Here is a 130058-nt window from a genome sequence, read left to right as displayed (position 1 = left end):
TCTCCTCAGGGAAGGTGGCCCAGGAGGCACAGTGTTGAACTGTCTGTGTCCAGACCTCAAAAGCAGCACCCAGCTCCAGTGTGGACTTGGCATTCATGCCCACACATTCTAGAAGATTCCAGACATAACCACTCAAATCATCCACCTGGGATTCTGTCCTGTATCCTCAAGTGATGGCAATGCTTTGCGACTGTTTCTCAAACTAGCAATGCCCAGGTACTTCACAGGCCTGCGGCAAGCAATACATTAGCTAGCTGAATGAGCCAGACACAGTGGCTCAGGCCTGTGAAGCCAGCACCGGTGGAGGCCAGGTCAGGAGTTGGAAGTCATCCTTGGCTATACAGTGAGTTCCAGGTCCGTCCGTACTACAAGAAACCCTGTCTAACCAAGCAACTGCCCCCCCCCAAAAAAAACCGAATTTGTTAATGACCGATGTACAACATCTGCCTAGATCTGGGGGCGGTTAGCAGAAAAGGATATGCTCCTGTGGCAGGCTTTGGATCACCATCCCTACCCAAGCAGGCTGCTTCTAGGAGAGCAGCTTTGACTGCCCAGTTCCCACGGGCCTTTCTACAGAGAACCAGGGATGAGTCTGGTTTGAGAATTCGATTGTTCTTGAACCCCGAACCCGACCACCAACGTCTCTCTTAACCTCCTAACTAACCTGCACAGTTCAGGACTGCAGGCCTGATCTGAACCCTGACATGGGGAAGGCCACCAGGGGAGCGCCCCGGCCTGGCTCCTGGCCTGGCTGGAGGCTCGAACCCAGACCAAAGGAGGCTGGCGGCGGCCGTTGCCTGGTAACGCGCTGTTTGTTGGCGCGGGGGCGGGGCGGGCGGTGACTCACCACGGCGTGACGCGGACGGGCGGGCGCCGGGCGGGCTGGCAGCCAGCCCGGGGCTGGCGGCGACGGGAGGGCTGCGGCGGGGGCGCGCAGCAGGGCAGGCCTGGGCTTCGGGCTGCTGCCTCAGTTTACATTTTACATGAGTAAAATGGGGCCTCGTTGCAGGAGTAACTGATTCTGGTGCCTCCCCAGACCACTTGGGAGTCTCCCGCCTGCTCAGAGCCCTGTAGCCTCAGTTTCCCCACCTACGAAAGGAGGCCAGAAGAGGCCACCTCCAGACCGGTTTGAGAGTTCCATCTACCAAAGGCTAGCACACCCCAGTAGCCCAGCCCGCTGCCCCAAGGAGGAGCAGGGTGTAAGTGTCCTCCGTGGTTGTGCCCAGCAACACAGGGCAGTCAGAGCAACGTGGGTACTCCCGGAAGTGGGTGTGGGGCATAGGCCAAAGGAGTTGCCATGGAAGTGACTGGAGAGGACACTTGTGGAAGCCGAGCGGGCAGCACCTGCTGCGGGTGGCGTCCGGAGGGGGCCTGGGCATGAGTCACTGCCCAGCAATGAGGCTGAGTCACAGGGCGGGGTCCCGGCACCTCCCCCTCCAGCCGCTCCTACAAAGGACCTTTTGAGAAGAGCTCCGCACCCCCGCCCAGCCCCCAGGCTGTCTCGGGTCTTAGTTGTGGGCACAGACACTTCTGGGCTGCCCCCAGGAGCCTGGCCTGGGCCTGGGTGTCTGCCACATCTGTGAAAAGTCACCGTCCAGGGGCATCCCCGGAGAGGGGGCTTCCTGGCCGCCTGAGTCACCGTCAGGACAGCAGAGGATCATTTTCGCTGGGCCCACGCACAGAGCAGGCTAATTGAGTCAGGCTGTCTAATGTCGGCAGGAAAAGCGGGTGCTGGAGGCATCTCCCGTCTTCAGGACCGCTCAAGCCTGAGGGGCCTTCTCTCCTTGAGACCTTGGAGCCTTCTCAGGCAGGACACAGACAACCATACCAGGCCTGAGGATACCAAAAAGTCTCCACATGGGTACAAGGTTTAAGAAGGAGCCAGTAGCCAGCGATGTTTAATCCCAGCACTCGGGAGGCAGAGGCAGGCAGATCTCTGGCCAACCTGATCCACAGAGTGAGTTCCAGGACAGCCAGAACTACACGGAGAAACCCAGTTTCAAAAAAAAAAAAAAAAAAAATGCCAGTTGTGAGGCACGTATAGTCCCAGCACTCGGGCAAATGGCTCTCTGCGTGGTTGGAGCCAAACTGGTCTACATAACGGGTTCCAGGCCAGCCAGGATACAGAATGAGACCCTGGCTGGCTCAAAAGGTCAGCGAAAGCGGGGTGTGGGTGTGTGCGGGATGCCTGGAGAGGTTGGCTCAGCAGTCCTCCAGAGGACCTGGGCGCGATTCCCAGCACCCACATGGCTGCTCACACATGGTAACTCCAGTTCCAGAGAATCAGACATTCTCTTAGACATGCATACAAGCAAAACACCCATACTTATAAATAAATAAATGTTTTAAAGGAGATTTAATAAAGCATCAAAAAGGCAGTTGATCAAGGTGTTATTTTTAAAATTTGTTTATGGCCAGGCATGGTGGTGGACGTCTTTAATCCCAGCACTCTCCAGAGGCAGAGGCCAGCCTGGTCTACACAGAGTACCAGAAAGACCAGGGCTACAAATAGAGAACCCCTGTGTATGCGTGATGTATTAATGTATAAGGGCACTTTGTCGGAATGAATTGAACTCAGGTCCTCTGGAAGAGCCGCTAACTCTTAACTGCTGAGTCATCTCTGTAGCCCCAACCACGATGTTTTTAAACTGGGTTTGGTAGCTGTAAAAGTGTTTAAACAGAAGCTGTGAAAGCGATACAGAAGTAGAATCCATGGTGCTCCAGGCCTTTAATCCAGCATGCAGGAGGCAGAGGAAGGCGGATCTCTGTAGCTTTGAAGCCAGCCTGGGCTCCATACCGAGTTCTAGGCCAGTCAACAACAAAGGTTGATTGCCACCCCTTGATTCCCAGTACCACGTGGTGAGAAAAGAGAACTGGCTTCCAAAATTTGCCCTCTGACCTCCACTTGTGTGCCTTGACATGCTGTATGCACCCCCAATAAATAAATATTCAGGAAAAAATAATTCACACACTACTAAATTGATAATCAATGCACTCACATGTATTAGTACATATACACAGATGTGGGTAGCCCAGCACCACACCACACTTCGTATTATTTGACTTTATTAGTTTATTTGGTGGCTAGTGAGACCCTCAGCTTAAGAACAAGTAGCTCTTAATAACTCTCAGCTCACAATATCCTGTAGCTCCAGCTCCAGGGGTCCCCCATGGTCCTGTTCTCATGTGTGCATATAATTAAAAGAATATTTGCTGAGTGTGGTGGCGCACACCTTTAGTGCCAGCACTCAGGAGGCAGAGGCAGGCAGATCTCTGAGTAAGAGACCAGCCTGATCTACAGACCCAGTTCCAGGGCAGCCAGGGCTACACAGAAAAACCTTATCTTGAAAAAGCAAAAACAAAATTTAAATAACAAACAAAAATAATGTTTTTGTGGGTTTTCTTGTTTGTTTTGAAACAAAGTCTCACTTGATAGCTCAGACTGGCCAGAGTGCTAAGATTACAGGCCTGTATCACATCATTACTGAGTTATTTTATATGACTTGACACTTTTTGGGGAGGGGGGCAAGGAACAGAGTTTCTCTGTGTAGCCCTGGGATGTTCTGGAATTAGCTCTGTAGACCAGGCTGGCCTCGAACTCACAGAGATCTGCCTGCCTGTGCCTCCTGATTAAAGGCATGCGCCACCACCACCTGGTTGATTTGACACCTTTAATTTTTATTTTTATGTGTTTGGGTGTTTTACCTGACTGTATGTCTGTGCACCATGTGTGTGCAGTGCTCTTGGAGTCCAGGAGAGGGCATCAGATCTCAGAACTGAAGTTACAGATGGCTGTGAGCCACCATGTGGATGAGGGGAATTGAATCTCGGACCTCTGGAGAGCAGCCAGTGCTTTTAACCTCTGAGCCAACATGCCAGTTCTGTGCATTCACACTTTTTTGAGTCTGGCTGTGTCACCCACACTAGTATTGAACACTAGATATCATGGGACCCTCCTGCCTCTGCCTTTCAAATAGCTGGGACCAGATTGGGTTTTCACCCCCTGGCCCACAATCCATTTTAGAACTTTTTACCATCCCCAAAGAAACCCTGAGTTCATTAGTGGTCACTTCTGTTTTCTCTCTAGACAGCAGGTCCTGCAACCCTGGGCTCTCAGTGTCTGTGTATGAATGGGTCTCAGGACTGGGGCTTCCTCACTTTGTAGGTTCAGCCCCATTGGAGCATGCCTCAGAACATCTCTCCGATCATTGTGCAATACTGACCTGTGGAGAGACTACACTATGGGTGATGATAAGATGTACTGAGCAACTGAATCTGGGGCTCACACACACCAAACCAATGATCACCATTGAACCAGCTCCCAGCCACTCAAACCCATCTGTATTTTAAGCTTGAAAGTTTTAGCCAAGTGTGGTGGTGCATACCTTTAATCCCAGCACTCTGGGAGGCACAGACAGGTGGATTTCTGAGTTTGAGGCCAGCTTGGTCTACAGAGTGAGTTCCAGGACAGCCAGGATTACACAGAGAGTCCCTGTCTCAGGAGAAAAAAAAAAAAAAAAAAAGAAGAAGGAAAAAATTTCGAGACAGGGTCTATCTAACCAAGTTTCCCAGGCTGGCCTGAAACTCACTTTTTAATCCAAATTGGCTTTGAACTTTGAATCCTACTGCCTCAGCCTCCCTAGCAGCTGAGACTCTGGGAATGCACTAACAAGTCGCTATGTGGAAAGTGCAATGGAGCACTTCTTAGGAAATAGGCATGAACATGAAAGGGCGGTGTAGCTACAGTAAGTCCCTGGATTCCATCCCCACCCCCACGGAAGGAAGGGAGGGAGGGAGAGAAATCCCAAGGAAGCCAATACTGAAGTTTCCAGTGAGGACAGGATATGATGCAGCACCAAGGAGCCACATGAGGACAGAAGGGACCCTAGGCTTGCCTGTCAGCCACTAGCCATGGGAACACCGATCGCTTGGGATTCTGCTAAACAGCTGGACACTTGGGAGGCTGAGGCAGCAGGGTCAGTAGTTAGGGGTAAGCCTGGCCTCCGCAGTAAAATACTTTCTCAAGAACACAAACGCACGCGCGCGCGCACACACACCAAAATAGTAATAAAAATGAAAATTAAAAAGTGAAGCAGCCTTAGCACTACAGAAAGTGTAAATTTAGTGTCTATTAAATACACCTGTCTAAAAAATAAAACCGGGCCAATGAGAGGGCTCAGAGGGAAAGGTCATGTGCCTGATGACCTGCTTTGATCCCCAAGACCTACCAGATGGAAAGGGACTCCTGAGTTGTCCTGTGACCTCCAGAGCCCCACACATTCTCTCAACAGCTGCCCCCACAGCCGGGGCCCTCCTTGGCTGTCCAATGAGCCTTTCCCACACTTCTCGTGCCTCCGGAGTTCTCAGAGCAGCAAACTCCACAGAACTGCCTGCTGCTTGCCTGCCCCCTCCCAGCGATGCAGGCAGGCTTCCCATTTCTTCTGTTCCCTGATAATTATGGACTATGAGCTCAACAGATGCTCCTGATGACACGAAATAGGTGAAGACGGAAGGCTGGAGCTCCAACTCGGTGGTGGTGGTAGCGCTTTCGTAACACGCATGAGACCCAGGATCAGTCCCTGGTCATGACAAGAACCACACCCAATCAAACCAAAACCCGTGACTGGGAGTAGATGATGTATGGATAGGGCAGACAGACAGGAGAGAAGGGCAGCTGAGGATACAGAGTTCAGGGGCAGCCTGGGCTACAGACAGTCGCTTGGGAAGGGAGCAGAGAAGGATGAAGATGAAAAGGAGGAAAAAGAAAGGTAGGAAAGGAGAAAGAGAGGAGATTTGAGATAATCCAGTCAATAGAGTGCTCACAGAAGCACCATGTAGAAAAGCAGCAGGCCGACGAGAACTCAGCAGGAAGAAGCAGTTACCACCAGGCCTGGCGGCCTGAGTCCCATCCCAGAGCTCACATAAAGGAAGGAGAGAAGCAAGTTGTCCTCGGAACACACACACACACACACACACACACACACACACACCACACACACACACACTATATATATATACACATATGTATATGTATATATGTATATATATGTATATATATGTATATATGTGTATATATATGTATATATATATGACCAGGCTGGTCACAAACCCACAGAGGATACCTGTCTCCAGAATGCTACGATAAAGGAAACTGCAGAAGTAAACAATTTTAACAGCTGGGTTAGTGGCACATGTGTGTAATCCCCGCGTCGGGGAAATGGAGGCAAAAGTACTTCTGGGGCTCCCTGGAAAGCTAGCCAAACCGAACAGCAGCCCCAGGTTTCACTGTGCTCAAAGCAAGTAGGTGGTGGGAGGTGTGGTGGCACAGGCCTTCAGCGCCAGCACTAGAGGCACACAGACTCCTGGTGGAAGGAACAGCTTGTGCCAAGACCCCGTGCAGCTTAAGGCCTGGTGGGACAGAGGGAGCGGTGGGTAACGGAGGAAGTGAGAGCTGGTAGGGGCCGGTGGACAGGGCAAGCCTTTAGCCTTAATTCTGAGGATCAGCCCTGAGTGGTCCAAGCGCCCCCTGGTGGCCATAAAGGAGCAGCCGGAGAGGGCGAGAAGACCAGGCAGGTAGCAAATGGGCTTGTCCAGGAAGAATGCTGTGGGGTCCCCGGTGGGAGCTCCGGGAAGCAGGATTCTAGATGCATACACAGGAAACCGGAACCCGAACTTGAGAATTCGCTGCACGTTATTAAATGTTTGGGCCTCTGCAGCTAGGAGGATGGTGCTGCCGTTCCTGCAGACAGCGCAGGTGGCAGAAGCTGGCTCGAGATTCCACGCCAGCCTCCTTCTAAGAGCCCTGCGTGTCGCCGCCTGGGCCCCACCGGGGTGCAAAAAAGGCAGCCCCTTTCTTCCCGGATGACTAAGTGTGCGACCCGTGGGCGACGCCCAGAGCTGCCGACTCAGGGACTCTGGGATGCTAGAGCCCAGGGCGGCCACATCTGGGTCCCCAAGGAGACCCCGAGGAGGCGGGGAATCTCGCAGGGCTCAATCGGGCAGAGCGGGGAGTCCTCCGGACAGTGGCCCAGGCGCAGGCTTGCCAGCTGCTCGCATTCTGTCCTGGGCTCCTGCGGGGTGGAGGGGTCTGACAACCGGAGCGTAGACTAGCCACCTGGCTAGCAGTCAGAAATCCTCTCCCGGGACATTAACCGGTTCCGGAATGCAAAGGCGCCTGCCCAGGCCCAGTAAATAAACCACAGGAAGGGAAGCCAGACGTTCCGAGAGACGCCTCGGAGTGAGCCTGGCGCAGACGTCACTGCTAGGGGTGGGATTATTTCAGAAGAGCTCTTTCAGCATTTTGGCGGGGGAGGGGGGGGGTTGTTTCCCAGATTGGGGCGGGAGGTCGAGGCAGAGTCCCCGTTTGCTGTGGGAGGAAAAGCTCACTGAAGGGCAGCCTGACCCAAAAACTGAGGAGCGCTGGAGTCTGCTGCCCCCTGCAGGACACTAAACAAGCAGGCGCGCCCGAGCGGGAAAAGGACGGAAAAACAGACGCCCTCTGTGACTGTGCCGCCTAGGGCAAGAGGCTTGTCTCTCTGTATCTCAATTGTCCATCTGTGAAGAGGACAATATCCCCTTCACGGACTTTGCTGGTTTGGCTCTGAGATGTCAGTCTTTGTAGCGCTGAGGGAAAATGAAGTTGAGGAACTCGTCCCAATGTTGTCTCCCCAAACTGAGGAACAGGGACGAGTGACTCCAAAGCCACCCCTTCCAGGTTGGGCGTGGGAGCAACGCCTGTAATCCCAGCCCTTGGGAGTGGAGGCAGGAGAATCAGAAGTTCAAGGGCAGTCTTCACTTCATGGGGGCGGGCAGGAAAAGGACACAGGCGTCAACAAAGCTGACCTTACATATGGAGGCCCAATTGCTATTAGGTGGTTTTGTTTTTCACTTGTTCTTTGAGACATGGTATCATGTAGCTCAGGCTGGCTTCAAACTCTATGTAGCTAAGGATGCCCTTGATCTTCTGTCCTACCTCCAGAACGCCTGTACCACCATGCTTGGTTTATGCTGGGCTTTCGCACTCTAGCAACCGAGCCGCACCCCGCCCCAAACTGCTCTACACTCCCTTTCCCTTCCTTGCGTGTGTCTCACTCTCCACCCCACGGGGTTTTCCCGGGCCAGCTGAGACTTGTCTTTCTAAGGAGGGTGTTTGAAAGGGAAGCCTATCAAGGAGAAACTGAGGCAGGAATGCAGTAAGGAGTTAAAGGCAGGCAGGCAATAGCCAGGAAGTCCAGGGCTGGAGCCCTACAAAGGTAAAAGCTTGAGTTTTGAGGGGCTCAAAGTCTTCAGCCCTGGGATATGGGCGGGGCATACATACAAACACACACACATACATACATACATACATACAGTGTCAACTGTTGGCTCTGCCCCAGGCTGGTTTGACCTTTCCCCCAACCAGCCGGGACTGTGGCAAGACTCGTGTGTGTGTGTGTGTGTGTGTGTGTGTGTGTGTGTGTGTGTGAAGATTCTGGAGGGGCTCAGCCAGTGCTTCCTTCCTGCTTGTGTCGGGGCAGCTGCCACTTTGGGGTTCTGTATATGCATCTCTGGCAGACCTGGAGCCCTCCCCCACCTCGTATGTGCCCCACCCCAAGAGGAACTTGCATAACCAGACTGCGTGCACGTTTTCGCCCCATGGTCCCAGAAGCAAGTGTTAGGTCCTTCCAAGTACCCGGCAGTCCTGAGTCTGTTCTGTGAACATGAAAGGCTGCTGTGTATTGCCCAGAGACTCTGTCTGGTGGTCCCTATGGACATGCTCTGGTTTATTTTTTTGTTTGTTTGTTTTGAGACATTATAGCTCAGGTTGTTCTGAAACTCACTCTAATCCAGGCTGGCTTGAAACCACGATCCTCCTGCCTCAGCTTCCTGAGTTCCAGGGTTTAGAGGTGTGGACTAGCTTACCAGCTGTGTTCTGGTTTTGTTTGTACCTTACTTCAGGGTTTTTCTGGGCTGTGCACCCGGTTGTGTGTACGTGGTGGGGTGTGATCTGTGAAACTGGGCTCTGGCTGGGCATATTCAGTTCTAAGAACATTTCGTGCTGTCCCTCAAAGTGGTGTCTGCCGCTCCCAGGTATCCCTACGTGTGTGGCCGCCACCCCCTTCGTCCGGCAGGCGTACGCCCCAAGGCCCCCGCGCACCTTCTCTGTCTGTGGCCCGCGTGCCTTTGTGCGCGCGTGCTCCCGCCGCGCCTGGAGGGCTGCGTGCAGCCCGGGTCCCTGCCCGCGCCCCGAGTCCCCCGCCAGCGGCAGCCTGCAGCGCGGGGGCTTTGCAGGCGGCCCGGGGCGCGCACGGCCGCAGCTGGACCCACCGGCCGGCGCCGCGCGGGGGCCTCGGGGGCGCGGGCGCGTGGCCGCGGGTTCGAACCGCTCGGTGCCTTCCCGCGCGGGCGGCCGGGCGGGCTCCCGGGCCCTGGCGGAGCGGAGGGCGCTGCGGCGGCGGAGACGAGGTGAGCGCGGGCCGGGGCGGGGGGCGCACCTGCCGGTCACGGCCACGGCCGAGGCCTCCATTGTTCCCGGCCGTGCGGCCCGGGACGCCGCCTGTACCGGGACACGGCCGCGAGCGCCTGGGCCGGGCCGACCGGGGCGCGGGGCCGGGGCGCTTTGTTCTCGGGGCGCGGGGCTGGAGGCCGCCTCCGGCCGGGGGCACGGACCGCATCTGCACGGTGATCGCGGGGGACAAGGTTTGCCGCCTGGAACCCGCCCTCCAAAAGTGGCCGCAGAAAGGAAAGATGGCCCCGATCACTCTGCTGAGGAGCTCTAGCTTTAAAGCGACCGGGCGCCTTTCCTGGGGACCTCGCCCCGGAGGGCATGCAGCTGCTGGGGCTGGGGGCTGCAGAAGCCACATCTCTGGCTAACTGGGGGCTGAGAAAGTACCCCATCACACTTGGGTTCCCCATCTCCGTCCCACCCATCCCCCACCGCTCACAGACGCACTTGCCAAACCAAAATTAGTCTCAAGTCATCAGACAAAGTCCTAAAAGGCACACAGAGCGACATAGACACACACTGTCCCATTAATAATCTTATATCCTAAGCACATAGTCAACCACAGCACCCACACCCATGCACACTGCACCACAAAGGCTGCGAAATACCCCTGCAGAGGAACAGTTCCCAGTGGAGGGTGGGACAAAGCAGGGACACACTAGTGGTGCCCACCCTACCTGGTCACTCACATACCCAGAATAACTGGCAACCACAGGTGCAGGATGGTCCACAAACCCACTTCCAAATAAGGACACCCTCATATGAGCCCCAAGCAGGTCCCAGCAATCCAGACAGTCACCAGAACACAGGTATGCATGTTGACACAGACACCCACAGAGACAGTCAGTCACCCATAAAGCCATAACTCCGTATGGAGCAGGACGTGGCGACAGGTCTGTCTTCCTAGCCCTTGGGAGGCTGAGACAGAGGGAAGCTCAAGGCCTGCTTGGGCTACAGAGTGAATCTGAGGCCAACCTGGGACATTTAGAGGCTGTCTTTAAAAAAAAAAGAAAAGGAGGCCAGATGTATTGGAGCAGTTTTTGTTTGTTTGTTTGTTTTTCAAGACAGGGTCTCTCTGTGTAGCTTTTGGAGCCTGTCCTGGAACTCACTCTGTAGACCAGGCTGGCCTTGAAGTCACAGAGATTCACCTGCCTCTGCCTCCTGAGTGTTGGAATTAAAGGCAAACGCCACCGGAGCAGTTTTTAATCCCAGTACTCAGGAGGCAGATCTCAGTGAGTTCCAGGCCAACCAGGGATTCATTGGGAGACCCCATCTCAAACAAAAAACAAACAAACCTCCACAAAAATCAAAATAAATAGTGAGCTGGGGTGTGCCTTCAGTGTTAAAGCAGTGTACTAACCTGGCATAATGACAAGGCCCTGGAGTTTGGTGCCCGATGTCAAAACAAACACAAACCAACAAAACCCTTGGAACTTACATCCACAGTCACCTACCCTAATGCTTTCATTCTACACATGGATACTGAAGACATCGATGATTGCATGCATACAGAGATACACAGACCCACAGGGAAAGACACACAGAGGTGGAGCTACACAGATATTCAAAAGCTCAATATTTTGTTAAGCTGGGTGGTGGTGGTGTACACCTTTAATCCCAGCACTCAGGAGGCAGAGGCAGGCAGATCTCTGAGTTCGAGGCCAGCCTGGTCCACAGAGCGATTTCCAGGACAGCCAGGGCTACAACAGAGAAACCCTGTCTCGAAAAACGGGAAAAAAAAAATTGTTGTTACTGAGACAGGGTCTCACTATGTGAAACCTTGTTCATACTGGAACTCCCTGTATATATAGACCAGGTTGGCCTCAAAGTCACAGGGTTCTGCCTGCCTCTGCCTCCCGAGTGCTGGGATTATAGGTGTTCAACACCACACCCAGCCTTTTTTTTTTTTTTTTTTAAGATGGGTTCTCACTAGGTGACCTCAGGCTTTTGTGAGTAAGTACAGAGGTGACAGGTCTCAACAGCCACCATGTCCAGCAACACTTATTGAGCTGCTATTGTTCCAGGCAGCAGCTGGCTCTGGGGACACACCTGTGACTCAGAGTAAATCCCCTGACTTAAAACAGCTGTTATTTCAGTGGGGCTGGGCCTGAGGGATGCCATTGCTGACAGGCTACAGTCACCCAGTTACTCTAACAAACCCCATCTGCCCACATACACCTGTTCACACATCGACCTGCAATTAGACCGGCACTCGACACACCCACCTACAATAATACTGACGTCTACACATAAACAAGCCCACAGGATGGAAGTGCATACATTCACACACACACACACACACACACACACACACACACACACACACACACACACCCCGAGCTCCAGAGTGTCTTAGAGCAGAAGATTTTGTGAAGACAGCCCACCTTGATGCATACCCACGACCACCCTGCACCTTGAACTTCAGAAGTTTAGAGGAGTGTCTGGAGTTCCCATCAGCCCTTCATCATAGCCGCAACCCAGGAGAAGCCAGACCCTCTCACCCGCAGCCTTGGCCTCCCATCCAGCCAGCCTAGAATTCTGGGTTTTTGGCCTACCCACTGCCCACAGGCTGGGTAGGACACAGGAGCTTCTGTGAGTCCCCCCATGAGAGACCTGAGTATCTGGGAAGCACTAGAGAAGCTTGGGAGGGAAGCCTTGTAAGTGTGGCTAAAAGGAGGTCTAGCGCCGGGCGGTGGTGGCGCACGCCTTTAATCCCAGCACTCGGGAGGCAGAGCCAGGCGGATCTCTGTGAGTTCGAGGCCAGCCTGGGCTACCAAGTGAGTTCCAGGAAAGGCGCAAAGCTACACAGAGAAACCCTGTCTCAAAAAAAAAAAAAAAAAAAAAAAAAAAGGAGGTCTAGCCAGCCTGGACCATCAATGTGACCCCATCAGTGTGACCCCACGGAGACCCCCTCTAATGAGCTCTCTGTTTTCCAGGTCCTACCTGCGCTTCCCTTCTGCCCCACAGACTTACACACAGGCATTGGTCACTGAACACTGCAGACCACAGGAGCGCTCTACAGCAGACAGCTGACCCACCCACCGCTCCTTCCCCTTGATGGTAGAGCTAGCCCCATCTGGCTGGGCATTTCACCTCACCCTGACCTCTAGGGCGCGAGTCAGCTGCCCAGCTTTTTTGCTGCTCAGAGCGGGGCAGGGCCCACCCAGGTCACTCACAGACAGACGTTCCCCGCTGCGGTGCCCCCTGTAGCAGGACCTGGGGTTGGGGATGGGAGGAGACAGTTTCCCACCCCCACCCTAAGGGACTTCAAAGTCAAACCTCCCGCCTAAGCACCCTAGGCTGGCAGACACGTGGCGGGAAGTCTGCCATCAGCCTCCAGCCCAGAACTCAGGTCAGGGCTGTGAGCCCCACACACCAGGGGGCATGGCTGCTAACAACCTCACGGACCCGCACCGGGAAGAGAAGGGGGCAGACACACAGTCGCAGGAAGGATGCAGTCAGACCCAGACAGGCGACCCCCGCTGACAAAGGGCAAGCGAGCGCAGACAGACACAGAGGGCGGGAAGCCCGCACCACGCCTGCAGACAAAGAGACAGGAGGGGGCGGGGCCGGGCGCCTCCGCCCCGCCCCCGCCCCGCCCCCCAGACCAGACTCCCACAGGCTTGCTGTCCTGCTGGGAATGCCCATAGCGGACACCTCCCATTGCTTAAGATAAAATCAGAGTTCCGAAGGGCAAGTAAGCAGAGTGGACTTAGAGAATAAAAGAAGGGTGTCTGCAAGATGACCCGCATTGCCCAGAGTGTCTTGTGTGCCTCGTAAACATCCATTTTAGCTTTCCGGAACCCCCTAAAAACTGTTCTGAACTCGCCGCGACCCCTTCCCCAGGGGTATAAGGGCGATCTGTACAAAGCCCCTCACCTTCCTCTGACAGATCTAAGCCCGGACCTCTTCAGGGCCGAGAGTGTCCAAGGCAGGAGACAGGTCTTTCCCACGAAGGGCTGCCCCCAGCCCCTGGCGTCAAAGGGGGCTGCTGGCCAGCCTCAGGGGTGGGAATGTGACCAGTCCTGGGAAGTGGGCCTTACCAGGTGGGAGTGCGTCCTGAGTCCCGCTGGTTTCTGGGGCCTGGTTCGGGTCTACGGGTTGGGGTGGACCTTAGGAAGAGCTGAACTTCTAGGGGACTTCTGGGGGTGCTCTGGAAGCATACCGAGGTGCTAGACAGGGTGGGGCCTAAGCTCTCTAGAAGGTCTAGAGATCTTCTAGATCTAGAAGGACCGGCTTGCAGGAGGGTCCTAGGGACCCTGGCAGAGGCCTGAACTGAGGGCAAGTCTGGGGTTGAGGCCTGGGGCTGCATAGTTCTGCTGTCTCTGCCGGAGTTACTGCGTTTCACACAAGCATGGTTACACCTGGTGCTCCGGGTCTGTCTTCTGTGAGCTCAGGAGATTCCTGAGGGTAATCACTCCCCTCACTGAAGTGTCAGGAGCTCAGTCAGGTAAAGCAAAGTTGGCAGCGCCATGGGTGAACAGCCCAGGCCTTTGCCCACGTGGGCAGATGGCTCCACCCCTAGCCAAAAGGCCTAAGAAATCCTGTCATCTCCTTAGACCATTGAGAAGCCTGGGGGGGGGGGGGAGAGGGAGAGGGAGAGAGAGAGGGAGGGAGGGAGGGAGGGAGAGGGAGAGGGAGAGGGAGAGGGAGAGGGAGAGGGAGAGGGAGAGAGAGAGAGAGAGAGAGAGAGAGAGAGAGAGAGAGAGAGAGAGAGAGAGAGAGAGAGAGAGAGAGAGAGAGAGAGAGAGAGACTCAGGAAGGGGGACGGGCAGGGCAGTGCCCCCTTCCTCTTCCCCACTCACTGTTCAGCTGGGAAGGGCGGAGGTGGGCTCAGGAGGAAACAAGCTTAGAGACCATGGGAAAGCAAGAAGGTCTACATTGTATTGAAGCCTTATTTATCCCACAATCAAGCTTGCCCGAGGAGCCCGTTACATTGTTAAAGGAACTTGTTTACGGCTCAGTTGTCTCTGACCCTCCCAGACCAGAACCTGGTGGCTACCAGACTTCCCAGGGGGGTTAGAAATGTCCCTCCTCTGTGCTCTTTTGGCCTCAGTTTCCCCAACTAACTACTGGGGGGGGGGTCTGCACCTCAGGCCCGCTTTGGTAGATTTTATTTTTACCTCACTACTTAGCCCTCACCAGGAACTATTTAGCCTGGGATGTCAGTCATGTCCACTACTTTGGGCATCCCTTGAAGAAAGTACGTGAATTCAGACAGGCACCTTGTTGCCTCTGTTGCAGGGCCACGTTTTTTTACATTATGATTTATATTTGTGCTGCTTCTCCTGGGTCTCCAAAAAGACAGTTGATGATGAATAATGATGGCTGGTTTCATGACAGTCAAAGGGATCTTGGCTTCTCCATCACCCTACATGACCCTACCTCGTATCTGGGCCACTCCCCACTCCAGTTCTCCAAGAAACTTGCCAAGGGTTTGGGGGAACATTCAACCTGTCGGTGAGTTTGGGCAGCTCAGACAAACCATCGACCGTTGAGTGGACCCCGAGGCCTGGAACTGCCGTCTACCCCATCACCATCCCCACCTTCTAGATCTGGGAGATCCCCCCAGGCAGCCTGGCATTCCCTCCCCCAGGCCACAGCAAAGGTCACAATCAACATTCATTGTTGTCGGTGGGTTGTGAGGAGGAGGTCAGACCCACCGGGGGGATGAATGTCACTGTGGCTGGCCCACACAACAGTCCCAGGGATAAGAAGGACAGGACCCCTTAGAAACCCCAAATTCTTGCTCCCCTTGCGGAGATGGATTGGTATCCGGGATCCTGATGGGCAGATTGGAATTAGAAAGTAAACCCTGGAGGATTAGATGTTGGGGGAATCATAAAGTGGGGCCTCCGTGGGCAGAACCCATTCCTGCAAGGATGGATGTTTCTCAGTGAGGTTTCTGGAATGGGTGAATTGGTAGATGGGCTTGTGACAGACAGATGGGTAGGCTGGTGGACTAGTGGGGTGGAAGTGTGCCCTAGCCAGTGGTGACCCCCAACCAAGCACCTTTCGGAGCTCAGGCTGAGGCCTCCTCTGACAGGTAGTGTTGGGAATCAGAGAGCTGGCATATGCTGGGATGCAGCCTGCCTGCCTGTGCTTGGGGGCTCTTTCCCGTCCTTTGGGGCTCCCAGACCCCAACCTTGAGGCTGCTGAGCTAACTGTAGGAGGAAGAGTTGGGAACTCCACTTTGCAGCCCAGGACAAACAGCTGAGGTGTCTATTAACATATCAAAGCTGACACTGGCTGCTGAGTACTCCCAGCATCCCTCAGTCCCTGCCTGTTACAGGGTCCTTCTGCCTGGCATACTCAGGCTGGGCTTGCCCTTTCCCCAGCTTTTCTGGTTCCTTCATAACCCCGCCGCTTTGGTTATATGGTCTTTTCACCTTTTTTTTTTTTTTTTGGCCTCTTGGCTGCCCATTCCAGGTTCCCTTCTGTCCCTCTCCCCACATGACCTGGCTCAGTCTACTGGTCATATCCACTCTAGACTCTCCCGAATGTTGCCTATATTGTCCCTTTTATCTACAGTAAAGCTCCTCAGCCCCTTAGGAGCAGTCCTGCCCTTTCTTTTTGTCATCCACGCTTCATGACTAAGTTCTCAGCCACTGAAGTGGGCATGAAAGTCCCTCAGTGAAGACAGAGCCTTGGGACCCAGCCCTTGTCTCCCCCCCCCCCCTCCCCGTTCCATGCACAGGCCCCCTTCTGAAGTACTGGGATTTTGCATTATTTGCCCTAACAAGGACTCAAGGCCACCAGGACCCTTCCCCAGCCCTGAGGAAGGAAGATAAAAAAATTAGTAAATCAATATAAGTGTTTGGCCCTGGGGCGGTGTTCTTAGCCATCCCCCTGCCTCTCACCTAGCTGGCCTGCAAGGGTTGACCTCCCACATGGAGGAGGAGGAGACCCTGGGAAGCCTGGGGGTTCAGTGGCTCCTAGTCTACCTCCAGCCCACACAAACACCATATACCCCCTGGGCAGGTATGTAAGAAGCCCCCAGTGATAATGAGGGACCCCCCAGAGCCTGCCTGCTCCACCCTCTCACATCCCCTCAAGATAGAAAAGCAGCAGGAGAAGCTTTAGCTTCAGGGTCGGAGGGAAGCAGGAGCCAGGCAGTGTTTTCCTTCAGCCGCTCCTCCGCCCAGTCATGGGGACTTTCAATCTGTGGACAGATTACCTGGGTCTGGCAAGCCTGGTGGGGGCTCTGCATGAGGAAGAGGAGCCTGATGTCAGGCTGGACCCCAAGCCAGAGCCCAAGCCGATTCCAGAAAGCCGGAAAGCCAGCAAGGAATCCTCAACAGCTGAACGCTTGTGCTCATTCTGCAAGCACAATGGCGAGTCCCGGGCCATCTATCAGTCCCACGTCCTGAAAGATGAGGCGGGCCGGGTGCTGTGTCCCATCTTGAGGGATTATGTGTGTCCCCAATGTGGGGCCACTCAGGAGCACGCCCACACTCGACGCTTCTGCCCACTCACCGGCCAGGGCTACACTTCTGTCTACTGCTACACCACCCGGAACTCTGCCGGCAAAAAGCTGACCCGGCCTGACAAGGCAAAGACCCAGGATGCTGGCCACCGCCCAGGAGGAGAAACGGCAACAGGTGTCTATTCGGGTGGTTTAGGGACTGGGTGGAGAAGGGACCCATTCTAGACTCTCAGCTCTTTGGGGTGTTTGTGTGTGTGTGTGATGCCAGTATCTAGGAAACTAAGCAACCCACTGTGTAGAGCTGAGAGCATTCTGAAAGTGTGTAGAGCATAGCTCGGGAGTGGGGTTTACGTTGCTGTGTGGTCTTTCACAAGTCACTCTCCCTCTCTGAGCAACCCAGGCATACAGTGGCAGTCAGATGTTGTGGGGTGCAGTTGTGAACTCTGGTTTCTGCTTGGGGATCAGGAGTTGTGAAGTTTAGGGGAAGCTGCTAAATCCCTTCTGAATCCTGAAACCATTTATTCATTTGCCAAACAATATTTTCATGTCTGTTCTGCACTGGGTGCTGGGTTAGTAGTGAACAAGGTGTACAGGAGAGTGAGTTAAGCCAGTGCTGAATTGGGGAGCACTTGGCTCAGATGAGGGGTCCCAGGACTTCCTGGAGAAGGTGACTTCTAGGAGTCTTAATTCCTTCAGTTCCGGTGTGGGAGGTGGGAAGTGTGGACTGGGCCTTCTTGTGAACTATCATAAAGTTCAGTGTGACTGGGTAAGGGTGTGTGCTGTGGGGTGGCTAGAAATCATTAGGTCTTTGGGGTGTCACTTTTGGGAGTTCGGAGTTAGGGCTCGTGCATAGTGTGTAGGAGATTCTGAGTTTGCTCCCCAATCAGAACCATAAAAAGTAAGTTTGGGGTGCTATGCCAGCACAATGACTCAATGGGTAGGGACTGTCTGTAATTCTAAAGACCCAAGTTTGATCCCTGGGATCCGCATGGTAGGAGAGAACTGATTTCCTTCAAGTTGTCCACTGACCTCCGCCACAAACACAGCAAGAAGGCTTCTCAGAATTCTGCAGGAGTGTCAGACCAGGACCAAGGGGTTCCAGAGCCCCATGGCTGTCATGAACCTCAAGGCAGCAGGGCAGGAGTGGGGGCAGATGGACCCCGTAGGAACTTGCTTGGTGGGTCTGTGCTGTTACAGTGTGGGGACCTCCCCATCTCCCCCACAAATGCAGAGTACCACCCTCCACCTTCAGGCCTAAGCACCTGAAACTAAAAGGTTTTCATGGATTTTAAGTGTGTGGGTGGTTTGCCTGCATGTATGCCTGTGCCCATGCGCTTCAGAAGGGGGTGTGGGATCCCCTGGAATTAGTTATAGATGGTTAGAAGCTGCCATGTGGGTGCTAGGAATTGAATCCTAGTCCTCTGGAAGAGTAGCCAGCACTCTTTAACTAGAGAGCCAGATCTCCCTGTCCTGTTAAGTTTTTATGGTTTCCATGCTAATGCACCAGGATTTCAGAGGCAAATTTCAGAAGTAAACACTTCAGGGTGCCCTAGTGTTTCCTGTTTATTCTTTCTTTATGTTGTTTTGTTTTTCTTGAGATAGTGTTTCTTTGTGTAACAGCCCTGGCTGTCCTGGAGCTTGCTCTGTAGACCAGGCTGGCCTCCAACTCAGAGATCCACCAGCCTCTGCCTCCCAAGTGCTGGGATTAAAGGTGTGAGCCACCATGCCCAGCTGTTTTTTTTCCTTGGGTTTTTTTGTTGTTAGGTTTTGTTTTTTTTTGAGATAGTGTTTCTTTGTGTAACAGTCCTGGCTGTCCTGGAGCTCGCTCTGTAGACCAGGCTGACTTCAAACTCACAGAGATCCGCCTGCCTCTATCTCGGGAGCACTGGGATCAAAGGTGTGCGCCACCATGCCTGGCTGTTACTTTTTTGTTTTGTTTTGAGACAGGGTTTCTCTGTGTAACAGTCCTGGCTGTCCTGGAACTCCCTCTGTAGACCAGGCTGGCCTGGAACTCACAGAGATTCTCAGATGGTCAGGCTTGGCCACAAGCTCCCTTTTACCCACTGGTCCATTTCACCAGTCCTCAAGAGATGCAGATAATTTTATTTCACGATGTTTTGCGTGCATGTATGATTGTGTACCACCTGTGAGCAGTCCAGAAGAGGTATGAGAAACCCTGGAACTGGAGTTGCAGCTGCTTGTGAGTGGCCACATGGGTGCTGGGAACCACGTGGGTCCTCTGCAAAAGGTGCTGGTTGTTGGTAAGCTAGCTCCTACCTGCTGCTGTTTTTTTCTTTTTTTCTTTTTTTTTTGAGACGAATGTGTGTATGTATGGTTTTTTGTTGTTCTTTTTTTTTTTTTTTTTGAGACAGCACTCTATTTTGGAGCTCAAGCTGTCCTGCAAAATGCTGGGATAGCAGGTGCTTGCATGTCCAATAGCTCTGCAGGCCTCAGTTCCTGTGCGGCCTCAGGAGGGGTACTGAAAGTTGGTGGGTGGGACACTGAAGGTGACTCAGAGGTAGACAGCCGGCTGCTTCACCATGGTTCATTGTTGGTTGTGTGCTTGTCTCCCTGGGTAGTCTGGGAGCTCCTAGAGGGTGGCAGTGCACTGGGGTGTCTCCCTTAACTCTGCAGTGGAACTCAGGTGAGGATCCCATTCTTTGGAAGTTTTTTGTTGTTGAGACAGTCTCTCCGTTTAGCTCAGGGTGGACTTGAAAGAACATGCCTCAGCCTCCCTATTGCTGGAGCAGACATGAACTCCCATGCCTGCCTGTTAGAGTTTTTGTCCCCCCTCCGGTTTTTGTATTTTTTGAGACAGGGTTTCTCTGTGTAGCTTTGGAGCCTGTCCTGGAACTCACAGAGATCCTCCTGCTTCTGCCTCCCGAGTGCCGGGATTAAAGGTGTGTGCCACCACGCGTGGTGCCTGTTAGAGTTTTACGGTGTTGGTGTGATGTGGAGATGGACCCCAGGGCCTTTGCACCACAGCCCTGTTCCTCCCAGTGGGAGTCTTAAAGGGACTCGGTCCTGAGAAGCTAGCAATGGGGGCGTCTTAGAGATGATCTCTGAATTCTGAAGGGACAGGAACACCTCCCTGGTACTGGAGGGTGCCCTCGCCAGCATACTGTCACAGGAAGCAGAGCATTGCCTTCTAGGTGTAAGGAATGCAAGGTCCCTTGCAGCCTGGCAGGGACACCACCTTCATCATTTGAGCAGCGTTCCTGTGCTTTTGCTCTGGGTCCCGGGATGACAATCCCAGGTGTGGCCACCAGGTGGCGAAGCAGCCCAGGAGGCCCTAGGAGCCATGAGTACCCGCTCAGCCATGTGAGCCCTCATTTCAGCATTTCTCTCCTCTGCTTTCAACCTCCAGGTTCCAAAAGTGGCAGGAAGCCCTCTGGACCTTCACCTTCGGCCTGCAGTCCCTCCACTACGGCCTAGGAGTCGGAGTGGGGAGGTCCATGGGGTACCCTTGCCAAGGGTCTGGACACAGGCATGCTGGAGACTGGACTTGCTTAGGACTCTGAGGCTGGCCACAAGCTTGTTGGAAATCGCTGCCCTTCCCCTGCCCCAGTCTCGCTTGTGTTGTTGGATCAGTACCCAATAAATGGAGAGGAGTGGAGCCTGGTCTTGGGACGAGGTGGTATGGATCTGGCTAGCAGGGATGCTTCTGCGTTACAGACCACAGCTCACTTCCGGTCACCTCCCACCTGACAGACTGCTCTTTGAATCTTGGGGTCACCTTGAGGAGCTGAATCAGGAGCATGAGGGCAGCTGTGAGGTTTTAAACCCCCAGCCACCCAGTGCACACTGATATGCAAAACGGGGGCCTCCCTTGGCACTGAAGGTGCACAGGACTTGAGGGACAGGCTGCCTACACTCTGTGGGTCACCACCCCTTTGTCTCCTTCAGCTCCACATCCTGTGGGGCGCTGAGGAGAGCACTGCCTGGATTCGATTAACTGGCCTGAGGCTTCACCCTCAGCCCATATCTTCTGGCGCTGAGGTTGGGGCAGGAATTGGATTTCCAGGGACCCCTTTGTTCCTGGCCTGGGGTGGGCTGGGAGCCAGGGAGGGGGGCTCCTCAGTAGTCCTGGGTCTGTGGGTGGCACTGGGGCAGCAGCAGCTCCTTGCACAACCCAAAGCACCAACCAGAGTCTCAGCCCAGAGGTGGGGGAGGGACTAGTAGGGTTAGGGACAGCTGTCGCCTCCAGTCACGGCCCTGCCTGTGTCACAGCCTCCTCCACAGGGTTTTCCCATAAAGGGGCTGAATGGGGAGGCCCTGCCTCTGCTGTGAGAGTTGAGGTCTGAGCCAACCTAGGCATGTATTTCTGCAAACAGGATGACTACCTCTGGCACAGCTGAACACTGGCATGTCCAGAGGCAGTTGTGGGGTGAGATGGGTGATCGGATCTCACCCTGCCTAGGAAACTTGGCTGTAACAACTCCAGGGAGGCTTTGTGCCCTCCATCCCTTTGTGCCCTCAATCTATGTATGGATGTATTTCCCATGTGCACACAGCCACCCTCCTAGAAACTTGGGACACTGAGCTGTGGGGAGCCCCCGACCTGTGTTCTGGCAGGAGTGGTTCTGGCTAGCCCTACACTTAGCCTTCTGCAGGTGGAGAAAGGAAGAACTGGAAGAGGAGGCAGCTGCAGGAAAGTTGAGGTTGGAGTGGTCTGTGGGCAGAACATAGGGACTGGGAACATGGCCACCACAGCTGCAAATCACAGGCTCTTGACTGTATCATTTATTCCCTGCCTCCCCAAAAGTAACATGGACAGCACGGGGAAAAGACAGGCACAGGAGCAAAGAGCACCCCTCGTCCACGGCAACAGCGGGAAAGAACTGCAGCTCAGCTCAGGAGCCTGGGCTTCTGGGGCAGGGCCGAGCTGTCAGAGGACTTCCTGAAGCTCACGTTCCCTCAGCCTCTGACATATGGAACTCCAGGTAAGCTGACCGCCCCCCACAGGCCTGGAGGGTATGTGGGGTCGCAGGCTGGAGCAGCCTACAGGTCCCTCCAGCTCTGATCCCCTTTAGCAAGGCTCCCCAACCCCTTTGTCAGGTAAGGCAGAGGCCTGGCTTTCCTGCGCTTGAAGGCCTCCAGGTCCCGGTGGGTGCTCATAATCAGCCGACTGTAGAAGAAACAGGGAAACGAGTACTAGCTGGAGCCTCCCCACTGCATGGGCCTGTCTCAGCCACACCTGCCAAGTGGCTTCTCACAGGTGCACAAATGGCAGGTGCAGGCACATCCTGTTCTTTGAATGTAAAAGCCTGAGGCATGTAGGTCAGAGGTGATAGTCAGGATTCTACCACACAAATGTGGAGAAAGGCAGCCAGGGCTGGGGCCACCAGACCCCTGTGCTCCACACCTAGAGTCCTGCCTCAGTTTCTACTCTGTTCCCTATCCTCTCTGGTGACTTGAGTTGCCCTTACTTGAGACTGGAGAGCTCCATCACAAGGCCGCGCACTGTATCCGTGGCATCCTGCATCCTGCAGTCCTCCTGGGCCCAGGTCTCTGTAGGGGGTCTATCAGGAGAGAAAGAAAGGAGCGTCCTGGTTAGCCATTCACTGGGTTTGAGGGCTTATAATGGCCTGCCCATTTCTAGCCGCCCCTCCCCTGCACCGAGAACATCCCACCTTCAAATCCTGCCACACATGCTGCCATGCTTGGGCTGCTGCTGTGGCCTTCCCTGACCTTCTCCACTAATGGGCACCACCTGCCCTCGCCTGGACCCTGGCCCTGTGCGTTGTCTCTGCTCAAACCACACTGAATTATTCCTGGCCACTCTTCCAGTTTATCTTGATGATCAGATTTTAACTCCTTGAACGACCCCTTAACACTTATTTAACTCTAATTTGCTTCCCATGATCCCCAGCACTCAAGATACTCTGGACGAGGACATGCCGCACCATTTCCTAAAGGGATGTGTAGCCTCTATGTATGAGCAGAGTAAGGGCCCTGTCGGCTCAGGCTGACAGCTGTCTCTCTCTCTGAACTTTCTATGCTCAGGAGCTCCAGATCTGCCACACAGGCTCCAGGCACCTAATGGTGGCAGCCTGTCAGGCCCTCGGCTTTCCTAGAGTTTCGTGGACTCTAGGACCCACACTGGGGTGGCACAGACTGTGGGCTCTTTTTCACTAACTGTGGGTAACATGGCTAACCTGCTTCTGGCACACTGACGCAGGGAGGGACTGCTGACAGTGGCGGGGGAAGGGTACATGTTACAGCAGGCTGGAGGAGGGACGGGGACAAAGGAGGTCAGGGTGGCATCCTAGCCCTCCTTCACGATTCTGATGGAAACAGAAACTTGGCGGTAAATCATTGATAAGTCTCTGCAGAGACACAGTCAGGCTCAAGTGCAAGGTAACAGAAGGGAAGGCCTGCAAGGGCCAGACAGGGTAGTGAGGAGAAAGGGGGGCAGTCCCTGGGGTCCCTGCCCAGAGCCAGAGTTTGGGGCAGCCGCAGACTGTTTCTGCGCACAGATCCCAGCCCCGACTAGACGCCCGTTTATGGAGCTCAGGAACACCCAGGCTCCTCTTAGGAGGACACCCATGCACAAAGAGGCTGGAACAGTCTAAGGTGCTGGAGGGACTGCCGCAGGGGACCCAGCTCCTAAGAACAGGCATTTTGGATGTGGACCATGGGCACCTGAGTTCCCAGGACATACGGTGTATGGCAGTTTGAAAGACAGGCCCAGCTCCCATTCTGGATTGAAGACTTTCCAGCCTACCTGGGCTGAGCTTTGGCCACTGCCTTCGGGGATCCTCCAGTGGCATCTGGGCTAGGAGCAGGCCAACCAAGGCCTGGCACACTCCCTGCAGGAAAACCCTGGAAAGAGTAGGGCCAGTGTGTGAATCACCGTGCCTGGCAGAAGGAAGCAGCACAGGACCTATGTTCACTTCAGCTGAGCTCCTGCAGAGGAAGCATGATGCCAAGCCCAGCTCCAGACAACTGCTCTGCCCTCCTCTCTGCTCTGTGCAGCAGGCTGCTAGGCATCGTGATACACTGAGTTTCACCCCAATCACTGAAGTGTCCCAAAGTATCTTAAAGATCCTGGAGCAAAGCTGGGCATAGAGGTGCACATCTTTAATCCCTGCGCTTAGGAGGCAGAGGCAGAGGCAGGCTTATCTTTGTGAGTTCAAGGCCAGCCTGGTCTACAAAGTGAGTTCCAGGGCTGCATAGTGAGACCTGTCTTGAAAACCCAGAAACCATGGCCAGGCTTGGTGGTACATACTTGTAATCCTAGAAATTTGGGGGCTGGGGCAGGATTGGTGCTTGTGAGTTTGGGACCAGCTCCTAGGTTTTAGGCTACCCTATGTGAGTGTGGTCATTGTGAAACTGATATCCCGCCCCCTTTAAAAAGAAGAAAAAAGACCCTGAAGCTGGGGCACATGGAACTGGGGGGGGGGGGGTTGAGGTCAACGTGGCCTGCAGAAAAAGTCTAGGGACCCAGCGGCAGCAGCAGAAAGGAGGTGGTGTTATGAGCGTCCTATAAGGGAAAGAGTTTGCAAACAGGTTGGCATGGGAATTCATGAGGGGACAGTGCTGGACTGGTGGTACAGACCTGGGGGGTCATTTGAGCCCAGCCAGGGCAACCTTGCAAGCTCCATCTAAAATAAAATGAAATACGACGTTTGTATTTGTTCATCCTACTACACTGCTGAGCTGTGTGGAAGAGAATCTCCCCCTAGAAGGGGCCACACTTCCAGAATGCCTGTGGGGTGTTACCTTTGACAAAAGGGGCTATGGCACTTTAAGTCCTGGAAGCCTCAGCCAAATATGACCAGCCAATGCCCAATGCCCCAAACCTAGGATCTGCTTTCCCCAAGTACTAGGGATGGAGCCCAGGGCCCACACACGCCATTCAGCCATGCCAGCTGTGGCAGCTTCAGACCGACACTGGAGCCGTGAGGAAGAAAACACCAAATTCCTAGCAGGAGAGCACTGTATAAGGCTGAGCCTGTCACTGCAGGGTGACTGGATGTGAGGTCAGCAGGAGACCCATTCCTGATCCTAGGTGTCCCTGTGTTGGGAGGTAGAGCCTCTGCCTTACAGCCTGGCTGGGCTGCTGCTGGCCTTCCAGTGGGAACATGCTCGGTGGCTGGTCACCCCAGTTTGTTCAGGAATACCCAGTGTCAGAGATAACCACTCCTAGGCTGGCACTTCCTGCTGTCTGACAAGCTGAATGCCAGGTACCTTTGGTCTTGATAGGTTTTCTTTACAGGGGTGGGATGGAACCCCAGCTTCTCATAGTGCTAAGACAAGCCATGTTGGCCTACGCCACAGGCCCAGTGTCCTGAGAAGCATAGCCCAGCAAGTTCCCCAACAAGGATGGAAGGGAGGCTCTCCCCATCTCTTTGGTGCTAGGATAGAACCCACGGCCTAGAAGCATGGCTGCCTGTTTCTTGGATTGAGCACTAGGTAAAATTCTTTGCTTGCATTGAGGGGTTGTGTCTTATGAAAAGCCTCTCTCAAAGTGGCAAAATGGACTAGCTAAGTATATCAAAGAGAGGTTGTTGGTCAGTGTGAAGTCTTGGCTCTTTGGGAGGACACTCGCATAGCCTGCTGGAGACCACCAAGCTCTGTTCCAAGGCAGAACGACTTTAGACTCTCTCCAGCAGAGGTAGGTGTATCACAGGCTCCTCCTCTCCAGCAGGTGCCTGGCCTCCTTCAGCCTCTGTACCACACCCTGTGTAGGAGAGAGCTGCCTAGTCTCAGGGTGTGGCAGTGCCGCCCTTTGTCAGATCAAGTGCAGCAACAGACAGCAGGGCTGCTTTTTCCCAGGAGGTGAGGCTGACAGGAGACCTTGAATGGCTGGCTCAGAGGCACAGAAGGCTACATCTGGGCAGCTGTGGGTGGACAAGACCCTTAGGAACTATAACACAAAGCACAACTACTCACGTGTCTGCAGGAAAATGATGTCAACATTCCCAGCAAGTCTCGAGAGAGAGTGAGGGCTCTCTCCAGTTCAGGGGTGAGTCCCCTTCCTCCATCTGCTTACGGGCACCAGCTTCTTCAGGGTGTGACTAGTAGTGGTTTTGCACACCCCCTTGCCACTAATAGATGCTGGGCATGGGTGGCACAGTTTAGGGCTCCAGTTAGAGCAGGGAGGGAGGCCCCAGACAGACGAAGTTCCTGTCTCTCCCTATCCTAGGGCTCCTTAGTCACACAAGCCAGGCCCACATGGATAGCCAGCAAGTCTGCCTTTCAGGAAAACCAGATTCCACTGTGCCCAAAGTTGCTGTGAGTCCTCCACCCCCCAATGTCTATGCTACAGAAAGGAAGTGTCAGACACCTCAGCCCCAGCTTGCCTCCGAATCTCACCGACCGGGGTGTTATGTGTATGTGTTGAGCACAGGAAGGCTCTTACCTGCTCAGGTAGGGCCTCCACGTTGGGGACATCCAGGGCATCTTGTATCTGGCTGTCGGGCAGAAAGTCTAGTTCCATTGCTGAGGACTCAGGCCATGTAGCCTGATCTCTAGAACTGGGAACTGACTGCTGCTGTCCTGCCAGAATTATGGGAATTCCTGGGCTGCTAGGACAGGCCTTGGTCCTCTGGGGAAGATCACTAGCTGCATGGCTATGCTCTAGCTGAGAGGAGGTATGAGGGGACAGACTGAGGCCTTCAAAGTCTTGATGGCAGTTCAGGCTGCTCAATCCCACTACCCTTTGGTTCGTGGCCTGTGCCTGTAAAGGCAGCATTCCTATCCCTCCTGGTAACTGTCCGTCAGAGCCAGGATCCTTGGTCTTGACAGCTGGACTCATTTCCTGTTCTATACAGCCTAGATCTCCAGCATCCACCATGGGCTCTTGTTCCCCAGGAACTGCAGCCTCAGGTAGGCTGGCCAGGATGTCACCAGGGGATCCTTCTTCCAGCCTGGCCTCCTCAGCAAGAGGTGTGTAGCCCAGTAGAGTCCCACTGCAGCCTCCACCAGGGGTCTGCCGATCCAAAGAGCATGGCAGCACGGCCTCCTCTGGAACCCTCTGTTGCAGCACAGAGGGATCTAAGCTCACATCTGTGTTGACACTGTCCGTAAGAGAGGCTTCTGCTGGGCTGCTGCAGCGCGGCACTGCGCCCGTGCTACTAAGCATGTGTGTGGTGACAGGCACAGCAGGGTCTGGGGCAGAAACTGATGCTGAAATGTAGAGGATGCCTTCTCCTTCCTGGGGTTCCCCAGACTGCTGAGCCCCTGCTCCTCCTCCTTGGGCACCTCCTTCCTGTGGGGCTCTGCTGTCTGCCTCTCCCCCTTCAGCATCACCATCTGACAGATGCCTTTCCTGGCTACTACTGTCTTGAACCCTGGCCCTCTGCATCTCAAAGTCATTGTTCTCTAGGCTTCCAGTATCTGATGAGAGGCTCCTCTCCTTTGAGCAGGTACCATCTGCCCATGTCTTGTCTTCTGGTCTCCTGGCATCGTGGAAAGGGAACCTCAGGGACTCCTTCTGTGGCTGGCTGCCTGCCTGGAGGGCACCCAGCTCTGGCCATGTTTCCTGTGGAAATGGGAGGATTCAGTCCTGGCCTGAGATAATCAAGCACTCTGAAGGCCTTTCTAGTTGGTACAAGCCCTGTCCTCAGGATCACGAGGTACCACAGTGGGGTCCAGCAACTGCTCTAGACAGAGCTTTGTGCTGAGGCAGGAGGACAGGAAGCACATACATCCCTCCTTTCATGGGGCCTTCCCTGCCAGCAATAAGCACTCAGGAGCTCATAGCATAAAAATCCAGATGACCCCGAGAAACCCTGTCTCGAAAAGCCACATAAATAAATAAAATCCAGGCTGTAGGTTGTGGGGTGGCTCGGTAATGGATTGCTTGCCTAGTTACACAGGCTCTGAGTTCTAGCCCCACCCCCAGAGTCAACGAAGGATTTAAAGACCCTGCTTCCAGTTGACCCAATGGCACTTCACACACATCAGCTTATTACACTGTGTGTGTGTGTGTGTGTGTGTGTGTGTGTGTGCGCGCGTGCGTGCACGCACATCATAACCTAGATGTGAGTCTGGGGAAGACCTACCTTCCAGCTGTGGTGGTGCACATCTGTAATACAGCACTTGGGAGGTAGAGGTATGAGAATCAGGAGTTTTAAGGCTAATCTTGGCTACATGCCACCTGTCTTAACAACCTCTCCCTCCAGAAAGTGCCACCATGATGAGAAAGCTAAGGAGCTGTGGCAGCAGTGACCTTCCACTCAAGCAACTCTTGTTCCAGATACACTGGTTTTGAAACTGGGTCTCCCTGTGCAGCCTCACTGGCTTGGAGCTTGCTACATAGACCAAGGTGGTGTGAACTCAAAACACATGCTTCTGCCTCCCAAGTGAGAATATCTTTTTTTTTTTTTTTCTTTTTTTCTTTTTTTTTTTTTTTCAAGACAGGGTTTCTCTGTGTAGCCCTGGCTGTCCTGGAACTCACTTTGTAGACCAGGCTGGCCTTGAACTCACAAAGATCTGCCTGCCTCTGCTGGCATTAAAGGTGTGCACCACCACCACCTGGCTAAATCGTTTTTAATATTACTGTTGTGTATATGATTGTTTGATGTGTGGGAATGATAGGTATATAATGTGTGATTCATTTATGTGTGAATGGGATGTATACATATGTATATGATGTAATGCTGTATATGATATGTATATATAAGTGTGTAGGGTGTATGTGTCTGATATGGGGGGATGTAGGAGAAAATGCAGGCGTGACCCAGCGCCCAGCCTACTTGGCACACTGCACTTCTAAATAAGGAGCACAGAAGACCGTGCTCCTGAAGTCAGAACATGAATTCTGAAGTAGTCTACGGACTTCTGCACTCTCCATGTCTCCTGTAATGTGCTTCCGAATAGAGACCCTGGTGGTGTGAACTGTCCAATCAGTGATAATGTGCTAACCAATCACAGTCGACAGGCTTCCACTATGTAAGTGGTTGCTCATGCAAATTGGTGGATGGTGCACGCCTTTAATCCCAGCACTCAGGAGGCAGAAGCAGGTGGATCTATGAGTTTGAGGCCAGCCTGGTCTACAAAGTGAGTTCTAGGACAGCCACTGCTATATAGAAAAAACCCTGTCTTTTCGATCCCAACCCCCCAATTTCCCTCCCCCTCCCAAGATCAGTTCTCATGAAGCCCAACCTGATCTGAAAGGCTGGTACATAGCTCAGGACAGCCTTGAACTCCTGATCTGAAAAGCTGGTACATAGCTCAGGACAGCCTTGAACTCCTGATCTGAAAAGCTGGTATGGAGCTCCGGACAGTCTTGAACTCCTGTTCCTCCCATTTCCACCTACCTCCTAGGAGCTGGGTTTCAGGCAAGCACCATCAATAGTTTACACAGTGTTGGGGATGGATGACCCAGGGCTTTGTGCATACTAAGCAAGTGCCGTACCAAACATCCCCAGCCCCAGTACTCTATTTAAGTTAGTGTGCTGAGACAGAAGCCAGGGTCCTGTCCTGGCTACTCAAGTGCTGTCCCACTGAGCCATTCCCCAGCCCTCACACTCACCGCTAGGTTACTCAGGTGCTCCCAGTTGGGGACTACTGCAAACCTGCTGCTGCCAAGGCCACCATGCACTCCCTCCAGGGGCATGTGTCATTGGCGACATGTCAACCCCAGGACTCAGGACGGCCAGGCAATCCTAAGACTCCTGAGGGCTGGAGGGATGGCCAAGCAGTCATGGGTGGATAGTGTTCTCACAGAGGACCTGAGTTTGATTCCCAGCACCCATTTCTGGGGTTCACAACTGCCTGCAACTCCAGCTCTGGATCCTCTGAAGAGCAGCTAGTGCTTCTAACTGCTGAACCATCGCTTCAGCCCCCACATTTTTTTAAAATTTATTTTTATTTTTATTTATTTATTTATTTATTTTTGGTTTTTCTGAGACAAGGTTTTTCTATATAACAGTCCTGGCTGTCATGGAACTCATTCTGTAGACCAGGCTGGCCTCAGACTTACAGAGATCCCCCTGCCTCTGTCTCCCGAGTGCTGAGATTAAAGGCGTGCACCACCGCTGCTTGGCTCCCCCACATTTTTAAATGCTCCTGACTTGCACAGAAGCCCCCAAGAAGCAGAGGAGGCTCTCAGGAAAAATATACTACCTTTCTGAATTTGACTGTTTCCATGCAAGCTGTGAGCCATGGCACAGAGTGGTCTCAGATGCGCTGCTAAGCATGCAGTACATACTGGGAACCTGGAGTGTGCTGCGATGGCAGTGGGGGCAGAGGCAGAGAACCAGACGGTGTGGTGTCAAGGAAGGCCAAGGTTAACCAGCAGGAGCAGCCAACTAAGGGAAGGGAGGCTCTTACTTGGCTTCCTGTGCAGCTCTCTGGAACCTCTTCCCATGCCTTGGCTTTTCTTGTTATTGTCTTCTTTGGTTTGGCAAACTGGGGGACAAACCTCCCAACTGAGTTCTGTAAAGGGACACAATAAAAAGCAGCAGCGTTGAAGAGTGGGGTCTTGGGAAAAGCAGCCCCCACACATCCTTTTATTTGTTTTCCAGTACTCGGGACTGAACTTCCCTGCATACTAGGAAGCACTCTACCACTCGGTTACAGACCAGTCTTACTCTTCCTTCCTTCCTTCCTTCCTTTCCTTTCTTTCCTCCCCTTTCCTTCCTTTCCTCCCCTTTCCTTCCTTTCCTTCCTTTCCTCCCCTTTCCTTCCTTTCCTCCCCTTTCCTTCCTTTCCTCCCCTTTCTTTCCTTTCCTCCCCTTCCTCCCCTTTCCTTCCTTTTCCTCCCCTTTCTTTCCTTTTCCTCCCTTTCCTCCCCTTTCCTTCCTTTCCTCCCCTTCCTCCCCTTTCCTTCCTTTCCTCCCCTTTCCTTCCTTTCCTCCCCTTTCCTTCCTTTCCTCCCCTTTCCTTTCTTTCCTCCCCTTTCCTTCCTTTCCTTCCTTTCCTCCCCTTTCCTTCCTTTCCTCCCCTCTCCTCCCATGCCCTCCCCTCTCCTCCCCTCCTTTTGAGACAAGCTTTCTCTATGTAGCCCTGGCTGTCCTGGAGCTCACTCTGTAGACCAAGCAGCCTGCCTCTGTTTCCTGAGTGCTGGAACTAAAGGTCTGTCTCCATGCTAAGTTCTCCCTTATTTTAAGTTCCACCCCCCAACTTGGAATTTTGGTTTTGGGATGAGATTTCATATAACTTAGGCTGGCCTTGATCTTGCTATATGGCGAGGTTGACCTTGAACTCCTGGTCCTCCTGTTCTCACCTCTGGAGTGCTAGTTACAGCATGTCCCATCATACCTGGTTTATGCAGTCTTGGGGATAAAACCCAGTTCTTCATGTACACCAGGGCAAGCATTCTACCAACTGAGCTACATCCCCAACTATTCTTCCTCTATCCCCACCCCCCTTACCTTGTTTCTTGAGACAAGGTCTTACTTTAGCCCAGGCTAGTCTAGAATTTGCTATGTAGTGCAGGCTGGCCTTGGACTCAGATTCACCTGCCTCTGTTTCCCAAGTTCTGATTAAAGGTGTGCACCACCGTGCCTTGCTTTGATTCCCTTTCCTGGAGTCTCACACAGCAGCTGTCTTCTGTCCTTGCATGTCCCTGCATTCCTGTGCGCAGTGAGAGCTGCTGGCCATTAACAGGATATAGACCAGGAGGCTCACCTGGGAAGGAGGCAGGGGGGCTAGCTCTTCTGGTGACCCTGGGAGGTCAGAGGCAGCTCTTGTGTCTTCCACAGGGCAGCTAGGTGGGGAGAAGCAAAACAGAAGGACTGGGAGTCCTTCCAGGTGTCACTTACATATCAAGACAAAGGGAGGTCAGGGGTGCAGCTCCAGCAGGGGAGCCTATGGGTCTATCCCCAACACATGCTCGCATACACACACACACACACACACACACATATATATAATATATATATATATTATATATATATATACCACAACATACTCCTACACATTTTCTCAAAGGACAAAAGGAGATGAGAACTTAAATGAAAAGTAATTCTGAATCTTCCAGGGAGGGCCTGGAAATTCCTTTTCAGGGTTCAAAGGATACATCAATTCCATATGCCTGACACAGGGCTGAGGATGGAACCCAGGGCCTGGCACCTGCTAGGCAAGTTCTTTATCACTAGGCTCCCAGATTGAAACCATCATCCTGCTTTGAAAGGGTGAAATTTACAGAGAAGCATGATCAACATATCAAGTGCAGTATTGCTGAGCAATAAAATCAGAGTCTGGGAAGATAGCTCAGTGGGAGAAGCCCTTGCCACATGAGCAGGCTTATCAAAAAGGTAGAGGAGTGGTACAAGAGCCATAACCCCGCATCCCATGAGAAGGCAGGAGAACCCCTGAAAGCTTGTGAGCAGCTGGCCTGTCCATAACAGAGCAACAGACACCCTGTCCCCAACAAGTGGAAAGTCAGCACTGACTCCACAGGTTGTCCCTGACCTCTGACATTCACACAGAGGATGTGCTGCAAGTCAGCCCCCATTCACACACAGCAAAAAAGGAAGGAAGGAGAGAGGGAGGGAGCAAAAAGACAAAAGAAAATCCTAACCAGGCTGTGGTGGCGCACACCTTTAAACCCAGCACCCAGAAGGCAGAGACAGGCGGATCTCTGTGAGTTCAAAGCCAGTCTAGTCTACAGAGTGAATTCCAGGCCAGCTAGGGCTGCTCAGTAAGACCATGTCTCAAAATATTTTTAAAAATATCTTTTAGGTGCTAGGGGTAGCTCAGTAGAACAGACATGAAGAGGGCTGGATTCCATCCCAGCACTGCAGAGTTTTACAAGTTTTACACTAAGGTCATTCGTGTGGCTTCTGGAACACCAGCTAGATTTTTCTCCACATTTTGTTGTTTTATGTCCCCCCCCCCCCCCCCCCGTGTCTTTTTCTGTATATGTGCCATTTCTTGTTTTTTTTTTTAAAGAGTTTTATTTGTTTTATGTATATGAGTGCTCTATCTGCATATACAACCTTATGCCAGAAGAGGGCATCAGATCCCACTATAGATGATTATGAGGCACCATGTGGTTGCTGAGAATTGAACTCAAGACCTCTGGAAGAGCAGTCTTAACCACTGAGCCATCTCTCCAGCCTCATAGGTGCTATTTCTTAGTGAACATTTAAAAAAATGGCTCAAGATGGGTAGAATCCCTACCCCACCCCACCCCGGTCTGTCCAGGAGGCCTCACAGCCATGCATCGCTACTGGCCTAGAAGTGAGCAGAGAATTAAATCTCTGTGGCTTTCTGAGAGTGTAGCTAGAGTTTTCCTGCCTGGCCCACAGTCAGGACAAATCTCTCTCACCGGCCAGTCTCACAGCCGTCAGACCCAACCAAGTAAACACAGAGACTTATATTGGTTACAAACTGTATGGCCGTGGCAGTCTTCTTGCTAACTGTTCTTACAGCTTAAAGTAATCCATTTCCATTAATCTATACCTTGCCACATGGTTCGTGGCTTACCGGCATCTTCACATGCTGTTTGTCATCGTGGCGGCTGGCAGTGTCTCTGAGTCAGCCTTCCACTTACCAGCTTTATTCTCCTCCTTGTCCCGCCTATACTTCCTGCCTGGCCACTGGCCAATCAGTGATTTATTTATTGACCAATCAGCAACACACTTGACATACAGACCATCCCACAGCATGAGAGGAAGGATTGGGTGATGTGTGGCTCACACAACAAGTCTGCAGAGTTAGCAAGACTGCTGTGACCTGAAACCAGACAGACAGACAGACATACAGAACAACTGTATTCAGTAACCATGGTCACCTAGCCCACAATGTCTTCCCCAAAGGCTTTGTTCCCAGTTACTTTGCGTTTCCTGATTCCACTGTCTTCCTTCCTTCCTTCCTTTTGGAGAGAGTCTCACTATGTAACCCAGCTGGCCTCAAACTAACATACCTGCCCCTGCTTCCCATGTGTTGGGATTAAAGGCATGTGTCACCATGATTGGCCTGTTTTTCTTTTTTTTTTTTTTTCTTTCTTTTTTCTTTTTTTGGTTTTTGGAGACAAAGTTTCTCTGTGTTGTTTTGGTGCCTGTCCTGGATCTCACTCTGTAGACCAGGCTGGCTTCGAACTCACAGAGATCCACCTGGTTCTGCCTCCTGAGTGCTGGGATTAAAGGCGTGTGCCACGACTGCCCAGCTGTTTTTCTTATACATGTGTATACATGTACATGCATGCACCCAGAGGACCACCTCAGGTGTCATCCTCAGGGCACTTTGAGACAGTCACTCACTGGCCTGGAACTCACCCATTAGGCTACAGTGACTGGACAGTGAGCCCCAGGGATCTGCCTGTCCTACCTCCGCAGCCTAGGATCACAGGAGCACACCACAATGCTGAGGCTTTTGTACATGGATTCCAGAGATGGAGTCAGGTCTTTGTGCTTGTGAGAAAGGTGTTTTTCCACCTGAGCTGTCTTCCCAACATCAACCTGTCATGTGGCTGAGATTGAGACTGGATGGGTGTTAACTGTGACCTTCCTGGGCCAGGGAGGGCTGCGGTAGTGGCGGTTCACCCTGGTCCACTCCCCTGAGCTTGCTGTGAATTACTGAAGCAGAAGCCTGCTGTAAATTCTGAGCCACCTACCTGGAAGCTGTGGGTCCTGGTTCCTCCCCACCTGGTTCTCCAGATGCTGCAGGTTCTGAGCTGTCTTCTGACTCTCTGGAGTGGTGTGACTGCATGAGCATGGAGCTCTGGGGGCTTCCAGGGGCGTCTTTCAGCCGTGGGTTCTTGGAAGGCTTTGAGAGATGGAGGCCATCCCCTGGTTGGAGAGGGAAGTGAGGGGCAGGGCTGCAGATCAGACATGGCACCATTGTCAGCTTGAGAGGGCCGCAGCTAGACTATAGGTGAGTGGGTTAGTGTTGAGTGTTGAGGGTAGGAAGGCCAGTTCTGGAGCTAACCTGATGATGGGGACGGGAGAGAGCCCCATTCAAGATCCAAGGACCCATTCCCTCATGTGGCTATACAATTAGATTTTTTTCTTTTCTGGTGAGACAGGATCTGGGCATGAACTGCCAAAATGTAGGAATGATAGGTGGCTTGCATTTTGGAAGTTGATTCAAGGGCTTTGTGTGTCCATGTGCAAGTGTACCTGTTTGTGCATGTGTGTAGGGGCCAGGGGGTGAACATACAGTGTGATTGCCCAGGAGTCACTCAAGCTTATTGGTTGAGACAGGGACTCTCACTGGGACCTGGAACTCACAAGTAGGCCAGGCTGGACCAGGGACTTCCTGTCTCTGCCTTCCCAGTGCTGGATTACAGGTGGGCCACCTTACAGGTGCTCTACACCTGAGCAGTCACCTCAGCTTTAGTCTGTAATTGGCTATGACTAGCTAGAATCCTTTATTTATATTACTTTTAAACTTTATTCTATATATACAGGTATTTCATCTGCATGTGTGTCTGTGACCATGTCCATGTTTGGAACCTGCAGGGGCCAGAGAGGGCATCAGATCCTCTGGGACTGGAATTACAGACATTTATGAGCCCCACGTGGAGACGGGAAACAAACCCACATCCTCTGGAAGAGCAGAACATCCTCTAGCTCCTGCGATTAGATCTTGAAGCAGCTTGGCTCCAAACCACACAAGACAGGTGGAACCAGGCCCTCTCTCCCCTGGGAGAAGTGTGGCAGGTCTCGGTTCTAATGGTAGAACCGTGTCTGAGGTCCCCACGAGCCTCCCCTTCTTACCCAGGGCTTTCTTTTTCAAATGACAGTGACAGTGCTCCTGCTGGCCTCTGGGAGTACCGTTATCTCCTGTCTCCTGTAACTGAGTGACATGCAACAGAGCTTGTCCTCCTCTGTCTTCCTGTTTTGACTAGAGGGATGTACAGGACAGCACTGGTGTTCAAATCTAAAGCGATAACTAAGGAAGCACACGCAGAAGACAGGTGTGGCGGTACATGCCTTTAGTTCTAGCACCTACGAGGCTAAGGTAGAAGGATTACATGAGACCCTGTTTCAAAAAAAAAAAAAAAAAAAGGCTTCCAGAACATACCCTCATCAGGCATAGACAATGAAACCTGAAGTACACAGGAGGCCCTAGACACCTGCAGTATATATCCTGGAAAAAGTGGGGCCACAGGGACAGGAGGCCTCTTGGTTCCTTGTGTCTTGGCATGCCCATCTGTCACTCAGGTAAAAGAGGCTGTCCTTTCCTTGCCCTTGGTAGCCTAAAACTAAAGATTTTCTTTCTTCCCTTTAAGAAGAGATCCTCCTGCCTTACCCTTACAAAGTAGCTATGGTTACAGGCATATGCCACCACACCCAGCATTACACACGTGTGTATATGTAGATATAAAGAAGTCCTCTTGGTCAGTACTGGAAATGAACCCAGCACACCTAGACTAGGTTATCCCCTGGCCCCGTGCTAGGGGTTGAATGCAGGCCCTCACACGGGCTAGGTAGCTAAGTGGCCTACCACAGAGCTACATCTTTAACCCAGTTTTAAATCTTGAAATCTCTGCAATCCAGGCCAGACTTAACTCTGTTCTTTTGCCTTAGCCTTCCAACTGAGACACTGCATGCCTGTGTCGCCAGGCCCGGCTTGAAGGACGGATGCTTACTTACATAGAAGCCAATCATGGCTGGCCTTTCAGACCTAGTCACATTCTAAGCCTGCTTTCAATGACCACAGCAAGTGCACATTCTAGTGAGTTATATGTGCACATTCCTCAGACCTGGTGAGCTACGAGGAGACTTCAAGGCTAATCTTCCTCATTTCCTCAAACAAGGTCTGGTGGTGTATCCCAGGCTGGCCTTGAACTGGTACTCTCTGCTTCAGTTTTCCCAATTTGGGGTAACAGGGAGACCATCACACCTGACCCCTGGTGCCATTTTCCAGGCAAGAAAGCTGTGGCCAAGCAACCAAGAACGAGATCTGATCCAACTCCAGAGCCTGCACATTCAAGAGTCTGTTGTGGAATATTACTTTAACTGTGAGAGGTGTGTTACATTTATTTATGCTACATTTGTTTATTATGTAAAGATATGTTGCTGTTTCACCTTGCCTGCCTAAGGCACCTGACTGGACTAATAAAAATCTGAACGGTCGATATCTAGGCATTAGAGGGATAGGTGGGGCTGGCGAGCAGAGAGAATAAGTAGAAAGAGAAATCTAGTCTTGGAGGAACGAGAGAGAAGAGAGAACAAGGGATAAAGAGAGAGGGAGACGCCTGGGGCCAGAAGCCAGGCAGCTGCCAGCCAGACATGAGGAAACAGGAAAGTAAGACAGACAGAATGAAAGGTAAAAAGGCCCGAGGCAAAACATAGATAAACAGATTAAAACAAGAGCTAAGATAAGGCCCAATATTCACAACTAATAACATGATTTGGGAGCTGGTTGGTGGCCCACAAGAAAGCCTGCTACAAGAGTCCTTTGTACATTTATAGCGCGCCTACTGCATCCTGGGCTCCTTCCCAGACAAGTAGAACAAAACAGAAAAACTGAACCTGAACACTGTCTTTCTGGAATTCAGTCAGACTCTTGCCAGGCTCAGCTCAGGTACTAATTTTTTTTTTTTAGAGATCTGGGAAAATGACTCAGCCAGCAAAGTGCTTGCAGTACAAGCATGAGAACCCAAGTTCAAATCCACCATATGCATGGAAGAGCCAGGAATGGTGGCATCGGCTGTGTCCCAGCTCTGGAGGGCAGGAGAAAGGCAAATCCCTGGAGCTCGTTGGCCCAGTTGGTGAGTTCCAGGCCAGTGAAAGACCGACTCAAAAACCAGAGTGGAGAGTGAGTGAGGAAGACACCTGACACTGACCTCTGGCCTCTACATACATAGGCACATGCAAATGCACACACACTGTTCCTACACGCACACACATGAACACATACAGCAGGGCGAGGATGGAACTGAGGACCTTAGGTATGTCAGGCAAGCATTCTACGCTAAGCCATGCCCCAGCCCTCCAGTCCTTCCTTCCTTCTGCGACCCTGCAGGGGCAGTAGTATGGGGTGTGCTCCATCCTCTGCTCACACTGCTGCCCAGACCCTCCTTTCACAGGTACCTGCTCCAGCTAGCACCATGGAGCTAGCAATTCCTAAGGTTCCCACCTCTCTCTCTGCCACAAAAGGCAAAAATAAATTGTTTTGTTTGGTTGGTTGCCTAAGTTTGATCCCAAACAGCAGCTTGCTTGGCTGACTCAATGGACATTTGTATCAAAATAAAACACTTTCATTTGTAACAGTATGAAAGTACTTGCTATGATCAGTCCCCACAGGACTAATTCAAATCAAGTAAGGCAGAACCTTGTGTTCCACACCCAAACCTACAGATGCAGGAGTAAAGGACCCGTTCTCACCACTGGCCAGAGCCTTCTTCCTTCTCTACTGCATCTGTGGCCACACAGAGAAAGGCCAGTAGGGCTGTGCGGCCTGAGGCCATGAGAGGTAACCCGCCATGGTGAGCCAACTGTCCTGTTTTCTCCTCAAAGGTCAGAGCAGTCCTTGTGCCTCCAAGTGGTCTATGCACTCTGCACAAAACAGGTATGAGCTGTTGGTCATTTTCTCTGAGGGAAAAATGTACACCATTTTAAATTCATCCCTCCTTGCCAGGTGTGGTGACACACACCTTTAATCCCAGCACTCTGGGGGGGGGGGGGGGGGGCGGCAGAGGCAGCCAAGGCCAGCCTAGTCTACCTATCAAGTACCAGCAAACTACACAGTAAGACCTTGTCTCAGAAATAAATAAAAGTTCATCCTCCCCAAGGAAAGAAAATGCTACTGCATTTCAGATACCTTAGTAACAGAACACCTGCAATACCTCATGGAATTCTGGGTGTTTTAAAGCCACTGTGGCCACACAAGCCTATAATCCTAGCATTGGGAATCTGAGGCAGGAATACAAATTCTCATCTAGACTGGACTACATAAAAATAAAAAATGCAGACAAACCAAGTGAAGTGGTTTGAATAAAAATGGCCCCCAGAGTCCCATAGGGAGTGGCACTATTAGGAGGCATGGCCTTGTTAGATAAGTGTATCACTGGGAGCGGGCTTTGAGGTTTCAGAAGCTCAAGCCAGGCCTAGTGGCGCTCTCTTTTCCTGCAGCCTGTGGATCCAGATGTAGAACTCTGCTACCTCTCCAGCACCATGTCTGCCTGCATGCCACCATGCTTCCCACCAATAATATCAGACTAAACCTCTGAAACCTAGCTACGATTAAATGTTTTCCTTTCTAAGAGTTGCTGTGGTCATGATGTCTCTTCACAGCAATAGAAACCCTAGGTGTTATTATTCCTAGCCACTTCTGGAGTCACATGACTGCACATGCACTGTCAGCAGTCAAACAAAATGCTTAGTCACTCTAGGGCCCTGTGCACAGCGTGGTCACATAATCTGTGTGGGGAGCTATGTAAGCCCGTATATGCATGCACGAGGTGACCTATAAAAGCAGGCTCTATAATTAATGAATATCATAAATATAGTTATCGAATGAATACTGCGAATGTAGTCAATGAATACCACAAATGTAATATCATGAGTGTAATTAATGAATATCATGAGTGTAATTAATACCTTGAATGTAATTCATGCCACTGAATTGTGAACTTAAAAATGGTTACAATTGAAAAAAAATCAAAAAATCAAAAATAAATATTTATTATAGAGGAAAAAAAAAGCAGGCTCTACCCTCTCCCTGCTCTCTCCCTCTCGCCAGAGGTAGAGCATACCCTCACCCAACACCTTTCCTTTCAGTACACCCATCCACCTCCACCCTTTCCCTTCCCTAATAAAAACTTAGGGTTCTGTTGTACCTCATGTTTTTTCCTTGCCCGGTAAATAACGCCAACAAATAAATATCACTAAGACACCCAACAACCCATAAAAAGCATTGGGTAGGGGGCTAGAGCACTTTTGCTCCTTTCCCGAGGGCCTGAGTTGGGTTCCTAGCACCCAGGAGATTCATTACCTTCTTTTGGCATGTGCATGCTTTAACTTTTTTTTTTTAATTGGCCATTTTTAATTTTCCTTTTTTGGGGGGAGGGTGGGCAACAGTGACAGGGTCTCATATAACTAAGCTGTAGCCTGTGTAGTCTAGGGTGATCTTGAACTTCTGGTCCTCCTGCCTCCACCTCCCTAATGCTGGGACTATAGCTGTCTACTACCCACACTGGCTTATGTGGTCATGCGGATAGAACACAGAGCTTCACATGTTAGGCCACCATTCTACCAACTGAGCTGAGTTTATTATTTCCTTTTTGTTGTTTTTGTTTTCTCCAAGAAAAGGTTTCTCTGTGTAGCCCTGGCTATCCCGGAACTTGCTCTATATACCAGGCTGGCCTCAAACTCAGAGATCCGCCTGCCTCTGCCTACCATGTGCTGGGATTAAAGGGGAGTGCCACCACCGACTGGCTATTATTTTCAAATGAAGAAAAAGGTTGTTTCTTATTTGATACCAGCCCTTACTTACACACACCAGACAAATGCTCTAGCACTCAGCTACACTCCTGGGTTCTCAAGTGGAGAAAGTTTACATTGTCTATCAACAAGCAGAGCCCATTGTGACACTGAGAACTCAAAACAGAATCGATTAAATCAACATGTAGTGTGCGGTGGTTGTATTCAGTAAAAACACGGGGCCTAGGGAGACGACGGTCATGAAGACATGAGGATTCAGTTTCAAACCCAGTACCCATGTAAAAGCCAAGCTAACTGCGTATCTGTCTATAACCATAGTACTCAGAGGTGGAGTGAGGGATGAAAACAGCCTTACTGAATTGATGAGAGGAGACTCCTGATGCTGACATCTGGCCTCAACATACATACACACCTGCACATATCCACTAAGACATGCACATATCAGAGAGAGGAAAAAAACAGTATTTGAGTGTGCAGACAGTTTTCTGTAGCTATGGGGTCCTTATCTACAGGCTTACACCATGGGTGGAGAAAAACTGCACCTATATTAACCATGTAAAGATATTTCCTGGCCTCCTTCTTAACAACACAATATAGTGATTTACATTCTGCTCAGTATTCCCAGTCATCTAGGGGTTGAGTCCCCTGGTAGATGCTATGCAAACACTCCAGTGTTCTGTATAAGGCACATGGGCATTGTGGACTCTGGTAGGAGTGGCGTCCTGAAGGAATCCAGCTATACAGAGAAGACTATAAAAGTAGTAGTATAATGAGGTTGATTTCCTGTCCTTAATAGTTTGATCACTGTTCTCTGATTCTGTTAGATAGTAATGGAAGAAAGTATCTGAGATTTATCAGTAAGCTTCTATTTCAAAATGAAAAGTTTGGTTTTTTTCTTTTCTTCTTTTTTAAAGATCTTTGAAACAGGTTTCTCTGTGTAACAGCCCTGGCTGGTCTTGAACTCACAGAGATCCTCCTGCCTCTGCCTCCTCAGTGTTGGGATTAAAGGTGTGGGCCACCACCACCTGGCTCACATTTGTTTTTTTCCATTGTGATCCAGGCTGGCCTCCAATTGCTTCAGACTCCTGAGTGCCGGCATTACAGGCTAAGCCACCATAACTGGCATAACAGCTTCTGAAGTCTGGAAGGACAGGGCTCCTGACCATGCTGCTGCTGAGCCATGCCCCCAGCACCCCACACAAGGCTGTCAGAAGCAGTGCCGCACAGCTGTTCCCATGGCAGCTCTGGGCCTGGGACACCTGTGCGACAAGGGCTGTCCTGGGAACTCTAAGTTTGGAGTAGCAGCCCTGGCTGTCACCTGCTAAATGACAGAAGCATCTTCCCTCATCTTTCCCCCGAGCATGAAAATAAAAATGTCTACAATCACTGATGACTATCCTAAGGAGTTGGCCAGATGCCCTCCCAGCCAAGCAAGAGCCAAGATTCTAAAGGGGGAATGCTTGACTAGCATGTCCCAGGCCTGGGTTTATACTCAGAACAGCAAAAAGAAAAATGCCTTTGTTTTGTTTTTTCAAGACAGGGTTTCTCTGTGTAGCCTTTGGAGGTCCTGGAGACCAAGGCTGGCCTTGATCTCACAGAGACCTACCTACCTCTGCCTCTGGAGTGCTGGGATTAAAGGTGTGTGACACCACTGGTTAGGTGACAGAACTGTTTTGAGGATTAGGAGGTATGGCCTTGTTGGAGGTTTCAAAAGCCCACACGAGGCCCAAGTCTCAGTCTTTCTCTCCACTCCCCGTTCCTGTCCCTCCCTTGGGCCTGCTGCATGGGGAAGATGTAAGCCCTCAGTTACAGCCCCCAATTAATGCTTTATAAATGCTTTGGTCATGGTGTCTCCTCACAGGAACGGAACAGTAACTACGACAGCTTCTGTCCACTTGTTTTAGAGACAGGGTCTCTCACTCACCTGGAACTTGCCAAAGGCTGTGCTGGCTGGCCTACAAACTCCAGGAATCGACCCGTCTCTGCTCCTCCACGCCAATACGGTGATTACTAACGTGTCGCCACACCTAGCTTTTCCATGGGTTGTGGGAACTGAACTCATCTTTCCATGGTTACAAGGCAAGCACTTTATCACCTGAACTATCCCTCAATGCCCGAAAAGTGGATTTAACTTATTTATTGGCTTAAAATATACACTCGGGAGGCAGAGCCAGGCAGATCTCTGTGAGTTCGAGGCCAGTCTGGTCTACAGAGCGAGATCTAGGACAGGCACCAAAACTACACAGAGAAACCCTGTCTTGAAAAAAAAATTTAATATTTTAATAATAGAAAAAGTTAATATTTTCTATTGTCATAATTGTTATAACGTTTAATCATGACAAATTCATTTACTTTTTTTAAAATAAGTATGCAACCAACTATTAACTATAATGGAATTCACTAGCAAGGGTAATATCCTCTCAAAAATCTCCATGTCCCAGCCTCACTGGCTTCAAGGTCCCACTGGAACTTTGCTAAACCAGTGTGGGGAATGATGGCCTCTCATAGGAGGGAAGGGAGACAGATCCTGGGCTCCTTAAAACTGAGAATCCAGGGAGAGGAACCAGGAGAGAGGTGTGGAAGAGCTGGGACATAGTGGAGGAGGATCTAGCAATGGGAAAACCACAAGGCTAGGCAGTATTTTCCAGTGCAACCAAGAAATGGTAGACTTAAGCTTTTAGTTTGAAGGGAAAAAATGCATCTTTCATAACTGTGTACAATGTTTCCAATGTTTCCAAACAAAATACTCAGGTGTGCAAAACAAAAAAAAAACAAAACACTTCACCCACAAAAATACACAAATGATAAATAGTTTAGCACAGCAGGAGCCGGAAGGGTCCCCTTCCTCTCATGAAGGCACACAGATGGTGGCCTCCAGCAGTGGGAACCACACTGTCAGCAGGCGGGTCCCTTGGCAGCGGTGGGGTTTATTATTATTATTTAGATAGGGCAAGGTCAACAGGTCATGAGATGGCTACCCTTGGCCACACTGTGTTACAGTTGCCATTGAGCAGGGAACTACAGTTGGCACCCAAGGACACACCCAGGGTCAGTCAGAAGACCATGGGGTGCCTTTATCGGGCTTCTACACTAGGGGTAAATCATAGCGGCAGAACATTTGTCTCACAGCGTGCGGCCCTGGGTTCATCCCCAGCACTGCAATTCATAAATCAAGGCAGGTGCATTTACTATCACTCATTTACATAATTGGGAACTGAGGCACAGACTAATTTATCCACAATTAAGTGAACAGAGCTCAACCAACCAGATTTTTAAAAATCTAGATGAGAAGTTACACACCAGCTGGTCTGGCCTAAACCTTGTGCGGGAATCACCACTGAGGTGGTTATACTTCCATCCTGAAACCTGAAATGGGAAAGACCTCTTGGTCCCTAGCCTTAGAACCAGGGATAGAGGAAATACTAGAACACTTTCACCTTTTACTCTAAATCTTCTGTAATTTCTACTATTCTTACTAGCCTGTGCTAAAATGTCACTATCTTTTAAGGAGCTTAAGGCTGTCATGTTAGCATTCTCGTGAAAAGCAACAATTAAGTACAAGAGCTGGGTGTGGTAGCTAAGGTAGGAGAGTCACCTGAGCCCAGAGGAGTTCAGGGCTAGACTCAGCCAGGTAGTGTGGGAGGGATTACAAGTGTACAGGTGTATAGGCCAGAACACAAAGCCATGTGTCCTTCTTCAAGAGCCTTCCACCTTGGTGTGTGTATGGATTCACCTGCATGTGTATGCCAATGCTCTTACCTGAGTCTGAGCATATAGAGGTCAGAGGTCAATATTAGGTGTCTTCCTTTATATCTTCTAAAACGTTTAAATTTCACTTGTTGGGTATTTTGCCTGCATCACATTGCCCTCAGAGGCCAGTAGTGGGTGTGGAACTGGAGTTACATACAGTTGGTTTTGAGCTTCCATGTGGGTTCTGGGATTTGAACTTGGGTTCTCTGGAAGCAGCCAGTGATCTTAACTCCTGAGCCATCTCTCCAGCCCTAGAACTTATTTTTTCCAGATAAGGTCCCTCACTGAACCTAGAGTCCTGCATTGTGTCTAGACTAGCTGTTTCTGCTCCTCCTCTCTAGTGCTGGGGTTACAGACATGCACTCTCACACCCAGCTGGTATGTGAGTGTTAGGACTCCACTCAGGTCCTCTTGCACACAGCAAGCTCTTTAGTCACTGAGCCATTTCCTCAGTCCCCACCTTGTTTTTATGAGGGTCTCTCACTGACTGGTTGGCCAGCAAGTCACTGGGATTACAAGCATGGGCCACCATGCCTGGCCTTTTAAAAATGAGTCTGGAGATCGGGCCCAGGTCCTCATGCTTGTTTGGCAAGCGTCTTACTAAGCCACCTCTGCAGCCCCACAGTGAGATCCTGTCTATTCATAAAACATCAAAACACCTGGGCTTGGTCCATGGGCCTATCACCTCAGCACTTGGAAAGCTGAGGCGGGAAGATAAGTTCAAAGCCAGCCTGGGCTACATGACATCTTAGGATTTCTATTACTATGATAAAAACATTATGACTAAAAGCCAAGTCGAGGAAGAAAGGGATTACTTCACTTACACTTTTACATCATAGTCCATCATCAAAGGGAGTCAGGGCAGGAACGTGGAGGCAGGAACCGAGCACTGGCTATGGAGGAGTGCTGCCTACTGGCTTGCTTATATCACTCAGGACTACTTGCCCTCAGGCAGCATGCCCCCAGTGAGCTGGGCCTGCCCACATACATCGTTAATCAAGAAAATGTACTACAGACTTACCTACAAGCAAATCTTTTGGAAGTCTTTTCTCAATTGAGAGTCCCTTTCCCCAAATGACTCTAGCATGTGTTGAATTGACAGAAAATGGTCAGCACACATGGCAAGAATCCCCTCCCCATCTCAAAAACACACATCGAAAACAAAAATAAAAAGGTCAACTTGGGACGGAGATGGAGTTTTATGGTAGAGTATTTCTCATGCAGGAGACCTGTGTTCTATGCCCAGTGCCTCAAATAAGTAAGTGAATTCGAAGCCAGACAGTGGTGGCGCTCTGGACAGTGACGGCAGAGGTGGAGGCAGAGGCAGGCGAATCTCTGTGAATCTGAGGCCAACCTAGCCTACAGAGTGAGTTCCAGGACAGCCAGGGTTACACAAAGAAACCGTGTGTTGAAAGACCGAAACAAATAATAATAAATAAAAAGCCAATTTTAATAAACCAAATACCTGAGTTCCGCTGTTGCTTCTTCTTATTCATTTTATCTTTCCCTGAGAAATCTGAAAACAACAAAACAACCCTCCAGCTGTTGCCGGCACCGTAAGACCCATGGGTACCCAATGGTTTCCCTCCTGCTGGGCCCGTCGGGCAGCCTGATGGGGGAGTCAGCTAGACTCCAGCGGGACCCTGGGTGGGACGCCAGACCATAGCCATCTGGGATCATGGCCTGGTAGGAATTCCCACCCTTCCCCTGGGTGAGGGAACTACTCTATAGTCTCTGGGTTGGAGACAACGAGGCTTCACCCCACCCTCAAGCGCCCAAAGCTTATGTATCTGAGATGAGGTGTATTTGGAAGCTTCTGAGAGGCCACTGGAGACCCACCCGAGTAACGGAAGGCTTCAGCAGGGCCACCCGGGGCAGGACTCGCTTCCGGCCAATGTCTTGGGGCTGCGGGACCCAGGCAAGCCAGAACCAACCTGGGCCACAGCAGAGATGGAAGTCGCCCTGTCCTTAGTAGGGACGAGGTCAGCTTGGATCCGATGGGGAATAAATCGCCTAAATTACCTGCGTGATATTTTGAGAAAATGACCACATCAGCAGCCACGGGACCGCGTGGCCGACTGGTGCTGGGGGACGCGAAGCCCTGAGTCTCGGCTCCGTGGACCCAGCGCTCGCGGCGACCCCACAGCGACCGACAGCAGTAACACCCCCGCACCCCCACAAAGCCAGGCAGAACAAGGTACTACAGCGGCGAGGAGCCACAGCCCTCTGGCGTCACGCCGCCGCGCCCTCACACCTGCAGCCCTCCACTTCTTTCCCGCCCGCGAGGCCCCGCCCCACGCACGCGCAGCACCCGCACCGCGCCTTACGCACGCTCCGCCTTCTCTCCGCGCCACCTCATGTTAAACGCATGCGCATTCGCGCACTGGCTGCCGGGAATTGTAGTTTAGTTACAGAGATCCCGCGAACCCCGTAGCCGCGCTCCCGAAGGCCAAGGCGGAAGCAAGGTGACTAAAACTCGAGAATCTCGGGGGCCGGGCACGGAGGAGGCACTCGGGGCTCAGGAGCACAGCGAGATCAGAGACCCGGCTTCGGGGAAGAGGCAGGGCAAGGCCAAGGTGCCGGGGCTGGTAGTCCGGGCTTCGACCCTGGAAGATGCACAAGAGGAATGGACCCCCGGCACCTCCGGGCCGAGGCGCTGTCACCGCCCGCCAGGTGAGTGTGCGCCCTTCTGCCCACCTAGGGGTCTCTTTCCACCCTTCCTCAGGGTCTCTCCCCACCCTTCTTCACATTCGCGGGGAGTGCCCCACCCCCAGAAAAGACTGATCCGCGCCACCAGGTGAACCCAAGTCCCCGCCCCCTGGCTGTAAGGCCTACTGGCCTGACCCATCCAGCTTCTGGCTCCCCACCCTGGTTACGGGGAACACCTGTTGCTGCAGCAGTTCCAGCCGGGAAGAGGCAGCAATCAGACCAGCTTTTCAAGCCTTTGAATCAGCTGGGCCAGGCCACACTCTTTACTCCCATTTGTATAGATGAGGACACCGAGGCTCAGGTAGACAAGACAGCTAGCTAACCAAGGTCATAAGAATGAACAGCCTGGCCAGACAGAAATGTCAGTACAGGGGTGTACAGGAAAACCCAAGGAACTGTGTGGCCCAGCGCCATACTCCAGGTCCAAAGCCTGTGGAAATTTGATTTGTCCCAGCTTTGAACCAGGGAGCCCAGGGCCAAGGTCAGTGTTCAGGTCTGAGTCTGTCTAACCTGGGTTCCATCCTGGCCTTGGTACGTTTGACAGATATATTTGTAGCTCTGAGCCTCAGTTTTCCCACCTGTGGAATGGAGGCCTGGAAGAGTCCCTAAATGGCAGGACAGTTGTAAAGACTTATTAAGATTATTTATGGAAAATGCTAGGACATAGTATGTAATTATTATTCCCAGTAGGTGGAACTATGCATAATTGCTAGTATTTGGCCAGTTTGGACCTACAGAAAGGGTAATTTCATGTATCTCATATGTTGTTTTCTGCCACAACTTTCTTTTTTAGAATTGTGTGTGGTTGTGTGTGTCTGTGTTTGTGTCACATGTGTGCAAATGAATATCATCATATTCTATTGGTCATTAGCCAAAACAGGGCAGGTCTGCAGAGAAGACCCAGTTTCAACTTAGATGTTGTTGTCAGGGCTTACATTTTTAAATTTTTTTCCTTGCCATGCTGGGGATGGAACCCAGGGCTTTGTACACGCTAGGGTTAGGGCTCAGTCAAAGGGACAGGACACTGTTGCATGTTATGTGTGTCTCAGCCTCCTAGTATCCCCAGGAAACAGTTTACTCTTAGAGATTTGGTTCCTACCTTCCATGGGGACTCTCTGGATCCATTCTGGCTACCTCTGGCTGAGTGGTATATGGAAGGTCTAACTAGACCGTGGTTGTTCCCACAGCTCGGTCTGCTGGTTGATTTCTCCCCGGATGGCCTGATGATCCCTGAGGATGGGGTAAATGATGAGGAACTGGAGGCTGAGTTCTTGGCTTTGGTGGGGAACCAGCCCCAGGCCCTGGAGAAACTCAAAGGCAAAGGTAAGATGCTCAACATACTTGAGAATATATTTGGAACTTCTGCAGTAGACAGTACTTGGAGCCGGGCACTGGGTTGGAAGTGGGGGTGGGGGGGAGATGACAAAAGACCCCCACCTTCCTGGAGTCTAGGGTCTAGGTGACAGGGTCCGTTGTGAATACAGCTGGGCCTCATCCAGTCTGTTTTCTGCCACCATTTTCTTTCCTTTTTTAGAATTGTGTGTGTGTGTGTTTGTGTGTGTGTGTGTGTGTATATGTCTGTGTTGTGTGTGTCACATGTGTGCAGACATACATGAAAGCCGGAAGAGCGTATCAGATTCCCAGAGCTGAAGTGGTTGTGGGAACCAAACTCAGGTCCTCTGCCCTTGTAACCACCGAGCCGTCTTCCCAGCCCCTTGCTTTGTGTGAGTAACTTCCCTGCTCGCAGTGGCCTAAGCAGAGTGCTGCTTGGTGTTTCGAGGCATAGGTGGTGACCCTGTGCCTTTGGTAAGTAACGTGTGTGTCACGTGGCTGTGTTCAGGTGGCAGCCACAGGTCTGCTGGTCACCAGTGCAGTGTGCACTAGTCAACATACAGTAAATCTTTAGATAGAAGCACCCAGAAGACAAGGTTGTGGGTTACTAGTTAATAAAACCATGACCAGAGGGCCAGCAGGATGGCTCAGTGTGTAAAGAGGCTTGCAGCCTGACACCCGTGTTCAGTCCCTCTCCACATGTGCCGAAGCACAGATGTGCACATACACACAAACACTAGATAATGTAAAGTACAACCTTAGTTGTATTTCCCAGTATTCAATAAATCAGTCTCTTACACACTACAGAATACTGGTTCCTTTTTTTTTTTTTTTTTTTTTTTTTGGTTTTTCGAGGCAGAGTTTCTCTGTGTTAATAGCCCTGGCTGTCCTGGAACTCACTCTGTAGCCCAGCCTGGCCTTGAACTCATAGAGATCCGACTGCCTCTGTCTCCCGAGTGCTGGGATTAAAGGCGTGCTCCACCACTGCCCGCCTTTTAACTTTTTTTTGAGAATACTGTTTCCTTAAACATAAGCACCATGCCAACAACATGCCATCGATCCAGTCCCCACTTGATTCACGGTTTTGTTTTCTCCTACCCACATCCAGTGTGGAGGTAATTAAGTGGTGGAATTCCAGAATTGTTAATAAATTACATGATGCTCTGAATGCCAGGATAACATCTCAGCTACCCTCTCCAGATGTGTGTCATCCTGTCCAGTGTACCTGTGCTGTATTTACCACACAGGAGACCTGCTAGCAACCTTGTGGCTGTCCATCTTATGTGATGAGCTTTATGGTAGCCTTTATTTTACTTAATTATATCCCCAAGCACAAAAGTGGGGATTCACAGACTGTATCAGGGTGCAAGCCTGGGGAGGCAGGTGCTGCTCTCTGTAGATGAGGCAGGGACAGCTGGAGGCTTTGCTGCTCCAAGAATTTCATTCACCTTTAGTCCTACAGTCTACTGTTAAGTTACCGCTCTCCTGCGGCCCAGGGAGGTGAAGTATCTTGCTCAACGTCATACAGTGAGACTGTTCCAGAGCTGAGGTTGGAACTCAGGGTGCCTGGCAACACAGCTGAGACTGGCTAGGGAAGAAATGAGTGCTTGGAGGTTGGGGTTGGCAGATGGCATGAGGCTAGAAGGGCTCCAGGATGGTGATGCGGCACAGCGGTCGGGGAAGGGGATCTGTTCTTCTGTTGCTTGCTATGCTGTTCTGAGTGTGGGGATGGGTGCCTGGGGCTCTGGGAACATACTGCTCTAGCTGAAGCTTCTTCCTGCCCCCAGGTCCCCTGCCAATGGAGGCCATTGAGAAGATGGCCCGGCTCTGCATGAGAGACGTGGATGAGGATGAGGAGGGGACCGATGAGGACGATGTGGAGGCTGATGAGGACCTGCTGGTGAGCACAGGGCCAGGACATATGGCAGTATATCATCTCAGTGCCCTGTCCAGCAGCCTCTACCTCCTACTCTGGCCATGTATCCCTGCAGGCAGAGCTAAACGAGGTTCTTGGGGAGGAACAGAAGGCTGTGGAGCCCCTGATGCCTATGGCCCAGGTATGTCTCCCCTAAGTCACACATACACACGCAGCCTGGGGTTTTAAGGCTCACCTTTCACCCCTTCTACATGTGACCTTGGGCACAGGTGATATGCTACCTCTGAACCTCTGAACTGTGACGTCTCCATCATTGGGAATAGGGGAGATTGTTCCAGGGGAAATATGTGTTCATGTTATAAGGGGTTGGTCAGGGTGGCCTAAGTGGGGTCACCACCCAGATTGTATCCCCAATCCTCCTGTAGCCAAAGCCTTCGGGTTCCAACCCAGGAGTAGAGGCCATATTGCAGGAGAGGCTAGCCCTCTACCAGTCTGCAGTGGAGAGCGCCAGGCAAGCTGGGGACAGTGCCAAGATGCGACGCTATGACCGGGGGCTCAAGGTGAGCAGGCCAGGGCGGGGCGCTGGCACCCTACCTGGACCCAGAAGCACTAAGCTCCGACTTACTCTCAGACTCATACTCACATCCTGTTTCAGACCCTGGAAAACCTGCTGGCCTCTTCCAGGAAGGGCAACATCATCAATGAAGCCGACATCCCACCACTTGTCACACTGGGGAAGGTACCAGCGGCCGGGCACAGCCACACCCATGCTACTCCCCACCTGTCTCCTGTGAACCTGCCAGCTCCAGAGTCCAGTGTCACCTTGGAGACCCCATCTACCATCACACAAACCTCTGCCAAGCCCCAGCTGCCTCCAAGTAAATGGTGGGAAGGGCCAGGGTGATACAGGGTCTGTGTGGGCTCTTCAGAGACTTCAGAACGTAGGCTGTGCACCATGAAAGGGAATGTTTTTATTTTTTTAGCATGTTCTAACATGGAAGAGCCATGAGGACATGATGTTAAGTGAAGAAGCTATAAAGACAGAGACCCTAATCCCTTCCCGGGAGGGCCCAGGGCTGTCGGGTCCATGAGCACAGGAAGTGGAATGGCAGGTGGCATGTTGGGGGGAAGGCAGGAGTGAGTGTTCAGTAGAGGCAGAGTTTTAGTTTGGGGAAATATGTCACAGAGATGGTGAGGGGGTTGCACTATTTTGTGGATGTGTGTAATGCCATGAAACTATACACTTAAAAGTGCTTAATAGAGCCAGGAGTAGTGGCACACTCCTTTAATCCCAGCACTCGGGAGGCAGACAGCTGAGTTCCAGGTCAGCCTGGCCAGGCCAGCCAGGGCTGTTACACAGAGAAACCCTGTCTCAAAAAAATGGGGGTGGGGCCGGAGGCGGTTAATAGATAGGGAGATGGCTCTCAGCAGGTAAAGTTCCTGCCATATACGCATGAGGACTTGAGTTCAGATCTCAGTACCTGTGCAGAAAGCTGGGCATGGTTGTGTGTACCTGAATCCCAGCAGGAGGACCCAGACAGGAGGATCCTTAGGGCTTGCTGCTGGCCAGCCCATCTAGCCAGTCAGTGAGCTCCAAGTTCAGTTGAGTGACTGTCTCAGAGAGAATTGAGGAAGACTCGGTGTTGGCCTCTGACCTCTACAGGCACACATGTCCACACATAAAACAATACATACACAAAAGCATGGTTACAATGAGTCAGGCGTGTTGGCACACATATGTGAACCAGCACTAAGGAGGCCTGATACAGGAGGATCACAACTTGGAGGTTAGCCTATGCTACATAGAAAGACCGTCCTCAGAAAGAGGAAAGGAGGAGACCAGTGAAGTGGGTGAAGGCTGAGACCCAGCAAAGGTGGGAGAGGGGAGCCGGGTGTTCAAAACTGTCACCTGACCACCACGTGCACAATAGAGTCAGGGTCTCACTGTGTAGCCCTGACTGTCCTGGAAGTCACTGTGTAGACCTGGCTGACTGTGAACTCACAGAGATCCTCCTGCCTCTGCCTCCTGAGCACTAAGATTAAAGGTGTGTACCACCTTACCCCCCCCCAAATAAAAAAGAAAATATTTAAAAGAGAAGGAAAAACAATTTTAAGTAAGTTTTCTGTATTTAACTATAATTTACAAAATAAGAGGTAGGCCTTTAATCCTGGTGTTTGGAAGGCAGATCACTTTGAGTTCAAAACCAGCCTGGTCTGTATAGCCAGCCTAGGCCAGCCAGGGCTATATAATAAGACCTTGTCTCACACTCAAAGGAAGAAGTAGGGGGCCTGGAGAGATGGATCAGCAGTTAAGAGCATTTGTTGATCTTGAAGAGGACCCAGGTTTGATTCCCAACTCCCACATAGTAGCTCACAACTGTCTGTAACTCCAGTTTCAAAGGAACTGACGCCCTCCCTGGCCTCCCAGGGGCACCAGGCACACCTGTGGGCACACCTGTGGGCACATACATACCCACAGGCAAAGCACTCACACACGTAAAACAAATGAATCCAAAAGTGTTCGTTAAAGTGAATGTTGTTGAGTTTCCAATCACTTTTAATTTTACATTTTTAATTGGGGGTGGGGGTTGTCTGTGCCGTGGAATGTTGCAAAGGTCCGAGGATAACCCATGGGAGTCAGTTCTCACCTCCTACTGTGTAGGTTCCAGGAATCAAACCGAGGCCACCAGGTGATGCAGATGTCTTTGCCTGCTGCGTCTCCTGGTCAGGAAGCCTGGTGTTGCAGCCATCAGTGTAGTTTGGTGGCTGTGCAGGTACCCAGCATGTGCCAGGCCCCCATTCCACCGTCGACCCCGAGACCCAGATGCCACATAGCGGGGAAAGGCGTACAGTTAGCTCTCTATAATGCTCATAGGATTTTTGGATTTTTTTTGCTTTTTTGGTTTTTCGAGACAGGGTTTCTCTGTGTAGTTTTGGTGCCTGTCATGGAACTCACTCTGTAGCCCAGGCTGGCCTCAAACTCACAGAGATCCGCCTGGCTCTGCCTCCTGAGTGCTGGGATTAAAGGCATGCGCCACTGCTGCCCGGCAAATGCTCAGTTTTAAGGTACTGTAGTGGCAGCCTTGGCTACTTTTAAAGTTTAAGAAGCAATCTGGGGGAGCTGAGGAGATAGCTCAGCGGTTAAGAGCACTGACTGCTCTTTCAGAGGATCTGGGTTCAGTTCCCAGCACCCACATGGCAGCTCACAACTGTCTGTAACTGCACCCGACAGCCATGGCAAAGCACCAATGCATATGAAATAAGTTTTAAAAAGTTAAAAAAAAAAAAAGAACTTTGATAAGTTAAAGGGTGTACAGCAGGATTTAAAGAATTCTGAGGAGAGAAACTCTACTGCTCAGAACCTCCAGGCCTAGGGTTGATTGTGCCTCATGCCGCCTGAAAGCTGAGTGGTCTTGGCAGAGAGCATGCCCTCTCTGACGCTCAGGTTTCCATCTATGAAATGGGTTCAAAACTTGTAAGAATCAGATAGACAGTTTGTGTGGTGAGCTTGGCCTGGGCTTCTGCGTTCCTCTTCCTAGGTCCCTGCACCCCCCTGGCCCAGTTGCAGAGCCTCCAGCATGAGTACAAACTGGCTGCCCTCCATGCCAAGCATCAGGGCGACACTGCTGCGGCCACCAGACACCTGAGAGTGGCCAAGGTGTGTTTCAGCCCACACGGGGCCTGCTGGTGGAGGAGCCGGGGCAGTGCAGGCCTCCCTCCCGCCGGTTCCTCTACTCAGTATTGGTAGAGCATGGATTGGGTGGCCCCAGGGAGGGGGCAATCCTCTGCCACTGGGCAGGGTATGGAACATCCCCCCTACCCACTCATCTCATTCTTTCTCCCAGAGTTTTGACCCTGTCTTGGAGGCCTTGAGCCGTGGGGAACTTGTGGACCTTTCCCGCCTGCCCCCTCCACCTGGTGAGGACCCTATCCCAAACCCCCCACCTGGTGAGGACCCTATCCCAAACCTCCCCACACCTGGTGAGGACCCTATCCCAAACCCCCCCACCTGGTGAGGACCCTATCCCAAACCCCCCACCTGATGAGGACCCTATCCCAACCCCCCCACACCTGGTGAGGACCCTATCCCAACCTCCCCACACCTGGTGAGGACCCTATCCCAAACCCCACACCTGGTGAGGACCCTATCCCAAACCTCCCACACCTGGTGAGGACCCTATCCCAACCCCCCCACACCTGGTGAGGACCCTATCCCAACCCCCCCACACCTGGTGAGGACCCTATCCCAACCCCCCCACCTGGTGAGGACCCTATCCCAAACCTCCCACACCTGGTGAGGACCCTATCCCAACCCCCCCACCTGGTGAGGACCCTATCCCAAACCTCCCACACCTGGTGAGGACCCTATCCCAACCCCCCCACCTGGTGAGGACCCTATCCCAACCCCCCCACACCTGGTGAGGACCCTATCCCAACCCCCCCACCTGGTGAGGACCCTATCCCAAACCTCCCACACCTGGTGAGGACCCTATCCCAACCCCCCCACACCTGGTGAGGACCCTATCCCAACCCCCCCACACCTGGTGAGGACCCTATCCCAACCCCCCCACCTGGTGAGGACCCTATCCCAAACCTCCCACACCTGGTGAGGACCCTATCCCAACCCCCCCACCTGGTGAGGACCCTATCCCAAACCTCCCACACCTGGTGAGGACCCTATCCCAACCCCCCCACCTGGTGAGGACCCTATCCCAAACCTCCCACACCTGGTGAGGACCCTATCCCAACCCCCCCACACCTGGTGAGGACCCTATCCCAACCCCCCCACCTGGTGAGGACCCTATCCCAACCCCCCCACACCTGGTGAGGACCCTATCCCAACCCCCCCACCTGGTGAGGACCCTATCCCAACCCCCCCACCTGGTGAGGACCCTATCCCAACCCCCCCACCTGGTGAGGACCCTATCCCAACCCCCCCACACCTGGTGAGGACCCTATCCCAACCCCCCCACCTGGTGAGGACCCTATCCCAACCCCCCCACCTGGTGAGGACCCTATCCCAACCCCCCCACACCTGGTGAGGACCCTATCCCAACCCCCCCACACCTGGTGACGACCCTATCCCACCCCCCCACCTGGTGAGGACCCTGTCCCAACCCCCCCACACCTGGTGAGGACCCTGTCCCAACCCCCCCACACCTGGTGAGGACCCTATCCCAACCTCCCCACACCTGGTGAGGACCCTATCCCAAACCCCCCACCTGGTGAGGACCCTATCCCAACCCCCCCACCTGGTGAGGACCCTATCCCAAACCTCCCACACCTGGTGAGGACCCTATCCCAACCCCCCCACACCTGGTGAGGACCCTATCCCAACCCCCCCACACCTGGTGAGGACCCTATCCCACCCCCCCACCTGGTGAGGACCCTGTCCCAAACCCCCCACCTGGTGAGGACCCTGTCCCAAACCCCCCACACCTGGTGAGGACCCTATCCCAACCTCCCCACACCTGGTGAGGACCCTATCCCAACCCCCCCACACCTGGTGAGGACCCTATCCCAACCCCCACACCTGGTGAGGACCCTATCCCAACCCCCCCACACCTGGTGAGGACCCTATCCCAACCCCCCCACCTGGTGAGGACCCTATCCCAAACCTCCCACCTGGTGAGGACCCTATCCCAACCCCCCCACCTGGTGAGGACCCTATCCCAAACCTCCCACCTGGTGAGGACCCTATCCCAACCCCCCCACACCTGGTGAGGACCCTGTCCCAAACCCCCCCACACCTGGTGAGGACCCTATCCCAAACCCCCCCACACCTGGTGAGGACCCTATCCCAACCCCCCCACACCTGGTGAGGACCCTATCCCAACCCCCCCACCTGGTGAGGACCCTATCCCAACCCCCCCACCTGGTGAGGACCCTGTCCCATACCCCCACCTGGTGAGGACCCTATCCCAACCCCCCCACACCTGGTGAGGACCCTATCCCAACCCCCCCACCTGGTGAGGACCCTGTCCCATACCCCCACCTGGTGAGGACCCTGTCCCATACCCCCACCTGGTGAGGACCCTGTCCCATACCCCCACCTGGTGAGGACCCTATCCCACCCCCCACCTGGTGAGGACCCTGTCCCATACCCCCACCTGGTGAGGACCCTGTCCCAAACCCCCCACACCTGGTGAGGACCCTATCCCAACCCCCCCACCTGGTGAGGACCCTATCCCACCCCCCCACCTGGTGAGGACCCTATCCCAACCCCCCCCACCTGGTGAGGACCCTATCCCAAACCTCCCCACACCTGGTGAGGACCCTATCCCATACCCCCACCTGGTGAGGACCCTATCCCAAACCTCCCACACCTGGTGAGGACCCTATCCCAACCCCCCTCCTATTCCAACTATTCATCTTGGTGCTCTCCAAGATCACCAAGCAAGCCCCTCACTGGGCTGGGCCTCTCTGTCTCCAGACCAGCTGTCTCCAGAGCCCCCTCTGCCAGCAGCACAACCTTTGACCCCCGCCTCAGCACCCATCAGGCCAGGTAGGCTGCTAAGATCCCTAGAGGTGGGCACACTGGACCAGTGCCCAATTCCCTCCACCCTTAACCTCCTTCCCACCTCTTGTGGCCAGAGGTTCCCCAACCCCCAAGGAGCCTCCTGGAGGCGCTGGAGCAGCGAATGGAGCGGTACCATGTGGCTGCAGCCCAGGCCAAGGCCAAGGGTGACCAGCGGAAGGCACGCATGCACGAGCGCATTGTCAAGGTGTGTAGGGGACCAGACGAATGCCCCCAGGACCTCTCTCAGGTCCCCCTAACACCTCTGTGCCTTGCAGCAATACCAAGACGCCATTCGAGCCCATAAGGCAGGCCGAGCTGTGGATGTGACGGAGCTGCCAGTACCCCCAGGTGGGCTACACCTCTAGGTAGGCCCACCCCAAGTATGTTACCCCCCAGGTAAGGTCTGTCCCAAGGAAGGGCCCCACCATCCCACTCCCTCTGTGCTGGGCCTTTGCTGGTCTGTTCCTGCTTACGGGATGTCTCCTACAGCCATGCTGTGTGTTCGGGAACTTTGCAAGCCTCTCAGCCAGAGTGAAGTGAGTCATGACAGAAATGTTTCTATCAGGGAAACTGGAAAGTTCTCAAAATGAGGAGGTTGTCTGGAGCCTGTTCTGTCTTCCAACGGTCTCCCTCCTCCCTGCTTCATTCCATTCACTCCTGCCAAGCCTTCAGGCTTTGACTTCCCAAAATCTTCCTCAGCAGAGTAGAAACCTCTTAAGTTCTCAGCTGCCTACCTGTCTTCTGTGGAAACAGCTACCTTCCACATCTGGGAGCCCCTTCCCAGCTGAGGCCCACCTGACAGAGTCTGTTAGAATCTGTGCAGGCCCTGGAGCGCCAGCAGGAGAAGCCAGTACCGTGGGAGGAGGGGTCGGTACTTAGAGGACCCCACAGCTCCTCCACTCAGATCTGTCTGGCTCAGGGTGGGCTGGAGGGTTCAGAGCAGTGCTAGGACACTTACCTGGCCTGCACAAAGCCCCAGGTTCCATCTTTGGTATGCAGAAAACAGTAAGACTGGCATGGCACATACCTGTAATGCCAGTACTTGGGAGGTTGAGGCAGGAGGATTGCAAGTTCAAGGCGAACCTGAGCTACATAGTGAGGCTGTTTCAGAAACAGAAAACTAACAAAAAGAAAGGCTTGGAATTCCTTAGGAGGAGGAGGAGAGATTGATGTCACCCTCACAACAATGGGAAGGCATTGACCAGGTCACTCTGCCGCCAGGCTTCCCCCCAATTCAGGGCTTGGAGAATGCAGAGTCTACCCAGCAGAGTCTGGTGGGGGTCCTGGAAACTGCCATGAAGCTTGCTAACCACGATGAAGGCTCAGAGGAGGAAGAGGATGAAGCTCCTGAAAAGGTACAGGGGGTCAGGGCTGAGGTGGGGTGATGTAGAGAGCCGTGCACGGCCGTGCCTCAAAGATGGCGCAGCGTCTGGCTTCCGCCTTCCCGATGGCAGGTGCTCCTTATTTGGCTAAGGCTAGGATCTGGCTTGCTTCTGCACACCTGGACCTAATCTGGCTTGCTTGTGTATGTCTGACCCTATCGGCATTGTCCACGTGGCACCACGGGGTTGACTGCCCAGTGGCTATAAAGGGCGGGGGCTGACTTTCCTGTGAGAGTGACTGTGGGGGTGACTGAGAGAGAGAGAGAGGGAGAGAGAGAGAAAGAGAGACAGAGAGAGAAAGAGAGACAGAGAGAAAGAGAGACAGAGAGAGAGAGACAGAGAGAGAGAGAGAGAGACAGAGAGAGAGAGAGAGAGACAGAGAGAGAGAGAGAGAGACAGAGAGAGAGAGAGAGAGAGAGAGAGACAGAGAGAGAGAGAGAGACAGAGAGAGAGAGAGAGAGAGAGAGAGAAAAGAAGATGGCTTTCCCGGGGTCAGAAGATTGTTCAAGGTTCCTGAATAAACTGCTTAGAGAAGAGCCTGGCGTCGCGTCGTCCTTGCTGGTCGAGGCGGACGCGACAGGGTGAGACAAGGACAGAGGCCGCCTGGGCTGTGGGCTGTGGGCTGTGGGCTGTGGGCAAGCCGTTTTGCTCCCTGAGCCTTAGTCCTTTCATCTGCAAAATGGGCACAGAGTAGCCTCCCTGGGATGAACTGTTGCAGAGTAGGTAGACACAGGACCATAGATGTGTCAATGCTGAGGATGAACCAGGCACACTGGCTCATACCTGTGATCTCAGCCTGGAGGGGAGTTCAAAGCCAGCTTCAGCTGCATAATGAGTTTGTTGAGGACACAGAGATAGGTCCTTGGTTTTGGGTTCTGACACTTGAGAATGAGTAATTGCTGGCAGTGGGAACATCCTGACCTCTATTTCTCTGCAGCAAAACACTCCTGCTGCCCCTACAACCCAGCTGAAGTCCTCGCCCTCCAGGGCGCCCTCATCGGGACCAGCAGGCAAAGCAGCCCCCAAGGGCACATCCACCAGGGGTAAGTGGTTCCCCCTCTGCCCTGGCTACTCAGGCCAACCTGACCCCACTGGGCTGGGCAGCCCCACTGAGGCCTCTCACCTACAGCCCAGCAGCAGCTGGCCTTCCTGGAGGGCCGCAAGAAGCAGCTCCTGCAGGCCGCACTGCGCAGCAAGCAAAAGAACGATGTCGAGGGCGCCAAGATGCACCTGCGCCAGGCCAAAGGGCTGGAGCCCATGCTGGAGGCCTCTCGCAATGGGCTGCCTGTGGACATCGCCAAGGTGAGGCCTCTCTACTGTGCACGCTGCCAGCAGCCATGGGACCCAGAATGTACTGGTCATCTTTAAGCTGCCATGACATAGGCCCTGGAAGACAGAAGTTGAAAGGAGACAGTTGTTTCTTGCATGTCACACTTAGGACAGACTGGGCTCTATAACAGGTGCCTGAGGAGCCCAGGCCCTTCCCATGTTTTTGCTTTTCATTTCCTAGGGTCTTGTCCTAGTCCACATGATCCAAATGGATCCCTGACCCATTGACTCCTCCCCATGGGAAGGGTAGAGTGAAAAGGACAGCAGTCATTGCAGGCACTGGGGACGCCCTGACCTCCCTTTCTCTACAGCAGCACACCCCTGCTGCCTCCAGAACCCAGGCCTTTTTGCTTATCTCCCATTGGCCAGAGCTAGCCATGTGGCCGTACCTAGCTGCAAAGGATTCTAAGGCTTGCAGTTTCTTGCTAGGAGCACTATTGTGTGTCATTACTAGGGAAGAGACTCTAATCTCTGTGAGACTGTTAACAGGTTCTGCCACGCTGGGTAGGACTGTTCACTCAGAGCACTGTTTTTGTCTTTGGAGACCTGAAGACTGATTCCCACCTGAAAATCAAGCAGGATCCCAGGATCCCTTGTATGATAGACAGCAGCATTCATGACAGAAAATCTGTACGGAGCACACACTGGGTTCTGGGAACCTAATGTTGAGCAAAATAGACAAATATCCGCACCCTGTGGGGCACACATCTAATGAGGGAGACTACAGTGACACACAGGTAGATGTAAAGCTTCCCTGTGGCCTGGTCTTGACTGATCTGCCTCACGCCTTCACTTCCAACCTCTGTCTCAGACACCAGCCGGTTGCACCCCAGCCTCAGGGTCTTTGCACATGCTCTTCTCTCCCTGGAATACTCCCCAGGTAGAGACTTGTTGGGCTAACTCCCTCTTCTTATAGTTTTAGTTCTGATTTTTTTTTTTAAAGATAGGGCCTCTGTACTATATACAGGCAGGCCTTGAACTCACTGTGTATCACATGCTGTCCTCAGACTTTCAATTCTTAGGCCACAGTCTCTTATGTGTTGAGATCACCGGCGTGTGCTAGAGTGCTTGGCTGTCTCTATTCACTGCTGCATCCCTAGTTCCCAGCCACAGAGCAGGCCTGCACATGTACAGGGCTGCACAGACAGGGACTTGGATGCCCAAAGGATGGCTTTATTATGTCAGACAGTGTAGGAACTAAGGGGAGACCTGAGACACTGAGATAGAGTAAGGGGCAGGAAGATGTCAAAGCCTCTGACGAGCTGCTCCTAGTGGGCCAGGAGGCCCTTGCCTACCAGCCTCATCCTCCACAGGTGCCACCCGCTCCTGTCAACAAGGACGATTTTGTACTGGTGCAACGGCCTGGCCCAGGACTGTCTCAGGAGGCTGTGCGGCGCTATGGGGAGCTTACCAAACTCCTGAGACAGCAACATGAAGTGAGTTTCCATCTGTGACCTGTCCCCGTCCCCGGTACTGTTCCTCCTGGCCGTCCACCCACACTCAGTCTTCCCCTGCAGATGTGTCTGAACCACGCCACACAGTTCACCCACCTGGGCAACGTTACTGAAACGATCAAGTAAGTGCCCCCTCGCCAGTAGCTGCACTGGCAGCCCAGCTGGCCAGGGCCCCAAGCAATACCTTCCCTGCAGGTTTGAGAAGCTGGCAGAAGACTGTAAGCGGAGCATGGACACCCTAAAGCAAGCCTTTGCCCGCAGTCTCCCCACACCTGCTGCCCGCTTTGAGCAAAGGACCTTCAGTGTCATCAAGTAGGCCCAAAGCCCCCGCTGGGGTGTTTCTGGGGAGGGAGCTACACTATTGCGGGACTCGACTCTGGGCACACAGGCATGCAAAGGCTCTGGGGTGGGCATGAAGTGCTGCGTTGGCTAGGGCCCTAGCTGACACTTGGCAGACACTCAGAAAGTAATTATTAAATGGAAGGAAGAGGCTGGATGTATAGCTCAGTTGGTAGAATGCTTACCCAGCACTCGTGAGATCCTGGGATCCAGGACCTCATCTATCAGATATACATGCCTGTGATCCCAGCCCTCAGGAGGTGGAGGCGGGAGGATCAGAAATTCAAGGCCAGCCTTGGCTATATATAGGTGAGTTTTAGGCCAGCCTGTGCTACATGGGACTTTGTTTCAAAAGGGAAGGATCCTCCAGCAGCTGGAGTCCTGGGTGGCAATTAGTAGGACTCCAGCAATATAAAGGGCACAGCTGAGATGCTGCCAGGAAATGAGGGCCAATGAGGTAGGTCAGCAGCTAGAGGGACCTACTGCCAAGCCTGACAACCTGAGCTCAAAGAAAGGAACTCTCAAAAGAACTCTCTTCACATGTATGCCATGGCACACCTGCATGCACGCACGTGAGTGTACACACACAATAAATTACACAAACATAAATAGAAGTAGGTACCAAATAAGTACGTGAGCACTGAACAGAGCCCAGAAGTCAGGCCTAACTCTGCGGCCTGAACCCAGGAGTGGCATTCCCGCCATCTGGAGGGTTCCCCGCCCCACTGAGGGAAAAGAGCTGCAGGTTGGGGCTGAGGTGCCTGCCTCTGTTTCCCTGCCTACTGAAAGGATCTTTCCGGACTTGAGCAACAACGACATGCTTCTGTTTATCGTGAAGGGAATCAACTTGCCCACACCCACAGGTGAGGGGGTGCCCCAGAGGCAGGGGTGGGCTGGTCTCTCTCCCTAGGTCTGACCCTTGTTTACCTACAGGGCTGTCCCCCAGTGACCTGGATGCCTTTGTCCGGTTTGACTTCCCTTATCCCAATGTGGTAGGTGCAACCTCCAAGTAGGTGGGGACCAGGAAGCAGGGCAAGCAGAAAGTCCAGGTCTAGCCTGGGCCTGATCATTGCTGCCTCCTCCTTCCCTGATACAGGAAGAAGCTCAGAAAGACAAGACCAGTGTGATCAAAAATACAGACTCCCCTGGTGAGTCCCCTTGCCTCCTGCAAAAGAAGACCTTAAACTAGGGCCAGGGTGGGATTGTAGCTCAGAGGTGTGCCCCAGCATGCACAAGTCCTGGGCTTCCATCCCCAGCACCCTCGGAAAAAAAAGAAAGACAAGGACTGAGGGAGGACGGTTCAGTAGGTAAAGCAGCGCAGTGCAAGCAGAAGTGTGTAAATTCGAATCTCCAGGTCTGACATAAGGCGGCACAGTAACACACCTCTGCAGCCCCACACTCCTGCGGTGGTGAGGACAAGAGAGCTTGTGGGCAGTTAGGTTGGGGTGCACAAATGAGAGCAACATCGTCTCAAACAAGGCGGGCTGAAGGCTGACACCTGGGGTGGTGCTTTGACCACCACATGAACCATACACGTGTGTGTGCGCGCGCGCGCAATACACACAGGCCAGTGCACACACACCCCCAGCCAGCCTCTTCTCATTCTTCCCTCCTTCCCTGCATAGAATTCAAGGAGCAGTTCAAACTCTGCATCAACCGTGGCCACCGTGGCTTCCGAAGGGCCATCCAAACCAAGGGTATCAAGTTTGAAGTGGTCCACAAGGGGTGAGTCAGGGTCACAGGTTCTGGGCTCCAGGGCTGAGGAGTAGCCTGCCTACCGTTACCGCTCCCTACACCTTCCTACACACAGGGGCCTATTCAAGACTGACAGGGTACTGGGCACAGCCCAGCTGAAGCTGGATATGTTGGAGACAGCTTGCGAAGTTCATGAGATCCTGGAGGTAAGGCGGTGGTGGGTGCTTGCAGACTGCGTCACCAGCGTCACCCCTGGCATTCCTGAGGGCTCTGTTTGAGACTGCTGCTCTTACCCACAGCACCCCTTCTTATTCCTACTAGGTTTTGGATGGTCGCCGGCCCACTGGGGGGCGGCTTGAAGTGATGGTCCGGATCCGGGAGCCATTGATGGCCCAGCAGTTGGAGACTACAACGGAGAGGTGGCTGGTCATTGATCACCTCCCAGCAGCTGTGCCCACAGTGAGTCCCCTGCCTATCAGCCACCCCTGGGAGTAGGGCTGGGGTCAGGGGCTCAGTACTCATTGGACTGGCTCTCCGTACCAAAACAGGTCACTGGGCCCAAAGCAAAGGTGCCTCCCATAGCTGCCTCTTGGAGGGAACCAGGGAACAACAGGTGAGTCTGGGCTAGGTCACACTGAAGCGACTCCTCTCTCGTCTCAGTTCCTTGTGTGGTTTCCATGGCACATCACACCATATCCTATCTGACTCCAGAGCCATTCTTGAAACCTTCTCTTAGGGAATTCAGTTCAAAAGCCTCTGCTTGACCCTTTGTTTTGTTTTGTGTTTTGTTTTTGTTTTTCGAGATGGGGTTTCTCTGTGTAGCTTTGCGCCTTTCCTGGAACCAGGCTAGCCTTGAACTCAGAGATCTGCCTGCCTCTGCCTCCCGAGTGCTGGGATTAAAAGGGTGCACCACCACCGCCCAGCATCTGCTTGACCTTTTGATATCTGTCCACTGTCAACATCCTCAGCCTCCTCTTTCTTCACTCTGTCCCTCCTCTCAGTTCATGGACGTGGCTACTTTTCTTCTGTCTCTGTCTCTATCTTTGTCTCTCTCCCTCAAGAAGGTCTCAAACTCATTCATGATCCCCCTGCCTCACCTTCCTGAGTGCTGGAATGGCAGACATGCCCCAGAACCTCCAGTATCAGATCCACTTTTCCCTGGTCTCTGGACTTCTTGAGGCCCTTCTGAGATCTCCTCGCCCCTGTGGCTCTGCCCACTGACTCCTTTGGACCCCCCCCCCCACTTCCTCCTGAGCCCTCAGCGTCCTCTCTTCCCTGCAGATCAGCCCGGCCCCTGCATAGCCTCAGTGTGCTGGCCTTTGACCAAGAGCGGCTAGAAAGGAAGGTGGGTGCCAGTCCTGCTGGGCTCAGTGGGGCGGGCCTAGCAGCGGGCTTCAGATCGGCTCACAGCCCCCCCGCCCCCACCTTCTAGATCCTGGCCTTGAGGCAGGCACGCCGGCCTGTGCCCCCAGAAGTGGCCCAGCAGTACCAGGACGTAGTTCAACGTAGCCAGTGGCAGAGGGCACAGCTGGAGCAGGGGGGCCCTGGCATCCGCAGGGGTAGGGCAGGAGTGGGGCTGGGGAGGGGTGGGGCTGGGGAAGGAGGGACTGTAAAAGGAGCTAGAGGCCGCCTGACAGGAGAGAGGTGTGTGCAGGGGTAGGGAACTGAGAATTCCCGTGGAATGGGACAGAGACAAAAGTGGGGAGAAGCAGCTACCTGACCCTGACCCTCACTGCCACTTCTCAAGAGTACGCAACCCATCTGGAGCGCCAGCTGCATTTCTATACAGAGGCCGCCCGGCGCCTGGGCTATGACGGAAGCAGGGTAAGCTGGACCCGTGTGGTGGGTCCTGAGGTTTAGGGACAGGGTCATCTTGGACTGTCAGCCAATCACCCCTTCCCCTAGGAGGCTGCGAAGGAGGCATTGTACCGGCGGAATCTGGTGGAGAATGAGGTGAGTGGCCATGGGTGGGGGGCGGGGCACATGTGGTGATGGTCCCCTGACCCCCTGTGCCTCCCCTAGCTGCAGCGACTCCGCAGGTGAGGCCCATCCCTGGACTACAGGCCCCACGGCACAATGCCAGGCAGAGCTCCAGGGCCACCGAGCAGACAAGCAGACAATCAGTGGACATTCTGGACTCGCCCTGTCCAGGCCCCCGGCCCCAGGGACATCGGGACAGCACCCTCACCCCAGTCTGGCTGGTTGGGCCTTGGAGAGTCCTGTTTGCACATCCAGGAGCATCTGGAGCAAGGAGGGTGGCTGGGACACAAGCCCAGAGGGCCCTGCAAGCACTTTACTTCTGCCCCTCCCCAGTCTTAACCCCACAGCCCTCTCCAAAGATGCCACTAAGGCTGTCCAGCTCAGCGGGTTCTCCAGGGGCTGTGCTGACACAGCTGCCCCACCCCCACCCCCACCAGGGTCAACACAGAATAAACAGCCAAGGCCATGCCCGCCTCAGCTCTGTCTTTTCCTTGATATAGCCCACTCAGTGGCTGGCCTGGGCCTCCCCACCCAGCCCAGTTCCCTGGAAAGGCCTGGGTGAGCCCGTGGCTTGGGCCTTTTGTGGTTAATGACCCACGTGTCTGTCTCAGGTCATCCACATCAGTCACTGGCCATGGGACCAAACTGTCTGACTTCAAATCCTGGAGCCTTGTCTCCCCGCTTGGTCTCAGGGATGGAAAAGATATTCCCCTGAGGTGTAGGGAAGAGATGGGTCCCAGACGGTACTGAGTCCATATCTGTATGAACATGGAAAGGGGTCCAGTTTATTTTCCCCATCACCAACTGGTGGGAGGTGCAGTCCACACCCCAGAATGTTAAGTCATCACACTTCCTGCTTTAGCACCCCCAACCCCCACCTATTGTGGACACCCACTCCTGGTGCTTTGGCCAGCTCTGACAAACAGGCCAAGTCTCCAAGGCCCAACTAGAACTTTCTTTGCCCACCATCCATCAGCACTCAGGCCAGGGCTACGTGGCTAGCCCTCAGGGCTCAGGGCCCCCGGCCCTTGGGTGGCAGCCGGACCAGGACCTGTTCCGGGTTTTCTGCGGTGTCTACCACACGTAGGTGTGCAAGCCCCAGGAAGGCCTCGGCCGAGATGCTTGTCACACGAAGCCTGTTGGCCCTGTGCGGAGAGGCAGGGATGTCAGGGCAGTGGCCGAGGAGCTACTGTCCCCATCCGGACTCCCCTGCCCTCACCTCAGAAAGAGAGCACGAAGGTGGGGTGTGCTGAGGAAGGCCTCTGGGCCCACGTGGCTGATACGGTTAGCCTGCAGGTGCAGCTCCTCCAGGGCCTCAGGCAGGTCAGGGGGCACAAAGGACAGCTCATTGTGGCTCAGATCCAGCACCTGACAGGCACACAGATTGTGGTGGGCTCAAGGCCTGGGCCTCACATCCAAAGAGCTTCCAGCCCTCTCCCCACTGGTCCTCTGCCTCTCCCATGCCCAGCGAGGCTTCCTTCACTCCATAGAGATCTGCTGAGCCTGATCTATTTCTATCTTATCATGAGAGGTACAGGTAGATGTGGTCTCCACCTACCTGATTCAGCAAGACACAAGGATGTGAAGATGCTGGTCTCCCTCACTCACACCCTGTTTTTTCTTTCCTTCCTTTCTCTTCCTCCACTCCCTCTCCCGCCTCCCCTTCCTGTCGTCTTTCAGTAGCCTCAGCTGGTTTCAAATCCAACTCCTACTTGAGCCTCCCCTGTGCTGTGCAGCGGGGTGCTGTGCAGCGGGGTGCAGTCCCCACACCTGGCCATGCGCCTCACCTTCTCTCACACTTGTTTTCTGGGATTGCCTAGATGGCCTTTGGCTCTAACTAGGATGTTTGGGGTCAGAAAGGGATAGGGGCCCTATCTTGTGCCCAGCTGGGTTGCCAGAGCACAGCTGCTGGGCAGAATGGAGGCGTGCTCAGAAGTCGTCTCCCCCCAGGAGGTGGGGACACACCAGCAACAACCCAAACAGGGTCTGTTTTCGCCATCCCAGGCTGCCCACATGGGGCTCTGTGGCATGCCGGGGCACAGAGCTGGGGAGTAGCTGGGCCAGCGGTGGGATGGAGATAAGTACACTGTAGTTAACCCCTGACCTGCAGTGCCTGCAACTCGTGCCAGGTGCCAGGCCCGATGTCGCCCACGCGGAGCCGGTTGTGCGCCAGGCTCAGCTCCCGCAGTTTATTCAGGCCGGCCAGCGGCTCCGGCTCCAGGGCCCGCAATTGGTTACGTTGCAGTCTCAAGGAGCACAGACTGGCGGGCAGGCCCTCCGGCAGCCGGCTCAGCTGGTTGCCGGCCAGGTCCAAGCTGCGCAGGGCGCGCAGGCGGCGGAAGGCGCCGGGATGCACGCGCGCGCTAGTCAGGCGGTTGTAGGCCAGGTTGAGCTCGGCTAGGGCTCGCGCGGAAACCAGATCCCGCGCACCTAGCACGGCCACGCGGTTGTGAGGCATCACCAGGGCCTTCAGGTGGCGCGGCAATGCTGGGGGCACGCGCTCCAGCCTGTTGCCGTAGAGGTGCAGCGTGTGCAGGGCCCGCAGAGGCCTCAGCGTCCCCGCGGGCAGCGCCGAGGCCCCCAGCTCATTGTGCTGCAGCAGCAGGTAGCGCAGGCCCTTCGCTCTGTGCAGCCTCACCGCTTCCACCTGCCGGATGCAGTTGCGACCCAGGTGCAGTATGGTCAGGGTTCCAGGGAGACCCTCAGGCACTGTGGCCAGCTGGTTGTGGGACAGGTCCAAGTACTCAAGGCTGCTCAGTTTGCTGATGGGAGAGAGGGATGATGGCATGGTCACTTCAAGAAAGGGACCTCAGCCGGGAGTTGTTGGCTCATGCCTTTAATCCCAGCACTTAGGAGACAGACAAGTGGATCTTTATGAGTGGAAGGCCAGCCTGGTCGACAAAGTAAGTTCCAGAACAGCCAGAGCTGTAACACTGAGAATGGGAGACTCTGTCTCAAAAAAAAAAAAAAAAAAAAAAAAAGGAAGGAGGGGGACCCTACTATAGATCTTAGCAGAAAGGAAAGGAAATCGTTTCAGGACTCCTTTAAACTGGAGATTTTAAGTTGAGAGTGATGGAGCACCAAAGGTGGGTTGGTATGCTATAGAGAAGCATATGGCAGCCCAGAATAGTTATGGGTGTATATCCCAGCACTCACGAGCTGAGCTAAGAGGATTGCAAGTTCCATGCCAGCCTGGACTACGTTCAGCCAAACTCTTTCTGGGGCTGGACTGGAGAGATGGCTCAGCAGTTAAGAGCACTGGCTATTCCTCCAGAGGACCAGGGTTCAGATCCCAGCACTACATGGTGGCTCCCAACTGTCTTAACTCCAGTCCCAGGAGATCCACCATTCTTACAGCTCTTCAAGCATTGCACACACACCACATACAATGCACAGACATCCATGCAGACAAAACACCCATATGCATAAAAACAAATAAATTAAGCTGGGCATTGTGGCATACATCCCTAGTCCCAGCAATCAAGAGGCAGAGGAAGGCAGAGCTAAATGAGTTGGAGGCCAGCGTGGGCTATATAACAAGTTCCAGGACAACCATGGCTACACAGAGAGACCCTGTCCAATAAATAACAGATAAATAAATAAAAGCTAAGGTGCAGCTCAGAGCTCCTGTCTACCTGTCTAGAATCCTAGGGGTTGTGGGGCCGGAGGTGGCTAGGTGGTGGACTTGTTTTGTTTCCTAGCATATGCAAGAACCTGGATTCCATCTTCCCAACACACACACACACACACACACACACACACACACACACACACACCACAGCTATTGGGTAATAGAACCTCAAGAGTGAGTAGCTGGAGACGAGGACACCTGCCAAGCACCACAGCATAGAGTAATACCTTTTATGCCCGGCAGGACAGCTGTGTGCACAGGTACTCACTAAATGAAGTCCTGGGTTAGGAGTCCTGCAAAGGAGGGGCTACTGTTAGCACAGAGCTGCTGTGTACCTACCTGAAGGTGGTTGCATCCAGGGCACTGTCTGCCAACAGATTATGCTGCAGGTACAGTTCACGGAGCTGAGTCTGCCGGCTCAGGGCTCCTCTGGGCACCTTGGAGATGAGATTGTTCTGGAGGAAGAAGAGAGCGAATGAGATAGAGGCCCTGGCACACACTGCCACGGCAACCACAGAAGGCTCGTGAGTAAAGTGTTCAGAGCCTGTCTTGCTGTGCCAGGCGGTGGAGTGTTTGGTTTTTTTCCTAAGTGATTGTTCTAAATCTGGAATTCTGGGGAGCAGTTGAAATGATGGAAAAGGAGCAGGTGGGGAAATCCCACAGGCTGCTGTTAAGAGCCCTGGACCCAGGCATGTGTGTGGTCGGCAGGGTACCTGCAGGTAAAGCCGCTCCAGGGAGGCTGGCAGGCTGGGGGGTAGGTAGCTGAGCCGATTGCTGGAGAGACTTAGGGTGGTGATGGCCTCCGAACCATGGAAGGTGTCAGGTGGCAAACCAGTGTTGCTCAGTCGGTTGTTGTGGAGGTACACAGACCTGAGAAGGGCAAGGCTGCGGCGACCAGCCTATGCATGTGCACACCACCCTCCCCAGGTGTTACCCCTCAACTCCAGCTCAGGTGGTCCACAGCTTCTGTTTGAGAGTGAGAGACTGGGTGAGTGTGCAAGTGTGTGTGTGTGTGTGTGTGTGTGTGTGTGTGTGTGGAAGTAGATGGTATTTGTCCTAGTCTAGAGTTGTCTGTTTGTTTTGTTTTTTTGTTTTTTTTTTTTTCAAGACAGGATTTCTCTGCATAGCTCTAGCTGTCCTGGAACTCACTTTGAAAACCAGGCTGGTCTTGAACTCACTGAGATTCACCTGCCTCTGCCTCCCAAGTGCTGAGATTAAAGGCGTGTGTCACTACCGCCCAGCTTAGTCTAGACTTTTGATACAGTGTATGGGACCCTATCTTATCACTCAAGTTCCCCCGACTTCAGGGCCATAACCCAAAACTCCCTACACAAAGCTGAAGTTCCTCTGACCCCAAGTTTAGGGACCTACTCCACAAACTGAGCTGAGTGCCCCAGACCCTCCCAAACTGATCTGAGTCCTCCCTGACACCCCCCCCTCCCAAGCACAAAGCCATGCCCCGGGGTCCCCAGAACAGAACCCAGCCTTCTCTGACTCCCCCACCCCCAGTACGGAGCCATGCCTCAGACCCTCCAAAACAGGGCTGCCCTCTGCGTCTTCCTATGCAAAGCCATGTGCATGCTTCCCAGGGCAGGCCTCTTTCTCCGGGCATCAAAGGATGGGGGCGGGGCCAGGGCTAAGGCTACCGGAGTTCAGGCTTCTCCCCAAAGGTGAGAGGAAAGATTTCCGCCACTTCATTGGCAGCCAGATCGGCGACACGCAGGGAGCGTGGCAGGAACTGGGGTGCAACGGAGAGCTGCAACAGCAACGGCATCTGGTCCAGGTGCCCGGTTTCCTGCCCCCCCAGCTCCCACACCCAGGTCCTGCATCCTGGGTGACCCCAGCCAGGATGCACCCTCTCAGGGCTACACACAGGCTCACCTTGTTGTGGGCCACGTAGAAGTGCTCTAGCTGGGTGAGGGACTCAAAGGCCTCATCAGGCAGGCCTGGGTGGGAACGCGGTGGGCAACAGATGAGCTGAGCGGACCAGCATTTCCAGCAGGCCTGCTCCCAAGGCTAGGGACTAGCATAAGTTCCCAGGCTTGTGCCCACCCCCACCCCCTACACATCCTGTCCTTACTCAAAAGCCACAGCCAGCACCCTCCCCCAACCCTTGAAATTCCACCGTGCTCAGCATTTGTGGAAACCCCCGAAAGAGCTGGCCACAATTGGCAAACAGCGGATGTGGAGAGGGGTTGGGACCTGGTTGCTCCAAGCTCGAGGTCCTCACCCTCTGAGGAGATGAGGTTGTTGTGCAGGTCCAGGGTGCGCAAGCCACTGAGGCGAGACAACTCGTTGTAGGGGAGCTCTTGCAGCTGGTTGTTCTGCCGAGTGGAGTAAAGACATTCACACCAATGCCTGTCTCTTGCTCCTCAGCTTGTAACCTAGAAGTGTGGCCCCGTGCAGAGCAGCACTTGCTTAGCATCCACAGGCCCTGGGTTCATCCCTAATGTCTCCAAAAATTAGAGGAGGAGGAGAAAAGAGCACACCCCATTCCTGGACCCCACACAACCTTGAGACTTGTGAGGCATGTCACCCACAATCAACTCCATCACCCTGGGCTCCCAAGCCCCACAGGCTGCTAATTTTGAAACTGGTCTCTGACACTTCCCTGGCCATTTTTTTTTTTCCACACAGGGCTTCACTGTGCAGTGAAGGATGAAGTCAAAGTTGTCTTCATCCTCCTGCCTCAGAATCCTTACCAACACCCTTTTGCCCCAAGTCTTCCCAAAGTACTCCCATGACCTCCAACATCACAGCGATTGCCCCAGAACTCAGTGTTTTGATCAAAATCACTTTACTCCTGCCGGGCGGTGGTGGCACACGACGCCTTTAATCCCAGCACTCGGGAGGCAGAGGCAGGCGGATCTCTGTGAGTTTGAGGCCAGCCTGGGCTACCAAGTGAGTTCCAGGAGAGGCGCAAAGCTACACAGAGAAACCCTGTCTCGAAAAACCAAAAAAAAAAAAAAAAAATCACTTTACTCCTAAGATGCTCACCCCAAACTCAGCTCTCCCAACACACAGTGCTTCTACCTCTGGCCTTGGCCTGGCTTAGCAGGCCCAGAGCAAGGGCAGGTTCAGCTCTGCTGTGTGGACCTCCCCCATGGACCCCGGCCCTCACCTGCAAGGAAAGGTGCCTGGCAGCCCTGGTGACATTGTCCGGGAATACCCTCAGGCCCAGGCCAGCACAGTCCACTGTGTCATCTTGTGGACAGGAACAGGGCCAAGGACAGGCCCTCAGCAGGGGCTGTGAGCTGTCACCCAAGTGTGGGAAAGCAAGGTCCTCCATGTGTGCTGCTGTCCACCTCAGCATCAGGAGCAGCAGCAGCTCTTGAGACCTCTGGGGTAAAGCAAGGGTCAACAGGTCAGCCTGGTCAGGGGTTCCCCCTGAAGAGTAGGCTTGGCCACCTAGACAGTGGGCAGAGCCCAGTAGGGGTGGGCAGACCCACCCCAGACCCTCCCTGCCTACCTTACCATAATCAGTCCCGTGGTGTCTCTTCTCAAGCTCCGGTCCAGCATTCACTTCCTCCAATGTCCCCTGTGACTATGCTACCCTCCATCTCTCGGCATAGGACACCACACACACACACACACACACACACACACACACACACACACACACGCGCGCGCGCGCACACACATACACACACACACAGCTACAGAGCTATACCACAGGGCCTGGGAGGATGACCATCCCCCTCCCTGAAGAGGGCAGGCAGAGGGCTGGATAGGGTGGCAAGGCTCATCTAGCCCGTCCTACAGATCCCTGCCTGCTCCAACCACCCCAGCTCTATTTTCATAACCTCAGCCAGCCGAAACTGAGCCACAGTGACGAGGAATGTTTGAGGAAAGGCTAAGAGTCACCCTATCTGGTATTTGGGCTGACCACAGGCAGGAATAGGGGTGCCAGTGGATGGGGGAGGCATTAGAGAGTCCCCAAGGAGATGAAGCCAGCCAGGAAGACTCAAGGGAGGCTTGGCCTTTCCTTCTCATGTCTGGCTGGCAGCCACAGCCCATTCCCCAAACAGTCATGGCTCTTGGAAGGAAATTAACGTAAAGGAAGCAGAGGCTAGTGGCTAGGGGCTGGTCAGCCTGTTTGAACCTGGGCTCTGGGCCTCAGCATCCCTTTTTGGTTTTTGTTTTGTTTTGGTTTTTGGTTTTGGTTTTTTTGAGACAGGGTTTCTCTGTGTAGCTTTGGAGCCTGTCCTAGAACTCGCTCTGTAGACCAAGCTGGTCTGGAACTCACAGAGATCCGCCTGGCTCTGCCTCCCGAGTGCTGGGATTAAAGGCGTGCGCCACCACCACCTGGCCTCTAAAATGAAATTTTAAGGCTTATGTGGCAGCAGGAAGGTCCAGCCTCTCTGATGAACTAAACCCCGAATAGCCATACAAAGATGTATTTATTGATCATTACACAAAGTATTTTCTCATACCAAGGTCCCTATTCTAATTTAGTAAAGGAGAGCATCACATGCCCCCATGACTCTAGTCCTTTATTATGTATTGTGTGCAATACACAATAATACAAGAGCCTCAGGTGTGCCTGAGGTGTCTTGTGACCAAAGTCATGGGATGGCAGCAATACCCTCTCAGTAAAACAATTCTACATATTACGGAAAAAAAATCACAGTTTTCACAAGATTCTTCAAGGTCAAAGTACTTCTAGAAAACAGCTGTTCATTCTGATGTCTACTCTGGATAAAGTGACTCTGCTAAATTCCTACGACAGACCCCTTCCTCAAAGGGCTGCCAAAGAAAATAACTGAGGCTAGAGAGGTGATTCAGAGTACTGGTTGCTCTTCCAAAGGACTGACTTCAGTTCCCAACTCATGTAACTCCAGCTCCAGGGTGTCTGAGCGTGTAGGAAAGATAGCCAAGCTTGAGCGTGAGCCAGTCAGGGAGCAGGCCAGGAAAAGCCTTCCTCTGCCCAGTGATGCTGCTCCAGTCCCTGCCCAAAGGCCCTCAGCAGCAGATCAGGAACTGTGTCAGATGGAAGGAACCGTTTTCTACTGTAACTTGCGTTGGTCAGTGACTGAAAAGAAGCCAGAACTCCCAGACAGTTCTAAAGGTGTTGTGGCATATTTGTACACTGTGTGAAGATGTACTGCTACGATCAGTTTAATAAAGAGCTGAATGGCCAATAGCTAGACAGGAGAGGATAGGCGGGATTTGGGAGAGAGAGAGAAAGAAAAGGAGAAATCTAGGCTCACAGATTTCACCAGCAGACTCGGAGCAAGTTGGATGTGCTTTACTAAGAAGAGGTAACCGAAGCCGCACGGTGGTGGTGGTGGTGGTGGTGGTGGTGGTGGTGGTGGTGGCGTGCCTTTAATCCCAGCACTTGGGAGGCAGAGGCAGGTGGATCTCTATGAGTTTGAGGTCAGTCTGGTCTACAAAGCAAGTTCTAGGACAGCTAGAGCTATACAGAGAAACCTGTCTCAAAAAAAAAAAAAAAAAAAAAAAAAAAAGAAGAGGTAACTGAGCCACTTGGTAGAACGTAGATGAAAAACATGGGTTAATTAAATTCTAAGAGCTAGTTGAAGAAAAGCCTAAGCTAAGGCCAAGCTTCCATAATTAATAATAAGTTTCTGGATCATTACTGGGGAGCTGTTGGTCCCACAGAAAAAGTCCAACAAGAAAGTTTGTGCCGGGTGGTAGTGGTGCACGCCTTTAATCCCAGCACTCAGGAGGCAGAGGCAGGCAGATCTCTGTGAGTTCGAGGCCAGCCTGGTCTCCAAAGTGAGTTCTAGGAAAGGCACAAAGCCACACAGAGAAACTCTGTCTCGAAAAACAAAAACAAACAAACAAACAAACAAAAAGTTTGCTATGTAAAGGAGACTCCTTAAGACTCAGAAGTTGGAAGCCTTTAATCCCAGCACTTGGGAGGCAGAGGCAGGTGGATCTCTGTGAGTTCAAGGCCAGCCTGGTTTCCAGAGCGAGATCCAGGACAGGCACCAAAACTACACAGAGAAACCCTGTCTCAAAAAAAACAAAACAAAACAAAACAAAAAGACTCAGAAGTTGGAGGGACTTCTCAATCCTAAGGTGGTTAAGAGCACTGGCTGCTCTTCCAGAGGACCTGGGTTCATTTTCTAGCACACACATGGCAGCTCACACCTGTCTGTAACTCCAGTTCCAGGGGACCTGACACCCTTACACAGACATACATGCAGTCAAAACACCAATGTACATAAAATTTTAAAAAATTATGAAAAAAAAAGTGTGGTGGGACACAACTTTAATGCTAGCACTCAGAAGTTGGAGGCAGTGAATCTTTGAGTTCAAGGCCAACCTGGTCTATATAGCAAGTTCCAAGCCAGCCATAGCTTTACAGTGAGACTCTGTCTTTAAAAAATATAATAAGTAGCTGAGTGGCAGTGGTGCACGCCTTTAATCCCAGCACTCGGGGAGGCAGAGCCAGGCAGATCTCTGTGAGTTTGAGGCCAGCCTGGTCTACAGAGCGAGATCCAGAACAGGCAACAAAGCTACATGGAGAAACCCTGTCTCGAAAAACATCATCATCATAAATAAATAAATAAATAAATAAATAAATAAATAAATAAATAAAACATTTTTTTTGCCAGGCAGTGGTGGCACATGCCTTTAATCTCAGCACTTGAGAAGCAGAGACAGGCAGATCTCTGAGTTCAAGGCTAGCCTGGTCTACAGAGCAAGTTCCAGGACCTGTCTTCAAAAAACAAAAAGCAAAACACCTCTTAAAAGATGATGACGAGCCGGGCGGTGGTGGCGCACGCCTTTAATCCCAGCACTCGGGAGGCAGAGGCAGGCGGATCTCTGTGAGTTCAAGGCCAGCCTGGTCTCCCAAGCGAGTTCCAGGAAAGGCACAAAGCTACACAGAGAAACCCTGTCTCGAAAAACCAAAAAAAAAAAAAAAAAAAAAAAGATGATGATGAGGGGCTGTAGAGATGGCTCAGCGGTTAAGAGCATTAACTGTTTTTCCCGAGGACCTGGGTTCAATTCCCAGCACCCATGTGGCAGCTCACAATTGTCTGTAACTCCAGTCCTAGTGGTACTAAAACACCAATGTACATAAAATAAATAAGTTATTTTAAAAAAAAAAAAGATGATCTATGATCAGAGGCTCATTAAGACTCAGTCAGTAAACAACTCACAAGTCTCAGGAAGTCCCTAAACCTAGCAGATGGACAAGCCCCTCCTTCCCCCAAGATTATATAAGCAGTAAGGACTGATGAGGAGACTCTGAACATCCAAGATGACTGAAAAAAAATGATTTGATGGCACACTGCCTGCAAATTGTGCAGAGAAAACACTCATACACATTAAAATACAATAATCTAAAAAAGGAAGGGCTAAAGGCATGACTGGGTGGAATACTTGCCTAGCATGCACTGGGCCCTGGGTTCCATCTCCAGCCCTAAATAAGCCAGGTCTGAGAGTACTCACCTAGAATCCCAGCATTCCACCCTCAGCTACATATGGAGTTCCAGGCCAGCCTGCAGTATGCTGGCTGGTTTTATGACACAAGCTAGAGTCATTTGGGAAGAGGGACTCTCAACTAATAACAACAACTTCATTAGATTGGCCTATAGGGTTGGGCAGTTCCAATCCTGGGGAGGTGGCTGTGGGTAACATAAGAAAACAGCCAAACAAACCGTGAGGATCAGGTTTGGAGGCAGCACTCCTCCATGGATCTTCTATCAGTTCCTTCCTCCAGGTTCCTGCCTTGAGTTCCTGCACTGACTGCCCTCAGTGATGGAATGTGACCTGAGAGTTACAAGATGAAATAGTTTCCTCCCCAAGTTGCTTTTGATCGTGGTGTTTTATCACAGAAATAGAAACCTTAACCAAGGCATTGAGCTACACTAGACCCTTTCTTAAAACAAACAAACAAACCAGAAAAGGCAAAACAATCAAAAAGCTAGTGGTATGCAAGCTGACTGTGGAGAGGAATTATGTCTAATTCCATGTGCTTCTCTCTTGTGCTGGGGCCTGTTTTCCATGTCTGGTTAGTGATTCAGACAGAAAGTGTGGTCTGCCATACTGTACCCTGCTGTAATTTCCAACTAAATCCACACGTCATTGGCTTGTGCTGACAACTGTCTTCTGGAATGTGTCTTGTGATCAAAAATATGGGGAACCTTCTGTGATAACACCTATAAGCCTAGCACAGGAGAAGGAGGCAGGGGGACCATGAGTTTAAGACTAGCCTGAGCTACATGAGACCCTCACTAAAAAAATAAATAAATAAATAAACAAAAACAAACAAACAAACAAAAAAACCACACCAGGTTGGCAAGATGGTCCAGGGGGTAAAGGTATTTACTGTCAAGCCTGATAATTTGAGTTTAATCCCTGGGACCAACGTGGTGAAGGAGACAGCCAACTCCTGCAAGTTGACCTTAGGCCTCCACATGAGCATCATGGTACATACACACTGTGGTAGTGTAAATGTAATTGACCCCCATAAGCTCATAAGGAAGTGGCACTATTAGGAGGTGTGGCTTCGTTGGAGGGGGTATGGCTTTGTTGAAGGAAGTGTGTCACTATGGAGGTGGGATTTGAGGTCTCATATATGTTCAAGTCATGTCCAATATCTTAGTTCACTTCCTGTTGCCTGCACAAGATGGAGAACTCTCAGCCACCTCTCCAGCACCATGTCTGCCTGCACACCACCATGTCCCACCATGATAATAGTGGACTGAACCTCTGAACTATAAGGCACCCAATTAAATGGTTTCCTTTATAAGAGTTGCCGTGGTCATGGAGTCTCTTCACAGCAATAGAAACCCTAACGAAGACAAACACTTATATATTTCTCTGTGTAGTCCTAGCTGTCCTGGAACTCACTCTGTAGACCAGGGTGGCCTTAAACTCACATAGATCCACCTGCCTCTGCCTCCCAAGTGCTGGGATTAAAAGCCTGTGCCACCACCACCTAGCTCATTTGTTTTTTTGAAACAGGGTTTCTCTGTGTTGTCCTGGCTGTCCTGAAACTCTCTTTGTAGACCAGGCTGGCCTCAGACTCAGAGATCGGCCTGACTCTGCCTTCTGAGTGCTGGGATTAAAGGCATGCATCACCACTGCCTGGCTATTTTTATTTTATTTTATTTCATTTTATTTTTAGACAGGATCTCATTAAGAATATCTGGCTGTCCTGGAAATTGCTATGTAGACCAAGCTGTCCTCAAACTCACCGAGATCCTGCCTCTCTATGCCTCCCAAATGCTGGGATTAAAGGCATGTGCCAAGTGACTTTTTAACGCCTGAATTCTGAGACTCAAACTCAGTTTTCATGTTTGTGCAGCAGATTACTGACTCAGCCATCTCCCTAGCCCTGTGACGCTTAGTATCGATTTTCAACCTGATTGGATCTGAGATCAACTAAGAGACTGGCTCCTGGGTGTGTCTGTGAAGGCATTTCCAGGAAGGGCTGAGGAGAATACCTCACAGGCTGTCCTCTACTCTCCACACGGGTGCCATACACATGCATGGACATGGACACACAAATAACTGTAATAAACATTTTTATAAAGAAGCCGGTTTCACCAGTGTCCCAGCTGCAGTGGACATTGTGTTGGTCAGTTGTCACGTGCTATTTGACAATGTAGCTCTGTAAGTGAGGCTGCTACCCCTAATTCAGACCCAAACACTTCTATCTATGTTAAGTGTCCTCGAAGACTCCTTGTCTAGGGATGAGCTGCCCTCTCCCCCAACTCTGCACCTGCAAGGAAAGAAAAGCAAAACAGCCCGAGTGAAAACACCATGTCCCTGAGATAGCTGGAAGGTGAACCGTTTCCAACTGTGTTGACTACTGTTCATACTGTCCACCCCATAATATAAAAGTGTCTGAGGGAGACGAAGAGCTGCAGACTCAGCCATGGAGAGAAAGCTCCGTGGGAAGCCCATCTGGAGCTGAATAAGGTCAAACACAGACTTTCTTTCCCCGAGATAGGCATTAGATTTACTTACAGCATTGCTTGTACTGTTCATTTCCAAGCATGGAGCCTGCCACCTGGGACAGAATGACCTGAAGAAACAGCTGACACCGTGCGTCCTTGCCCTCAACCACCTGACTCCAAAGCTTACACCTTAGTAACTTACACAAAAGCTTATAACACATGCCTGGAAAAATAAAAGGCTGACTGCCACTTAGGAGTCTGTAAAATCTCTCTTGCTTGCTTGCCCCAATTTGTGGTTTAAGAGTATAAAACGAGAATGAAAACTGGACCTGAGACCAAGGCCTTTCAGGAGCTGTCCTGGCTTTGGTCCACCAGTGACATCTCTTCTCTTCCATTCTCATTGGTACTGAGATGCTTATTCCAGAAAGATTCCCACAACACATCCATCCACCCATCCATCACCCATCCATCACCCATCCATCCACCTATCCATCCATCTACCCATCCACCCACCCATCCATCATCATCCGTTCATTCATCCACCCATTCACCCATCCATCCATATACTCATCCACCCATCTATCCATCCATCTATCCACCCACCCATCCATCCATCTATTCATCCACCCACCTACCCATCTACCTATCATCCGTGTATCTATCATCAGACTAACATCACTTGCTATTTATTATTTCACTGTGATTTGTTACATACTTAGTAAACTCACTCATACAAAGGCCATAGCCAGATGCCCTTGGATGCCAGAACTGCCTGCTAAGTCAACCTCTGGGTTGTTTTTCTCTTATTACATATATTACTATTTGCAATATAGTGTGTATGCATGTGTGTGCCATTGTGGGCTTGTGTAGCTTGGAGGGAATCTTGTAGGAGTCGAGTATTTCCTTCCATCATGTGGGTTCCAGAGGCCAAATATAGGTTATCAGGCTTGGTGGCAATCACTTTTACCCACTGGGACACATCAAAGGCCCTAAAGGTAGTTTTCTTTTCTTTAGACGGGGTCTCTATATGTAGTCCTGGCTGTCCTGGAACTCACTCGGTAGACCAGGCTGACCTTGAACTCAGAGATCCATCTGTCTCTGCCTCCAGAGTGCTGGGATTAAAGGTGTGCACCACAATGCCCAACAGTCCTCAAGCTTTTATTCGGAAACAAGTTTACTTTTATCTAAAATTTGCAAAGATGTTGAAGGACATTCTTATGCTGAATGTAGTAGGTCTCACCTGTAATCATAACACTCAGAAGGCTGAGACAGAGGATGACTGTGAGTTTGGGTCTCAAGAAAGAGATGGAGGGGGATAGAGAACTCTTTTCTGTGGTGTGTGTAGTATATGCATGTGTGCACATGTGGAGGATGCTGTTAGTGTGTGAAGACTAGTCCAAAGCCAAGGACCCAGACACCAAAGTGAGACAGACCGTTTAGCATCTCAGGGTGTTTGTGGAGAGGCTGCCTGATATGGAGGTTCTGGCAGCAGCAAGACCAGTTGGAAGCTGGATGTGGCATAACACATTTGCAGTCCAGATATATTGGTGGAGGCTGGAGGATCAGAAGTTCAAGGCCGGGCTGGAGAGATGGCTCAGCGGTTAAGAGCACTGGTTGTTCTTCCAGAGGTCCTGAGTTCAATTCCCAGCACCCACATGGTGGCTCACAACCATCTGTAATGAGATCTGGTGCCCTCTTCTGGCCTGCAGGTGTATATGCAGACAGAACACTGTATATGTAATAAATAAATCTTAAAAAAAAAAAAAAAAAAAGAAGTTCAAGGCCAGCTTGGGTCTCACAGTGAGTTAGAGTTCAGCCTGAGATACGTAAGACTCTGTCTCAAAAAACCAAAAACAAAGTAGTTCATGGTGGCTAATGCCTGTAATCCCAGCACTTGGAAGTGGAAGCAGAAGGATCCAAAATTCACCATCAGAAGCCCAAAACAAAACAACAACAGACCTGGAGAGACCAGCTGGAGCAGGCCAGGGATGGAGGTGTCTCTGTGACCTTCACAGGCAGCAGAATGGGGTGCTTTGGGAGCCAAGAAGACAGTTCAGCACACCACTCAGTAGCCAGTGTTGGCTCACACTTCGGGAGTCTGACCCCAAGTGGTCTATTTTAGTCCTATTTAAGCACAGCACCATCTAGTGAAAACTTCTCTTGTAATGATTAACTCAATCCCTCGTGCACAACAAAGCATACCTAAATCTCTTTGAGTAAGCAAGCTAAATACAGATCAGATGTGACTACATCAAATTTCTTTGTAAAATGTGACACCTTCCATAAAGACAGGGTCTATCAATTGACTGAGAAAACCAAGTTTACAAGAAGGGTCTGGAGGAGGGTCCAGCGCCCGAAAGTCCGGCCACACAGATTGTGCCAAGGTCACCAGGCCAGAAAGCGTGTCTGTTCCAGCCTTGAAGGAACCTTCCAGGTTCTTCTAGTGCATGTCTGTGAGCACAAAGACCTCCGTGTGTCCTACAGACCCCTATCAGAGGGGTGTATAAATATGACTTCCTCCTGGATGGAATGCACATGGTTATTCTAAGCTAAAATGAAAGACCTAGGCTCATCCCTGATCCTGACCCACACACCTCTAATGGCTGTCTAACGTGGTTTGCTGGGGAGCTGTGCAGGAAAGACCCAAGCATAGTTCTTCAGCAGCTATACTGGTATAACTCAAGCTGGCCGCCATTGTCTATCATGTTAAGTCTACACAGTCACTCAGTTTCCTCTGTCAGCATCTTGTGCAACCACGGAGGCTTTACCACTTCTAGAGAGTGGTTGGTAACCATGGACCATATTCACTGAGCCACAGACTGTGTTTAAATTTTACCAGTTTTCCCTCTGATGTCCTTTCTCTGGTTCGAGATCCCACCCAGAAAAGTCTCATTCATTGGGTGACAATCTACATAGTTTCATATCCTTGACAGCCTGGAAGTTCAATGTTCAGGTTTTTTTTAATTAGATGAATGTATTTGTTTTACACGTATGTGTATGTGCAGGCGTACCCTATGATGGGGCACATACAGAGACCAGAAGACAACTGTTCATTTGCTCCACCATGTGTCTTCTAGAGATTAAACGCAGGTCATCATAGTTGGCAGCAGGCGCCTTTACCCACTGAGCCCTACCTCGCTTTCCGAAGTGGGGTGTGGATATACTGCGCCATGGGTTGGCCTTTGTGTCTCTGTTGCCAGGATTGTGAGGCATACCAGACCTTTCCTGCCAAGGGTTCTGAGGAATCAAACTCAGTTTTCATGCTCACTTGAACAACTTGCCTGGCTGCTGCCCCCCAGAACTGTTTTTTTTGTTTTGTTTTTGTTGTTGCTGTTGTTTTTGAGACAGAGTTTCCTTGTGTAGCCCTGGCTGTCCTGGAACTCACTCTGTAGACCAGGCTGATCTTGAACTCAGAGATCTACCTGCCTCTGCCTGGGATTAAAGGCGTGGATCACCACTACTTGGCTGTTTGTATTTATTCATATATGAATATTTTTGTCTGGAGTGGTTCTTCTTTTTTCTCTTTCTCCCCTGGGTTGCAAGTAGCTCTGGCTGGTCTTGACTCACCACAGGACCATGAATGAGCTTGAACTCACAATGCTCTTCCCTTCACTGAGTACTGGGATCATAGGTGTGTGTCACCAGGCTCAGCTTGCTTTTTTGATTCAGGGTGTCACTCTGTAGTTCAGCCCAGGATCCAGCTTGAGGCACTCTTCTTGTTTTAGCTTCTTCTTCTTCTTCTTCTTCTTCTTCTTCTTCTTCTTCTTCTTCTTCTTCTTCTTTTTTAATATAAAGGAGTTTATTTTTAAATAAGGAATTTAATTTCCTATTTCTAAATTCACAGTCTGGAGTTTTAATATAAACTATACTTATAATAAAGAAAATGACTTTTTTTATAATTAAAAATAAGTCTAAGTGTGTGGGTATGTGCATGTGAGTGTAGGTACCCTCAGAGGTCAGAAGAGGGCATTGGATTCCCCTGGAGCTGGGTTTATAGGCAGTGCGAGCCCCTTGACCTGGGAGCTGCACTCAGGTCCTCTGTAAGAGCAGCAAGCACTTAACCAGTGAGCCATCTCCTCAGTCCCAATTTTAGCTTCTTAAAAACTGGGATTACAGTCCTATGCCACCGTCCCCGGTCTCTGCTCATTTTTGAATCATAATTTTTGTATAGAATGTTCTTGAATAGGGGACAGATAACTATCTACCTCGTGTGTTCTCAGGGTTAGACTGAGGTTATAGGGTTAGGGTAAATGTTCTCAGAAGCCGTGAGCAGTGGACTTACCTGTCATTCCTGCGCTGGCGACCCAGAATCACACAGCAAGACCATTTCTCAAAAAAGAAAGAAAAGAAAAGGGGTCTGGGCATGGTGATGCACACCTTTAACCCCAGCATTTGGGAGGCAGAGGCAGGTGGATTTCTATGAGTTCAAGGCCAACCTGGTCTACATAGAAAGTTCCAGAGCAGCCAAGGCTACATAGTGAGATCCTCAAAAAAATGTGGGGGGTATTTGTCACACAAGCCTGACAAGTGAATTCAATACTAGGAATCAGCCAGGCATGGTGGTAGACATCTTTATTCCAAGCACTCAGGAGGCAGGGATAGGAGGATCTCCGTGAGTTTGAGGCCAGCCTGGTCTACACAGTGAGTTCCAGGACAGTCAGAGCTATACAGAGGGACCCTGCTTTAAAAAAAAAAAAAATTTAAAAAACCAAATAAACAAACAAACAAACAAAAAAACCTAGGAATCTAAAGTAGGAGAGAATCAAGTCATGAATGTTATCCTCTGACTTCCACAAGCATGCCATGATGTCCTTGTGCACACACACACACACACACACACACACACACACACACACACACACACCAACAGTGACAAAAAGAAAGAAAAGGTGTTTTCCTCAGACCTGTCCCATGTCCAGGAGAGCAACATGGCTCACAGCTGACGTCTTTGACCTCCACCTCTTGGTTAAGAACTTTCTGCCAGGCCAGGTTTCTTTTTCCCTCCAGTTACTTCCCCTTTTGTTTGTGTGTTTGTTTGTTTTGAGATAAGGTCTCACTATGTAGCCCTGGCTGTCCTGGAACTCTCTATGTAGACCAGGCTGGCCTAGAACTCGCAGAGAACCACCTGCCTCTGCCTCTCTAGGACTGGAATTAAAGGCCTGTGCCACCATGCGTACTTTAGTTTGTCTTTCTGTAAAGACACTAATCTAATCCCTACACCAGGGAGGAAGTAAGCCCCACCTCCTGGAGGGGGGAGTGTCTGTAGTAGAAGGCTCCAAGGATGAATAAAGGGCCAGCAAAGCCAGATTCCTCACTAAAGTTTTGTTCCCAACTTTAGCATCCCTGGGTGGATCTTGTCTCCTAGCTGAAATCACAAGCTCCAGGCTCAGTAAAAGACTCAGGAGGCAGTGGATTTCCCTGAGTTTGAGGCCAGCCTCGTCAACATTACATAGCAAGCTCCAGGCCAGTCAAGGCTATATACAGTGAGTCCCTGTCTAAAAAAAAAGAAAAAGAAAAAGGAAAAATTCCCACCCCCAAATCAAGGTAGAGATGATAGACCAATGTTGACCTCATGGGTAAAGCACATCTGCATACATGTCAACACACAATCATACACACATCATACGTAGACACATATGCTGCGTCCTTGCTCATCTTTTCCCTCTTGATTGCTCGGCTCTGGCCCCATTAGTCTATGATTCAGCTGAGGGTGGGTCTGCTCATGGAAGGTTATGTTGGTTCCTCATGCTGTAGGGATTTTAGTGAGGACTCTGGTCTTTGCCCCAAGATGAAATCACCCAATGACAGTATCACAGTACATGTCTCCATCACTAATCAATACGTCACTGCGGTTTAGTCGCACAGTCTTGAAACTCCCCAGAAACCTTTGCCTTTGCTGGAATGTTCCTACCGCCACACTGCATAAGACTGCTTTCCAACTGCCTTTCTACCCTTACCTGGAACTCACGCCCCTGTTTATGGCCTGTCCTGTTAGTTGGGTTCTCCATAAACTCCATTAAGTATGTTGGCTCTTCTGCTACTGTAATACGAGCAGCCAGCAGCCTCGGTACACAAGTGCCATGTCTTCAGGAGAGCTCATTTTATGTCTGATCCACTGTAAAATAAAGAACCGTTGCGGAGATTGAGTGAATGCACGCAAAACTTGTGCACGAAGCATCCATGTCCGGTAATGTTTATTATCATCAACAGTGTGATAGGCCTAACAGGGCTTCCACAAGGAAGTGCAAGCTCAGAACCACGCCTGACTCATGAAAAGCAATTTTTTAAAACGGCATGATATTGACCGGTGCTATCATTGTCACTGTCGTTTGGAAGATGTTTAAATAGGAACCATTCTTTTTTTTTCCCACTGTCTTTTCCTGGTCTCCTCCCTAGCCGCCCAAGGATGCTCCTCAGGCCTCCGCCCTCCCGCCTGAGCCAGAGCCAGGGTGAAGATTCTGACCCTTGTGGACCACGGGTTCCCATCGCCCCGCCCACCGGCCTGGACTGCTAGTGGTCTCCATGGAAACCTACTCAGGGGCGTGTCAATGTCACGCCTGACAGGAATCTTCGCCTATTCAGTTAAAGTTTTCTGGCCGAAGAACGCCACAATGGTTTCTGAGTGGTTTATCCGTAATGAAGGGCGGGAATGAGGCGGGAGCTGTTGCCATCTCTACCAACCAAAAGCCGAAATAGCTTTGATGGACAGGTGTAGCGGGAAGAGGCCAAGAATGCCGGTTGTCACCCAACCGGCTGGCCGCTGTGAGGAGAAAGGGCCAATCAGAACGCGGAGGGGGCGGGGCTAGGGGACCGGTTGCTCCGGAAGTGGAGGGAGGGGGTGAAAATGGCGCCCAGCTCGAAATCGGAGCGGAACAGCGGGGCCGGGAGCGGCGGCGGCGGCCCTGGGGGAGCCGGGGGGAAGCGGGCAGCGGGGCGGCGACGGGAACACGTCCTCAAGCAGCTGGAGCGGGTCAAGGTGAGGCTTGGAGCCTGAGGCGAGCGCGCCCGGTTGTGAGGAGGAGGGGACGCGGGAGGCGGCCGAGGGAGGGCGGCGCGGCGAGGTGGGGGGCGGGGCCGGGAGGGGGCTGGGCGGGCCGGGCGGTGGGGATGAGGAGGGGATGGCCGGGCCGAGGCTGGTGCCGAGGCGCGGGTTGGGGTGGCGAAGGTTGGTGACTTGGATGGAGCAGGCTGGGCGGGTCACCTGCAGGGGGCCTTGGATGAAGGCGGCTGGGCCAGATCATCGGGGAAGGGGCTTGGGTGGAGGAGGCCGGGGCGAGTCATGGAGGAAGGAGCGGGGACGGAGGCGGCTGGGCGGGTTTCTGTAGAGGCTTCCCGAGGAATCTGGAGGCAGGGAAGACCCTCGCTGAGACCCGTTTTTCAAAGCACTGCTCCGTATTGGAGCTTACCGCCCAGCTCCCCACTCCGGTTGCAGAGTCCCTGCTGCTGGCTCTGGGCATCCAGTGCCTGGTGCTCCTTCTCTGTCCCAGCTCTGACCATCACGGAGTTGGTGTACCTGGGTCTGCCTCACTCATTGATGTTTCCAGAGTAGGGCCAGGACTTCTCAAAGTGGAAGCCACTTGATCAGGGCTCTGTCTCCCTCGTCAGATTGGGACACCTGGAAGGGCAGGAATGTGAATATCCTGTTAAGTGGGCAGCAGTGGAACAAGATTGGCTACGTGCACTAGAAATTAGAAGCTGGGTGAGGGCAAAACCGTGCCTCCATCTTTTTTAACTGGTGCTCCCTAGGCAGGGCTGTGGCTCTGCCTTAGCCTGGGCGCTCCCTGGGCAAGGGTTATACCCTCTCGGGAAGGCTTGGCCGACAGAACCATTCGCATTGTGGGTTGAGATGTACTGAGGGCAAGGTGCCAGCCCTTCCCATGCAGCTCTTTCCCACTATCTTCTTGAAGGCAGGCCAAAATAGCTTCCCAGTGGTCAGTGTATGCCTGTCAAGTTTCCTCAGATCCTTCCTCGGTGATGTTTTACGGTGTGACGGTTGGCAGGTTGCAGTTAATTAAGAAAAGGATTTGTCTAATAATGGATTGGAGACAGTTTGGGAATACTGGGTGCTTTGGGTTCTGGGGTTTTAGCCAGTGAGATGGCTCCGTAGTGTACTTGTCACCAAATCTGATAATAATGTGAGTGTGATCCCCAGGACTCACATAGTGAAATGGGGTAGCAGACTCCTGCAGATTGTCCTTACCTCTACGTAGGTTGTAGCCTGCACAATAAATACATTCTAAAAAGAGAAATGGGTCCCCTTGTGGGCTAATTGAGAACAGGCAAATGAATACATGGCCGCATCCTAGTCTCTACTTTCTTATGGTCAGCTTTCAGGAAGGAGCCAGGTGGCCTAGGGAGGGGACCCTTCTACAGGGAGAGGACTCTGGATCCACAGGGGTAGGGCTGGTATACGGCAAGGGTCCTTGATGGGGTTAGGGTGCTTTGTTACGTCATGTGGCCTAGGTGTCTCCCACTGCCCCAGCAGTGGGCTGTGGAAGCTGCTCGGCTTCTTGCCTCTGGTAAGGAGGCAGGGAACCACTTGACTGAAGAGCCCTGGCTATCTTTTCCCCAGATCAGTGGGCAGCTCTCACCTCGTCTTTTCCGGAAGCTGCCCCCCAGGGTCTGCGTGTCCCTCAAGAACATCGTAGACGAGGATTTTCTCTATGCAGGGTGAGGCTGAGGCCAGGCTGGGAGGTGGCAGGTGGGGCTGTGAGCCTGACCTCATCTGGCCACTGTGCCCATTCCGCCCACAGCCATATCTTCCTGGGATTTTCCAAGTGTGGCCGCTATGTCCTCTCCTACACCAGCAGCAGTGGGGATGACGACTTCTCCTTCTACATATACCACCTCTACTGGTGGGAGTTCAACGTCCACAGCAAACTCAAGCTGGTAGGATTGGGCTGGCCCTTCAGACAGCAGGGTCTCAGCAGCTCCTGCATCATGCAGTCTGTGTATAAAATGGCAGTGATGTACCAGTGGGGTGACCCTTGTGGAGCTGCTGACTTTTTAGTTCAAACTGGTAATTTCATTTGGCTCAAGGAGTATGTACAGCCCATCTGACGCCCTTGGCCTGGGCGGGATGCAGGCAGATTTCTTACATTCACACAGGTTGGCATAGTGGCTTTAGCATTCATCCTTGACCCCTGCCCCAAGGTGGGTGTTATTGCTTCAGTTTCTGTTGCACATGGGCTTTGTCACCCAGAGGGAGCCAGGAGAGAATATATTCAGTCAGGTCTCCCCAGCTGGCAGGGCTCTCTTGGCTCAGGCCTTCCTGGGCCACTTGTGAGGGGAGCTCTTTTGTAGCCTGGTTGTGGTGTAGATCTTCCATCCTCTGGTCAGCCCCCGTTTAAGCTCCCACTGACTGAGCGTGCTGCTCAGGTCCGGCAGGTGCGGCTCTTCCAGGATGAGGAGATCTACAGCGACCTGTACCTAACTGTGTGTGAGTGGCCTAGCGACGCTTCCAAGGTCATCGTGTTTGGATTCAAGTGAGACTGGGGGCAGGCAGGGTGGCTGCAGGGCAGGCAGGGTGGCTACGGGGCAGGCAGGGTGGGCTGGTGGCCCCCAGATGGGCTTCAGGCTGAGGGTGTGCTACCCCTAGTACCCGCTCAGCCAATGGGATGCTCATGAATATGATGATGATGAGTGATGAGAACCATCGTGACATCTACATCAGCACTGTGGCTGTGCCACCTCGGGGTCGCTGTGCTGCCTGCCAGGATGCCAGTCGTGCCCACCCAGGTGAGACATCAGGGGCCCTGGAGGGGTACATGGCCGCTGGACCGCCGTCAGGCATCAAGTGAGCTGTAGTGTGTCTTGCTGCAGGGGACCCGAGCGCACAGTGCCTGCGGCATGGCTTCATGCTGCACACCAAATACCAGGTGGTGTACCCCTTCCCCACCTTCCAGCCCGCCTTCCAACTCAAGAAGGACCAGGTGGTGCTTCTCAACACCAGCTACTCACTGGTGGCCTGCGCTGTCTCTGTCCACTCAGCAGGTAGGCCCATTTCTATTCACAGGGCAGACCAGGAGACCTGGCTGAGAGGGGTCAAGTCTCTCATGGTTACATAGCTGGGAGGTGGGGGAGGCTGGTGCCATTACCCCCTCCTCCCCCCAGTACTGTGCACTAGAATTTTCCAAGGGGCTGACATGTTCAGTGATGGCCTTGTAGCTACTTGAAGTACAGCTTGTCAACCCAGGAGCTGCTTTAGCAATAGTGGGCTAGAGGTTATTACTCTGGGCAGGTAGCACTGCTGTTTCTAGGAGGCACTGCTCAGGGAGCTCAGCTTAGAGACCTACTGAGCTCATGCCTGTAGGACTGTTCCCTTCCCAGCATGACAGAAAAGAAGATGTGGTGCACTCCAGTTACTGTGCTCTGAGGACAGGGCTATGTCCTAAGCAGTGCACTCTTGGACAGTCTGTCACAGTGTGAGCATGAGAGACAGTGTTGTTACAGTGTTGATGGTGTGACACAAGGTAGTGCCATGAGCCCCCCATAGCCAGTGGTACCTGCCGTGCATCCTTGGTGTCGGGGAATATCAGTAACAAATTGCATGGTGTCTCTTCTGTTAGACAGTGTCTCAGTAGCCCTGGCTGGCCTGGAACTCACCATGTAGACCAGGCTGGCCTCAAACTCACAAAGATCCCTGCCTCTGCCTCCTGAGTGCTAGAATTAAAGATGTGTATCACCACACCTGGTGTCTTCTTCTTTTTCTTTTTTTTCTTTTTTTTTTTTTTTAATTTTTAAATCACATTTTATTTATTTGTTTATTTATTTATTTTTGAGGCAGGGTTTCTCTGTGTAACAGTCCTGGCTGTTCTGGAACTAGCTTTGTAAACCAGGCTGGCCTTAAGTTCACAGAGATCCTCCTGCCTCTGCCTCCCCAGTGCTGTGATTAAAAGCATGTGCCACCATGTCTGGCATGTTTTAATTTTGTATTACTTAAAAAATCTTTGTGTGTCTCTGTCTGTGCATGAGTTGTGTATACATGCATGTGCCATGTACATCAGGATAACTTTCAGGAGTTGATTCTCTTCTACCATGTGGGTTCCAGGGATTTTGAATCCAGGTCCGCACACCTAGTGGCAGATTCCTTTACCTGCTAAGCCAGTTCTCCATGTCTTGCTAGAGTGACATGTTAGGAAGTGGTGTGATGTCACTGGCTGGCAGGAATAGAGTGAGGACCTGTGAGCCTGAGCCCACAGCTCTGCCCTGCTGGCTCCCCCTTTTGAGAAAGCCTGAATTCATCGGGTATGTGTTCAGGTCCATATCAGGGAACCAGGGGCCTCCTGGTGCCTTCTCTGTGGTAGAACAGGGTCAGGTCAGTGTCCTGTGGACCACCAGAGAGAGGCCACAACCTACACAATACATCTGGACACAGACACAGAAGAGAAATCTAGAGCTGGGCACTACTTTTGGGATAAACTAATAACATGTTTTGATTTGGGGAGAACTCAAGAGCATTCCCATTAAGATGGCTGCCCTGGGGCAGGGGAAGGAAGAGGCAGGGTAGAGTGCATGTGACCAGGCTGCCAAGCAAAGGACAGGGCACTTCATCCTAAGACTCAGCTTGAGTTCCCCCCAAATCAGGCCTGCCCTGGGCACCTCTGTCACCATGGGAGAGATAACTAACCTTTACCAAGGCTGTGCCAGCTGACTGTTGACCATGAGCCTCCCACACGAGGCCCAAGCAGGACTGAGGACTTAGCCTGAGGTTCTGTATCAGCTTTGTCCTCAGCTGGAGTTCAGCATATCCCAGAAGTTTATGCCAAGCCATTTTCAATAACCTTCTTTCCTGAAAGTGTCCCACCATGGCCCCTTATGACAACAGCCTCTCGGAGGGGCATGGTGCTGCTTAGAGGCAGAGGTGTGGCACTCTTTGGTGGCTTGCCAGGCTCCTCTGCTGACCCCCACTTCCTCTGAGGAGTGTGGCCTGTCTGCCTGAGCTGGTCTGGTCGCATGGTGAGAACTCACTGAGATGACTCTTGTCGGTCCTCACTGTACACTGAACCCCAAGGGAATAGCTTTGTGTGTCTCATTTGCTGTGTCCTTTCTGAGTAGCATATTTGTTCAAAGGTGAGGTTTGAGGCTGGGGGTGGCTCAGCAGTGGAGTAAAGTCTCTATGTTCTGTTCCCAGCATACTTTTTTAAAAGTCTTGAATGCCTGCATGTCTGCATAGGTCTGGTCTTTGTGTTCAGAGTGTATGTGGTTTCTGAACTCATACCCTTTGAAGGGTTTCACACTGATTTCAGGATAGGAAATGCTCCAGGGGGCTCCTTCAGGTGGATTTCTAATAATCCAGACTTTGAGGCAGCTCAGAGTAACCGTGAACTGTGGTGACATATCCCCCTTCATGCTTCTTGCAGGTGACAGCAGTTTCTGCCAAATCCTGTATGACCACACAGCTTTGCCCCCAGCCCCACCCAGCTCTCCAGGACCTTGGAGCCCTGAGGCAGTCCCTGCCTTCCCCAGCCTTGGCCTTGAGGTGGCCCCAGTTCGGCCCTCTGGAGCCCCCGAGCCCTCACCAGCCATTGCCAAGGCCAAGGAGTTTGTGGCTGACATCTTCCGCAGGGCCAAAGAGGCCAAGGGTGGTACCGTGGAGGAAGCTCGGTTGCCCTCAGGCCTGGGGCCCTCAAGTAGCTGCTGCCGCTCATCCTCAGAGCCACCAGCCCCAAGTGGGGAAGTGGTGCCCAGGGACAGTCCTCCTGCTTCAGAGGCATCTGCCCCAGAGCCTGGCTACGTCAACTACACCAAGTTGCACTATGTGTTGCGGTCTGGGGAAGGGACAGAACCTGAGGATGGTGAGGGGGCTTCCTGGGACAGGCTCTGGGATGGGGCAGTCCCAGGAGGACCCTTGGCCTGCTCCTACCCTCTGCCTGCCTCCCCAGAGTTTGAGGATGACAAGATCTCCCTGCCCTTTGTGGTGACTGACCTCCGTGGACGCAACTTACGGCCCATGCGAGAACGGACAGACATGCAGGTGGGTAGCCATTGTGCAGGCCGTGGGTGACCCAGGATCTGTGGGGTGGTTGGCACCACTTACCCTTGGCTCTCTGCCATCTGTCCCCAGGGCCAGTACCTGACAGTGGAGCAGCTCACATTGGACTTCGAGTATGTCATCAACGAGGTCATCCGTCACGATGCCACCTGGGGTCACCAGTTCTGCTCTTTCAGTGACTATGACATAGTTATCCTGGAGGTAAGGCTCCGTCCGGTACAGCAGGAGGCTGGGGTGTTCCCACTAGAGGACCTCTTATCTATAACCGTCACTGCCTACTCCCAGGTCTGCCCAGAAACCAACCAGGTCCTGATCAACATTGGCCTGTTGCTCCTAGCCTTCCCAGCCCCCACTGAGGAGGGCCAGCTCCGGTAAGTGGCAGGGCCCTTGGCTAACCCTCACATGGTGGCCATACCCAGCCCCTTCTGTGCAGGGTGTAAAGGGTGAGCCCATCCTGTCACTGGTGTGTTGACAAGCCAGTGCAGGAACTCACTGGCCCACCCTCGTCCTCCACCATCCCAGACCAAAGACCTATCATACCAGTCTAAAGGTGGCCTGGGACCTCAGCACGGGCATCTTTGAGACCGTCAGCGTGGGTGACCTAACTGAGGTCAAAGGGCAGACCAGGTGAGGCAGGGCAAGAGTGGGTTGCCAGGGAAGCCTGGCCAGTTGGCAGGAAAGGCTCCTCTTGACCCATTCCCTGTCCCCAGTGGCAGTGTCTGGAGCTCCTACCGAAAGAGCTGTGTGGACATGGTCATGAAGTGGCTGGTGCCAGAGAGCAGTGGCCGCTATGTGAACCGGATGACGAACGAGGCATTGCACAAAGGTAGGAACTGCCCGCCAGTGCCCCAGCTGGGCAGCACGCTTGATCTCACCCTGGATCCCAGGGCATGCTGAAGGGAGTGTGCATGCTGGACACGCGAGAGGTGCCATCGATCTGAGTGCTGTGCAGCTGTGGGCTTACTCAGAGGGTTTCACTATGGCTGGGAAAGCGGGTGGAGGAATCACCAGGGAGCCTGTTTCTGGAACTTTCTGGGTCCAGTTAGCCCATGGAGGTTGTCTGCAGGATCAGACAAGTGGATCATGGTCCTGCATGTCCTTCTCTGCAGGGTGCTCACTGAAGGTTCTGGCAGACAGTGAGCGGTACACTTGGATTGTGCTGTGAGGGCTGGACCGCCTTGGACCCTGACTCCAACTACCTCCGCAGGCCCGGGAGAGGACTGCCTTCCTGGGCTGGCCCTACAGGGGCCACAATTGGCACTAGTGTTAGGTTGCGGGATGGGACTGGTGCAGCAGCCTCTGGTGGCCCAAGAGTCTGGATGTGTCTTTATTTATGCCTATTTAAGTTGGGAAAGGGCAGAGGGAGGAGCCCCTCCGGCCTGGCCTGCCCTAGCGAAGTCCAGGCCTGCTTCCTGTGCTTTGGCCCTTCCTTTCCTTGGCTGCAAGTGTAGCCCTTAGGGAGGCCCCCAGTGGTTCAGGCCTCCCTCCCTTGGGGTGGGAACCCTGTGGCCACCTGGCCTTGTTCTTCATGTACTAAATGCTTTATTTCTGAGCCTGGCTGGTGTCGCTGTTCTGTCCTCAACACACAGACACCCTCCAACCCTGCTAATCATCAACAGACAAAGATCACAGCAGTATTTATTGTTTTAAGAAAGACTACAAAAAGGTAGAAAACAGCACACTAAACTACCACGCGCGTGGATACTTTCACCACTGGGAAGGGAGACCCCATGGGGAGTGTGCAGGACCACCCCAAAGCTGTAGCACGCGGAGCACACAAAATAGTGATTTCTATACAATAGGCCGGATTTCCTTTTTTTTTTTCCATAAACATCTATCACAGATTGAAGACACTGAGAAAACGGGAACGGATAAGGCCATGATGGTTGGAAAAAAACCAACAAGTTACTGACTCCGCTCAAGCGGCACTCACTAATCACACAATAGTTACAGGGGTCGGGGCACGGCACGGAGGAGAAGCATCTCTGGGAGCAGGTTTCGGTCACAAGCCAGTAGGGTGGAAGGCGCAGGGCACGGCCTCACGTCTGGAGCACCTGGCCCTGCAGCCAGCCGGATGCTCCTCTTTGGAAGCTGGAGGCCGGGGGCCCTTCACAATATGCCCCTCTCTGGGCTGCGGGGCCAGGAGAACCCAGCTCTGGAGAAGGTGCGACACCCACAGCTTTAATTGCACTTATACCAAGAAAGGGGAGCAGTGGGGCTGCTGCTGCTGCTGACAGTGGGGGTCCCGGGTGCCACCCACCTGCGCCTGCCCAGGCTTGGGTCTGCCCAGGCAGGCTGTGCAAAGCCAGAGAGCAGAATAAGTTAACAGTTCGCAGGGGAGGGGCCGGCCTGCTGCCCTCTGGGGTGGTAGTGGGGGAACAGGGCTTCGAGCTGGGGCAGGAGAGAGAGGGACACCTGGGCAGGCTCCTTAAGGCACGTCTTTTGTGTCAGGGTTTGCAGCTTCAGCTCTGCCCAGCCCAGCCCATGATTGTACCGGCTCCATGTGAGGGGAGGCTCCCCTAGCCTTCCCTGTCACAGGGACCCTCTCCAGCTGTCGTGGGCTGGAAGGGTGACAGTGAAGCCACAAAAGCTGAGGGACCGGACCCTGGCCTGGAGGGACTGACCCTGGCCTGGAGGGGCAGCAACGGCAGGTTGGGTGGGCGGAGGGGGCAGGGACGTCTTGGGCTTAGCTGGAGGGCAGGGCCTGCACAAAGAGGCCACGTGTGTCAGCCCGCGCCAGCTTCGCCGGTGGTTCTAGGGCTTCTGGGCCCAGAGCCGGGGACTCGCTGCCCGCAGCCAGCGAGATGTCTTGTGGCAGCTCATCCTCGCTCTCCTCCTCCTCCTCTTCCTCCTCGTCTGGAGCACAGAGAGCAAGCCCAGCTCAGCGAAAGGCTGTGAAATTTCTAGGGACACCCGGCCTCCCTATCAGGTGCCCCCACCCCTGGAACCCAGGTCCTAGGTGGGGACACGCATTACTACCTTTGTCAGGGTCCAAGGGATTCAGCGAGGTGGCCAGATTTGCAAACTGGAAGAAGACAAAGGAAAAGTTTAGGGTTCCACTGCCTGAGCCTATCCACATGATGCCCAGTACCTCACGGTGCGCACCTCTCCCATGACTGCGATCGGGGTCTCGCCCTTGGCCTGGGCCACGCGGTGCTCGATCAGATAGTACATGTACTCATCATAGAGCAGCCGGATGAGGTGGAAGGAGCCGAAGCTGGCAGCGCTGCGCAGGGTCAGGTCCCGGATGACCATGGAGCTGGGGGCAGTGACCAGAGACTGTCAGGCCTGCAGGGCTGTTTCCCCAGTGTCTTCCGTGAGCTAAAGGGCTTTCCTAACCCTACCCACCACTCCTCACAAGCACACCTTTGAGGGGGGCTTTCTCTAACACACTGGGGTTCCCCGGTCTCATCCCTCCCAGCCAGAACCCCGGTACAGGCGCGCACCTGTAGAAGGACCACTTGAGGAGGAAGAGCTTGGCCGCCTTGGGGAAGCCGGAACTGCCCTGGTAGGGCTTGAGCACCTGGCTCACAACGCCGTCCAGCCAGGCTGCCCATTGTTCCAGCGAGTTCTGCTGCTGCAGCGTCACCTTGAAGTCCTGCTCCAAACGCTGCACCACCCGGTCCTCGCAGCGGCACACCCACGAGGCCTGCTCCTGGAGCGCAGCAGGCAGCCTGCTCAGCCTCCTTTCTCTCCCGCTCGGTCGCTCCCTCCCGTCCCAGCCCCACTGATGCTCGCCCACCTGCACATTTGCGAAGTCCACGCGGTTGAGGTCGCTCAGCATCTGGTTGATCTGCGCGGTATTCTGCAGCACGGCTCGCGCCGCCTGTGCCAAGTGGTTGAGTGACGTATAGCGCCGCAGCGTCTGTGCGAAGGCGCCGGCCGCCGCCACCTGCACGGAGACAGTGGTTAGTGGCCTTCCACACAAACCCGCCCGGCCCAGCCCCACCTGTTGCCACCCAAACCTTTTCTTAAAAACCAGTGTGCATTACCGCTCCTGTCTGGAGCTCAAGGGTGGACCTCCAGTACTGATGTGGGTCAAGTGCTCATCTTACTGTGCTGACTGGGCTATTATTTTTCTATTTATTTTGGTTTTTCGAGACAGGGCTTCTCGGTGTAGCCCTGGCCATCCTGGACCAGGCTGGCCTTGAACTCAGTGATTTGCCTGACTCTGCCTCCTGAGTGCTGGAATTAATGGCGTGCACCACTGCTGCTGGCTATCTTTCTATTTATTTTGTGTTTGTGTGATGGCTCACATATTAAAGTCAGAGGACAACTTGTGGTAGTGGGTTCTCTGCGTCCACCATGTGGGTCTTGGGATCAAATTCAGGTTCCTAGGAGTGGAAGGCAGGCACCTTTATGCACTGAGCCATCTCCCTGGCCCTGACTGACACTTTTTTTCACTGTGTATGTGTGGTGGTGATCAAACTCAGGTCCATGTTCACACTAGGCCAGCACTCCACCACTGAGATTCACTCCCCAGCCCAAATTACTAGGGTTTTTGGTTCTCCCCTGTGAGGCAGGGTCTCGCTGTGTAGGCGGGACCGAGGTGACCCTTCTGTCTCACCCTCTGTGCTGGGATTACAGGTATGCACTTCACGAATGTCCTGCCACTTTCAATTAAAGACACAACGAAGAGCCCCGCCCCTCCAGTGCTGAGCCCATGGCCCTGCACAAACTTGGCGAGGGTGTACCACTGAGCTCTATATGCAAGGGTAATCACTGTTTCAATCAGAGCAGCCTTGGATACCTGTTCCATGAGGGCAAGAGCTCCGTCACCACGGACCCGCGTTGCCCTCAGTCTTCAAAGAGTGCACACAGCGTGGACCAATGACTTTGTGAGGCCCGACAACTGGAAGGCCTGCTTCCTGGCTCTCTACTCTTGCAGGCTCTCCCTGTGTTTTCTGTCTAGGTGAGCAGTGACTCAAGGCACCCAGACTGTGTGGGCTGGGGGTGCAGCTCAGTGGTAGAGTGCTTACCTCCCTACTGTGCATGAAGCCCTGGGTTCCTCTCCAATACTTTGATAACAGGAAGTAGACACCAGAGCAAGTTCATCTTGGTGGATGGACAGCATCAATCAGGTGCTATTTGTTTGAATTCCTTATACATTAAAAAAAAATCTCTCTCTGAACAGCTAAGTTACTTCTACCTCAGTCAAGAACAGAGCTTCCATTTGTTTGTGTGGTTTTGTTTTGAGACAGGGTCTCTGGTCTGGGCTGTGAAGCCAAAGCTGGCCTTGTACTGGAAGGAGCTATAGGTGTGGCCCACCGTTCACTACGCTGTTGCAGAAGACAGTCTTGCTGAGCGTGTGGTGCACACCTTTAATTCCAGCACTCAGGAGGCAGAGGCAGGTGAATCTCTTGGGAGTTTGAGGCTACCCTGGTCTACAAAGAGAGTTCTAGGTCAGCCAGGACTACATAGTAAGACTCTGTCTCAATAAATAAATGAATGAATGAATAAATAATGCTTTAAGTGCTGAAACCCTGGGAGCCTTTCAGAAATGGGTCCAGAAGGTATACAGTACAAGATGATGCCTGGAGCCAGCCCTGGGGCCCTTGAAGGGAAACAGTCTTCACAGGCACAGAGCAGGTCTGCAGACAAACCTTCCCCACAATTCTGTGGCCTGGCTGCCCAGTCCACCCCTCACCTTCACCCGCAGCATCTCCTCAGGGATGTTCACCATGGCATGGGTGAGCCAGCTCTCTAGGCTCTTGGCAAAGTTCCGGATTGCTTGGGTCAAGGCACCTGTGGAGGATGCGGGTGCTGGTCAGGGTGGGTGGGGAGCCTTCTGGGAAGGAGCACGGACAATGGCACTCACTGGGGATGGGCCGCAGCACGTCAGGGATGAGGATCTCCACCAGGCCCTGGTACAGCACATTGTCACAGCGCTTGGTCCACTGCAGCACAGGCTGGAACTTGGAGAGGAGCACCAGACTGGCCCTGGGCAGCCGCTTCTCTGCCTCGTCATGCCTGGGTGAACACACTCAACCTTCAGTCAAGGGCATGTGTAACCCCCACATGCGAGGGTGACCCCCTCCAAGCCCCAGGGACTCACACAGCCAGCGGTGGTGCCTCGTTAGGCTGGCTAAGGTTATATCTCCAGAAGGTCTTCCACAGTGTTTCTACCAGTGTGAACTGGAGATTTACCATGACGTCCACAATGGCCTGCAGGGACAGGACTTCACAATGGGGATTGGGCAGGGCCAGCATGGGGCTTCCTGCCCAAGGCAGAAACGAGCTGCATTCAAGGCTGGCCCACCCACCTACTCACTCACCATCTGACTGCCCTACCTCACAGTGTTCCCGGTACAGGACCTGGAAGGCCTTGACGTCCCCAGGGCCGACACCCTCAGGCAGCACTTTGCCCTGGAGGTCCAGCTCAACAAAATCAGGGAGACTCCTGGAGGCATCTATGGGGAGGGACACCATGAGGCCATGTCCACTGCCTACCTCTCTGCTACTCTCATCTTCCCCACGTGTCAATCCCATGTGTGTGGTGAATGAGGACGCTCAAGCAGGGTGAGCTCCTGGCCCAGGGACCCAGGGCCCCTCCACAGAGCACGTGAGGTGCTTGTGCCTGGCCTGGCCTGCTGAGTGATGGTTCTGACTGGTCCTTAGACACCTGGTACAGGCAGCCGCCCTGCACAGACAGCAGGTGTCTAAAGGCCCCATGAGTACCACCCGGATGCAGTTCAGGGTTAACTTGGGTCACCAGGGCCACACTTGACACTGACCTCCCATATCTTCCTCCACTCCCCAGCCACAGGGCCACCATGTGGCCAGGAGACTTAGCAGCTGTTAGGGGCACCATCAGGCCTGGTTCCTCCTTTAGTGTGTGTAGAAACTGAACACATACCCTGGGTACACACTGGCCCTCTCAGTTACTAATCCTAGTCACATGGACACAGAGCTGCAGGCCAACAAGGATGGGATCCCCTGTCATGTTAATGGACCACTGTTTGACCATCCAAGGCATTACCTGTTGGTGTGGGATTCAGCATTACCAGGCTTCACTGGTTACACAGACATAGAAACACTGGCTACTGAAAGGAATGGGATGGTGCACACCCTGGGATCTCAGCACCGGAGGCTGAGGCAGAAGGCTCATGAATTCCAGGTCGGTCCTGATTATACAGTGAGACCTGGTCTCCAAAGTACAGGACAGGCTAGGCATGGTGGCACACGCCTTATCCCAGCTCTTAGGAAGTAGAGGCAAGTGGATCTCTGTGAGCTAGAGGCCAGCATGGTCTACATAGTGAGTTTCGTACTAGCCAGGACTATATAGTGAGACCCTGTCTAAACTGCCCCCCCCCCAAAAAAAAAATGGGGTTGGGAGATCTTAGTAAAGGTTTCTGGGGGATAGAACAATCCCACAAAGACAGAGGGAAGCAAGCCTGAATGTCCACCAGACTCCCCCTGTGGGCCCTCCTGAGTCCCCAGAGGCAGGCTGCACTGCCCTGCCCATCGGCTCTCACCCAGGAACTGCTGGTACTGCTGCACCTGGGCGCTGATGTCTGACAGCCCTGTGCTCTGCTGCCCCACGGCAACACCGTTGGCCACGCCCTCCATCTTCTGGATGGGCTTGAGCCTGGAGGGGAAGGGGAGTGGGGTGGCTGGTGGGGAGATGGGCCAGCTAGGGTGAGGGGAGATAAGCCACCTAGCATGGGGGGGGTAGCCCAGCTGTGTGGGGACTAGGTTTTTGAAGGGATGGGCTGGGGTGGGGGGTGGGTAGCAGGTGAGGACCGATGGAGGGGTGGTTGGGTGGTAAGTAATGGGTCACCTGGAAGGGACAAGTCACCTGGTGGGGGACAGGCAGGCTGATGACCTAGGGCACGGTCAAGTGGTTTAGTACAGCCAGCTCTGCAGTCCCTGCTCAGTCTCAGAGCAGGAGGCTCCTACCTCTGTTTCTGGGAGAAGGGCTGGCCTCGCATGGCCATGTGCTGCTGATCCTCCATCAGCCGCAGCAGGGGTGAGCTGGCTTTGATTCGCAGGCCGTAGTAGTGGTATTTAGAGTTGCCCCTGGGAAGAAGGGGAGAGGTGCTTTACCAGCTGAGCAGGACACCAGGGTCTCACACAGCTTTGCTCTCTTTTCAGGGCCTGGACAGAGAAAGCTACCCTGCTCAGCTGAAGAAGCAAAGGGCACCAGGTGGCAAGAGTCACCGCTCGCTACCAACTCTGATGCCAGGCAAGCACTCGGCTTGGTCATAAGGGCATAGGAGGTGCTTACACTGAGCATGTAACCCCACTTCCTCTCGACCCTATGAAGGGTGTTCCTGATAGCTTGGACAGACGTGAGAAAACAGAGACAAAGAGATCAAGTACATCACCAAGGATAGTATGAATGAATGAATGAATGCAATGATGCCTGAGCTACTAACTGGAAAAGAGATGAGCAGACACCAAGGGATAGCTGAGTAAGGAGATGGAGTAAGTACAGGAATGGGAAAGCTCAGCCAGAGCAATATCCCAGAGGTAGGCACAGGAAGGGCTGAGTGGAGTGAGGAGGAGCAAGAGAGTTCTTGCCCTGTGGTTCAAACCCACTTGGAGTTGAGGCGGGTCACATGAGCAGAGAGCATATGCCCTCGGGGCCCAGGGCAGCTGAGGGAGGAGGGGTGGGACACACCTGGTGCCCAGGCGGCGTGTGCGTAGCCCCATGAACACCGAGCGGATGAGCTTGCCGAAAGAGGCGGCGTTGACGGGCTCCAGCTTCTGCTCTTGGCAGTGCAGCAGGTAGTGGCAGTACAGGGTGCTCCTCGGCAGGCTCACGCCTTCGGCGGTCTCATAATTGTCTAGGAGCCACTGGACCTGGAGCACACAAGAGGGCGGGGCAGTGCTGACAGTCCGTGGCGTCCTTGGAGACTGGCTGCGTGCTCTGCAACTGTTTGTTTTCCACTGTGGTTCTGATGGCCACCCCGGCCGGCTGTAAGGCGCATGTCCTGTCACAGTACTCCTGGGAACTACAGTCTTTCAAAGCGTCTAGAACAGCGCTGACCAATACACATGCCACTAGCCACCTGCAGCTACTTAAAGTTGGTAATATATGAGGAATGAAAAGCCAATCTCCCCAGGTCACAGAATAGAGTCCACCTACAAGTGACATTAGAGTCAGATAACAGGTCATGGTTCCTGAGGGGGCTGAGGATGTTGAAAGGGAGGTAGAGGAGGGTAAATATTAAGAGGTGAGATCTCTGAGGATGAAATAGCTCTACATTTTTTCCTCAGTGCTCAGTGATCCGGACGGAACCCAGGACCTCACAGAGTTAGGTAAGCCTTTGCTGCCTCATTTCTGTATCTTGACTGTGGCAGGCATCTCTCCACATTTACAATCCCATGGAGCAAGCCTGGTTACATGGTGATACACACCTAAACTCCCAACACTGGGGAAACTGAGGCCATTCTGGACTACACAGGGAGATCTGTCTTAAAAACAACAGACAGGGGAGCTGGAGAGATGGCTCAGTGGTTAAGAGCACTGGCTGTTCTTCCAGAGGTCCTGAGTTCAATTCCCAGCAACCATGTAGTGGCTCACAACCATCTGTAATGAGATCTGGTGCCCTCTTCTGGCCTGCAGGCATACATGCAGGCAGGACATTGTATACAAAATAAATAAATAAATATTTGGTTTTTCGAGACAGGGTTTCTCTGTGTAGCTTTGCGCCTTTCCTGGAACTCACTTGGTAGCCCAGGCTGGCCTCGAACTCACAGAGATCCGCCTGGCTCTGCCTCCCGAGTGCTGGGATTAAAGGCGTGCGCCACCACCGCCCGGCATAAATAAATAAATCTTAAAAAAAAAAAAAAAAAAAAGGCAGAAACCGCCCCTGGCCACAAACCAAGATTTCTGGATTGGGCAGTGTCTGTTAGGGAAATGGGGCTGAGCAGGGAAGCAGGTGAGCAGGAAAAGGTGTACTGGCATTTGTCAGGGCTTTTTTGTTCATGTGTGTGTTTCAGGGTTCATGTGAGAGGACACATAGGAGCACGTGTGCAGCGTGTGTACAGGCCAGGGGGGGCAGTTGACGTCTTCCTCAGTTACTGCCTACTGTGTTTTTGTTGTTTTTATTTTATGTGTACGAGTTTTTTGCCTACATGTCTGTCTGTGTACCATACATGCCTGGTCTCCACAGAGGCCAGAAGAGGGTGTCAGATCCCCTGGAATTAGAGTTACAGACAGGTGTGAGCTGCCATGTGGTTGCTGGGAATTGAACCCAGGGCCTCCAGAAGAGCAGCCAGTGCTCTTAACCACTGAGCCACCTCTCCAGGCCCACTCCACTCCCACCTTGCTTTCTTGAGAAAGCATCTCTCACTGAACCTGGAGCTCACAGTCTGGCCGGCAGCCCCAGGTACCTCTGTCTCTGCCCTCGAGCCCTGGGTTTATAAACTTGTGGAGGTGCTGGGGATGCAAACTCAGAAGCCCTTGCTTTTACAGAAAGCTCTTTACTGTCCAGGACAGACACCAAAACTACACAGAAAAGCCCTGTCTTGAAAAACCAAAAAAAAAGTAACTGGGAAAAAAACACACACGCACACACGCACCACAGTCTCTCAGTGGCCTCAGCCTTCAGGGCTCAAGAGCAACCCAGGCCAAGCGGCGTCTTCTCCAGCGGGCAGAGCTCTCACCCCCTCATCAGACCCTGGTCATTCTACGTGTGTGTGTGTGTGTGTGTGTGTGTGTGTGTGTGTGTGTGTGTGTGTTTATTTTGTTTTTGTTTGGTTGGTTTGGTTTTTTTCAAGACAGGGTTTTATTGTGTTAACAGTCCTGCCTGTCCTGGATCTCATTCTGTAGCCCAGGCTGGCCTCGAACTCACAGAGATCCGCCTGGCTCTGCCCCGAGTCCTGGGATCAAAGGTGTGCGCCACCATCGCCTGGCACCATGTGTGTGTTTTAAGCAGCACCAGAGGACCCACAGCATTGTGAAATCACATGGTTCACATCAGTATCTTTTAAAATAGACTAAATAAACTAGTGAACACTAGTAGTCAGGGTGCTCTGGTATGTAGGGGATGTGGGGGGGGGCAGGGACAAGGTGTTCTAACCCAGACCCAGTGGGCCTGACTGGGCTAGAATTCAATGCCACCAACATTGACTCTAAGAGCCCAAATCTCTCTCACTTCCTTATCTAGCCGTCACCAGTTCTGACTAAGGACATTTCTGCGATTGTCCCAGAGCGTCACACAGCAGCTGAGGTACAGAGCAGCTGAGCAACCCCTAAGGTTACACTGCATAGGACACCAGGCTCCTGGGTCAGGTGAGCACTGGACCACTGAGCTATAATGCCTCGGCGGAACTTCTATGCCCTGATTAAGTTCCCAGCCACCCCTCCCCGCGTGCTCACCTCCCGTTTCCCCTGAATGGGGTCAGAGCACTTACTGTGGCTGGTGAGGCACGGGTGGTGTGGGAGTAAGACTGGCTGGCATTGCCTAGCATGTAGCCACCTTGGATCACGTAGGTGCCTGCTCCACTGCTACTGCTGCCGCCGCTGCTGCCGCCGCCGCCGCCGCCGCCGCCGCCACCGCCGCCGCTGCCACCTCCCCCGCTGCCCCCTGCCCCCACGCTGCTGTTGCTGGCCCCGGCCTCACTGCTGGAGGAGCTGGCGACAATCGGGCTGCCGGACACATACATGGGCACCGAGCCACTGCTGGCCACGGTCTGGGAAGTAGCCGGTGTGCTGACCTGGGACGCGGTGCCTGGAGCCTCATAGTAGCTGGTGCCTGCTGGCTGTGTGTAGATGGGCGTCTCGGGGTAGGGGTAGGTGCTAGAGCGGCTGCCAGGAAGCAGACATGAGGCTGTGATCAGTGAGCCTTGTACAAGGAAGTAGGGGTTCCAGGAGAGGACCAGAGAAGGCACAGAACACCAGTGTGGCCCACCTTCACATATAAGAGACTGGGCATGGCCTAAAACTGAATGGGCAGCCACATCCTTGGTGTTTTTCTAAAAAAATTTCTTTATAGTTATTGATTACTTGGAGGGGAGCACACAGGTACCACGGCGTACGTGTGGAGCTCAGAGGACAACTTGTGGGAGTCAGATCTCTCCTTCCACCATGTGGGTCCTAGAGATCGAACTCAGGTTGTGAGGCTTGGCAGCAAGCACCTGCTGAGCCATCTCACTGGCCCTCTGTGGGTAGCTGTCACTGAACTATGCAGCACTCCGGTACAGGAGTCACTACCCTTGCTGCAGAAGTGAGAAAATAAGGTGGGGGTCCAGAATGCAAACTACAATCACACTTTCCTCAGCAACCACAAGTAAGTTCTGGGTCCAGGGAAGGAAAATCCAGAAGGGATGACAAAGTCCCTAAGACTGTAGGGCAGATAGAGGAGTGTCTGTGACTGTCCACCTTTCCTGCAGGGGCTGCCCCTTCAACCCAGAACACATGCTGACGGACTGTTCTGGTAACACAAGCTGCAAATCTAACCGTGCACTGTAGCAGGACAGCGAGGGCATCTGGGCCCATCTTTGGAGGCTGCAAACTAAACAAGGCTAGAGCAGGGTGAGGAGAAGAAGATGACTGCCTTGCAGTCCGCCTAAACCAGGCACAGTGGACAACCAGAGACAAGAGGTTGGAAGGTAGGAAAAGGTGACCCTGAGTCAGGCAGAGGGCCGTGGAGAGGCGACAGGCAGAGCCACCCCTCAGTTTCCGTCCCTGAGCCCACTCAGTGTGTCAGTGATAAGACATGAAAACTTGGGCCTGGCCGATGGCTCGGGGGGCGGGGCGCTGCCAACAAGCCTGAAGCCCTAGGTTTGATCCCCGAAGCCCACGGAGCACACAGACTCCAGTGCTGGCCTCTGCACTGCACTTACTACATGGTGCACACACACACACACACACACACACACACACACACACACACACACACTTTCTCCCCACCATGTCCACACACAAACGAGGGCCAGTACGACGGCTCTGGGGTTACAGATGCATGCCACCATGCCAGGCTTTTACACGGGTACAGAGACCTGACCTTAGGCTCCCAGGTTTAATAAGCAAGCAATTTACTATTGAGCCGTCTCCCCAGCCCCCAAGGAAAAGTCTGAGACAGAGTATTCAGCCTGTGTTTCTGAAAAAAGAAATGATCCATTTCTTTTTTATTTGAGACAGGACCTAACTGTGTAACGAGCCTTCAATTCAAGATCTTCCTGGGGACCGGCAAGATGGCTCAGGAGGTAGGGTGCTTGCTACCAAGCCTGAGGAACTGAGTTTGACTCCTGGAACCTACAGGATGGAGAGAGAAAACTGACTCCTTCAGGTTGTTCTCTGACCTCCATATGTGCACCATGGCACACACATGCCCCTCCCCTACACATACATAAATCAATGTAATAAAAAAAATCTGCCTGCCTCTGCCTCCCCAGCGCTGCTAAAACAGGGTAGTTTTATGCTCAGAGCATTTCTGGGTAGTGACAGAGAAACAGACACTCTGTGGGGCATTAAAGGTCAGATCTGAGAACTGAAGAACTGCTTTTTCCTGATTCATATAGACAAATTTAGTCAGGCAGTGGTAGCACACATCTTGAATCCCAGCACAGGAAAAGATCCGCCTGCCTCCGCCTTCTGGGTGCTGGGATTAAAAGGCATGTGCCACTACTGCCTGGCAAAAATGAAAATTTTATGTTGTAGAAATGTACGTACAAATATCTCTGTATATCATATGTATACATACATGTATGCTTTTTCTTTCCCTTTCCCTCCTAAAACTGAAATCCATCTAACCACACAGCCCCTAATTAGTGGAAGTGCCCTCCCAACTGACCAGTGTCTATTCTGCTACCAGCAGCCTATATTCCTGGTAGCTCTGGCTGCCCCTGGGAAGCTCCCATGGAGGTGAGGCTACCACCTCAGGCTTGCAGGTCAGCGGGGAGCTGGAACTGTGGCCCCGGGCCGCAGACGGATCTGCGCCCTCCCTCCGTCACTCTGCCCACTTACATGGCGCTGGCTGCGTAGCTGGCATCGCCACCCTCCACATACTGCACCTGGCTGGGGTACACATGTGGGACAGGCACCTGCTGGAGCTGCTGTACCTGAGGCAGGAGGAAGAACAGGGTCGTGGGTCAGGGCTGGCCACAACCCAGTCTCCCTGACACCCAGAAACCCCCAGCACATCAGGGTTCTCTGAACAACATGGGCCAGAGGCTAGAGGCCGAAGATAGGAGGGCTTTGGGCCGTGGCTGAAAAACAGGAGGTGCTGGGATTCTCTGCTTTGGTTGGGAACAACAGAGGTTGAGCAAGCTGACGGGCACGGGAAGGGATACCAGACAGGAGGTAAACACAGGCACGTGTGTATCTGGTTTGTAATTAAAGATCGGGCCTGAGGGGCTCCTGGAAACCTGAACGTTTCCCAAGCAGAATGGTCAGGGTGGAGCCTGGAGAGGGGTCAGTTTATGGGATAGAATCTGAAATGACTGACACCACCTTAGGGGCGGGTACTGGATAACCCACCTCCACCCCCAACCCTGGTTTGCAGGGGTGCAGTCTGGGACTTAGTTCCTGAGGCAGAACCTGTAATGACTGACAGCACTTTGGGGGCGGGGCATAGACATCTCACCCCTCCCTCCTTGGACTGCAGGGGCGGAGCCTGGGGCCTGGACTTGGATTGGAGGCGGGGCTGAAGCGGCCCGGCGGGCGGGACGCCCCGCCCCCGCCCGCCCTCCGCCCCCCGCTGTGCGTCCGCGGTCCGCCGCCACCTACTTTGAGGGCGGTGCCGAACACTAGCACCTGGGGAATTCTGTGGATCCTGACCCTCAGGTCAGGGCTGGCTCGGGCCGAGAGCCCCGGCAGTGGCTCGAAGACTACCCTCTGCTGCGGCAGGAGCAGGTGTGGGGGCAGCACGCCCACCAGCTCCACCCACTGCTCCACGCCCGGCTCGTAATGGAGCGGCTGCTGCTCTGGGCTGCCTAGCTGCGAGGCCTCGCCGCAGCACGCTGGCCCGGGCCCGGGAGGCCGGGGCGGCGGCTCCGGTGGCGGCGTGGGCCGGGGTTCTTGCTGCTCTGCCTTCCTAGCGGGAAACTGACTGCCTGAGCTCTGGAGGACAAACAGAGACACTGGGGGGTCACCGGGCTGTGCGCACATGGCCACCAGGATGAAGATTTCCCACCTGGTCTTGTTAGGGAAGGAAGGAATGGACCGGGCGGTATCAGAAAGAAGCGGGATTCAAATCCAGACCTCTCTTAACAAGACCCGTGTCCTGAGCGGTCAGGTGCTGGGATGGGGTAGGATTCAGGATGGAGTCAGCTGCCCAGAGCTAGAGCGAAGCCTGACCTGTACAGGGCTTCAAACTTTGAGGGATCCCATGGTCTCCGCCCTTCCGGGCCCCCCAGCTGGCTCCATTCCTCCCTCAGGATTTGGTGCCTGTACCCCCAGCAACAGCCCAGTACCAGTCTGATTGCCCCCGACATAGAGAGATGAGACACACACCTCTTGAGCAACGTGAACTGGCTGCAGTCCCTGCACAGTCAGCTGCTGCACCGCGCCAGCTTTGGTCTGTGGAGTGGCCTGGACTACCGACCTCTGGGAAAGAAGAGGCAAGTCACACTGTGGTAACCATAGCAACCAGGGCAGCAAGTCCCATGCATGCTTGGGAACCTCAGAACAGCACTCTAGGGAAAAGGCTGCCATTTCCCAGGCCAAGGGCAGCCTTTCCATGTGGGGTCCAGCAACACAGGCCTCAGGTTCCTTACTGTCTGACTCTTGGCTATCTGGAGGTTCAGAGTGATTCTAGCCCAAGAAGGGAAATATCTGTGAATCCTTAGGGTTGGGTGGTTTCTGTTTCCCCTAGGGAAGAGTCTGTCTATGACTTTGGCCTGTTTGAGATTTTTCAGCCTGGTACTGGGGAACTTGAGGACTTACGCATGGTAGGCAAGCTCTCTACCACTAAGCTATATCCCCAGCATTCTTTCAATTTTTGTTCTGAATCAGGGTCTGACTACGTTGCCCAGACTGGCTTTGGAGTTGAGATCTCCTGGCCTCAGCCTCTCAAGTAGCAAAGAGTATGAGGGCACACAAAACTTGTCTTACCTTGGTTTCTGAGAGGCCACGAACCCCAAAAGTTAAACAGTTAGTAAGGACACCCAAGCCCACCCTGCGCTCTTGATCTGCCCAGGCCACTGTGGCTGGCACTGGAAAATTTGGCCTCCTCTGGAAGGTTGGGCACATCCTGGGGATGGTAGACTTGAGAGATGGCTCAGTAGTTAAGAGAACAGGCTGTTCTTCTCAAGGACCCAGGTTCAATTCCCAGCACCCACGTGGCAGCTCACAACTCTGTAACTCCACTTCTAGGTGGACACATGGCACACAGATATAACATGCAAATAAAACACACATACACATTCAAAAAAAGTTAAAAACCTGAGGCCTGGCCCTGACACCTTAGGAATAAGCAAGTACTTGGCCTTGCTACCTCCCCTCCTCAGTAAACTGGCCTAAAGAGGCCAGTGAGTGTTCTTGCTGTTTGGTTTTGTAGAACCGAGATGGAATCCAGGACCGTGGCATGATGGGTAAGTACACCCCCAGCCATCCCAAGGTGGGTTTTCTTTTCTTCTTTGTTGTGAGCGTTGCGTGTGTGCACAACTCAGAAGACAACTTGTTGGCTGTCCTGTTCTCACGCAGGGCTCAGGGATGGAATTCAGGCTTGGTGGCAAGTGTCCTTTACCCACTGAGCCATCTCCCTGACCTACCAACATGAGTTTTCAAAGCCAGAATGTGCCCGCTGAGGTACTTGTACAAGTGTCACAGTCAGGGACACTGAATCTAGATAGAGGTTCTTGCTAAATGCCCACACGGCAGGCTGGAGCTGGACCCCATCTGCTTGGCTCTGACAGGCCAGAGACACAGACACAGGTGACTACTTGGCCCACACGCCTGGCCCTAGCTACTGCCCACCCTGGCCAGTACCTCTTGGCTGACAGGGACACTCTGCTGGACGCTGTGGACCTGTAGCTGCTGTACCGTGCCTGCAGGAGCCCCAGCTGTCTTGCTGGTGGAGTTGTTGGCCTGCACTGGCGACCTCTATAAGAGAACAAACAGGGACAGTGTCAGGGCCAGCTTGGGTTGTATCTGGGGCAGCTGGGCCCTAGCAAATCCGCCTGAGAAGACTCTTTGCAAAGGGTGGACTATCCCACAGCAGCCATAACACTACTCTGCAGGGAGGAGCTGCAGGGTGTCCAGTCCTCCCACGAGGACCAGAGGCCACGTGTGGCTTCCATAATCAGAAGGGCTGCAGCAAAGGTGAGAAAGAATAGGTGGGGGCTGGGCTGGTCCCAGGGCCCAGCTCCTACCCGTCAGGCTTTCCTTCATTAACAATAACAACAAAAGTGACATCTACCTTCACTTTCTGCTGCCCCCTCCCCACTAGCTGCGGCGAGTGCTTCTGCTCCCCATTTCCCAGTGGAAATGAATGGGAGGGGTTCCCAGGGCCACGGGGGAGGGGCTTGTGTTTGCCCTGGGACACGCTGCACTAGGATGGACTGCACTTCTGATAAGAGGGAGCAGATGAATGGTGGATTTCACCAGCTCTTTCTGAGACAGGGTCTCACTGTAAGACCTGTTAGCATCACACTTGAGACCCTCCTGCTTCAACCTCTCGGGTGCAGGTATGTAACAACGCATGCAGAGCCATCAGCTCTGTTACACACAGAGAATACTGGGCTGCAACGTGGAAGACCTACCCACAGACCCAGCTAAGCCTGGCATCTGGCCCTGTATTCTCTCTTTAGGGTTTTGTTTTGTTTTGGAGACAAGGTCTCACTATGTAACAGATCAGGCTGTCCTGGAACTCACTGTGTAGACCAGGCTGGTCTCAAACTCACAGAGATCTATCTGCCTTTGCCTCCAGCCTGTGGTCTCCAAGCCTTTACTGGTGTGTGTGTGTGTGTGTGTGTGTGTGTGTGTGTGTGTGTGTGTGTGTGTGTCTCAACCTCAGCTCAGCTGCAGGGCCAGGCATTGGCTAGATACCCCACCAGGGTTCATGGAGCAGGGCTGCTAGGGCTCAGGAGCTGCAAGTGAGTTCAGGGCAGGGGAGCTTCAAGTGAGGCTAGTCATAGTGGTACACACCTGCAACCCAGCACTCGGGACTGAGACAGGAGGATCAGAAGTTAGGGATCAGCCAGCTCTACATAGGAGTTTGGTATTAGCCTGAATGACACTGTGAGATCCTGTCTCAAAACAGGTGGTGGGGCAAATACGCTGTTTGGCAGATATGGGGTACACGGTTGGAACAGGAAGAAGATGGGAAGAGGTCAGTGTGGCAGCACCTACCTCAGGGGCAGGGTGCACCGTCAGGGAGACCTGGCCACCCTTTGTGCCCGGCGCTGCACTCTGCACCACCAGGTGCTGTGTGGGGATAGCCTGGAGTCAGGAGAAGAAGGAGCAGGTCACCAGTGTCACCGGCCAAAGCCAAGCTTTTGGTTTTGTTTTCCTGTACTGGGGTGGGACCTGCACCTCACAGCCATGCCACCATGGAGCACTGATGCACTAGGAACATTCTAGGCACTCCATGCCTGTCAGCTCAGGAACTGCCCCATGTCCCAACACAGCACAGTTATGGCTCTACTCTAGAGCAGGTGACACCCAAGCTCAAGGCTGATGAAGGGCTTGTTGAGCACTGGAACCAAGTAGCAAAGCCAGAGTTGGTTCCTGGCTCAGAAGGCACGTGGAATATGTTCTAGAGCCCAGTGTGGGGTGCATGTCTGCAATCCTAAGATCAGGAGTTCAAGGTCATACTCCACCACATACAGAGTTCCAGGCCACATGAGACCCTATCTCAAAACACCTCCCCTCAAGAAAAAAAAGAAGACAAACACATTCTTGTCCTTACAATGTGCTATACTGGGCTGGGGTGTGGCTTGGTGGGAGAGCACATGTTTGATATGCCCTAGTGCTGCTTCCAGCCCCAGCATTCTAGCACAGTCCAAATATGAGCTGACAAACTAGAAATGGTCCAGGGAGACGCCACTGTGAGACGCTGGGGCTGGACCCACAGGCTACCTGTTGTCAGTCCTCCCCAGTCCTCTTTCAAATACAATGACTCCTGAGGCTGCTTGGACAGCCCATGGGGTATCTGATCTTGTCTGTAGAGGCCACTGCCCAAAGCCAGGAGCTGGGGCAGCCTGTGACTGAGGCCCATGTGTGGAGACAAGCAGGCAGGCAGCAGGAACTGGTTCTCTGCCCCAAGGGAGGCTACAGCAGGAGCCTTACCTGCTGTGGTACCTGGATGTTTGTAAGCTGCAGGGGTGATGCGTGGCCTGGCTTGGCCTGCACACTTGCCTGGACCAGCAGCCGCTGTGGAGGCAGAAGGAAAGAGCTGAACTGGGTCTGCTTACCAAGAGGGTGGCTGCTGCCATATCCTGGTAAGACAGGTAAACAGGTGTTCATGCAGGAAGAAAGGGAGAGCCCCCTCCCTCCAGCGAAGGCCATGTCCTACCTGCTGGCTGCCCTGCACCTGCTGTACCACCTGGGTGGGGACACCGGTTTGGCTTGCTGTGGAACTGGGGCTGGCCTCTGACACAGTCTCACTAGCCCGCATGGCACCTTCTGTGGGAAGAGGTTGGCAGGTGAGCTCTGCCTGCTGCCTCTGCTTCTTCAAGAGTGAGCCCATCAGCAGAGGGCAATGCAATCTATAGTCACCCTTAATGAGACCTGAGCTCTCCAAGTCCTGCCTGGTCTTTTCTAGCATCCATCTGAGGTACATGGCAGAATGGGGTGAGGACCCAGAGGACCCAGAATCCTAAACATCTGGAATTAGCCCCCTGATTTTCTTGGTTCTGATGTTGTATGTCTGAAGAGCCTGTTTCCCATACAAACAGAACTATGGATATGGACAGGCAATAGACTAGACCTTCTCCCCCGGCTCAAGTCCTGACTTCAGGAGGGACCAAGGTGCTGGGCTTCTGGCTTCTTAGGAAATAAAGATGGTCTGAGCCTTCCTCCTCTACCTGAGTGGAGCAGGGGCAGCAAGGGGCTCAGAGCCCAAAGTGCAGGTACTTACATTGGCAGGCAGCCAAGAAGAAACAATCCTAGAACATGGTGCCCCTGCCTGCTCCCAACCCTGCTGTCCGGCTGTCCCATGGGGCCAGCACTGTGGGAGTAGCAGAGTATGCAGGTGGCTTACACCTGCGACCTTGGGGAGCTAGTCCCCACCATGAGCTCAGAACTCCTTCATGCCCTCTCAGGTAAACGACTTGCTTCATGCAAGCTGCAGGGGCCGGGGCCAGAGCAGGAGGAAGGCTGGTACCCAGGGCTGCCATCAGCAAGAAGCAGGTCATGTTTCATACACATATTGCTAAGTGATTCATGGGGCAGCAGGGAAGTAGAGAGGGATGGTGCCCCTAAGACACACTGGCTAGGAGATTCTTGCCCAAGCTGGAATGTCATCTGGCCCATGTAGCCTAGCTTGTTCCTCAGCAGCTTAGGGGCCAAGGTCAGGTGGGGCGGCCATGTGCCTGTTCTCAGTCTCCAGTACGGTCTAAAGGGACGAAGACCCGGGGCCCACCTTCCTGGGATCTGGCAGTGGGCAGGAGTCCAGAGAGGTTACTGAACCTCCCTCAGGGTTGAAGGGTTACATGGCAACAAAGGGGTTATCAAAGGGCTGACAGTGTACACGAATACTGTTTCTGGTGTACCAGGTGCTACCGGAGGGGATTCTGGGCCCTTGGAGCCAGTACTTATCTTTCTCACTCATTTGCAGGTAGCAGAGACCTGTATCACCCAGCTGGGGGACCTGGCCTGAGTCCCAGGTCTCCCTGCACGCCCACATTGTCCAACCCCACACACCAATCTCAAGTTGCTAGTCTTATTAGGCAGGATCACACAGACTGGCTCAGGAAACCGGAGCCCTCAAAGACACTTCAAGGTTGAAGTTTCCATAATAGGGCTCAGCCTCCAAAACGGACACAAGAAAGGGACCTGGGGAGGCCAGGAGACTGGTCCAGTCTGCCTAAGAGCATCCAAGTACCCTGTGGCTCTCTCCAGGCCTACTTGGGTAGCTACACCAATTCTAAGCAGTCATAATTAAGTTCTGCTGGAATTGTCCCTCAAAACTACTTTAGGCTTCTCCAGGCCTTAAGAAGGCCCTTTCCCTCAGCCCCTCTGAGAGAAATCCAAGCTAGCCTTAGAGTCATAGGCTCTCTCCCTCACACCCCATACCTGGGCTGTCTGGAGTACAGGGAGTCAGGCCCAGCCCAAGGATGGGTGCAGAACTGAGACTCATGGAGGACTTACTGTTGCTCAGGGTGGGAAGCCACACAAGGCATTGGCTCTAGCTACCTGCCAGGTCCAGAGGCTGGTCCTTGAGCCAGACCCCCTGCAGCTGCACACCTGGGGAGCTGCTCCAATCAGGCATCTATCCCAGAAGGAATCCTGTCATCACCTGCCTTGGGGTGGCCCTTAAGGCCCCAGGCTCTTCCCTACCCATTCACACCAGGAGAGTGAATGGGCCGAAGGCTTCCTAGTTGTATTTTGAAAGGGGAGCTGGGAGGAAATTAAGGGAAAATATGGAGTCAAGGGACAGCTGTGCCTGTTGGCCATCTCTCTTCTGGGCATGTGCAGAAGCAGGGAGGCCCCTGAAAGCTAGGGTAGGAGGCAGAGCTAATTTTCTGTGTGAGTCAGATAGCCTATCTCCTCCGTGTGGTCACTACTTCCTCTGGGGACCAGGCTCTCCCACCTGTGTACCTGTCCACCCCTCAGCTCAGAGACAGCAAGCTAGCTTTTCAGGAAGCTGAAGGCAGGCTCAGGAGGCTAAACTCTGGTTGTCTCCCCAGCTAGGCCCCTCTTCCCCAAAGTAGACAGGCCTATCTGCCTCTTTTCTGCTTGCTCCTGGGGATGGTATGAAACAGCTCAGGGCAAGGTTCTGGGCCCCTGCTGTCCCAGAGACTTATGTCTTCTGGACCCCAGTTTCCCCATCCTCACTGGAGATGTAGAAAGCAGAACCAGTTCCCTCTGTGGGCACAGCCCTCGACTCTGGAAGGCCCAAGCTGAGGGAAGCAGAGAAGCCTGCGTGGCTGCAGCGCCTCCTGCAGGCTGACCGGTCCCCTCCAGGCAGGTCTGGCCTCACCCTCCCAGCCTACAGCCACCTCCTTGCACCTTGAATTCTAGAGGCCTCTCAGGGGAGGACAGGGATTATGGATCTGTACTGTCTGACCAGAGAAACCTGAGCTCCTTCCCTATTGTCACCAAAGTCACTTTAGGGCAGAGCATGCCAGGCCCAGGCTGGAGGGCTCAGCTTACTTCTGCTGTCTGGCTTCCAGGGCAAGGGGCAGTCCTTCCTCCTGCGGTGAACTTGCAGGGTTCCTGGTCAGCCCAGATTGCTCTTGGCTCGGGAGCCGGCAAGGCACCCCCTGTTCCCCTTCTCTGGGATTAGCTTCCCTTTCCTCAAAGGACTGGCTCACACGGGCAACCTGGGGAAGAGATTAGGAAGACCCCAGCACAAAAACCTCTCTCCTCTTCCTCAGAGTTCAGGGAGGCATCAAGGACCCTTGTAGGGTCCTCACTCCTGCCGGAACTCGAACAGTGGAAAGGCATGCCCCAGGACCACTGTGAAAAGCAGGCAATAAGCCACCGTCTAAGGCAGAGGTGTGAGCCTGGCAGAGTGACGCCAGACAAGAGCTGCTGCCTGCCCTACCTTGTCCTCGGGAGCGTGCTATCTCCCACCCCACAGCAGTGAGAATGGCCTAGGTCTGTCTAACAAAAGGTACCGTGGCCTGGGCCTTTAAAAACCAGGGCCTCCCTCAGTGTGCCATGAAGAGTTAGGAGACGCTGAGGCAGAGACAGGAAGGATGCGAGGTGTTCTAGGCCTGGAACAGTGTGCCTATTCCAGACCCTGCTCTGAGGACACCAGGTGCCCGCAGTGGGTGCCCGCGGTGGGTGCCCGCGGTGGGTGCCCGCGGTGGGCCACTCAAGGGCAATGGGAGGCTAGGCTAGATGGCCTCCACTGGTTGTGCCAGGCCGGTCTTGTGTCCAGCAGTCACTACACAAAGACCCAGAGATATGCTCTGTCCTCAAAAACACCACCACATGACGATAATTCCAGAAAAGTGAAGGAAGATGATGAGTAGGAGCAGAGGCAGGGAAGTGGCTTCTGAGGAAGAGACCTGGAGGTAACGACAGAGGGCTAGCTGGGTATGCTGAGGTAGAGGGTGCCAGGGTCAGAAGGGGAGGAAGTAGCTAAGCTAGCGATCTGGCATGGGGACAGGAGACTGCCGAGGCCGAAGCGGTATGTCAGGGCACAGGCTAAAGGCTGGTGGGCTAGAGACAGGCACTTGGGGCTTATTAGGAAGCCCATGATGTGGAAAAGAAAAATTTGAGACAAGATCTTGATCTGTAGCCCAGGCTAGCTTGGAACTCGGAATTCTCCAGCTGCAGCCTCCCCAGTGAGTTTATAGGTGTTCATCCCCACATCTGGCTTATGGGGTACTTTTAAAACCCTTCTCTGAGGTGGGGCCAGCCTTCCAATATTGCCAACTCCAAGCCCTAGGGGATCCTCTCTGGAATCTGGGTTGAGATAGGATGTGAAGGGGCCTAAGTGACAGCCAGGGACAGGCTCCTTGTTACTGCCGTGAGAGCAAGACCTAAGAAGCTAATCATTAGGGTTGGCCATGGAGATGGTAGAGGTGGAGAATCTGGGTGGGCTTAGGAAGTAGAGGGTGGGGTGCAGCAGCAATCCTCGGAGGGGCAGGACAGGAGCAGAGGCTAAGCTGGGCCTGGGTGGCGTTCTGAAAGCCATCTGCCAAGCTGGCTCCAGAGACCAGTCTGACCTCTGGTAGCCAGGACTAGGACTCGACTAGTCACAGGCTCCTTGGCCTCAGGACAGAGGCTAGGGCGGAGACCTCAACAGGAGCATGGAAAGTTTTGACACTGGGATCTGGTGGCATGAACCTGTCATCAGCTTCTGATGAGGTTGAGGCAAAAGGACGCCAAGGTGAAGGCCAGCCTGGCTTACAGAGTAATTTCAGGACCAGTGTGGGCAACTTATGGAGACCCTGTCTCAAAATAAAAAGTAAGAAGAGGGCTAGGGATGTAGCTCATTCGTAGAGCACTGGCCTAGAGTGTGTGAAGCCCTGGGTTCCAATGCCAGTACTGGGAAGAAGGGAGGGAAAGGGAGTCATGACACTTCAGGAGGCCACCACGAGGGGAGGATGACTGCTGGAGCAGAGAGGGCCCAGCCTGAGCCCTTTCTGCAATGGATCTGAGAGGTGAGGCAAGAGAGTGGAGGCGACAGAGGAGATGGTGGAAGTGAGGAAGCCTGGGCAGGTGTGCAGGACAGGTCTGCAGCAGGAGGGGACAGTGTGCCAGCACGGCCTAGAAGCCAAGGATAACAAGAGCCTAGAATGGCCAATGGGTCATGATGAGATGAAGGGGACCCTGGCTGGAGTTGTCAGGAGCAAGGCCACAGGTGGCTGAGAACAGCTGACATTAAAAGAAGAGGCTAAGAAGCAGACTGCAGATGTCGGCAGAGGGCGGGCCCCAGGCGTCCTGGCTAACAGGCTGGTTATGTGTCTTAGCTGACAGAGGAGTCTGTAGAGGGTCGAGTCTGGCAGGAGTTGCAGAACCTGCAGGAGAGGCTGGGGCACGTGGGATTACTCCACCTCTGAGGGGTTGTAGATGCTGCCGCCGGCCGGTACCTGGTCCCGCTAAGGTCAGCTGCATGCTCAGGCGTGGGAGAAACAGTGCAGAGCACACAGACAAGGATGAAGTACCACAGACAAGTACCACACTGGGCGTTGTGTGAAGGCAGCATCTTCCTCCTTCCCGTTTCCCAAGAAGGGGAGGGGAGAGAGGGACAGAGGACGGGGATCTGTAGTGACCCCCAGAGGGACAAAACAGACCTCGGGCTCTGGGCCAGGATGGGCCACCTTCAGTGGTTGGGTTTTTCTCTTGATTCTGGCCTTCCCTTTTCCCCAATCTCATGCTGTGACATTGAACTTTCTCCATGGTACAAGGGTAGTCATAGACACAGGAGCTTGCTTGGCCACCAGGTCCTGCCCTTCCAGGGAAGAGAGGGGACATATCCCAGCCATCTAGACAGTCTCTCTCAAGGACCCCTCTAGCTAGCCTTCTAAGTACCTCTCATGTGTCCCCAGACATAGAAGCCACAATGGTCCCTGTATCAGCAGTTAAGACCTAGGCAGAGAGCCGGGCGGTGGTGGCGCACGCCTTTAATCCCAGCACTCGGGAGGCAGAGCCAGGCGGATCTCTGTGAGTTCAAGGCCAGCCTGGTCTACAGTGCGGGATCCAGGACAGGCACCAAAACCACACAGAGAAACCCTGTCTCGAAAACCCCCCCCCAAAAAAAAAAAAAAAAAAAAAAAGACCTAGGCAAAGAGGCCCAGGGCTGGTAGTTAGCCTGACTCTTGTAGGTGTGTGCAAACTGAATTTCACCATCCCATCTTCTTTTCTGGGGACATTTTACTTAGGGACAGATAAAAACAGGAACATCCCAGCAGGATACAGAAGCATCTCTGCTTGGCCTGACTCCCTTTACCCAAAGATGTCCCAAATCCCACAGGGAGCCCCAGAGAGGATCCCTGGATGCCGAGCTTCCCGAAACTCCTCCCAGAGATTTTCTAAGAGTCCAGCCACAAATGTGGGTGTGAACTTACCTGAGACGGTGACCACGATGTACTGCTGGGCCACAGGGGATGGGGCAGGTGTGGCAGGCTGTGAGGGTGCAGGGGCAGCCGGAAGCTCTGCCACATACTGCTTCTGGCTGCCCGGAGGCTGCGTCTGGGGCTGGGGGCTCTGCAGCTCGGTGACATACTGGGGCTGGGGGGTCGCTGCAGCAGGAGGCTGGGGTGCTGTTGGGGGTGGTGGCTGGGGCAGGGCCTGGGGTGGGGCTTGTGGCGGCTGGGATGCTTGTGGGGCTGCCTGTAGCTCAGTAACATAGGACTGTGTTGCCATGCCAACAGTGAGTGATAATAAATAAGGCGGTTTTCCTCTTCCTTGAGAAGAAAAGCGGGGGAGAGAGAAACAGAAAAACAAAAGAAGAAAAAAAAAGAATTAATCTACCAGCAGAGGAAAATGGACAGCTCCCAGCTCCCTGGAGATGTCTTTGGACTCATCACTAACTTGATTAAATCCCTGGCTAGATGCAATGGACCATCCCTGTAGGAGATCTGGGAGTAGATAGAGACAGGATTCCCCACCCTCATCCTGAGCTGTGACTGTGGCTCTTGCCCTCCAACACCCCCTTCATCTCCTCCCCTCCCATCCCCCCTCCTGCACCTGAACATGCCTATAGTGCCTCAGGACAACTCTCCAGACTGCGAGTGGCTCTGTGTTCCTCTCCACAAATGGTATGACTGTCACTTGGGTCAAGCGGTGAGTGTCAGTGGCATCTGGAGCACCTGTCCTTCCTCTCACCATCGAACCAATGACACCTCTCCCCTTTGAGACAGGATCTCACTCTGTAGCCCTGGTTGGCCTTGAACTCACAGAGATCTGCCTGCCTCTGCCTCCTGAGTGCTGGAATCTCTTTTCTTTGGTGCTCTGGGGATGGGACCCAGGACCGTGCACACGCCAGGCAAACAATCTACCACTAAGCCATAGCCTCAGCATGGGTCTTCTGCAACAGGCCTTCCCTGTGTAGTCCAAGCTAACCGTGTATTTGTGACCCTTCCGCGCCCAGCCTCTGGAATGACATATGCCACTATGCTACCTTCAAGTGGGCATCTCGTAGGCCTCCTGCTGACATGCGCATTCCAGATCTGCCAAGCTGACAACCAACACCAACCATCACATACTCCATTTTAGATTTGCAACCACCACGGTGGATGGAGACTGAGTTTGCCAGATGAGCTGCTGCTCAGAGAAGGTAAGATGCTAGCCCCAGGCCACACAGCAGGGAAGTGGTAGGTCTGTCTGAACCCTTGACAGCTCATGGGTGGAAAGGCAAGTCACAGAGAAAGCTGTCTCTCAGAGTCAAAGCCAAGTGGCCATCTGAGGGTCATCACAGAGGGATGCCATTCACAGGCCCTGAGGCAGTAATGGATCTGCAGGTTCAGGGTGGGGGGCTTCTGAGGGAGGAGTAGCTGATCCTCTGGCCAGCGCAGAAGCTTTCCTGGCGGCACTGGACCTATCCTTGCATGAGATGGGCAATGCCTTTGGAGGGTGCCCATTCCCAGCACCTCAAGGAGAAACTGCAGCCCTCAGCTGTGTCCTTGTCCTGCCCTGGGCTCTGGAGGTGACCCTGTGACCCTGAACCACAAAGCACCCAGCTGGGAGCCTGCCAACTGGGAGGCTTCGGCATTGACCTCTGGCACCACCGTGCCACGGCATGTCAGCAGGCTGACCTCTAGAGCAGGGCAACCTAGCGTGAGATCTCTAAGGGGAGAGCTGCAACCAAACAACAGATACTGCTCACCCTGCAGCCCCCGGCTCAGCACGCAGAACCCACGCATCCTGTCTATCACTAACTTGACTCAGTCTCGAGGCTCATGGCCTATGCTGGGTGCTCTCAGCACCAGTGAACAGTAGCCCAGAACACCGCCTGAACCTTAATTACTTCTAACATTCAGCAGACAACAGCTTCCTTGTCCTTCCTACCAGAGGCCCTGCTACCTTCAGCCTTAGGACCGCAGAGCTGGGGAATCAGCCTGAGCACTAGAGGGACCAAATGACAGTGCAGCCTTAACATGCACCCACTTCCTGTGCCTGCCTCTCCGGAGAGCTAGGCTTCACCCTCGGATGGTAAACTCAGGAGGATCCCTAGCGGGAAGCAGAGAAACAGCCCTGCACAGGGACAATGCAGAGCTTGAACTTAACCACTCCCAGGGGGAAAAGGAAGGGAGAGGAAGAGGAAGGGAGGAATGAGCAAAGTACTGAGGGCTGATTGCAACAGTCCCCAGACAAGAGTGCTCCCCAGGAACAGGGCTTCAGGCACTCTGTCCCCAGACAAAAGGGCTCCCCAGGAACAGGGCTTCAGGCACTCTGTCCCCAGACAAAAGGGCTCCCCAGGAACAGGGCTTCAGGCACTCTGTCCCCAGACAAAAGGGCTCCCCAGGAACAGGGCTTCAGGCACTCTGTTGGGGAATATTATGTTAAGGTGTGTTACTTTTGTTTATGGTGCATTTGTTTAACTCTATGAAGCTGTGATACTGTGCCTGTCTAAAACACCTAATGGTCTAATAAAGAGCTGAGTGGCCAATGGCAAGGCAGGAGAAAGGGTGGAAGGTCCTGGCAGGCAGAGAGGATGTAGAAGGAGAAATCTGGGAGAGGGAGATCAAGGAAAGAAGTAATCAGAGAAGGAGGAGGACTCCAGAGGCCGGCCACCCAGCTACACAGCAAGTCGGAGTAAGAGAGTAAACTTTACAGAAGGAAGAAAAGAAAAGCCCAGAGGCAAAAGGTAGACAGGATAATTTAAAGTTAAGAAGAGCTGGCTAGAAACTAAGCCAAGCTAAGGCCAAGCATTCGTAAGTATGAATAAGCGTGTGTGTGTGTGTGTGTGTGTGTGTGTGTGTGTGTGTGTGTGTGTGATATATTTGGGAGTTCAGCTGGGTGATGGGCCCCCAAAAGACCAAAAAAAACCAAAGACCGAACACAACAACAAAATGTTGTACCAACATGGGGCTCTCGAATATCCATCTAGAGCCTGAGAAAGCGGAACAAACAAAAAAGGGACATGGCTCCTTTAAGAGTTTCAGCCAGACAGTTTCTGCCAATCAGTCAGTGAGCTCTTGAGCAGCAGTTCCTACATGAAGTAGGAACAAAAAAAACTAGGTAAAAACACCTGCCACTGTGCAAGCATCAGCATTCTAGAACACTAGGAAGGTTGAATGCAGTTCCTGATCAGACAAACCTCTGGACAGCCGTGAGTTTTACGCTTGGCTTTCACGACCTGAGAAGCCAGTGGAACCAACTGAGAGTCGCACCCGGAGAATCAAGGTGTCGGTTAGCAGTCTAAGGTTTGCTCGTACGTGCGGTCAAAAAGGCTGAAGACATGCAATAAAAGAGGTCCAGACAGAAAAACCTCTAAGTAGATTACAGTGTGTTCAACAATGTGCGTAGGCTTAAGAAAAGGAAAAGGGGCCGGGTGGTGGTGGTGCACGCCTTTAATCCCAGCACTCGGGAGGCAGAGGCAGGTGGATCTCTGTGAGTTCGAGGCCAGCCTGGTCTACAGAGCGAGATCCAGGAAAGGCGCAAAGCTACACGAGAAACCCTGTCTCAAAAAACAAAAAACAAAAAACAAAAAAAAAAAAAAAAAAAAAAAAAGGGAAAAGGGTATAGTCATAGGAAAAAAAAGAATAGTTTATAAAATAAAGTCTTTAAAGAGAGACTAAAAGTAATATAAAAGAAAAAAGCCACATAAGATGGGAAATATACAAGGAGTCTGGATCCCATATATTATTGTGTTAATTTTGAATTTTTTTTGATTGTTGAAAAGCAAAGGACAGCTGCAAAGAGATCTGGAATTGAAAGAGGGACTGTTGAAATCAATCAGCTTATGTACTTTAGGAATGCCTTAACTTTTAAAAAGTCAAAAAATATATTTGCTGACTGGAAATCAAAAAATGCTCTGGAGTTTTGTTCCCACAGGTGATGAGAGGCTGTGGATTTCTTCAGGGTTAATATGGATCAGGTTTGATCAGGGGAGACCTCCTGAAACTTGATAGGTGATATCTATCAGCAAAGATTACTGCTGGTCTTCCCAGGACTTGGTCATTATCTCAAAATTTTCTCTCTGGGACCCTAAAGATGCTTCACCCACAGACAAATAGGAAGCAGTTTGGAGAAAACGACATCCACATTCCCAAGAGGGTGTGGGGGGCTTTGATTATTTGGTTATTTGGTGGGTTATGGATGTTTGCTATTATTTAGGGGAATATAGTATATTGATATAAATTCAAAGTTATTTTTGTTACACTGTATATATGTTTCTACTCTTGTTTAAAGGATTTTTGTATTTTGATAAAAATTTTAAGGTCATTTTTGTTAGAACATATTGTATATATGTTTCTATTCTTGTTTAAGGTATTGTACCTATGCAGTTTATTTAAAAATATAAAGTCCTAGTTTTTGAAAGCTGATATTATAAACTATATAGGATAATCAGGAAATATAGGTTAGTGGTTAGTCATTTATAACAACCAAATTTGTAGATGTTAGGTGTGCTTTCCAGATCATATAGATAGATGGTCTTCAAACCTTTCAAAGACCTACAGAATATGGCATTTTATGTTTTGGTAACAAAGTTTTTCCATGACAATGAGACACATCTGTTCCTGGCAGCACCAATTTACTTCAGAGATGATGGACATTGAAGAAACTCCTTATGGAGTTTGCTTTCATTGTAGCAAAGTTAGCCACTGGGCAAAAAACCGTTTTTGCCTTTGACTGTTTGACTATGTGCTGTGCAGACTGGATGTGCAGGACACACAGGAAAAAAAGAGTTTGCCAAAACAAGGCAGAACAGTCCTTCAAATTTCCTGCTTCACAAAAGAGTCTGTCAGACATTCTGCAAGACACAGAGGAAAGTGACTGATGAATTTTGCCAATACAAGGCTGGATAGTCCTTCAAATTTCCTGCTTCAATGAAAAGTCTGCCAGATACTCTAGGCATGTAGGCTGAAGGTGGATGCCCCAACGTTATAGAGAACTCTGGATGACTGTCCAGGAAGCCAAATGTCTCTGTTGTAAGACAATATTACATCCTTCTGGGTCTTTGATGGAGTTGAAGACTAGATAGTTATAGTTGCAGTTTTCCTTAATTATGACAGTAAGTTAGGTGTAAAACTTTGGATTCACTAAGATAGGGTAAATAATGCATTATTTTCTCTGAATACACTAACTATAAATAGACAGAATATTGTGAATGTAATCCTTACTTGATAATTGTTATTATATATAGGCTTACTATGTTTACGTTAAAACCCTTTCATTTTTATTTAGTCAAAAAGGGGGAAATGTTGTAGAATATTATTTTAAGGGATGTTACTTTTGTTTATGTTGCATTTGTTTAACTCTGTGAACCTGTGTTACTTTGTCTGTCTAAAGAACTGAACAGCCAATAGTGAGGCAGGAGAGATAAATAGGCAGGGCTGGAAGGCAGAGATGATAAATGGAAGGAGAAATCTGGGAGAAGGAAGGAGAGATCTAGGAGCCAGAGAAGGAGGAGGACATCATGGGCCAGCCACCCAGCTTCACAGCAAGACAGAGTAGGAGTAAGATTTACACAAGTAAGAGAATGGAAAAAGCCCAGAGGCAAAAGGTGATGGGATAAGTTAAGAAAAGCTGGCTAGAAACTAAGCCAAGCTAAGGCCAGGCATTCATAAGTAAGAATAAGTCTCCGAGTGCGATTTATCTGGGAGCTGGATGGCGGCCCCCAAAAGAGTAAAAAAACAACACTTCTCATATGTGTGTATGACACATGTGTGTGTGTGTGTGTGTGTGTGTGTGTGTGTGTGTGTGTGTGAGAGAGAGAGAGAGAGAGAGAGAGAGAGAGAGAGAGAGAGAGAGAGAGAGAGAGAGAAAGAGACAGTCAGTGTAGCCCTGGAACTACCTGGTGCTTGGCCATCCTGTGAGAGCCCAGAGGATGAACAGTGGTTCAGACTACAGGGCCCAAGCAAGATATGGGGCAGCAGGCAGCCTCAATATCACCCCATCCCACCCCTGCCAAGGACTTAGGCATCAAGACAGGAAAGAGGCCATACTCCACCACACAGAGAGCATCACATCTTCTTGCTATTGTTAAGGGACTGCATCCGAGCCAACCTGGCTCAGGGTTTGTAGCCATTAGCATCTGCCTCATATGAACCTTTTCCTAAACATTTGTTATTGACTGTCTTCTGTGCCTTAGTTTACCTATCTGTGAGCAGGGTTCATAGGACCACTGTAAATCACTTAGCAGCCAGCTGGTACTATGGACAGTAAATGCTGTTCCTGACATCCATTCACAACTAAGCATGCACCTAACAGGCAGTCCCTGGGGAGGTGACTAACATGCAGATCACCGGGTTCTGTTGCTTGGAAGTCTGTGGTGGCCCCAAGTATAACTTAGCTAGTCCCCTAATAACTCCAGAAGTTCAGGACTACCTAGCCCAGGTTGCCACAGAGCCAGCTGCTCTCTGGCAGGAAAGGGCTCCAAAAGCCTATGCTCATGGGTCCTTCTCTGAGGACTCACCCATCCCTCCCACATGAGCAAGGTCAAGCCTGGGGCTCTCTAGAGGCCAATGAATCACACATGTAGATGTGGCATGCATATTTCCCATGCACCTGAGCATAAGACCCTTGTTTCATGGAAGGTACTACACAGAAAAGGAACCTGCAGGAAGCCCACGTGCGCTGTCAATGACCTGTTGAACCAATCACTAACAACATGGTCTTCAAAGCCAACGGCTAGTTTCTGGTGAATGCTCGAACCCATTCCTTGAGAGTAACTATGTTTGGTTCTGTGGACAGACAGTGTCTGTTGGTACCCAATTGGCTCTGCCAATGCACTGTGACAGAGCAACAGGTGAGCAGGTGTGCAGACTGGGGGCAAGAAAACCAACTCGAGACACAGACTTGAATTTTATGATTTTTTATGACATGAAATTCATAAAATATTCACATTATAAAGTATTCTTTTGACCTTTTCTAATCATCCCAAACTGTAAAAATCATTCTTAGCTCTCACTCATACACAGACAACAGGGCTGGAGGTGCAAGGCCGTAGAGCCCAGCCCAGCCTATGTAAGGAGAGGTTGCATCCCTTCAAACACAGGCAGCAGGCTACAGCTGGTATGATAGATCCAGGTCACAAATGTCAGATTCTAGGACCAAATGGTTACAAGACAGAGAAACTACTCAGCTCATCTGTAGAACAGCTTTGGTAATGGACTTGGAGGGAAGTGGGAAAGTCGGGTGTAGCGCTGCACCCCACCCTGTCCTTGTCTGATTGACTTGGCCAGTCATCTGACTCCGATTCTGGGCTGGCTACTTCTCCTTTAGACATCTGTGACGCTGCATCTTCACATGGACCCCTGAAGCACCTGTCCTCAGGACTGCCTCCACATCCTACAGGATCCTTTCTGGACTGTGTCCTGTCTCACTGAGAACATGTGACACTCACAGTCCTTCTAATGACTGTGGGGCCTTCAGGACCAGTCCCTTCAGACCCTGTGTTTCTTGTTCTGGCTCCCATTCCCTCCTGCCTCAGTACCTCCTTTCCCCCCGACTTACATTTGCTTCTGACCCTGTCCCAAGCCTAGCTCCTTAACAGTCAGGCCACTTCCCCTGGTCCCCTGGTACTCTGAAGCACACACTCCCTTGAATGTTTTTGCCACTGTATAGCCGTTTGTTTATTCCCTACCGTTTCTCTTCCCTCGTGAACTGGAAAGGCAAGCTCCATAAGGGCCCCCTTTCATCCCCAGTCCAGAACGCCGATGGGCATATACTGGGAGTTCAACCTTTTTGTTTTCTTTTTTGCAGTGCTAGGGATGGAATGCAGGGTCTTACACACACTGGGCAGGTGTTCTCCATTGAGTCCCAAGCCCTGGGGAACTCAGCTGTCACGGGGCATTGGGCATAGGTGTGCAGCTGAATGGAGACAGGGCTAGTGAGCATGGAAGGTGGGCCGGTGGGAGGCCACTGAGCTGCTGGGTGGAGGTTCCAGCCTCTGCAGTAGCAGATGCTGGCTGACCCTGTGACTGCCATCCCTCCTGGTGCACAATACGACCTACACACATGAGACCCTCCCTAGGTTCAGGGCTGTCAAGAAGGAGGGCAAATCCTTGTTTAAAAAAACACTCTTCCTGCCTTCCTCACAGTGCTGCTCAGTGCTAGCGAGCTGGCAGCTGAGCCAAGGCCTCTGCCCGGACAGCACTTTTTCCTGGGTATTCGCAGAAACAAAAGCCACTCAAGTGCAAGCAGAGTCGGCTACACCTCCCCACAGGAAGCGGAGCACTAAGTCTGGCCTGGTGGCACAGATCTGTCATCTCAGCTACTCAGGAAGCTAAGCAGGAGGATCACAAGTTCAAGGCCTGCCTGGACAACTTAGCAAGGCCATGTCTCAAAAAATAAAATGGGCCATTAAGATGACTTAGGATGTAAAAGCAGCTGCTGCTAAGCAAGCCTGAGTTCTAACCCATGGATCTACTGGTAGGTACCACTGCCACCAGCAGGCCTCCAACCTCCACATGCATGTTGTAGCGCATATGCATGCTCATGTACACACATACACACAAAAAGTAAACATTTAAATTTTTTTGAAAGTAAAAAGTAGGGCTGGGTGTACAGCGCAATGCAGAGCAATTGCCTAGTTTGGGGGGTGCGTTAAGTTCAATCACCAGAAGAGAGAAGAGGAAAAAGAAGCTGCACTCCTGGTCTCCAGCTTCCTGTCATCAACTCACGGCATCAGCCTTCTCTCTCATACAAAATGATAGAAAACACCAGCTAATTCCGAGGGCGGACAGGAAGTGACATCATTTGAGCCCTACAATGTATTTGATGCTTCACGTGGGATACATTTCATGGGATCCATACACAGTAATCTGAAGTTGTGCCTCTAGATGAGAGCACACGGAGGCCTCCCCAAAAGTGACATGATTCACCCAAGAACACACAGCAACAGAGTAAGTGTTTTAGGTAAAAAGAAACTGAGTCAGTACCAACCTTCCCCAGTCAAATGACCCTTCTGGGCCCTTCAACTGTGAGAATTGCTGGAAAGGAGGATGTTCAAGCAGTCGATTAAACCAGAGAATCAATCACTTTCTGTTCAAAGTCAGCCTTCCCTCATAGAAGCTGAACACTTTTTTTTTTTTTAAAGCAACCTAACTAACCCCAGCATCTTCCTGAAGGTTAATGTGCATAGTCATAACTTTGAAAACCCTTTGAAGAGAATAGGAAAAGTCGCTACAAGTGGGAGCCCATACTTCCCTGCTTAATTTCCAATGGAAAAGTCAGTCTCTTTTTTTCTTTTTTCTTTTTTTTGGTTTCCCAAGACAGGGTTTCTCTGTGTAGTTTTGGTGCCTGTCCTGGATCTCGCTCTGTAGACCAGGCTGGCCTCGAACTCAGAGAGCTCCACCTGGCTCAAAGTCAGTCATCCTATTGGCTGCAGTATAGACCAGTGCCCGCAAATGCAAGGCAGGGAACAGCACACGGCCTGGCTGCCTACTTCTGCACCCCAAAAGCAGCTGCAAAGGTCATGCACTAACAGATGTGTCTCTCCTTGCTTCTGATGTCACATCTGCTCCTGCCCACGTGGGACTGGTACCACCTATAATATAACATCTGACCCTCTTACACTGACTTGACATAAACATGTGGTGGGTCAAGAGACGTGACTTAAGGAATCTAGGACAGCTCCATTGGTCTGCTGTTTCCACAAGACCTTACTGACTAGGGAGAAGAGTCCTACCTCCAGGAACAAGAGCCCACACCTGTACCACCGCACAGCTGAGACGGCACCCCAGAGAACAATTTCAGATCCTCTAAATTTGCGGCCTAAGATCACTTCTCTCCAGCAGGAACTTCAAATTCTGACAACTAAATCCCCCAGGCTAAAGAGTCAGATTGAAACTTGACCATCTTCACCTTCTCCCGGGTTTAGAAGTGGAGGTCATTTGCAATCAATACTAACAATTTATCAAATCTCACTGAGAAACAGTAGACGTGGTGTGTGTGTGTGTGTGTGTGTGTGTGTGTGTGTGTGTGTGTGTGTGTGTGTGTGAGAGAGAGAGAGAGAGAGAGAGAGAGAGAGAGAGAGAGAGAGAGAGAGAGAGAATATGAGAATTTAAGGATGAGTCCCGGGGAAATTCCCAGAAGGAATTAGAAGTTACTGTAATGAAGGATGGCAACAATTTTCCCCATTTTATAGGAAGGAAAACAAAGGCCTGAAACGGAATAGTCGAACGTCCAAGTTCTGAATCTTAGGCAGGTACCCGACCAGCGGCTTCTTTTCGGGAAGACCCTGACTGTCCGGGTGGCGGCGGCCGCACCCGACTCCGAAGGCGGAGGGACGCTAGGCCCCGCCCTCCCCCAGTCACGCCCCGCCTCCGCACGCTGTCATTGGTCCAGCCTCGGTAGGCCCGCCTCGCCGCACCTCCCGGCACATAAAAGCGCCCCCCGCCCCAGCCGCCCGACCTCCACTCGCCCGCGGCCTGCGAGCACCCGCCCCTCGCGGGGGCCGGGCTGCGGGGCCGGGGGCGGGTGGTGTCGCCGGGCCGAACCCCGGCCCCCTCCCCCACGGTCCCGACAGTCGCCGCCGCCATTTTGACCGCCCGCCCCTTCCCTCAGGACTGTACTCAAGCGACAGGCGCCGCGCGGGCCCCGCCGCTCGCCCCGGCGCGCCCAGCTTGCCAGGCGCTGCCCCGGTTACCTCGGCTTCTCCGCACTTGTGTCCGCGGAAGGCTTTGAGGAGGTGCGTGGGCGCTGTGCAGAGGGGACCACGCGCGCCGGGGTCCCCAGGCCGGGCCGGGGGCGTGGGGGCGGGGGGCGGCCGCGGTTGTTGTTGTTGACTGGCGTTGCTGGGTTGCTTGGTCGCCACGACTACCGTGGCTATGGCGCCTCCGTTTCCCTCACCGGGGCAACTGTTGCTACCCACCCTACTACGTCACACGCCGGGGCGGGGCTCCAGGGCGGCGATTGGACGGCGCCGGGCTCTTCCGGCATGCTATTGGTGATCGTCCATGCTTTTCAACACCCTCTGGACTTGTCGGAGCTCCGATTCCTCGGTTCGGACGTCCGTCAGAGGAGTCTGAACCCTAGAAGGCAGCGAAGCCCGTCACTCGCGCGAGGAAGCAGCCCTGAGAATTACAAAGGGGCGGGATGACGCTCTAAAGTCGGCCTTCTGGTTGGACTAGGGAGATATCAATCTCGTCCAAAAGTTTGTCGCGCTCTCTTGCCAGGAGCATGGAGCGTCGGGAGTTGTAGTCCCGGCCCTACGTACCGATGGGAACCGCAAGACTTCCTCTCGCTGGGCCACTTTCTGGCCTCTCACGCTCCTAACCCCCAAGGAACGCTGCGACTCAGCGCTGCCCTTCTGTGACGTCAGCGGCGGAGGCCGGGCTCGGAGTTCGATGACGTCACAGGCGCGTTCTCCCAGTCCCAGAGCGTGGCGAGGCATGGGCCGGTGCTGGGCGAGTCAGAACCTCGAAAAGGTCACGGCCTGGCTGAGCCGCTATCTCGGCGACGCAGGCGGCGAAAAGGTCTCTGGCAGACGGGGATTTAATGAGAGGACGATAAGCAAAGGTCAGCGGCAGTCTGTCCCCAGAGCTCCCCGCCGCTCTGGACCTCAGTTTCCCCAAGAGATAAGTCAGCTTCAGCCAGAGAAGGTAAAACAGAAATAGCCCCGGCCGGAGTGAGTTCCTCGAGCTCAGAAATTAGTCACCAAGATAATATTCTAATGCAGTATTTTAAAATATCAATTAATGGGAAAAAGTAGACCCACGATGAACAAAATGTCAAATGTTAAATGCGATCGTTCTGCTGGCACTGAGATTAGGGTGAGATGAGTCTTGCAGCTCAGGGTTGGATCTTGTGCTCAAATATTTTTGTTTATTGAGTCAGATTTTCTTTCTAAATGAGATTCCAACTGCTCTTTCCACAGGAGAACATGAGTAACTGTGAGAGATGATGAATATGCTAATTCCTATATAGTAATCATTTTGCTATACCAGTTGTGTCATAACTATTGCCTACATCAAAAATGTTCAGAAATGGCCAAGTTGGGTAGAGTGGCCCTGGAGGCACAGCTGCTTTGCAGGCTGAGGCAGGAAGATTGCTGGAGCTGAGCTATATGGCAAGTCCCAGCTCAAAAAATGATCTTTTTTTTTAAAGACAGGGTCTGAAGCCCACAGCTGGCTTTAGACCCCCTTCTGAAGTTGAGGATGACCTCGAACTGACTCTCCTGTCCCCACCCCACCCTCCCAGTGCTGAGATTACAGGGGTGAACCACCACACCTTAAGTTTTGCCATTTCATACCTGTGGAGCTAGGGGTGGAGAAAGGTTCAGGAACTGGAGCCTTCATTCCAGCTCTGCTGTATTCTAAAGACAAAATGGCTCCACCTCTCTGAGCCTGTTCCCCATACTTCTCCTATGCCAGGTCCTGAATTGTAAGTGTAAAAACATAAGTCAGCTGGGGCGGTGGTGGTTGTGGCGGTGGTGGCGGCGGCGGCGGCGGCGGCGGCGGCAGTGGTGGTTGTGGCGGCGCACGCCTTTAATCCCAGCGCTCAGGAGGCAGAGCCAGGCGGATCTCTGTGAGTTCGAGGCTAGCCTGGTCTACAAAGCGAGATCCAGGAAAGGCGCAAAGCTACACAGAGAAACCCTGTCTCGAAAAACTAAATATATATATATATATATATATATATATATATATATATATATATATATATATACACACATATGTACATGTATATATATGTATATATAATGTATGTAAGTCTCCTGTCTTTGTCTTGTCTATATCAGAACCCCAATAAACAGTCACAAGTAAGACAGGTCCTGTAGCTGCTCCGGCAATGGAAGAGAGGAGAGACAGAAGAGAGAGGCTTCTGTAACCAGTATTCTCTGAGGAGAAGAACCCCTTAAAATGAGGGGGTATGGGACAAGCACCACAAAACCTAGAAGGAGGAAGGCCTGGGCCACTCTGCAGTCCAAGGCAGGAAGATTGAATCAGGCCAGATAGGCAGCTAGCCAGCACCCACAAGGCAGTTTGGGCTCACAACCACCTGTGACTTCAGCTTCAAGGAATGTGACACCCTCTCCTGGCCTCCGAGGGAACCAGACACAGTCATACATGCAGGCAGGAGTACCCATGCACGTAAAAATATCTCTCTCTCTCTCTCTCTCTCTCTCTCTCTCTCTCTCTCTCTCTGTCTTTCTCTCCTGGTTTTTCTTGCTAGGTTTTCTTTGTGTAGCCATGGCTGTCCTGGAACTCTCTCTGTAGACCAGGCTGGCCTTGAACTCACAGCACAGAGACTAAAGGTGTGCACCACCACATCCAGCTTCTAATTGTTCTTAAAATGTTTTTAACAGTTAAAAAAAAAAAGAGGTGGGAACATAATAGCTCACCAATAGAGCACCTGCCTGA

At 52.6% G+C, this 130058-nt stretch overlaps 6 protein-coding genes and 1 long non-coding RNA gene across 20 annotated transcripts; 3 read left to right on the top strand and 4 right to left on the bottom strand.

Moving 5' to 3' along the window:
• The first annotated feature begins 16437 nt into the window (after nucleotides 1-16437).
• Nanos3 (nanos C2HC-type zinc finger 3) lies at nucleotides 16438-20536 on the top strand. The gene is made up of 2 exons (XM_059264403.1): nucleotides 16438-17085; nucleotides 20278-20536. Exons 1-2 carry the CDS (start codon nucleotides 16632-16634, stop codon nucleotides 20343-20345), a joined length of 522 nt encoding a protein of 173 aa, XP_059120386.1. The 5' UTR covers nucleotides 16438-16631; the 3' UTR covers nucleotides 20346-20536.
• Nucleotides 20537-21618: 1082 nt separating this feature from the next.
• On the bottom strand, nucleotides 21619-46268 carry Brme1 (break repair meiotic recombinase recruitment factor 1). 8 transcript variants are annotated; one of them, XM_059264394.1, is made up of 10 exons: nucleotides 46209-46268; nucleotides 45889-45976; nucleotides 45420-45470; nucleotides 34426-34600; nucleotides 31494-31572; nucleotides 30195-30299; nucleotides 26278-27399; nucleotides 23638-23735; nucleotides 22340-22432; nucleotides 21619-22038 (listed from the first exon to the last, which is right to left on the bottom strand). In XM_059264394.1, the coding sequence occupies exons 3-10, from the start codon at nucleotides 45448-45450 to the stop codon at nucleotides 21912-21914; spliced, it is 1830 nt and encodes a 609-aa protein (XP_059120377.1). In that variant the 5' UTR covers nucleotides 45451-45470; nucleotides 45889-45976; nucleotides 46209-46268; the 3' UTR covers nucleotides 21619-21911. The 8 variants fall into 8 exon arrangements, with proteins under 8 accessions (XP_059120377.1, XP_059120380.1, XP_059120379.1 ...); XM_059264397.1 differs by having other exon boundaries at nucleotides 45794-45976; nucleotides 46209-46262; XM_059264396.1 differs by having other exon boundaries at nucleotides 46159-46248.
• Nucleotides 46269-46343: 75 nt separating this feature from the next.
• On the top strand, nucleotides 46344-65047 carry Cc2d1a (coiled-coil and C2 domain containing 1A). The gene is made up of 29 exons (XM_059264393.1): nucleotides 46344-46627; nucleotides 47851-47986; nucleotides 49783-49895; nucleotides 49987-50052; nucleotides 50297-50431; nucleotides 50527-50749; nucleotides 53411-53529; nucleotides 53717-53789; nucleotides 56305-56376; nucleotides 56466-56596; nucleotides 56667-56739; nucleotides 57613-57746; nucleotides 58711-58816; nucleotides 58903-59075; nucleotides 60416-60538; nucleotides 60620-60678; nucleotides 60752-60868; nucleotides 61685-61758; nucleotides 61829-61887; nucleotides 61992-62043; nucleotides 62521-62620; nucleotides 62706-62796; nucleotides 62912-63049; nucleotides 63139-63203; nucleotides 63872-63935; nucleotides 64023-64149; nucleotides 64338-64414; nucleotides 64496-64543; nucleotides 64613-65047. The coding sequence occupies exons 1-29, from the start codon at nucleotides 46568-46570 to the stop codon at nucleotides 64631-64633; spliced, it is 2829 nt and encodes a 942-aa protein (XP_059120376.1). The 5' UTR covers nucleotides 46344-46567; the 3' UTR covers nucleotides 64634-65047.
• Nucleotides 65048-65327: 280 nt separating this feature from the next.
• Nucleotides 65328-71895, bottom strand: Podnl1 (podocan like 1). Its single transcript, XM_059263090.1, has 10 exons — nucleotides 71872-71895; nucleotides 71323-71739; nucleotides 70432-70525; nucleotides 70083-70147; nucleotides 69848-69957; nucleotides 68915-69071; nucleotides 68541-68656; nucleotides 66675-67332; nucleotides 65790-65938; nucleotides 65328-65715 (listed from the first exon to the last, which is right to left on the bottom strand). The coding sequence occupies exons 1-10, from the start codon at nucleotides 71893-71895 to the stop codon at nucleotides 65583-65585; spliced, it is 1923 nt and encodes a 640-aa protein (XP_059119073.1). The 3' UTR covers nucleotides 65328-65582.
• Nucleotides 71896-77721: 5826 nt separating this feature from the next.
• Nucleotides 77722-85045, bottom strand: LOC131911953 (uncharacterized). The gene is made up of 3 exons (XR_009379486.1): nucleotides 84614-85045; nucleotides 84037-84194; nucleotides 77722-77901 (listed from the first exon to the last, which is right to left on the bottom strand). It is a non-coding gene; the product is annotated as an uncharacterized LOC131911953 (long non-coding RNA).
• On the top strand, nucleotides 84678-92625 carry Dcaf15 (DDB1 and CUL4 associated factor 15). 3 transcript variants are annotated; one of them, XM_059264390.1, is made up of 13 exons: nucleotides 84678-85055; nucleotides 86652-86749; nucleotides 86833-86968; nucleotides 87458-87564; nucleotides 87678-87817; nucleotides 87887-88072; nucleotides 90442-90876; nucleotides 90964-91055; nucleotides 91146-91274; nucleotides 91359-91444; nucleotides 91596-91700; nucleotides 91784-91899; nucleotides 92183-92625. In XM_059264390.1, the coding sequence occupies exons 1-13, from the start codon at nucleotides 84924-84926 to the stop codon at nucleotides 92236-92238; spliced, it is 1818 nt and encodes a 605-aa protein (XP_059120373.1). In that variant the 5' UTR covers nucleotides 84678-84923; the 3' UTR covers nucleotides 92239-92625. The 3 variants fall into 3 exon arrangements, with proteins under 3 accessions (XP_059120373.1, XP_059120374.1, XP_059120375.1); XM_059264391.1 differs by having other exon boundaries at nucleotides 84679-85055; nucleotides 87902-88072; XM_059264392.1 differs by lacking the exon at nucleotides 87887-88072 and having other exon boundaries at nucleotides 84679-85055.
• Nucleotides 92626-92679: 54 nt separating this feature from the next.
• On the bottom strand, nucleotides 92680-128034 carry Rfx1 (regulatory factor X1). 5 transcript variants are annotated; one of them, XM_059264384.1, is made up of 23 exons: nucleotides 127916-128034; nucleotides 127346-127772; nucleotides 116655-116993; nucleotides 110483-110592; nucleotides 110257-110340; nucleotides 109318-109407; nucleotides 107956-108069; nucleotides 106480-106572; nucleotides 105754-106086; nucleotides 104992-105086; nucleotides 102438-102831; nucleotides 99697-99878; nucleotides 98973-99092; nucleotides 98549-98661; nucleotides 97365-97483; nucleotides 97129-97238; nucleotides 96892-97043; nucleotides 96721-96818; nucleotides 94816-94965; nucleotides 94520-94728; nucleotides 94179-94332; nucleotides 94053-94098; nucleotides 92680-93929 (listed from the first exon to the last, which is right to left on the bottom strand). In XM_059264384.1, the coding sequence occupies exons 3-23, from the start codon at nucleotides 116950-116952 to the stop codon at nucleotides 93760-93762; spliced, it is 3234 nt and encodes a 1077-aa protein (XP_059120367.1). In that variant the 5' UTR covers nucleotides 116953-116993; nucleotides 127346-127772; nucleotides 127916-128034; the 3' UTR covers nucleotides 92680-93759. The 5 variants fall into 5 exon arrangements, with proteins under 5 accessions (XP_059120367.1, XP_059120370.1, XP_059120368.1 ...); XM_059264387.1 differs by having other exon boundaries at nucleotides 105781-106086; XM_059264385.1 differs by having other exon boundaries at nucleotides 127571-127772.
• Between the last annotated feature and the right edge of the window lie 2024 nt (nucleotides 128035-130058).

This window comes from Peromyscus eremicus, chromosome 5 (assembly GCF_949786415.1).
Source record: "Peromyscus eremicus chromosome 5, PerEre_H2_v1, whole genome shotgun sequence".
NCBI classification, from domain to species: domain Eukaryota; kingdom Metazoa; phylum Chordata; class Mammalia; order Rodentia; family Cricetidae; genus Peromyscus; species Peromyscus eremicus.
This window is presented reverse-complemented; position numbering and strand designations above follow the sequence as displayed.

Bases quoted from the DNA above. Each gene is read 5' to 3' on its own strand.
- Podnl1 (XM_059263090.1), bottom strand. From the start codon at position 71,895: ATGGTCATCCTCCCAGGCCCTGTG. The intron at 70,148-70,431 runs GTGAGGACCTCG...GTTCCCACCCAG, and splicing joins CAACCTCATCTCCTCAGAGG to GCCTGCCTGATGAGGCCTTT. The intron at 69,958-70,082 runs GTGAGCCTGTGT...TTGCTGTTGCAG, and splicing joins TCTACGTGGCCCACAACAAG to CTCTCCGTTGCACCCCAGTT.
- Brme1 (XM_059264394.1), bottom strand. From the start codon at position 45,450: ATGAATAAGAAGAAGCAACAGCGGAACTCAG. The intron at 31,573-34,425 runs GTAGGTGGCTCA...CTCCCCACCTAG, and splicing joins CCAGGACCCACAGCTTCCAG to CTGCCCTGTGGAAGACACAA. The intron at 22,433-23,637 runs GTAGGCTGGAAA...CTCTCCTGATAG, and splicing joins GTGGCCAAAGCTCAGCCCAG to ACCCCCTACAGAGACCTGGG.
- Cc2d1a (XM_059264393.1), top strand. From the start codon at position 46,568: ATGCACAAGAGGAATGGACCCCCGGCACCTCCGGGCCGAGGCGCTGTC. The intron at 50,432-50,526 runs GTGAGCAGGCCA...ATCCTGTTTCAG, and splicing joins GCTATGACCGGGGGCTCAAG to ACCCTGGAAAACCTGCTGGC. The intron at 60,539-60,619 runs GTGAGTTTCCAT...CTTCCCCTGCAG, and splicing joins TCCTGAGACAGCAACATGAA to ATGTGTCTGAACCACGCCAC.
- Nanos3 (XM_059264403.1), top strand. From the start codon at position 16,632: ATGGGGACTTTCAATCTGTGGACAGATTACCTGGGTCTGGCAAGCCTG. The intron at 17,086-20,277 runs GTGTCTATTCGG...TTCAACCTCCAG, and splicing joins AGGAGGAGAAACGGCAACAG to GTTCCAAAAGTGGCAGGAAG.
- Rfx1 (XM_059264384.1), bottom strand. From the start codon at position 116,952: ATGGCAACACAGTCCTATGTTACTGAGCTACAGGCAGCCCCACAAGCA. The intron at 97,239-97,364 runs GTAGGGCAGTCA...CTGTCCCTGCAG, and splicing joins TGTACCGGGAACACTGTGAG to GCCATTGTGGACGTCATGGT. The intron at 94,333-94,519 runs GTGCGCGCCTGT...CACTGCCCCCAG, and splicing joins CTCAAGTGGTCCTTCTACAG to CTCCATGGTCATCCGGGACC.
- Dcaf15 (XM_059264390.1), top strand. From the start codon at position 84,924: ATGGCGCCCAGCTCGAAATCGGAGCGGAACAGCGGGGCCGGGAGCGGC. The intron at 86,750-86,832 runs GTGAGGCTGAGG...TTCCGCCCACAG, and splicing joins GAGGATTTTCTCTATGCAGG to CCATATCTTCCTGGGATTTT. The intron at 91,056-91,145 runs GTGGGTAGCCAT...ATCTGTCCCCAG, and splicing joins GAGAACGGACAGACATGCAG to GGCCAGTACCTGACAGTGGA.